Source organism: Chlorocebus sabaeus, chromosome 15 (assembly GCF_047675955.1).
Source record: "Chlorocebus sabaeus isolate Y175 chromosome 15, mChlSab1.0.hap1, whole genome shotgun sequence".
NCBI classification, from domain to species: Eukaryota; Metazoa; Chordata; class Mammalia; order Primates; family Cercopithecidae; genus Chlorocebus; species Chlorocebus sabaeus.
Window position 1 is genome coordinate 56520755 of NC_132918.1, and position 143435 is coordinate 56664189.

Sequence of the window (143435 nt, forward strand, 5' to 3'; positions counted from 1 at the left end):
TCTCACACAAACTCTTACTTTTCCACTCTGCCAACTTGAGGTCAATATGGCTTTAAAAGGGTGGCATCTGTGTCAGCCAGCTCTGGCCTCCCAGGCGAGAGCTAAGTAAACAGGAGTCCTGGGGATGGCAGTTTCTTCACGAGAGGGCCATGGTGGGTTTTTCCAAGGGAATGAAAGGTTGCCTTTGTGCAGAGACGAGGGTAAGGAGAATCTGCTCTTTCAGGCTGCCTGCTCTCCATGACCTCATCGCTGTTGACTTTCCCACCATTTCGTCTTGGAGCCAGAGAGAAGGCAGACAAGGGACTGGTGAATAGTGTCACCTCACTATAGAGTGAGGGAGGCAGGGCAAGTCACGAATGGCCACTTCTCAGGTCAGATGACAGGGTGCTGAAGGAGAGAGAAGGGCAGCTACGAGACCCTGAAACAAATCTGTCTTCACCCCGGACAAGGCGCCCAGGTGCGCCCAGATGCCAAATGCCTGTATTATTTTTCTCAGGAGGATCTAACATGGAAATGACACTTTGCCCTGTAATTTTGGCACTTCCTGGAAAACCATAATTACCCATCCCATTATAATTACCCTGCCATCACTCTTCTATTTGGAACCCTTGCTTCCGTGCGTTCTATTCTTACATTCCTTCCCTGCCTTGAGAAACAAGACAAAGCACTTTAAATGGTTTCTTGATGGACATTTTTCTCCTCAAAGGACCTTTATATATTCCATACTACCACTTGAACATCTATTTTAACTTTCATATAAATAAGAGTATTTGTCTAAGTGAGTGAAAGGAGAGGAACACGGAGCTATTTTTCATGACCAGCCAAGAATAGAACCAAATGTTCTGTTCTCATCTATGTCATCTCCTGATTTTGCTTCTTCTTTAAAATGTCTACAGAGTATTCAGCCTTTTCAGGAAGAACCAACCTGATGTGGCAGGAAGAACACACCATCATCCAGACGTTTGCCTTTGCAGGAAGAACCACACCCTTCTGGGGTGGGTTTATTAATTGAAGAAATATGGATTAGACAAAATCAGCATTTGCTTTCTCAGCATTTTCCTGAGTGCTAAAGCTATGCCACCAGGGATTTCAGGTGGCATATAAGCAGGGTATCAAATGACAGTGAAGCAGACACTGAAAGAATTATTTCCTTTGCAATTGTCTTTCCGTCCTTTGATACTGTAGGGGAGAAAGTCTCAATTTAGTGCTGGTAGGCCTCTCATACGTTTCTAATGCTTTCTAATCTTCCTGTGTGACAGATAGAGCAGGTCTTAGGTCCTAGCCTCTGCTGGCAGTAGGAGTTGGGATTGAATAACATCATTTTGATTTTATTATTTTAATTTTTTTCTTCTACCTTCTATTTATTTTAGGTACAACTGGTTTTCTACTTACGGTAAAAATATAGCTTACTTTTTAGTTTTTATTTTTTCATCAAAAAGGGTGTTCATTTTTTCACTGGGAGAGAACGCACGAATTGGGGTGGAAAGTGTGCTTTAAGTTAACCTGTCTGGATTAACCTTCCCAGATACTGAAAGAGTCAAACCAAAGAAACATATGGCACCTGCAAATGTTGTGTTAAAGGTGATCAATTTGGGCATGCCCTTTGCAAATGAACTCTGACTTAAACTGCAGGAATAACCTGAGTACAGATAAACACCTCTGACTATTAGCTGGGGATTAGAGGGGTTTCTTTTCTTTATATAAAAAGTCACAATGGTTTTCTTTCCTTTAAAAAAATTTATACAGACAGACTTTGGCACGTTTGCTCTCACAAAAATGAAATCATGTTGTGCACACTGTCCTGCATTTTGCTTTATTCATTCAAAAAACCTCTCAGAAGTCTCTCCAAGTCCACTGCTATGGCTCTTATTTGTCTTTAGAAGCCGTATATACCATGTATATACTATGGTGTAGATGTATCACAATGACCTCAACCATCCTTCCTACGTATCATGCATTCACACTGATTCTGATTCTTGCCCTTCATAAACAATGCTGCTAGAAACATTCTCACATGTATGCCTTGACATATTCATTGTTTAATTTGTAAGTGAGATTCTCAGGAATGGGATTTCTGGTCAAAGGGGAACTGTATTTTTATTTTAATAGATGTTCATAGATTATATTCCCAAAAACCTATAGCAAGTCACATTTCCACCAGGTCCATAGGATAGTGCCTCTTTCCTCAGCCTCCTCCAGCAATCCATGCTATACATTCTTAATTTTTGCTAGTCAAATGAGCAAAAAGTGAGATTTTATTTTTTAATTGAATTTGCATTACCTTGATGGTTGGTGTTTTTGAGCATTTTCTCTTTTGTTTCTTGGTCATTCTAAACTTCCTCTTTATATCCTTTGCCCATTTTTTTTTTATTGAGTCATCTCTTATCAATTTGTAAAAGTGCTTAGTATATTGTAGATATTACTCTTGGGAATTATGTTAATTTTTTTTTTTTTTTTTTTTTTTTTTTTTTTGAGACGGAATTTAGCTCTCATTACCTAGGTTGGAGTGCAATGGCACTATCTCGGCTCACCACAACCTTCACCTCCTGAGTTCAAGCTATTCTCCTGCCTTAGCCTCCTGAGTAGCTGGGATCACAGGCATGCGCCACCACGCCTGCCTAATTTTGTATTTTTAGTAGAAATGGAGTTTCTCCATGTTGGCCAGGCTGTTCTCAAACTCCCAACCTCAGGTGATCCACCTGCCTCGGCCTCCCAAAGTGTTGGGATTACAGGCGTGAGCCACCGCCCCTGGCCGTTTATTTATTTATTTATTTTTGAGACAGAGTCTCACTGTCACTCAGGATGGAGTGTAGTGGCATGATCTTGGCTCACTGCAACCTCACCTCCTGGGTTCAAGCAATTCTTCTGCCTCAGCCTCCCAAGTAGCTGGGATTACAGGTGTCTGCCACCATGCCCAGCTGATTTTTGTATTTTAGTAGAGACAGGGTTTAACCATGTTGGCCAGGCTGGTCTCGAACTCCTGACCTTGTGATCCACCTGCCTTGGCCTTCCACAGTTCTGGGATTACAGGCGTGAGCCACCGTGCCTGGCCTATGTTAAATTTTTTTTAAGAATATATTGGAATAATCTGTTATTCAAAGTATTTTAGCCATGCAAAAGCTTTACATTCTATGTATAGTCAAATATGTCTATCTTTTCTTTTCTAGCTCATGCTAGTTAAGAAGGACTATCCTAGATTGTATGAAGAGTGTTCTAGATTTTCTTGCAGGAATTTCTTTGTTTTGCATGATCAATCTAAATTTATTTTTTGATATGATAAAAGAAGTACGGTACAATTTTTATTTTTTCCAGATAGATAGCCTGTGGTGCCAATAATCTATTTCATATCCCACTGAATAAATAATAAATATATTCATAATAAATTCTCATATAATCTGGAATCTAATCCCAGATTGTCTAATCTGGTCCACTTTTCTATGTGTCTATTCCTATGCCAATACCATAGTAATTTGACTACACTGACTTTGTATTACATTTGATACCTGCTAAAGATCCCTCACCTATTTTTTCATATACAGTTTAATCTTTATAATCATTAAAAGCATTTATAGTTTACAATATTGCCATCCCAAACAAGAATATGTTATGTTTTCAATGAGATTTTATAGTTTTCTACAAATAGACTGTGTGTGTGTGTTGTTTTGTTTTGCTTTTTTTTTTTTTTTTTTGAAGTGAAGTTTCGCTCTTGTTGCCCAGGCTGGAGTGCAATGGCACTATCTCGGCTCACTTCAACCTCCGCCTACCAGGTTCAAGCGATTCTCCTGCCTCAGCCTCCCAAGTAGTTGGAATTACAGGCATGTGCCACCGTGCCCAGCTAATTTTGTATTTTTAGTAGAAATGGGGTTTCTCTATGTTGGTCAGGCTGGTCTCGAACTCCTGATCTCAGGGTGATCCAGCTGCCTCGGCTTCCCAAAGTGCTGGGATTACAGACGTGAGCCACTGCTCCCGGCCGACTGTGTGTTTTTTATGCTAAATTTATTCTAGGCACCATATAACATTTGTCACCCTTGTAATGAAAAACATTTTCTGCTTCTGTATCTAGATGCTTATTGTGGAAATAAGGGAAAAGTATTTTGACATATATATTATCTGTCAAGCCATCTTCTAAAATATCTTGCTAATTCCAGCAGATTTTTTCTCTAAAATCTTTTGAATTTTCTGCGTGAACTATAACATAACCAGAAAAAGATACATAGTTTTAATTTTTTTATAACAATTATTTAATATTTTCCTATTATTGCATCTGTTAGAACCTCCAAATTGATGTTGGACAGTAGTAGTGAGAGCAAATATCCTTGTCAAGCTCCTAACTTTAATTGAAATTATTTCAGTGTTTCCCTATTTAGTAACATTTCCCACTGGATTTTGACAGTCTTTTTAAATATTTAGTTTTCTTTCTACTTCTATTTTACTATGATTTTTTAGGAATGGCTATTGAATTTTACCAAGCCCCTTTGCAGTATCTGTTAATATGATCATATGATTTTTTGCCTTTAACATGCTAATGTAATAAATTATGTTGAATGGAGTTCCTGACATTTATGCTTAGAAAAAAATCTGTTTGGTCAAAATACTTTTTAAAATATTTTGCTGGTATTTATTTGCTACTTTCTTTGATAGTAACAAATATTTGTGGACAGCTTACTATATTGTAGGCATTGTTTATATCCACAACAGTGAACAAAATATAAAATTTCTATGCCGGGCGCGGTGGCTCAAGCCTGTAATCCCAGCATTTTGGGAGGCCGAGACGGGCGGATCACGAGGTCAGGAGACCGAGACCATCCTGGCGAACACGGTGAAACCCTGTCTCTACTAAAAAATACAAAAAACTAGCCGGGCGAGGTGGCGGGCGCCTGTAGTCCCAGCTACTCGGGAGGCTGAGGCAGGAGAATGGTGTAAACCCAGGAGGCGGAGCTTGCAGTGAGCTGAGATCTGGCCACTGCACTCCAGCCTCGGCGACAAAGCGAGACTCCGTCTCAAAATATATATATATATATATATGTGTGTGTGTGTGTGTGTGTGTGTGTATATATATATAAAATTTCTGACCTCATGAAGCTTACCTTTCAGCAAGCTGTTGTTAAAAAAATCGGTGCCTTTCAACAACAAACCATTTATTTCTTACTCACAGGTCTGTGGGTCACCTGTTAGTTGTCTGGGCTTGGATTTAATTTTCTAGTGTGCTTTTAGACTTTTTGTTGAATATCATACTTACAGAAAAAGCACAAATCATAAGTGAGGAAACAATTATGTAACCACTACTCAGGTCAAGATAGATAACATTTCTATTATTTGATAACATTTTTATTTAGAGTTTTTGCAATTACATTAAAAAATAAAGTTAGGTCTTCTGGTTAGACAGGTTACTAAATAGGATTATTGTATACAGTTGTAGTTCTTTCATTCCCGCCGCCTCCAACTCCCACCTTTGCTGTGGCTTCATTGAGGATGGAGTATAGGCCACCACCGCACTGATAGTTTGTGAGTTGCTTTGGCCAGTGAAATGTGAGCAAACACAAGAGATGTCACATTCAGCCTTGGTTTGGCTTGACTTCTTACAGTGTTATCCTTCTCCTTAAGGAGACCATTTCTCTGGAGACAACATGTGGAGCAGGCGTAACCCCAACCTGTAGCCTGAAGCCAAGCCTAACCAAGCCCAACCAAGCTTTGGATGATGGACAGACCTGTAGCCTGTGTGGAAAGCCACTGAGATTTGGTTTGTTTGTTTGTTTGTTTGCTTGTTTAAAATTGTTAGGTAGCATTCTTGCAGCAGGACCTCACTAATACAGCCAGCTTTATTAAATGAATTGGAAACATTCTCTCTTTTTCAATGGGCTGATTTTCTTTTTTTTTTTTTTTTTTTTTGAGACGGAGTCTCACTGTGTCACCCAGGCCGGAGTGCAGTGGCCGGATCTCAGCTCACTGCAAGCTCCACCTCCCGGGTTCACGCCATTCTCCTGCCTCAGCCTCCCGAGTAGCTGGGACTACAGGCGCCGCCATCACGCCCGGCTAATTTTTTTTTTGTATTTTTTTAGTAGAGTCGGGGTTTCACCGTGTTAGCCAGGATGGTCTCGATCTCCTGACCTCGTGATCCGCCCATCTCGGCCTCCCAAAGTGCTGGGATTACAGGCTTGAGCCACCGCGCCCGGCCTGATTTTCTTTAAAGATCAAAAAGAAAAACGCAAAAACTCAGCCATTAACCCATCTGATACTAGTATGTTCTTCAGTAGTAGATCTTTTATCACATTTCCTATCACGATAATTGGTCTTTTCAAATTTTATATTTTTTCTAGGACCAATTTTGGAAATTTGTTTCCAGAAAATTATTGATTTTCTCTAAGTTTTTAAATGTGTTCTTGAAAATTTATGTGTAATATTATTTATAATTATTTTATTTTATTTTCTGAGATAGAATCTCACTCTATTGCCCAGGCTGGGGTGAAGTGGCATACTGTTGACTCACTGCAACCTCTGCCTCTCAGGTTCAAGCAATTCTTCTGCCTCAGCCTCTTGATTACTGGGATTACAGGTGTGCACCGTCATACCTGGCTAAATTTTGTATTTTTAGCAGAGATGGGGTTTCATCATGTTGGTCAGACTGGTCTCGACTTCCCGACCTCAGGTGATCTGCCCACCTCGGCCTCCCAAAGTGCTGGGATTACAGGCGTGAGCCACCGTGCCTAGCCCCAGTATTCTTTATAATTATTTTAATCTCATCTGCCGTTATGTTTCCTTTCTCATTCTTAGTCACGGTTTTGCACTCTCCTTCCTTTGGTCTAAGGATTAAGATCAAGTTTGTGAAAGGATTTATTTCATTCACCTTTTCAAAAAACCCATTCTGAAGTTTCTTTGTCCTGTGATCATCTTTTGTGTTTGTTTCTACTTTATTGATTTCAGTTTTTATCTTTTTTAAAAAAATTCCCTTTTTCTTGTTTCTTTTCTCTTTACAACTAAGAATCAGTTTTTTATTTCTCTTGGTTTATTTTGCTTTTCTAATTCATAACATTAATATTTAGTTCCTTTATTTTTCATTTTTCTTCTTAAATAATGAAGGCACTTTAAGTTATAAATTTCCTGTAAGTGAAGCTTTCATTGTGTTCTACTGGTTTTGGTATGACTGAAATAGATCATTGCTTTATAGATAGTTTATAATATAACTGTCAATAATTTTTACCCAGTGTGTGTGTGTGTGTGTCTGTGTGTGTGTGTGTGTGTGTGTGTGTGGGTATGTGCCACTACACCTGGCTGTCATACTTTTAACTTTTTGAAAATTATACTTATTCATAAAGAGGAATCCACGAATATATTTAATCATCTCAATTCAATAGCCAAATAGAATCTTCATCTTTTGGGTATATATAATATATATATACACATACATATATATACACACAAAAATATTGGAAATATTGGGTAAAAAAAAAAATATATATATATATAGCAGAGAAAAATTGAGAGAAGAATACAGAGTCCCTATATACCCCCTGTTCCCTGCCATCCCTGCCCCCCCCCCCAAGACTGTCTCCTCCACTGTCAACATCCCACACCAAAGTGCTACATTTGTTACAATCTCTGAACCCACACTGACACATCACTATCATCCAAAGTCCCTAGTTTACATTAGGGTTCACTCTTGGTGTTGGAATTCTATGAGTTTGGACAAATGTGTAATGACATGCATCACCGTTATAGTGTCATACAAAATAGTTCACTGCCCTAAAAATCCTCTGTGCTCTGCGTATTCATCCCTCCCTCCCCTCAATTCCCAGCAACCACTGGTCTTTTCATTGTCTCTAGTTTTGTCTTTCTGGAACGCCAAATAGTTGGAATCATACAGTACTTAGTCTTTTCAGATGGCCTTCTTTCACTTAGAAATACGCATTTAAGATTCTTTCATGTGTTTTCTTGGCTTAGTGGGTCATTTATTTTTAGCACTGAATAGTATTCCACTTTCTGGAGGTATCACAGTTTGTTTATCCGTTCACCTACTGAAGGACAAGTTGTTTGCTCTCAAATGTTAACAATCATGAATAAAGCTGCTATAAACATCCATGTGCAAGTTCTTGAGTGCACAGAAGTTTTTAACTCATCTGGGTAAATACTAAGTTACTGAATTGTATGGCAAGAGTATGTTTAGTTTTTTAAGAAACCGCCAAATTCTTCCAAAGTAGCTGTACCATTTTCCATTCCTGCCAGCAATGAATAAGAGAGTTCCTGTTAGTCCACATCCTCACCAGTATTTGTGTTGTGGGTATTCCGGATTTTGGCCCTTATAACAGTTATCTTGTAGCTGTTTTAATTTGCAGTTCCCTGATGACATACAAGCATTTTCAAAGAGCATATTTCCTAATTTTCTGATGGATTTGATTTTTTGGTCACCCCTTAACTAGTTATGACTGATTTTATTGAATTATGATCAGAGAATATAGCCCATAAAACCGATATTTAATAAAATGTGTTAAAGTTTTCATCAAGTACATGCTAAGTTTTTGCAATTGTTCCATGAATATATATAATTCACTCAAAAAATGAAGATTCTGCTTGGCTACTGAATTGAGGAATTGAATATATTAGTTGATTCCTCTTTAAGAATAAGTATAATTTTCAAAAAGTTAAAAGTATGACAGCCAGGTATAGTGGCACATACCTATAGTCCCAGCTACTTGGAGGCCAAAGCAGGAGGATCACTTAAGCCTAGGAATTCAAGGCTGCTGTGAGCTGTGATTGCACCACTGAACTCCAGCCTGGGTGACAGAGCAAGACTCAATCTCCAAAAAGAAAGAAAGAAAGAAAGATGAGTCAAAGGAAATTTGAGTACTGGATATTTAAAGGAAATTTAATGAAGGAACGTTAGAGTAAGATTGTCTGATTAGATACAAAACTGGTTAATGTTCTATAAGGCAATAAATCTTAAACGTTAAGGTTATCTTTTCTACAAGTCAGAAATTATTTACATATTTACTAGACAAAAATATACAAGTTAAAATGTAACCATTCTATGTGTAAGATCTTTAAGCAATCATAAAGAATGGGTTGACTAAAGTACATTTACCCTAAATCACTAAATACCCTTTGGGTGGCTCAGTGCCCCATATGACTTTGGAAAGACATGATAACCAAATGTCTGCCTGATTTTCAAGTTTTGGATACTTTTTTGACAATGCCTTATTAATTTTTCAATCTGATCTGTTTAGTTATGAGAATTGCATTAAAATTCTCTATATATATCTGTGTTTTTACCACATTTAGTCGTCGTATCGTTTTTTATCTGTTTAGCTGCTTGCTATGCTGTCTGTTACACGCTAGTTTATGTTTATTATGCTCAATTCATGTCACAATTTCCCTTCTTAATCTTTTTATGCTTTTAGCCTTAAATTCCAACTTGTCTGATTAGTATTGCCAATTAATTGTCTATTACATTCTTTTGTCTTAAAAAAGGTATCAAAAAGATACCTCTTTATCGACACTCTTATTTTTGACCATTTTATCATCACATTATGTTAGATATTTCTTGTAAACATTATAAGGCCTCAAAAAAAAACTGAAGTATTTAGTTCAGCCACATTTAAGGAAGTTGTTACTTAATAATCTTCCTTCCATCCTACTTTATGTGTTTTAAGACAGCCCATTGTCATTATTCACAGTGGTTTTGTTTTACAGAGTCACTGAAAATGCTAAATAGTGAATGTTGAACCATTCCTCCTAGAGGAAATAGAGGGTTAGGTTTCTGTGACTTTCTGGGTTACATTTCATCAACCAATTAATGTATAACTTTGTTGTGGGTGTGTTTCTGCTTAAAGACACCTTATTTAATATATGTCATTGACTTGTTAACATTGAACTCACAGCCAACAGCACTATAACATATGCCTGAACAAAGCTTGTCTAATACGTGTATTTTCTCCACATGGTACATCACAGCTTCTGGCACACAGGAACACTAGGAAAGCACCTCAGCGCTACACTTGGGGGCCATTTTTAAGGAGATGTGAAAATCAAAATAAAACATAGCAATGAATCTCTAAATTCAGAGTTTTATTTAGGAATCACAGAATTGCAATTCAGAGCATACGCACAGACTGGGATGGGCTTCACTATGTCTGAAAAACAAACAGAAGTTTGGGGGTTTTACTAGAAAAAGCCATGTTACCTTTCGTTTTTGAAAAGAGCTCATTAGTGCTAGAGAAGCTTTTGGGAACTGGCAAGCTCTGATTGGTGAGTGAAGGAGGTAGATAAAACCAAGCTTTGAGTCAAGGCAGGTTGTTTCAGCAGCTACTAGGTAAAACTGGTCTTAGAGTTACAACGGGCTATTTCAGCAACTGGACTTGCAGTAAATTCAATTATTAGAGCTGGTGCTATGTGCCCTGAGTGCTTTTCCCCCCAGCCCCTCAACTCTGATGTATTAAGTTGGTGCAAAAGTAACTGCGGCTTTAGCCGTTAAAAGTGATAGCAAAAACTGCAATTATTTTTGCACGAACCTAATAGTTGCATATGACAAGAATGACTCAATTTGTGTAATCAATTTTCACAGAAGTCACCAGCCAGAAACACACAAAGATGACACTAAGCAGTCTGAGAAAAGAACAGTAATTTACAGTATGAGAAGTGAAACAAGAAGGTGGAGCATTGCCTTTGTCAACCTCAGCTGGGAAAGTGCCTGTTGAGTGACTCAAAATTTTCGCTGCTCTTGTGCATGTCCACAGATGATCATGAGTGCTCTCCAAGTATTGATTTTGGGGGTTACAAATAAAGTTTAGTGCGTAGTTGTGTTCACAAATACAGAATCCTAGAATAATAAGGATGGACAGGAATTGTTTTCTTCTCTCTTTTTGCTTTTTCTTATTTTTGCTGGCTTCTATTTTTCCCCTTGTTAATTTGAAAATTCAATTCTACTTTTCCAGTTTATTCTCGGTTGGTTCATTTATTTTGGGGGAACACCTTTTCTTGAATATTTTCATGAAATAGCATTAGCCCCAATATTTTTCTTTTTCCATAACAAGTGAATCACTTGATCGGGTGTGGTCCTATAGAGTCTATTTCACTAGTCTCCAGCTTCTAGCACTGGATGGGAAGTCTAATGCCAGTGTGATTCTTTCTCTTTTTAGGTAAGTTAAGGTAATTGTCTGTATGTTGTAACAGTTTTCTCTTTATCCTTAGAGTTTAGAGATAGGCCTAGGTAATTTCTTAATCCATTCAGCCTGAAAATCACCAAGTTCTTTCAATCTCCATCTTTAGTCTCAAATCTTTCTTCGCCTCAGGAAAATGGTGGTTTTTAAAATTATTATTATGCTTATTATTTCTTTCATGTCTTCCTTTTCCTCCTTTGGAAATCTTATCATTCATCCATGTTGGGTAATCAGATCTACCCTGCTAGACTGATCTTTTCCCTAATTTACATCCCTATATTTTTGTTCTGTGCTTTAAGCTGCCCTTGAGGGCTGACCTTGATTTTCCATCTCAATCATCTCTCTCCATTGTAGTGACCGTTTTCTTTTTCAAGTCATCTGATGAGTTGTTTAGCTGGGAAATCACATTTTTTTTACAGCTTCGTAAAGTATTTCTTTCCTCCATTTACATATCTACAGGTGCTTTTTATTATTATTTTTTAAATTCATGTTGTCATCTGCCTCTTTCAACTGCTCTGTGTCACTGGATGTGTGTTTTGTTTGTCCCTCCTTACCTCCCTCTCTTTGCCAGCTCACTGGGTTCAGGTCTGAGGACAGGAACACCCTAAAGGACAGATGTTCTACTGAGAAAAAGGAGGGGAAAAGCTCCATCCTAAGTAGCGATACGGGGATGCTGCCCATCTCCTGTGCAGGCACCTGGAAAAGGTTTCCCTGACCTGGGCTTTATAGGGTCTCCCAACCTCAGGAATTAGGGAACTTAACCCCCTGGTTCAACAACTTCTTAGTTCCGGATGGGGCCCAGGAGTCCAGGTATCTTCATCTAGTGCAATGTTAACCTTCCATTGGTCACTGGGGTCCAAGCTCTCTCCAGCACTCACTTCCCAGACTTTGAGACGCCTCAGTATTTGCAGACCTAATGGGGAAGAACTACTAGTTCTGTTCTTTCTACTGGTTCCTACAACTGTTTAGCTTGAGAGGAACAGAAATTCATTTGGAAGTGGAGAGAAAGGAAACCATATTCCAGTTACCATGTCCCCAGAATCACCTCTAAAGTGACTTTTTAAAAATGAAATTTACATATGAAATTGGATTTATGGAAAAGTATTAATAATATTACAGATGGTACCTGATATTACAGAAATCACAAAGGTGATGTTTGAATGACAAAGCCTGAGAACACTGCACCAGAAAAATGTGCAATTTCCCTTCCAAATCTGGTGTTCTATTACTCTTCACAGCAGAGCTGCCAGAATCTTCTCCTAATAGGGTGTGACACGTCGCTTTAAAGAAAAAAAGGGGCCGGGCACGGTGGCTCAAGCCTGTAATCCCAGCACTTTGGGAGGCCGAGATGGGCGGATCACGAGGTCAGGAGATCGAGACCATCCTGGCTAACACGGTGAAACCCTGTCTCTACTAAAAATACAAAAACTAGCCGGGCGAGGTGGCGGGCGCCTATAGTCCCAGCTACTCGGGAGGCTGAGGCAGGAGAATGGCGTGAACCCGGGAGGCGGAGCTTGCAGTGAGCTGAGATCCGGCCACTGCACTCCAGCCTGGGCGACAGAGCGAGACTCCGTCTCAAAAAAAAAAAAAAAAGAAAAAAAAAGAAAAAAAGGAGGGACGATAATCATAATTAAACTAGTTAAATGACTGGTATTAATGACTTCTTCATGGTTATACAAGTCATACATCTATATCATATGTATAGCATAGCCATGGAGAGACCTCAGAATAGAGACAGATCATTAAAAAAAGCAAGGAGGCAGGAGTTACTGTGTAATGTTTTAGAAACAGTCCGGCCGAGCAATTGCAGCAAGGACACAAAGCGATGGGGCTATTAGAGAAAGGCAGGACAGGAATTGCAGCCACGATAAGGGATTCCTCTGAGGAGGCAACCGCTCCACAAAGGCATCTGGGTAAGCGAGGGTCCGGAGCCCAATCTGCCTTTACTAGAGGGAATTTCTCCCCAAATAAGAGCCCTGCATGTTTGTTTCTTTTGCTGTGTAGTATTTACACAACAATGTGTGGGAGGAAGGTCACTGTAGCACTTCTTAAAGGTCCAACTAGCCCACATATTCCTCTCAAAGCCACAGACGCACACAGAACTGCAACATTCACAGCCCTGGTCACTTGGGCTGCCATTGGCTCTTCAGCAACACACAGTCTGGTACTTGGTGCCGGGAGGTCTTGCCTCCATCTGCAGTGGACTCGCCCAGTTGCTCAATGTCTCCAGAGGATGCAGATGATTTCCCGGAGGGCCCAACACTACACTTAGCTGAGGACTCACAAGAATGCCTCCTTGGCCTCAGGAAAGCTTCAGGCCCAAGGGATGGTCAGAAAGGGCTTGCTTTCAGGCTACTGGCCTTACCAGTTCTGGCTCATTTCGTTTAAAATGGAACATAAAGCACAGGGAGAGGATACAGCCCATCACAGTAGTTGTAAAAGCCTGACAACCAGAAGGACATGGTGAAGGTGAGCCCTCTCCATAGCGGCTCAGGGAGCCCACCGACTGCCCCCCGCCCCACCCCTCCTGCCGAGTGGCAGGGCATGGCCGGGATGCAGCTCTCCTCCCAACTCCGACTCAGGACTTGCCCCGCTTGGGTCTCCCAGACCCGAGTGGCTCATGATGTTGAGCTCATCAGTCAACACTAGACACCACTTCTTTCTAAAGGCTGCTGAGTACCCGATCGCACACGCGGCTTTGGCCCCCACACCGGCCCAGGACCCTTGGGGCCTCCGCGCGCACCGGGATGGGCCAGCTTCAGCCTGCGCAGAACAACGGTCCGCCCTCCCCGGCTGGCGCGTGGCCCAGCCCGGGGGGTTTCAGTCGCTTCGGAGAATTCCCTTATTGTTCGCAGGGTTCGGCGGCCGCCGCCTGCAGCCGGCGGGCTGCAAATCTATTCACCCTGCAGCCTGGCGTCCGGCGCTGCCGCGGCGCGTCTCCCCCGCGCACCTGCCCGGCGCCCCCTCCCTTCCCGCCCGCCATCTGTCGTCTGAGAACCATTGTAAGCAGCCGCGCCTGGCGTCCTGGACGACACCCAAGGGGACGCGCGGCTTAGGCCTGGCGAGAGGCAAACAAGGAGGGTTTATTTCAGTCCCGTTTGGAGGTGACCTTAAGCAAAATAGCCAAGTCTGGGGGCATCCGCCTGCTCCCCTGACCTCTGGCTTTTAGCGCGGGATTTGGGGGCCCCTCCTGGAAGCAGAGTCCCAGGGTTCACAATCCGAGCCGGAGCGTCCTGCCTGGGCGTTCTGGGATGTAATCTGGCCTAGAGGAGTCCTGCAACGGCCGCTCCCCTCCTTGAACAGCCCCGGGAGCCCGTTTCAAATGCAGAGGTTGGTTTTGTCTGCCTGCACGTCTGATCTTCCGAATTTATACCAATTGTCCGGGCCTTTTGGGATGCTGGGTTGAAAGAAGAGTTTCTCTTTTCTGCAATGGCAAAGGCAGCCCTTTCAAGTCCCACCAGCCAGCCTGCTGCCTCCAGAAGTCTGTACCCATATTTGTTGAATATCACACACCCTCCTTTCATGTCAGTGGAAAGTTTGAAATGTTTTAATATATCCCGACCGAAAAGAAAATAAAACAAAGCTATGGTCATTGTGGAGCTTGCCTTTCACACTACAACCTTGTTCCGCAGTGATTCGAATCCACCCTCCTTCCTAGGTAACTATCTCTCCAGACTCTTTGAGACCCTTTCCCTCCTCTCACTGTACACCGCTCCCCCCATCGGCCCTCCCCACCCCCCGCCACACACACACACAAGCACATCACAACTTTTTATAGATGGGGAAGCCAAGGCCAAAAGATGGGAGGAGCTATGGACAGCTGTGAACTTTATCTTTATCTGTCTGTGGATTAAAACAAAAGGGACCCACACTCAATTTGAGCTATTACTAACAGCCATTTCCATGCAAAGAGAAGTGTCAGGGCTTAACGGGGGAGATTTGGGGCTGGTCTCTCAGGTAAAGCTTCTCCAGACAGACACCTCAGTGGAGTTACCTGGGGCAGTAGCCCCGACTCCTGCTCAGTCTCTTGACCCTGCCACCAAAAACGGGAGTGCCAGCACCCCAGAGGCTCTAGATCTCAAGAAGCACACTCACACAAGGCTGGGCAGAGTTCTGTGCACACTCCTCCTTAGAACTCCTGGTGCTTCCAGCCCATAATTCTCTATCCAAAGGGAAGCCTGGTGAGGATGAAATCACAGCTGGAAATCAGAACTGGAAATATGGGTAGTTTATTGTACGTCAGATCTCCGCTCTTGGACAGAACTGGAAAAATGGGGGAGGGGGGGGAATGTGCTTCTTTGCTTCCCTCTCACCATCCTCTTCAGTTTGCAGATGGATTCTTTCTCTATATTTGTAAATATCACATATTATTCCTTCACTCTCTCTTTCTCTCTCTTTCTGTGTGTATGTGTAACACATATACCTGGTACAGAATTCAAAAGAAAAAAATGGCTATTGGGTGAAAACCAATTCTCCCTTCCACCCTGTTCCCAGATAGCAGTGCTTGCTTTTCTGTTCCTGCTTGGCCACAAGAAGGCCTAGGCTTCCATCTCCTGCCAGCTGTGGGACCCAGAAAGTTCAAAGAGCTTTCTCTTTGAACACTGGCTGCCTCCTCAGTAAAACTAGTGTAAGACTACCTGCAGCATGAGCTCATTAGGACCAAATGAGAAAAGTGTTCCAGGCCCACTGAAATGCTGTGCACCCTTGTTACCACTATTTGACTCAAAGCACTATTCTCATCCCCTCACGTTGTCTAGCAGGGGCTGAGGGACAGAATTTGAAGACCTTGAATAAGAAAAGGAAAGATTTGTCAGGTGGCAGGCAATAGGCTGTTACAATGTGGAGGAGAGCTGGAGTTAAGGGGAAAATGGCACAAGAAGTCAAAGGGAGGTATGTCTGTTAGGTTATGCTGCACAGCAAACAACCACGAAGTATACACAACTATAAGCATTTCTTTCTTGCTCAGCATTTGCAGGCCAGCTGTAGCTCTGCTTGAGATGTGGATTTGTGGGGTGGCTGGGACAGTTCTGTTGATGTGTCTTATTCAGTGGCTGGGCTGAGCTCCCTTGAGTGTGTCCTGACAATAACAGAGGCATGAACTGCCAAGCCAAACTACACAAGCATCACATCTGCTAACATCGTATTGGGCCAATAAGTCACATGGCCCAGTCCAAAGTCAAAGAGGGTAATGTTCACTCCTCCCACCATGAAATAGTAGCAAAGGTATGTATTATCAGGGAGCAAAGAATTGGGAGCAATATTTCAGTCTGTCTTCTCTACATTCCCCATCCCCACAGCTTTAAATACCATGCATTTGCTAAGGATTCCCTAACTTACATTCCACTCCACAGCTGTCCCCTAAGTTCCAAGCAGCCCCGAGTTCCCACAGCCCTCTCTTCCTCCAATATCTCCACTTGCACATCTCACACACTTCTTCAAATAGAAGTCTTAGTTCCCTGCCCCTACCCCAAGCCTGATTTCATCAGTGGCCCCTCCTTCTACCCTCTTGCTCAAACCAGAGGCAAAGGATCACCTTTCACCCACCGTCTCCCTCACCATCCATACCACGTTCAACCCACACAGATGATACTGCCTTCAGAATGTGCCTCTCCCTGACCAAGTCCTCTGCACCTTTCCCACCTACAGGTGACTGCTGTAGCTTCTTGACTGCTCCCCCTGCTTCTGCACTTGCTTCTTCATGCTTTTCTCAACACAGCCAGAGCAATACTCATGAGTGAAAGGTCAAGCCGTGTCACTCCTCTGCTCCAAGGAGGAGCTGCCATCTCAAAGAAAAGCTGAAGTCCTTATGGTGCTCTGCAAGGCCCTACATAACCTGTCTTTGGTCCTCTACCTCTCTGACTTCCTTCCCTAATACTCTGGCCCTCACATGGTCTGCTCCAGCCACACTGCCCTCCTTACGGCTCTGCAAACACCTGTAGGCACACACTGTCCCCAGAGCCTTTGCATTGACTGTTCCCTCTCCCAGAAATGCTCTTCCCCCAAATATTTGTACTGCTAGTGCCCTTTCTGAGGAGAACTTCCCCTAGTCACCTTATCTAAAACATCTCCCCTGACTCAAACTTTTAGATCCCTATACTTATCACTGTCAAACATATGATACAATTTACTTGTTTATTTTGCTTATTTTCTGTGTCTAGTAGAGATAATGTATGCTCCATGTTGGGTGACCATCCCAGTTTGCCCAGGGCTATCCCTATTTTAGCACTGAAATTACTATGTCCCAAGAAATTCCTGGAAAACTGGGATGGTTGATCACTCACAAAGGCAGAGATTTTTCTGTTTTGCTCACTATCTTATTTCTCTTCCTACTGATTAGCACATTGCCTGGCACTCATTACGTAGTGGTTGAATGAATGAATTAGCAGTCAAAATGACCATCTGAAAATTTAAATCAGCTCATATCTGTCCTATGCTAAAAATTAATTGATGGCTGCATGTTGCACTTGAAACACAATTTAAACTCCTTACCATACTGTATTAGATCATTTTCACACTGCTGATAAAGACATACCCAAGACTGGGCAATTTGCAAAAGAAAGAGGTTTAATGGACTCACAGTTCCACGTGGCTGAGGAGGCCTCACAATCATGGCGGAAGGTAAAAGACACATCTCACATGGTGGCAGACAAGAGAAGAGAGCTTGTGCAGTGAAACTCCCCTTTATAAAACCATCAGATCTCATGAGGCTTATTTACTGTCATGAGAATAGCACAGGAAAGACCCACCCCCATGATTCAATTGTCTCGCACTGGGTCCCTCCCACAACATGTGGGAATTATGAGAGCTACAATTCAAGATGAGATTTGGGTGGGGACACAGTCAAACCATATCACATGGCCTCCAAAACTGCATCTCCTAGTCCTTTTCTGCAACTTTTCATACCTCCTCCTCCTCCGGTCTTGTTAGGCTCTGGGCCATCTGACCCCCTTCAAGCCTCGTCATGAACACTTACCCTCATAACAGCTCTAGGTCTTTGCTGTTGCTGTTTTCTTGACTTCTCTTGGAGGCACCTGCTTATCCTTCAAGATTCAGTTCAAACAGTGTGTTCTCAGAGAGGCCTTCCCAGGATTTCTGGTCAGAAAGGCTTCCTGCAGTGGCTACAGCTGCTTACCCAGTGTATTTCCTGCATAGCCTCATCACTAACTATATTCATCCCTGTTTATCTGTATGCTTGTGTATTTATTACCTGTTGCCCATGAGGGCAGGAGCCTTGTCTGCCCTGTTCTCTACCACAGCACCACCCCCTAGAACACAATGAGTTCTCTCCTACATCTGCTAGAGCAACGCCTTGTGGTCACGGATGGAGGAGGGTGTTGGAAAGATTTCATGCACAGAGTGAGGAGCTAATTTTGCTGAGGACTAAATGGGCTCTTTGGACAGTGAAGGAATTCCTTGTGCATTTTCAAGGAAGATATCTGTAATAAAAATTATATTTTCCATCGATTCAGTACTTAACATGGACCAGGCACAGTGCTAAGCACCTTCTATACATCACCTCATTTAATCCCCACAATAATCTCATTATTATCTCCACTTTCAGCTATGACACTAACTACCTAATATTCATTCTTCACATCTTCTTTGTTAATAGAGTCCTGGCTTTGTGTAGGGTGAGAATGTGTCCAGCCCTGAATGATGGATTACAATAATCCTGTTCCCTGCATTCCCAGACTCCCTTGCAGCTAGGAGTGGCCATGTGAGCCTATTCAGGACAGTGTAAAAGAAGTAGAGTCTGTTGAGGGGCAAGGTGTTCTAAGAACTCTTCCATTTCTCCCACATCTTTCTTCCTAACTTAAGGTGTTGTGTTGTCTGGAGCCCTGGCAGCCATCTTCTAACCATGAGAAAACAAGCTCCATGGTGAAAGTCATCAGACTAAATATTGCAAACCAGAAAAAGAGAAGTTCTTTTCTATTCTGGTCACATTGCTAAACAGCTGAGCCAACACCAGAAACCACCTCCAATCTTTTTGTTGCATGAATGAAATAAGACCCTATTTGTCTAAACCATTAGCCAAATTTTCTGTCACTTGCAAGTGAAAACATTCCTAACTAATAGATTGGGTTTCAGATAACTTTGGAAAGAATCAAACCTAGAGAGGAAGATTTCTGTCTGGAGATTGTGACTCGTGGAAGTTCAGCAGTATAATGACTGGAATTTATGCCCACATTTTGTTATGGTGATTGATACTGAAGACAGATGCTGAAGCCATTACTTTTGAGACTACTTCAAAGAGAGAAGAGGATAAAGGTCATATTCACCACTAACCAGGATGTTATGGTGGATTTCCAAAAGTGACAGAGGGAGATCTATAGGAAAAGTTCGATTTAAAATGCAAGGTTTTGCATTCTGACAGGGTATAAAAGAACCAACATTTTTCAGCATTTACTGTGCTCAAGCACTATGTCAGAATTTTTATAGTATCAGCCCATTTGAACTTCCCAATTGCCTTGCAATGCAGAAATTAACATCTCCACATTGCAGAGGAGTGAACTGAGGCCTGGGAAAGCAGTAAAGTAAAATAGCTAAGAGCTACAGAATCAAAGCAATCCTACCTAAAAGCCCAGCAGGATTTTTTTTTTTAAATAAATTGACAAGTTGATCCTAAAATCCATATGGAAATAGGAAGGACCTAGAATACCCAAAACAACCCTGAAGAAGAAGTTAAAAGTTAGAGGACTGACATCTGATTTCAAAAATTATTATAAGGCTACCATAATCAAAACAGCATGGCATTGGTTCAAAGATAAACAAATAAATCAGTGGAATAGATATATTCAATATATAGTGATTTTCTTTCTTTTGGATATATACCCAATAGCGGAATTGTTGGGTCACATGGTAGTTCTATTTTCAGTTTTTTGGTAAACCTCCCTACTGCTCTTCATAGTGGCTATACTAATTTACATTCCTACCAACAGTGTATGAGGGTTCCCCATTTCTTCACATCCTGGCCAGCATCTGTTATTCCCTGTCTTTTTGATAAAAGCCATTCTAACTGGGGTGAGATGGTATTTATTACAGTTTTGATTTGCATTTCTCTGATGATTAGTTATGTTGTGCATCTTTAAATATTCTTATTGGTCATTTGTATGTCTTCTTTTGGGAAATATCTATTTGGATATCACCCATTTTTTATTCAGATTATTTGTGTTTTTTTACTAGGATGTTTGAGCTCCTTATATATTCTGGTTATTAATCCCTTGTCAGGTGGATAGTTTGCAAATAGCTTCTACCGTTCTTTGGGTTATCTCTTCACTTTATTAATTATTTCCCTTGCCGTGCAAAAGTTTTTAGCTTGATGTACTATTATTTGTCTATTTTTGCTTTTGTTGCTTGTGCTTTTGATGTCTTGCACAAAAAATATTTGCCCACACCAATATCATGGAGCTTTTCCCCCAACATTTTCTTCTAGTAGTTTCATACTTTCGGGTCTTAGATTTAAGTCTTTAATCCAGTTTGATTTGATTTTTGCATATGGTGAGAGTTAGGGGTCTGCTTTCATTCTTCTACATATAGTTATCCAGTTTACCCAGCACCATTTCTTGAAAAGACTGTCCCTTCTCCATTCTATGTTTTTGCTACCTTTGTGAAAAATGAGTTGGCTGTAAATGCATGGATTTATATCTGGGTTCTCTACTTTGTTCCATTTATCTATGTGTCTGCTTTTATTCCAGTACCATACTGATGTAGTTACTATAGCTTTTTGAAGACAACTAGTTTGATTTCTCAGCTTTGTTCTTTTTGCTCAGGATTGCTTTGGCTAGTCAAGGTCTTTTGTGGTTCCATGTAAATTTTAGGGTTGTTATTTCTGTTTTTATGAAGGATGTCATTGGTATTTTGATAGGGATTGCATTGAATCTGTAAATCCCTTTGTGTAGTATTGTCATTTTAACAATATTAGTTCTTCCAATCCATGAGTGTGGAATATTTTTCCATTTTTAAATGTCTTCTTTAATTTCTTTCATCAGTGTTTTATAGTTTTCCCTAAAGAGTTAGTTCTTTCATGTCTTCGGTTAAGGTGATTCCTAGGTATTTTTTATTATCTGTAGCTATTGTAAATAAGATTACTTTCTTGATTTCTTTTTCAGATTGTTGTCTGCATATATAAAGCTACTAATTTTTGTATGCTGATTTTATATCCTGCAAATTTATTGAGTTCTTTCATCAGTTTTTTGGTGGAGTCTTTGTGTTTTTCTAAATATAAAATCACGTTGTCTGCATACAAGGCTAATTTGACTTCTTCCTTTCCAATTTGGATGCCCTTTATTTCTTTCTCTTGCCTAATTGTTCGGGCATGAACAACAGATTTTTTTTTACAAAGGCTAGAAAGTAATGCAGTAGAGAAAGAATAGCCTTTTCAACAAATAGTGCTGGAATAATTGGAAAAGCATATGCAAAATAGAGACTACAACAAAGAAGAAGAAGAGGAGAAGGAGGAGGAAGAAAAAATAACTTGGGCCAGGTGCAGTGGCTCACACCTGTAATCCCAGCACTTGGGAGGCCGAGGCTGGGGGATCACCTGAGGTCAGGAGTTTGAGACCAGCCTGGCCAACACGGAGAAACCCCGTCTCTACTAAAAATATGAAAATTAGCCTGGTGTGGTGGCGGGCACTTGTAATCCCAGCTACTCGGGAGAGTGAGGCAGGAGAATCGCTTGAACCCGGGAGGTGAAGGTTGCAGTGAGCCAAGATCACACCACTGCACTCCAGCCTGGGTGACAGAGTGAGACTCAGTCAAAAAAGAGCAAGCAAGCAAGCAAGCAAGCAAGCAAGCAAGCAAGAAAGAAAGAAAGAAAGAAAGAAAGAAAGAAAGAGAGAAAGAAAGAGAGAGAGAAAGAGAGAGAAAGATAGAAAGAGAGAGAAAGAAAGAAAGAAAGAAAGAAAGAAAGAAAGAAAGAAAGAAAGAAAGAAAGAAAGAAAAAGAAAGAAAGAAAGAGAGAGAGAGAGAGAGAGAAAGGAAGGAAGGAGGGAGGGAGGGAGGGAGGGAAGGAAGGAAGGAAGGAAGGAAGGAAGGAAGGAAGGAAGGAAGGAAGGGAGGGAGGGAGGGAAGGAAGGGAGGGAAGGAGGGAAGGAGGGAAGAAAAGAAAGAAGGAAAGAGGGAAGGAAGGAAGGAAAGAAGGAAGGAAGGGGAACTTGGAGTCACTCTTTTTGCCATTAATAAAAATTAACTCAAGATGGATCATAGACCTTAATGTAAGAGCTAAAGCTATACAACTCATAGAAGAAAACATAGGAGTAAATATTCATGACCTTGTGTTGGTGATTGTTTTCTTAGACACAACACCAAAAGCATAGTCAATAAAAGAATAAGTGGATAAATTGAACTTCATCAAAATTTAAAACTTTTGCTCTTCAAAATGCACTATTAAGAGCATAAAAAAGACAAGCCACAGCTGAAAGAATGCATTTGCAAAGTATATGTCTGATAAAGGACTTCTGTCCAGAATACAGAAAGAATTCTTAAACTCAACAATAAGAAAAAAAAAGAACCCAATTTTAAAGGGGGACAGGGACAAAATATTTGAACAGATACTTTGCCAAGAAGATGTAAAGTTGGCAAATAGGCACATGAAAAGATGCCCAACAGCATGAACCACTAGGGAAATTCAAATTAAAACCACAATGAGATACTACAACATATCATTTAGAATGGCTGAAATTAAGACTTACTATACCAAGCATTGGTGAGTAGGCAGAGGCAGTGATACTCTCATATGTTGTGGGTGAGAATGTAAAATAGTACAACCAGTTCAGAAAGTAGTTTAGCAGTTTCTTTAAATGTTGACATATGCCTTCCATATTAACCAGTCATTTCTTTCCTGGGTGACTATTCAAGATAAAAGGAACTATATATCCATACAAATACTTGAACATGAATGTTCCTAGGAGCTTTATTTGTAATAGTAATGATTCTGGAAAAAAAGCCAAATGTCCATTAAAAGAGAAATGAGTAAACAAATTGTGCTCCATCCATACAATGCCATACTACCTAGCAATAGAAAGCAATGAACTATTGATACACACGACATGGAGGACTCATCAAGGGAATTATGCTAAGTGAAAAAAAAAAAAAAAAAAAAAAAAAACAGACAAAAAAAGGAGCCTACTGAATGATTCCACTTATATAAACGTTTCAATAAGGTAAACTAATCTATAAGAACAGAAAGATGATCAGCGATTGCCCGGGGATGGGGTAGGGGAGAGGGGTGGAAGGGAAGGACTGAAATGCTGAAATTAACTGTTATATGTAGTTTATGTCCATAACAGTAAATAAGACTTGTTGTGTTTTTTGTTTGTTTGTTTGTTTCTTGGGTGTTTGTTTGTTTGAGACGGAGTTTCACTCTTGTTGCCCAGGCTGCAGTGCAATGGCACGATCTCAGTTCACTGCAACCTCCACCTCCTGGGTTCAAGCGATTCTCCTGCCTCAGCCTCCCGAGTAGCTGGGATTACAGGCATGTGGCACCACGCCCGGCTAATCTCTACAGACGGGGTTTCGCCATGTTGGCCAGGCTGGTCTCAAACTCCTGACCTCAAGTGATCTGCCCACCTGGGCCTCCCAAAGTGCTGTGATTACAGGCGTGAGCCACCGTGCCCTGCCAAGACTGTTTTGTTTTGTTTTGTTTTGTTTTTTGGAGACAAGTCTCGCTCTGTCACCCAGGCTGGAGTGCAGTGGTGCAATCTTGGCTCACTGGGTTCACGCCATTCTCCTGCCTCAGCCTCCCTTATAGCTGGGACTACAGGTGCCCGCCACCTCACCTGGCTAATTTTTGTATTTTTAGTAGAGACGGGGTTTCACCGTGTTAGCCAGGATGGTCTCGATCTCCTAACCTCATGATCCGGCAGCATTTAAAAAATACCCAAGAGTACACAAGGGGTCAGCGGGGAAGCCAGGGTCCTTACCAGATCTCCAGAGCTCAGGAGCACAAGCTCAGGTCATGGTCATGGGCTGCCCCCCAGATGGCCAAAGCCTATTGGCAGGGGCTGTGTGTGAAAATTATGGGTGGAATAGCTGGAATTCTTTACATAAATGCCAGGAAATCCAGGGGCTTCTGGGTACCATATGAAAATATACGAAAGAATAAGAGGCTCATTTTGTGAGAAAAATGAAGGATACTTTACGGGGTCATGGAGCCATGGAAACGTCCCTGCCAGCCCTTCTTCTTGGTGCTTGTTGGGACTGGGTGGGTGTTGGGAAGAGCAAACCCCAGTTCTGCCTGCCCTTTCCAGCCAGGGTCTCACACAGAAGCAATCCATGGTGCCCATTGAGGCTGGCAGGAGGGCAGCAGGGGAGAGGGGCTATCCATGGGCATCCAGGGAGGTGAGGCTCAGACTGTGCAGAGGTGCAGGGCAGCAGAAGCCCCAAACTCAGAGACCTGGGAAGTTACACTGTTGAGCAGAGTGAGAGCAAGAGCACAGATGTACCCCTGAAGGAGGCCGGTGTCACCTGCAGCTTTCCCTAGTGCCCCAGCTGAGGTGAGGGTGTTCCCCACAAGAGCAAGCTATTCTTGGCAGGTAAAGACACACTCATACCTTACACAGCTACCCTGGCTGTGGGCATGGGAGCAAATTGACTGCTGGTTCTCCTAACCAGTTCAAACTCTGTCAACAGAGCTTGTCACTTTGAAACCAGGCCTGGACCATATTATCTACTCCTTCTTCCATTCAATGGATATTTATTGTGCCAGGCACTCTTGTAGTCTCTGGAAATCCTGGCACCTGGAGCTTACATTCCAGCCAGGAGAACAGACCATATGCAAGACAAATAAGTGAACATACAATGTCTCAGGTGTCGGTAAAGTGTGGTGGAGAAAAAGAGTTGGGACAGGAGACAAAGAGACAGGAAGTGGTATGGACAGAGCTGGGAGGGACAGGGAAGGAAGTTGCACAGAAGTTCTAGTGTGACCCTGCTCTTATTTTGTCTCCTATGATGGTTTTCCCCTAATCTTGTAGCCGACAACAAAGAATCAGGGTGCACTTTGTTGTTCCCCTGGCAGCAGTATCCAAGAGCCCAGAGATGAGCTAATATCACCAGAACTGAGTACTTTCCTCATCTCTCTTCCAAAAGCCAGTCCTGCTAATCCTACCTCTTAACCTTAGAAAGGTCCTATCCAGAAGTCTGTCATTATTCTACCTTCTGTGTATTCAGGTCTGCTTCTCCACACATGATCACGCTTCAGAAATTCCAATGGCCCTGCCTCTTCTGCTGTGTTCCTCACCTATCATGCTCACCTCCTCCTCAAACACTTCACACTCAAAGGTGAAACTCTAACCCATCCATTTCCAGACTCCCTCCTTGCCCACATCAGCCCTGTGGACTCTCTTCCTGATCTCTGATAGCACAGTATGTCTGAGGCCCATGATTGAGGCAGTGGTCTCCTGACTGTTGATTTGGTCCCTCCAGCCGTCCTGGTTGTGCCTCCTGTGTTTTTATCTCTTGTGTGTCCCTGAAATGCAAGTTTATGTGAGCTTACAAAAGGTACACCACAGATATAGCTCATTTATCCCTTAGAAACAAGGCTTTGCTTTGTCTAAATGTTCTCCTCTCCATCTGAGAAATGGAAAGGTTTGGAAAATTCCAGCATGGGAGTGTTCAGCCTTATTTGAGTTGTGCAAGTGGGAAAAAATGTGCTTTTCCCAAAATTAAAAAAATTTCCCCAGCTTTTCCTCTGAAAGCAATTCACAAACCTCTGAGCCCAGTATGTAAGCTTGCCAGTTTCTTCACCTCTCTGAGGAATGAATTGTCCTCCCATTTTTATGTCATGGACACGCATGCATTTGTGGGCAAAAGAGGAGGATGGAGTCAGAGTGGAAGTTAACCAATCTTGAAAATGGAGCATGTGACAAGTGGAAAAGGCAAGCTCTTTGATGCCCAAGTCCTCTGGCTTTCCAGTGTATGAAAGAACCCACTGCTCAACAGCAGTAACCCCTACCTGTTTTTATTCTTCCTCTCCATCTATCCCAATGTTTCTTCCTTCTGATGAAGGTAGCTGCCATGTTGCGAGTTGCCCTATGGAGAAGCCCATGTGTCAAGAAACTGAGGGTGGGCTGGGCATGATGACTCACACCTATAATCCCGGCATTTTGGGAGACCATGGCAGGTGGATCGCTTGAGGTCAGGAGTCCAAAATCAGCCAGGCCAACATGATAAAACCCTGTCTCTACAAAAAAAAAAATACAAAAATTAGCTAGGTATGGTGGTGCGTGCCTGTAATCCCAGCTACTCACGAGGCTGAGGCATGAAAATCACTTGAACCTGGGTAATGGAGGTTGCAGTGAGCCAAGATCACACCACTGCACTCCAGTCTGGGTGACAGAGTGAGAATCCATCTGAAAAGAAAAGAAAAGAATAGAAAAGAAAAGAAAACAGAGGGTGGGTGACTTCTGGCCATTCAGGGAGGAACTGAGGCCCTCAAACTTCGGATCCATGGTAACTGTAAGTTAGTAAACATTGTTGTTATAAGCCACTAAGTTTCGGGAGAATTTGTTATGAAGCAATAAATAACTCATATGCCAACTCTGTGCCAGGTACTATTCTTGGCTCTGGGGACAGAGCAGAGGACAAAACATACAGCATCCAGGGCTCATGTAGCGGATGTCTAATGAGTGAAGGCAGATGATAAATCACGTTGACTGCTTTAGTGTCTCCCAGAATTCATGTATTGGAAACTTAGTCTCCAATACAACAGTACAGGGAGTTGGGGACTAATGGGAGGTGTGTAGTTCATGAGGGCTCCACACTCTTGAAAGAATTAATGCTGCTGCTTTTTTTTTTTTTTTTTTTTTTAAGGCTTACAGGCCAGGCACAGGGGCTCACGCCTGTAATCCCAGCACTTTGGGAGGCCGAGGCGAGGGATCATGAGGTCAGGAGATGCAGACCATCCTGGCTAACATGGTGAAATCCCGTCTCTACTAAAAATACAAAAAATTAGTCAGGTGTGGTGGCGGGCGCCTGTAGTCCCAGCTACTTGGGAGGCTGAGGCAAGAGAATTGCTTGAATCCAGGAGGTGGAGATTGCAGTGAGCAGAGATCGCGCCATTGTACTCCAGCCTGGGCGACAAAATGAGACTTGTCTCCAAAAAAAAAAAAAGGCTTGCAGACATGGATTCACTCTCTCTTGCCCTTCTACCTTCCACCATATGAAGACACAGTAAGAAGACCCACACCAGAAGCCAGAGCCTTGATCTTGGACATCCCAGACACCAGAACTGTGAGATAATAAATTTATGTTCTTTATAAATTACCTAGTCTAAAGTATTCTGTTATAGCCGCACAAATGGAGTAAGATAGTGACAGAGAAAAATAAAGCAGTGGAGGGACCTGGGGAATTGCCAGGGTTTAAGGGTGAATGGTGAGGTGGGGATGATAGTGGTTGTAGCTTTAAATAGGGTGAAGAGGAAAGACCTCTGAGAAGGCAGCATTGAGCAGAGACCTGCAAGTAAAGGAGTGAGCCATGAGCTATCTAGGGAAAGAGTGTTATAGACAGAAGGAACAGTCTAGAATGAGTTTTTGTTTTACTTAGCAAAACAAAATTTAGAGAAGGAAAGGCTCTTGGCTCCTCTGTTTAGCCTGTAGAAAAAAATAGCTAAGCACTAGCAGCTCACCAAAGCTGCATTCTAACTTCGCTCCTGCCCATAGAGAGAGTCAGAGTTCAGAGACAAGTTGTGCTTTGTTTTCTTTCTTTCCTACATCCTCAATATAGGCAGTTACACACCTTGGCAGGCGGGACCTCTGTGATTTTGAGGTGGGGAAAGAAGCAGTCTAATGCCTTCTTGTCCTACCATTTACCTTGGTGTGGTTCTCCCACTTGAGTTGGAGTAGAGAATGTAGGGATTGGGGAACTGGGGCCACAAGCTACAGGAATACCAGCTGGAGAAGCCTTGAATGGCCCAACTCACTCTGGGATCCTTGGGTCCACCCATTCACATTGGGCCAGACCCCAACAGGGGTCTAAGAAATCCAGCCAGGATCGCTCTAGCTGCCCAGAGATGGTCAGAGCCAGGGACATTGACGACCATTCACTTCTATCCAAACAGGCCTGAGGCTTATCTGAGGAATACAAGGAGAGAGCAGTTTCCAAATGAGTTGCGCTTGGAAAAACATAGGCCTTAGAAAGTTATTCCATCATGTAGGTGAGAAGGCAGAGTTTGGGTTGGCCCGCTGATCCTCCTTCTCCACACCACCATGCTCAGAGTGAGGCTGGACACTGAGATTCTGACACCACAGCTGCCTAGGGGAAAATCTGATTTGTAAGAGGAACAGCCAAGAGCAGTTCCCCTTTGGAAATTGGACCACAGCCAGATCTGACTTTTTGGTCCAAGTCAGAATCAAATAGCTGCCTGTGACTTCAGCCAAACACTGGCTTGACTTGATGCCTCTCATGCCCAGGAAAAAAGGAATGTGAACTTTCCATCCAGCGCACATCCTCCAGCTCTTCACAGTGTCCTACCTTGGAACCCATGGTACTCTGGTTCTTCGCAAATGGCGGAGAAGGTTGCAATAAAGACCTTTTCCAGCCAACAAAAATGGGAAGCTTTTGTTACCATCTAGATATAGGAAACACGGAGCAAAAGGGAAATGACTCCAAAAGGAAGCACGGAGATGTAGGAAGGAATAGAAAGCAATAAAACGGGTCAATAGATGAATAATTCCAAATGATTTACTCATTACAATATGTAAAAGAATAGTAATAATATTTTGTGAGGTTTAAAATACATATATAACTAGGCGGGGCACTGTGGCTCACACCTGTTATCCCAGCACTTTGGGAGGCCAAGGCTGGAGGATCACTTGAGGTCAGGATTTCAAGGCCAGCCTGGCCAACATAGCGAAACTGCATCTCCACTAAAAATACAAAAATTAGCCAGGCATGGTGGCACACTTGTAATCCCAGCTACTTGGGAGGCTGAGGCAGAAGAATCACTTGAACCTGGAAGGCAGAGGTTGCAGTAAGCCAAGATCATACCACTGAAGTCCAGCCTGGGTAACAGAGAGTAAAACTCAGTCTCAAAATAAAATAAAATATATATGAAATTAAAATACATGCCAAGAACAGAAAAGATGGGAGGGGAGTGAGTTAAAGTATTCTCAAGTCTTTACATTGCCCTGGAAGTGGCAAAATTATTAATTTATATTAGACTTTTTGTTGCTGTTGAGACAGGCTCTCTCTCTGCTGACCCAGCTGGAGTGAAGTGGTGCAGTCACGGCTCGCTGCAGCCTCCAATTCCAGAGCTCAAGCATTCCTCCCAATTAGCCTCCTGGGTAAATGGGACTATAGGCATGCACCACCACACCTGGCTCATTTTTAAATTTTTTGTGGAGACGAGGTCCCCCTGTATTGCCCAAGCTGGTCTCAAACTCCTGGGCCAAGCAATCCTCCTTCTGTGGCCACTCAAAGTGCTGGGATTATAGGCTAAGACTTTAATAAGTCAAGGCTACATGTTATAATCTCTAGAGTGACCATGGAAAAAAAATAGGAAAACTATAACTAATAATCTAAATGGGTAGGAATAATAAGAATACTTAATCCACAAGAAAGCAAGAAAGAAGGAAAACAAAATATGTAAAATCAATAAAAGACAAATGGTAAGATAGTGGATTTGAACCCTAATATATTAATAATTTCACTAAATATAAATGGGCTAAATGTCCCAATTAAAATCAAAGATTGCCAGACTGGGTCTTTTTTAAAGGAGATTAACTCAGGGCACCCTTTTGCCTGCTCTGCTTAATCTTGGCCCTCTTACTGCTTGAAGGCTGACTTGATAGCTGGAAGTGCAGTGGTTATCTTAACAACCATCAGGCTAAGTCTAGAAGCTGTGGGCAAAAAAAGGAGAAACAGAAAGATAAAAAGAGCCTGGGACACTAAAGATGCCGTGGAGCTGCCACACCAGTCCCAGTACCCACCTGCAGATTTCATGCATTATGGAAGAAAAATGAATCCCTAACTTAAGTTTAAGCCACTCTTAGTGTGGTGTCCAATACTCATGGCCAAACATGATTCCTAATATACAAGGCTTAGGACATTACACCTGCAAAACCCACTGATTGATACTAACCTCACCCCAGTTGAATCCACTGAGTTGCATTCCACCTGCAACTGATAATAATCACAGTGTGACCACACTGCAAGATATGAGCCCACTGGACCACTCAGACCACAAAAGAGTTTAGCAGACTGGGACCAGCCACATGCATATCCTGTGAGTGCCTGCTTCTCAGACTCAGAGGGATATTGCTAGGGTACTTTATAAGCACCTTAAATGAGTTGGGGGGGGGAAAGTGGCTTCCTGTAGACAGCCACCAAACGAAATGTTATATGGATCATCCCATGACAAAAACAAATGTCCAAGAGTTCATTTCACTCCTTCAGCAAATTTTTATAGAGCACTTACTATGTGTCAAACATTGTTCTAGCCATCGGGGACACAGACACAAACAAAACAGGCAAAACTCCCTGACTTTGTGCTGTTCACATTACAGTGGGGAAGACAAACAACAAAACAATAAATAAGTGAGATGAATAATAGGTAGAATGGTAGTAAGTCAGTGGAGGAAAAAAATGGGGAAAAAGGACAGTACTACAGTGTGTTATTATTTAAATAAGGTGATCAGGGAAGGTTGTGCTAAAGGATGATGTTGATAAAAGACCCAAGGGAGTGAATAATAGACAAAGACAAGGACAGGAAGCTTCAACCTTCTCATCCTAAAGCAAGAGGAGATATTCCCAGAGAACACGACTCATCCTCATGAACAGCTTTGGCAGAGGGTGCTGCTGGCTCAGAACTGCCGTTGAGTCTTAGTGAGGGAAACCTGGCACATGGGAGGTCCCACTGCGGTGAAGAGAGGTGAGAATTTAAAGAACTGCTCCATGAGAAGGTAATTATTGAGCAGGTGCTGGGAACCATTAGATATACAACAATCTATTACGATGCTAATTTTGCACAAGATGAGAGTGAGGCTCATCTTTTTGTTCCAGGTGGAAAAGCCAGTAAGAGAAGAGAGAAGCTTTCCTGAGTTGTTCTCAGCACCTTACAATCCCCCAACCTAGACCCGTCCCACCATTTCCAGTGACTGCTTATCAGACTAACATGCAGGCAATAGTAGGAATAGAAGAGAGTACCTTCAGCTCAGAAGTAAAAAGAAAAGACCCCTAAGAAGAGTTGGTTCCTCTTGGGATCCCTGGGCTGAGCATTCCTCCTCCTCTGACTATGTCATTGAGAGGGGCTTTGGGGGGGCCCGGAGGTGGGTGGCAGCTGCAAGTGTAGGGGGAAATGAGCCGGCCAGGTCTCCAGCATTAAAGGCTTTGCAGTTGCAGACACCAAGGGCTCTCTCCCCTTCCCCCATCCCATTCTACCCCCCAACTCACTCTCCATCCCCTGACCTTCCTTCCTTAGCCATTGTTCCTCATGGAAATGAGGCGGCAGGGAAGATGCTGTCTTGGCACTGCCTCCCAAGGGAGCAGGTCTGGAATGTGCTGGGGACATTAGATCTCCCAGGGAACCCCAGCTGGAGTCTGACTGCTCAGCCACTGCAGTCTGCTGGCTATAAACAGGACAGCCACCAGTACAGGGTGGAGACTGGACCCCAGCATGTGTCAGGACATGAAGACATGCAACTAGGGCTGACCCTGGGTTTCAGATGCTCCCCAGGGCTCCAGTCCCCTGAATGGCGGGGAGGGAGGGAGAGCAAACGAATTGCCCAGTAAGTGTGCGGGGAAGAGACTGTGTTCTCTTTCTCTTTCTCTTACCCCATTAATCATGTGCTTTTTTAGTGCCAGGCACCAGGATAGTATTTACATATGTTATGTTGTTTCATCTTCATAACAGCCCTGTGAGGGAAAATCCATCTCACAAAGGAGGGGCTGAGGCACAGAGACGTGAGTGATCACACGATCGAGATGACACACCACTAGGGTTGACTGAGGCAATGACCCTGGCTCTTCACCACTATGGCGGTTAAGAGCCTCTCCCTCCATTTGCGCCTTCCTGATCTGTTATGCCTCCCTCCATCTTCTTCTTTTCTTCCCTTTCTTCTCTTCCTGCCTCCCTTTCTTCTTTGTATTTGTTGATCCAATAAATATTTATGTCAATGTTACATGCCTGGCACTGTGCCTGGCACTGGGAACAAAGCAAAGTCCCTCCTAATCAAGTTGACATTCAGTTGAGGGTAGACTGACCATAAAGAAACAATCCCTCACATAAATAATTAGTTACTGATGAAATGACTTGTTTCTATGCAGAGAACAGGAAGAGTGGTGTGCCAGAGAGTGCCCGAGGCTGGGGGTGTTTTAAGCTGGGTGGTCATGGGGGCCTCTCTGAGGAGGCGATGTGTGAGATCAGACAGGAAGGAAGAGAAGGCACCAACCATGAGAAGATGTGGAGCCAGAGTCCTAAGGCTGGGAACTGCAGGTGCAAAAACCCTGCAGTGGGCGGGATCTTGGCAGGTCTGGGTCCAAAAGGCCAGTGTGGCTAGAGCCCAGTGACCAGGCAAGAGAGCTGTAGGAGAGGTGCAGAAAAGGGTGGATTCTGGATGTGATTCCGAGAGGCTTGGGAAGTTTTTAAGAAGAGGAGCAGTATAATCTAAGTCATGTTTCTGAAAGAGCACTCCAGCTACAATGCAAAGAACAGGCTGAAGTGTGGCAACAGTGGAAGCAGGGAAATGAGTGAGGACACTATTGCAGTGACCAGGAGGGAGAAAGTGGTGGTTTGGACCAGGGTGGGGACAATAGGGGTAGAGAAAAATGAGTCTTTACTGACAGCTACTAAGTGCCGGGTGCCAAGAGATGAGAAAGGCCCAACCCCCTGTCTTTGCAAGGCATCTAGTAAGAAGTTGGTCAAGGAAACAAGATCACTGAAGCCCTGTCCTGGGTGTGAAGACAGAGGTCTACAAGGGCACAGGGGACCCAGTTGTGAAGGATCAACTCCATTTCAGGAGGGAAGGGAGATTGTGGAGAGAGCTTGGTCTCTTCTGAGCCTCCACCTATTGCAGATGCAGATGACATTCCTGCAGCTAGCTTCAGGGCCATGCTGGTGGATCGTACCCATGAGACCAGTGGGGTCCTGCAGAATGAAAGTTATTAGTGTGTGCCAAGGGCTCCGACATTTCCTAAGTCAACCTGAAAGCTGTCATTGAAGCTATTTAGGAACTCAGCAAATGGAATTACTCCTAATAGGCAGCTGGCTTTTCCAAAAGTTCAGTAGACTTCCTCCCAGTGAGCACCACGCTGAGACCTTAAGGATACACTGAGTTTCCCAGGCAAAGAAAGGGGCGACTCAGGGCATTCCCCAAAGATGCATGTTCAAAGAGGAGAAAGGACTGGGGCTTCAAGTCAACAGCCAGCAGCGCCAACCTGCGAGCAATGTGAGTGAGCCACCTAGGAAGTGGGTCCTCTAACCTCAATGAATACTTCAGACAACTGCAGCTCCAATCAACACCTCAACTGCAACCCCCTGAAAGACCCCACGGCAGAACCCCCACCAGCCAAGCCACTCTCAAATTCCTGATCCAGAGAGTCTGCGAGCTATAACTATTTATTGTTGTTTTAGCCACTAAGTTTTGGGATAGTTTGTTACACAGCAGTAGATAACTAATACAGAAAGAAGGTGAGTGTTGAGACAGTATAGAAGAGAAGTTAGAGAGGAAACCAAACCAAGAGCAAGTTGCTAAGGGTATCCTTACCACATTTGCAGGCTGTATGCCCAGGGGTCTCCCCTCTGTCCGTGGCTCCTGATCAGTCCAGTGGCACATTATTTCCACCCACAGCCATCCCCATATGGCTGCTTCTTATGGCTTCTTACACACATAAGGACACTTGTAAAACTAGCTTATTAACACAGAGAACCTGCTACGTGCCAGCTCTAAGCTAAGGGCTCCCGCATATAAGTTTTTGTTAAATTTTCACAACAAAACTTGGAGGTGAACATTATCATCCCCAGTGCCCAGGACAATATCTATCACAGAGTAAATACATGTATTAGCATGGAGTAAGACCAGTAATAAACAGACCCCAAAATTTCAGGGCCTTAAAGACAAGAAATGTATTCCTTTTTCACCAAAATCCTAGGAGAATGTTGCCTGTAATGTGAAAAAACAGTTAATATAAGCTTGGCTACTGTATTAATCAGGGTTCTCTGGAGAAAGAAAACCAATAAAATGGGGAGAGAGATTTTAAGGAATTGGCTCATGCAGTCGTCGAGATTGATTGGTCTGAAATCTGTAGGGCAGGCTGGCAATTATATGTATGTATATATACACATATATATTTTATTTATTTATATAATATATTATATATAAAGAGTAAAAAAGTATATATATTATATATAAAGAGTAAAATATTATATATATTTATATATATAAAGAGTAAAAAATTTCATGGGGGAAGAGAATAGAAATACAACTTCAAGGAGAAAAAGAACTAACTAGAATTTCTGATTCTTATTTAAAAAGAACTCCTTCATGTATTGTTTTTCTAAAGCATATGGATGGGTATTAAATTGGGATGATATTCAGATTCCCTATGATACATTTAAAAGAGCACTTGAACAGCCTTATTTTTAAATGTTTTTACTAAATATTATATCATTTGCAATGATTTAAACTTCTGAAATAAAATTATTAGTTATTCCAGTGACTCTCCAGCTTAAAATTTAGAGGCAAATATTCCTTAAGAGGATATCAACTGTCAATATTTTCAAATGTTGATAAGCTGTTACCTCATAATTTCTGCAAATTTATAATTTAATATTATACCACATACTCAAATGGTCAACTTTTCACAGCACATTACCAAAGTTATCAGGAAAACTGGACTACCGTGACCAAAGATGTTCCCGAGCGCACACTATTCTGACACGGAGCGCCATCATTAAGGAGCGGTTTTCTTTAACAATTCTACTTATAAACAACGTGGGAATAGAAGTAATTTAAACTGTTTAAAAAGTAGTAAGTGCACGACTGTGACTGCAAATTGCATTTTGGATGCTTTGTATTATAGGGTATAGACGACCCATCCCCAACTATGGAATGTTAAGCTGACAACCAAGACAGTCAAAGCCCCTCTGTAATCAACATGCCACTATTATCTGGCCATACCGAAAAATAAACAACCAGCAAATTACTTTACCTTTAAAAAAAAAAAAAAAAGCGTTTACACTTAGAAGTTGAATGAGAAGGGATTCCCTCCTTCTTGAAAGTGTTTCTGGAGCTGCTAAAAAACATGCATTTATAAAATAGTTAATAAAAATATTCCTCTAGATTGTACAAGAAGAGGGACAGAGACCACTGCTAGGAAAGGGAAGATAATATCAATCAGAGTCAGCTTCTTTCTCCGGGCTTCATCAGAGCCTGGGGTCTCCTCATTTTTTTAGTTCTTCATTTTCTGCAGGTAAAGCTTCTTTGGCTCCTTGGTTAGCCACCTCATCCTGTTTTCCCTTTTGTTTGCTCTTTTTTTGTCTGAAGATTTCTCCTTTCCTGCTGCCTTTTTGGGCTTCCTTTCCACTTTAGGGTTAGCTGACAACCTTGCAGGTCTTCTCTTGGGCTCTTCCTTCACCACCCTTTGGCTGAGCTGAGCTAACCTTCCTCTTGGGTGTCTTGGTGGTGGAGAGGGTGCGTGCCAGGTGCCTGCAGCAAGTGGTGCCAAGAGCCTTGGTGAAGCAGGGCTGCCTGGCTGCTGCAGCTCCTCTGGCTTCCTGAGTTGCTGGTACCCCTAAGCAACATTTAAAATTCTTATTTTACACATGAGGAAAACAAGGCTTAGAGAAGCTAAGTCGCAGTCACTTGTCCAAGGTCACCCAGAGAGTAAGTGGCCCATCTCCAACCCAAAGGAAAAGGCAAGCCAGAGACTGGGAAAAAAATACTTGCAAAACATACATCTGATAAAGAGCTTACATCCAGAATATATAAAGAGCTCTCACAATTCATTAAAAACAAAACAACTCAATTTTCTTAAAATGGGTAAAACAAGCTCAAGCCTGTAATCCTAGCACTTTGGGAGGCCGAGACGGGCGGATCACGAGGTCAGGAGATAGAGACCATCCTGGTTAACACGGTGAAACCCCGTCTCTACTAAAAAATACAAAAAACTAGCTGGGCGAGGTGGCGGGCACCTGTAGTCCCAGCTACTTGGGAGACTGAGGCAGGAGAATGGCGTAAACCCGGAAGGCGGAGCTTGCAGTGAGCTGAGATCCGGCCACTGCACTCCAGCCTGGGCAACACAGCAAGACTCCGTCTCAAAAAAAAAAAAAATTTTAAATGGGTAAAACATTTGGACAGATACTTTTTTTGGTTTTGGGGTTCTTTTGAGACAAAGTCATACTCTGCCCTCTAGGCTGGAATGCAGTGGCACAATCTTGGCTCACTGCAACTTTCACCTCCCGGGTTCAAGCGATTCTCCTGCCTCAGCTTCCTGAGCAGCTGAGACTACAGACGCACACCACCACGCCCTGCTAATTTTTGTATTTTTTTAGTAGGGACGGGGTTTCACCTTGTTGGCCAGGCTAGTCTTGAACTCCTGACCTCAAGTGATCCATCCATCTTGGTCTCCCAAAGTGCTAGGATTACAGGTGTGAGCCACTGCACCTGGCCTGGACAGATATTTTATAAAAGAAGATGTGTGAGTGGCCAATAACCACAGGAAAAGATGTTCAATATCACAGGTCATCAGAGAGTTACAAACTAAAACCATAATGAAACACCATTACTTACCCACTAGAATGGGTAAAATTTAAAAGGCTGACAATACCAGGTGTTGACAGATGAAGAGCAACTAAAACTCTCACACGTTATTGATGGGAATGTATAACAGCACAGCACTTTGGAAAATCATGTGGTGTCTTACAAAGTTAAGCATACACTTTCCACATACCCAGCAATTCCATTCCAAACTATTCACAAAAATAAATGAAAATATAGTCTGGGCCGGGCACAGTAGCTCATGCTTGTAATCCCACCACTTTGGGAGGCTGAGGTGGGTGGATTACTTGAGGTCAGGAGTTCAAGACCAGCCTGGCCAACATGGTGAAACCCTGTCTCTACTAAAAATACAAAAATTAGCTAGGCGTGGTGGGGGGCACCTGTAGTCTCAGCTACTCGGGAGACTGAGGCAGGAGAATCGCTTGAACCTGGGAGGCGGGTCTGGAGGTCAAGGGAGGAGCTTGCCTGCAAGCGTAACAAGAAAACTTTTAAATAGATGGAGAAGCTGGGCGTGGTGGCTTACGCCTGTAATCCCCGCACCGTGGGAGATGGAGGCAGGTGGATCACTTGAGGTCAGGAGTTCAAGACCAGCTTGGCCAACATGGTAAAACCCCATCTCTATTAAAAATACAAAAAAATCAACCGGGTATGGTGATGCGCACCTGTAATCCCAGCTACTTGGGAGGCTGAGACAAGAGAAGTGCTTGAACTTGGGGGATGGAGGTTGTTGCAGTGAGCCAAGATCACGCCACTGCACTCCAGCCTGGGTGACAGAGTGAGACCGTGTCTCAAAAAATAAAAATAAATAAACAAATAGATGGAAATGATCTAAATCTTTATTATGGTTGTGGTTATACAATTGCATATAATTACCAAAATTTCTCAAATTATACACCCAAATGGTTGAATTTTATTACATCCTTTTATATTGTCACAGCTTACTAAAAATGCAGGTACAACACCATCCAAAAATATTAATAATTGCGGCCAGGTGCGGTGACTCATGCCTGTAATCCCAGCACTTTGGGAGGCCAAGCCTGGTAGATCACGAGGTTAGGAGTTTGAGACCAGCTTGACCAACATGGTGAAACCCCATCTCTACTAAAAATACAAAAATTAGCTGGGCATGGTGGCATGTGCCTGTAGCCCCAGCTACTCAGGAGGCTGAGGCAGGAGAATTGCTTGAATCCAGGAGGCAAAGGTTGCAGTGAGCCAAGATCGCGCCACTGCACTCCAGCCTGGGTGACAGAGCGAGACTCAGTCTCGAAAAGAAAAAGAAACACTAATAATTGCTCTTACTCCATGGTCCCTGTCTTTCCCATCTTCCTGTACTCTCATCTCTGCCTAGTCTACGTCTCTCTGATACTTCCCTCTGACTCCTAGGACAAAACTCTCTGTGCCTCTCCAGGGCTAACCCCTCTGTGCAAGTGCTGGATTCCATTTCTCCTCCTGCGCCAGTCACTTTGGATTTGTGCTGGGGTGAGCAAGATGGGTCCTGCCAAAAAGGTCTGAGAAAGCAAGCTGGGGAACCAGGAAACACCAGATCCCCAACAGAGTTTAGCCAATGACTATCTTAACTAAGACTGTACTATTCGTGGTCTTCAACACTGGAACCATCTTATTCTCTACTAGGATGTTAGGCTCCGTACTCCAGTTTGTCTCTTGCTTGATATCCTTTAAGATCATCGAATTTCTTTCAGTCTGTCTTCACTTATGTGGGTGCCTTAAACAAAATACGTGGTTTCTTTCCTGCAGGAATTTTCAGCCTCTTCATAGAGATCGGTGTCATTGTGAATCTCTAAGGAAGAACACTGATTATGGAATCTCCCTGGTATTTTAAACCAGTGCCCACACAACACACTGTGAGGGCTTCTGCACAAAATAAGCAGACATTATCATATCTCCTAAGAGACACTCCAGCCCCAACCCTGCCAGGTCAAAGAGCAGAACTTTCCCAAAGGGGCTGAAGCGTAGCTGTGCCCTCAGAAGACAGCAAAAGGTGGGCCTGGAGTAGGCAGAGCTCTCTCCCACCGCCTTCTCCTACGAATACAAAGAGGAAAGGTTACCCAATTACACCCAAAGGCAGCTCTGGGTCAGCCTTTTCCTGGATAAGCAGGTTTGGTGAAGACAAGGTGGTGTCTGAAGGGAGCATCATGCTCCCCCTGGGGTCCTAGGATTAGCCCTGGGCCTCTGCAACCCAGGACCTCGAGTTTTTCTTTGGAAGGTCTAGCTTTGGCCCTGGAGTGCTGAAGCACAGAGTCCATCCAGAGTACTGCCTTCACAGAAGCATCCCCACCCCTGGGTTTATCCTTGGCGAATGTATGGGAGCCCAGCCCGCAGCATGGAAAGCAAGCCCTGAAGTGGCAGAACCAGACGAACAGCCCTGAGCCTGCCAGCTTCCTGGCCCAGGTGCCCACACCAGTCCTGACAAGGCCTGGAATGAGCCACCTCAGTGGGAAAAAGAAAGAGGAAGCTAAACCGAGGAGTGAATACCTTCACCCTGGCTCCGCCCCAAACTCCGCCTGCTGGAAGGCAAGAGATGAAAGAAAAAGCCAAACCCTTCAGCGAAAGAAGGCAGGAGAGGAGAAGCAGGAGAGGGATGTCAACAAAATTCTGGAAAGGGGAAAGCAGAAAAACGAGATTCTTTCCTCTCTCCCTGCTGAACGTTTAGGGAAGAATCTCCAACAAGCTTAGGAGGCACCAGACACCTCTTTGAAGTGGGCCAGGGTGAGATCCAAAACAGGGCTGTGAGTAAGAACCTGAAGAAGGGGAGCACGCTCCAAGATCCTCTCCCTCACTTCATGAAGGGAAGATCAACCCCTTCCTCCATATCCCTCCTCGCTGCCAAATTGGAGAGTTATCATCTGGAAAGCCTAAAGGCAGGATGGCAGTGGTGGGGTCCTGGTCACGCTTATTCCTTCCAACCCCCTTCATTGCCCCCTCCTCACTCTGCTTCATCTGCCAGCCTCCAGGCAGGAGGCTCACAGGATTCTTCACTGGAAATCTTGCTGGCCCAAGGGAAACGACCTACATATTCTTCTACTTTGGGGTCCCCAATATTAGGGCCAGAATCCTATCCCACCCTTTTTCTGTGAAACCCTCCAAGAATCCAGCTCTGCTCCCACACAGGGCTTCCGTCAGCTGCTAACTGCCTCATTCTTAAATAGGATCAGACAGCCAAGAATCAAAGTCATTTGAGGAAAGCCTTAACTACAAAAAAACAGAAACCAAAACAAACAAACAGAACAAAATGAACTTTAAGGAAACAGAGAAAATGTGAAGATCGGAATAAGAAAATAATTTTCATTATAATTACTACCCCCAGAGGGATAAGAGAAGATAATTAACTCATGAAACAAGAAGATGATGTTTTAAAAAAGAACCCTGGACAAGAAACAGCTCTTGAAAATTCAAAATGACAGCAAAAGTATAGAAGGGTTAAAATTAAAAAGGGAAGAAATTTCCCAGAAAAGAAAAGATAATAGGAAAAAAATTAAAAGTTGGAGAATCATTTGGGGAGGTCTAATATCCAAATAATCGAAGTTCCAAAAGAGAGAACTGATAAATTGGAGAAAAGTAACAACTCAATCATCTGAGAAAATTTCCCAGAGCTTAGGGACATGAGATGCCAGATTGAAGGGCTCACCAAAGACTCAGAATAAAGGATAAAAACTATCAAGGCACATTACTGGGAAACTTCAGAACATCAGGCATGCAGAGAAAATCCTGTGAGCTTCCAGAAAAAGAGAAAACAGTTTATATCCAGAGATCATCAGTCAGAAGTACGTTATTTTTCTCAATAGCAACACCAAAAGCAAGAAGACAATGAAGCAATGCTTTCAAAATACAGAGGGAGAATTCTTTGTCACCTAGAATTTTATACCTAGGCAACTATCAACAGTGTATGAGGGTAGAATAAAGCCACTTTGAGACACAAGTGGTTTTTTAAAAATTTGCCTCTTGCAGATCCATTCTCAGAAAGCGACTAGACAAGTAAACCCAGAAAGAGGGAGAAAACGAACCCAGGAAATGAGGAACCACACAGAAGAGAACTGAGAGGAAGGACCACAGTGAAGATGGAGGGTGATCTGAGGATGAAACCTGTTTGGTAGGACCAGAGAGTGTATCATCCCAATTCTCCAGGTGGGATGCCACGAGAGATAGACCTGATACAACACCAGTGGGTCTACATTCATTGAGGAAAACTTAGAGTTATGTGTGTCGATTTTGGCGCAACTTAATGCTAAATATGTAGAACACCAAGCAGATGAAAAATGAGGCCAAGTTTAACTTCAATCAAGACAAAAGTTGTGTAAGAAAGAAAATTTAATCACAGCACAGTATATGATTCTGTTCTTAACAATGTTTACATAGTCACAATAATATAAACATTGGATAGTAACTTAACCAAAAATGTTGTGTAGCTATGTCAAGAGGATGAAGGAAAGATGTGTGTGTGGTGTACAATCCTAATCTTCTATAGCAGGAATGAGGTAGATAACACCTAAAGCAGAAACATACTAAGAGAAGAAAAATAAGAATATTCTATAGAAATTCAAATGTAAACACAGAACATCTTAAAAAGTTTAGGCCAGGGCATGGTGTCTCACACCTGTAATCCCAGCTCTTTGGTAGGTCGAGGTGGGCAGATCACCTGAGGTCAGGAGTTCGAGACCAGCCTGGTCAACATGGCAAAACCCCATCTCTACTAAAAATACAAGAATTAGCCAGGCGTGGTGGTAGGCACCTGTAATCCCAGCTACTTGGGAGGCTGAGGCAGGAGAATCGCTTGAACCCGGAAGGCAGAGGTTGCAGTAAGCTGAGATCGCGCCATTACACTCTAGCCTGGGTGACAGAGCGAGACTCCATCTCAAGAAATAATAATAATAATAATAAAATTTTAAAAATGTTTAAAGCAATTGTCTCTTTGGAATGGAATTTGGTGGAGGGGGGAAGAGTAAAACAGGGGATTGCTTTCTTACATTACAGAACTATTTGATTTTGTCCCCTTTTTCTTTTGAGGTATACTTAATATATAATAAACTCACCTATTTAAAATGCACAGTTTGATTGGTAAGTTTTGTCATATGTACACCACAGTCAAGAGAGTAAACATATCCAGCACCCTCCACTCAAGTTTCCATGTGCCTTTGTAGTCCTCCTTCCCTCCAGGATTACTCCTAGGCAGGGACATATGGATGACTGGAGATCAATGGCCATCCAAGAATGGTTCAACAGTTCACCGTTTTAGTGAACCAGGGATCTGTGCTTCTAGTGCAGGTTCTCCAGATGCCAGCCTGGGGAAAACACCTCACTGTTCAACTCGGCCTTCAGCACTCAGCTTGAGAAATACCTCCTCCAGGAAGCCCGTCATGACTACCTCCCTGTGCCCATGCTCCCTTCCTTCAAGGTGTAACTCTCCACTTTGTAGTGTACTTGTTTCTTTTTCCCCTGCACCCAGTGGGCATTCCCAGCCCTGCAAGAAGGAAAGCCCCCTTTGACTCACAGGGGCTGGCTCAGAGCAGGTGCGCAGGGAATATTTGTTGATTGAAGGTATAAAATACATGACGGAATAGATATATGGAAGGGTGAACGGGTGAGTGAATGCAAGGTGTTTTCCCATGTCAATGATAGGAGGCTGTTTATATTAAAGATGGTATCTCTTTAAAGACCACGTGAAAACCCAGCAGAGGCTGAAATGGGAGGAAAGTGCCGAAACACAACTGGAGCCATGAGTCCACTCTTGGAGAGGTCTGAGAGACACCTGTCCCAGGATGAAATCCTGTCCCAAACATCCCTTCCCCTCCCCCTACCCTCACCCCCAACCTCAGACCCAAGACCCACCCAGGGAGCCCTGGGCTGAGCTGACCCCAGCAACTGGAGATGTGACTCACTAGGGGGCACTCTTCCATCACACCAGCCCTGCCCCAGCAGGCACAAACCCTGCCCTAGGCCCTTTCCTGCAAACTCAGGGGCCTCTTCACGTTCCCTGCTGCCTCTTGCCAAGAGCAGAGGATCTTTCCAGGCAGCAATGGCACATCCACAATATCAGTATTCACTCAGTATAAGGTAGCTTTGCAGAAAAGGCAGGTGTCTGGGGTTACACTGATATTTCAAAATGGTCTTTATTCACCTGTCAGAATGTGCCCATTCTTAGATCCTCACCCCATTCCTTCCCAGTCTGATGGCTACCCACACAAAAACAAACTCAAGTGTGCGCTCCTGCATTTCATCCAAGTATTTGCCAATATCCAGACAAGTCTTCCATGCAGGACTGGAAATTGTGAAGGCCCTGGGCAGTTACACACCCTAGAAAAAGGGGAGGAAATGGGAGCATGGTTCAGAGCTCCCTGCCCATTGTGTAACCTCACCATTCATAGGAATCCTCTTAGCCCTGGGTCGGCAGGGGCACCAGAAAGAAGAAAAGGGCCACAGAGGAAGGCCAGGGACTCAAGGAATGTGTGCGGTTTGGAGAGGCAGGGCTGCTTCTTCCTTTGTTTTTTTTTTTTTTTTTTTTTTTTTTGAAAAGGAGTCTTGCCTGTCACCCAGGCTGGAGTGCAATGGCGCTATCTGAACTCACTGCAACCTCTGCCTCCTGGGTTCAAGCTATTCTCCTGCCTCAGCCTCCCGAGCTGGGATTACAGGCATCCACCACCATGCCTGGCTAATTTTTGTATTTTTAGTAGAAACAGGGTTTTGCCATGTCAGCCAGACTGGTTTCGAACTCCTGACCTCAGGTGAGCCATCCGCCTTGGCCTCCCAAAGTGCTGGGGTTACAGGCGTGAGCCACTGTGCCTGGCCGCATCTTTAGGACAACATTCTCTTACCTAAACCATTGTGGGGCCTAATTTCATAAATGCTCCAACTCTGGAGGATTTAACCCCTAAAGACACAGACCCCGTGAAGCCCTTTGTGCTTAATGGAGATTCCAGACCTGAAGCGTGAGAGTGAAAGGGAGAGGGGGCAGCAGTGGAAGGAGAAGACTTGGGGGAGAAAACCTAGAGGGAGTGATGAAGGGAGGGGTGGAGAAGGGAGTGAAGGGGGGACAGGGGTTTGCAGGAGGACAAAGAGAAGAAAGGCCCCCACTTGGGTCTTCTGCTCTTGGAACTGGAGCACTAGAACTTCCATCCTAATGTTCAGATTCTTCCTATGAATTTGCTTCGTGCTCCAGTAGGCTTCTTGTTCCCATAACCTGTCAGAGGGAGTGTCCAGAGGAAGCTGGAAAAGTGAATTTCACAACTAACAGTCATCCTTTGATCTTGCCACCTGCACCCTGGAGCTCTCCTCCACTAAGCAACCATTTGGGAAGTAAGGGGAACATTTCCTTCCCAGCTGTATGAGAGGAGGCTACTAGGGTCCCACCAAGAGCTCACTTTCATATTCTGGTTGGGTGCAGTGGGATGCAGCTGCAGGGCCAGACTGAGGCCATAAACCAGGCACAGACCCGGACCCGGGCTAGGGAGAGGTGATGGTGTGGGTGCCTGAATCCCTTGCTAAGCCCTGTACACACCTATGATACAGCCACACCCCAAGGAGCTACACTTCCCAGAGCAAAGGCCTCCAGTCTGGCTTACTCTGAGAATTAGGTCACCTCTGCATCTTTCCTGGGTAGGATTCCTGACCCAGTCAGCCACATTGTCATCTGGGAAGAATCATAACCTGCAGGAGGAAGAGAGGAGGTAAAGGAGAAAGGGACAAAGTAGACTGAGACAAAAGTGGAAGAAGAAAGCACTGGCTCACTAAGAAGCCTCTCTCCCCTCTGCTGTAAGCGAAGATAGATTCGTAGGCAAGCAGCCTGGCCTGCCCAGTGTCCCCTGTGCATACCTGCCTCTGGCACATCTCAACGGTGGTCACCTTCTCAACCAACCACTCTGTAGAGCTGGGATGGCCACCAGCTTAGGCAGGCTCCACGGAGCCTCTCAGCAGCCCGTGCCTGAGAGATCGTGCCCTCTGTTCTTTCTGCAGAGAGAAAGGGAAAGGAAAAATAAAAGTACATGCATATTTCTCATTTAGGTTTTGGGATCCTTCTCCCGCTTCTGTCCCTTTGGGGACAGAAATTAGCAATCACGGGTGCCTGTGTGGCTCCGCAGCAGGCTTGTCGGCTCCAAGGTGTACCTCTTTCACTCTAGCTGCCTTGAACTGACGCCTTTCTGCAACCATCTCAAGAATATTTGTCAAACATTTTGTCAGGGATCCTCCCAAATGCCTGAAAGACAGGACTGTACCATGCCGTGTTTCCCTGGATTTCACAGCCCCAGAGTTCGCATGTCCACACCCACTCCCCTGCCTCCACCAGTTATACTGTCCATAAGGTAAGGCCACTCAGAGACCTCTTTCCTTTCACTTCTAAAATTCCTGCCTACAGTGGTATACTGATCACAGCTTCTCTTTGTAAGGGGATCTTTGGAAAGCCAAATATCCCTTAGCTTGGCACAAATGATCCATTTGCTCAATCATCTCAGATTCAATCACTATTTGAAACACAGTATTTGGCTTCTAAGTAAAAAAAAACACACACACACACTTTTTGTGAGTTTTGTTAAAAATTAACAATGTCCTTGGCAATTAAGCTTGCAGAGTTTCCTTGCCCTTGCTTGCCTCCAGTGAATTTGGGACTTGCAAACTCCATATTGAGGGCAGGACTTAGCCAGGGGTAGAAATCAGCCCTGACTATCCCGGTGGACAGGGCCCGACTGCCCCCACCTCACCCCAACTGACTTGTAGAGAGGCCTTGTGTGGTGGGGAACGGGGAGAGTGTGTCAGAGCAGGCTTTCTGAAGAAGGGGTTTCCACCTAGCAGAGGAAGTGTCCTGGGGGCAGAGGAGAGGATTCCACGCAGGAGCCACCGAAGTGGGTACAAGGGAAACCCCCTGGCTGGCAGGGGTGTATGGGGAGGTAAAAAAGAGACTAAAACAAGGACAGGGCAGGTGAATAGAGGAGGGCTCCCAGCGTCTGCCCTGTCCATCTAGGGAGCCTGGATTCTGATAGCCAGGGAGGGGTTCTGAGAATAAGAAACCAAGCAGCCCCCTGGCTGATTACCTGGTTCTCGCTGTGTGTGACTCTGGACACGCTGCTTAAGCTCTCTGAGCCCTGGTGTCCTCATTTATAACACAGGAATGATAACAGAACGCCGTTGAAGGGTGCTTGGCAGGGCTGAATCGGATGACTGGGCGAAAAGCCAACGGTGGCACACCTTGCGCTCTGAGTAAAGGGGCGCCTATTATCACCTTGGGGAAGAATTGGACAGAGCGCCTGACGACGGGTGATTCAGTTGGGTAGGTGGGTCAAATTGACCGGATTTTCCAACCCAGATTCACACTTCCTGTGGAGACAGGTCGTAAAAGAGCTGGCAAAGGTGTTTGTAAACAAAACTGCAATTCAAAGGTTGCCGCTGGGGGTGAAAGCAGCGGGGGTTAGGGGAAAGAGGCTGGGTGGCTGGAAGCATTCACTTCGCCCGGGGCACTGTCCCAGCCCAGAGGACATGGATGTCTTTGCAGTCCCTCCTCCTTTTCCCCCCTCCCCCGGTACACACACACACACACACACACACACACACACAGCCGGAGCCCCCTCCCGCAGCAACCTCGGGACACGCGTGGTACAGCCCTTGCTGTCGTCCGGTCGATAGGTTTAGGGATGAAGGGTGAGAGCGGGTCGGCGACTGGGAGTAGAGACGATAATAAGCCGAGTTGGATTAAATTGTCTCCAGCAGCTCCCAAGGCAAAACGTGGGGGGGCAGGGGCGGTCACAGCGCGGCCTGGAGGGCGCTGGGCGAGGAGGAGCGGAGCTCGGGGGCCGGCCCGGCGCTCAGCCAGCAGCGCCGCCTCCCCGGAGGAAGGCGGGGGCCGGGAGGAGGGAGCGGGAGGAGGCGGAGGGCGGAGGAGGGCGGCGCGCTGAGAGGTTATTTGTGGTTCGCTTTGATCCCGAGGGGGAACCTGAAACTCTCACATTCCTGGCATAGCAGCCGCCTCCGGCGCGGGCCGACCCTGGGGCTGAGCGCTGGGGCGCGAACAGCCAGAGCGTCGGCGCCACGGCCGAGAACACATCGCAGCCGCCGAGCTGAGCCGGGCCGACCCGGAGGTTGTGGTGACTGACTGCGCCGGGCACCCTTGGGCCGCAGCGGTAAGGAAGGCTGCTCCGCGCTCGGGAGAGCGCGCGAGGCCACAGAAACGTACCCCAGCCAAAGCTGTAGTCTCCGCGCAGCCCGGCCTTTTCCGGGAGTCGGAGCCCCGAGGATCGAGCGTCCTCGGGGGCAGTGCGCCCTTTCGAGGCAGCCGCAGTGCTGGGCAAGAGCCGTTCCACGCGGGGAGCCCAGCGCCCTGGGCTTTGCGGGGCTCTAGAAGCGCGCGGATCCCTTGGGGCTGGGGGAGAGGGGAGAGGGCCGACTCCGGAGAGAACAGCGACGGTGTTTCGGTTTGCGGGTCGGCTGGGGTGGGGGTGGCGGGGGACAGGGATAGAGGCGCCGCTTGGAGCTCAAGTTGCAGGGTCTTGCGGGCTGATTTGGTTAGGTGGGGGTTACAGGTGCCTTTGCCCCCAACTAGTCCAAGAATTCCTCTTTGTCTTCCTTGGAAAATCCTCTCTGGAGCCACGAATTGGCTCTCACTTAGAAAGAATGCAGCCTGCTGTCCAGCCCGGTGACGTCAGCGTTAGAGTATTTGGAAAACAAAGAGGGCTCGAGAGGGAGGGAGGCGGACCCGCGATGCTTAAAGACCTCTCCGGGCCTCGGGCTACCCTCACCGGCTCGCCCCAGGCGTACCAGCGACCTTCGGTGCTCCAGGTCCGCCCGGGCTCGTGGTGGGGCGGGAGCCCTGGCTGGGGTGCGAGAGTCTCCTAGCTTGGAGACTGTCACTTTGGTTCCTTAGGCGAGCGGGATCCCAGGCCAAGGCTGGAGACGCGCGCTGGCTTAGAAAGGCGGCCTTCAGAGAGCGCAGAGGGCGAGCGCAGCAGAGGGGCGCGGCCGGGGGCGCGGAAGCAGGTTTTAGTAAAGGCTCAGGCGTTTGGTGTCTGAAAGGACGTGAATCTGAGGGGCTTGGCCGGGACAAATTCGCGATGAGAGGCCTTGGAGGTGTTCCTTGCTCCCAGTCCGGGCACACTGTGGAGCGCCTGGAATCTGTTGGGAAGGCTCCGCATTCCTTCCTGCCGCTCCCCTGCCTCTGTGGGAGTCGGCCCAGAGAGTGATTATCTTAGGAAATGCCCGCAGATAAAACTCCAGGGCGAACTGAATCCCGTGCGAATTCAATCCCATTTGCTTGCTTTGCCTCGGGTAGCTCCGGAGTCTTGCACATCTACCCCTCGTTGTGTGTGGGGGCGGGGGCGAGTGCATGACTCGCTGCCAGGAAGGATGGGTACAGAGGTGCCCTCCAGACTCATCCCCCACTCCCCACCTCTGGGCAGCTGTAGTCCTGGGGTGGGGAGAAGGGAAGGATTGGGAATGACTGCTCTCTCTGCTAACATGCCATAGCCCAAACTGAAGCAGGACACTAGGGCTAGTTTAGTGGCAGAGGAGGGGCCATATTCCTCCCACCCACCCCCAAATTGCTGCCCATACACACAGGACCTGTGGCAGTGTGGATTCTGTTTAGTTTTCCCTGGAACCCAGTTTGGAGATTTGTGTTGGAAGAGGCTGTGGAAGGGAAGCTGGGTGAGAGAGGCAGGCAGCTTTCCAGTCCATGAGCCACTGGGAGCCCAGACTTAGAAGGGAAATCCTTTCTCTGATATTATCTCCGAGCACTTTAGGCTCACAGTCCCCTCTCCTCTGCCCCAGGTCTCTCAACCAACAACCTCCCCTTACTTCTCCGGTTAGCCCAAGTCAAGATGGGCTTCCTTGACACTGATGTCAAGAAAGATGCTAGAGGACCAGTGGGGGCTTTTCCAAGTAGCAAGTGTGTGTGTGTGTGTGTGTGTGTGTTGGGGAGGATAATCATAAAATCAAAGACATCGTGCCATCCTTTCTTTTTCCTGGAGCTCTCTTGCAGTTACTGTCAGCACAAAGACTGACCCACTAACCTTAATGGGTGGCACCCTTTTGCCTCATCTCACAATACCATTGTCCTCTTGGAGCATTTTTATTCATCCCTTATTCACCAATTCAGGTGCAATTCCTCCTTCTTCCCGTTAACCTTGCGGAGTGACTGCCAAGGTCATCCCATGACAGGGAGCCCCAGATTCATTCTGTCAGCAGCCCTTGATGAAGCAGAGCCCAGGCCCATCCTCCAGGAGCTCTCTGGTTCAGGGAGAGTGAAAAAAGTGGGCAGGGGTTCAGCGGGCTAGAGGGTGGTAGGTTGACTGTGCCAAGGCTGGGCTCTGGCATGCCTCAGTGTAGAGGGTCCTGGGGGCCTTTTGCCTAGGGCTTTTCTACTGGACTGCATGCATTTTTTATCACCTGCCAATAAATTGGGGCCCCATCCACCCCTAGACTGAATAGCTAAGTGGTTAGATCTGAACTAGGCCTGCCTTGGAATTGCCCATCAGGCTGTTTGATGTGTAGCTGGCTGTATGGGCGGTGGTTCCTGGTGGGTTATCTTCTGGTTTCCTGTTGTCTCTCTCCAGGAATAGTAAGTCACCATGAATGTTATCACAGTCATTGTTTACCAGGATTTTCACTGTACCAGGAGCTCACAGGCCACTGGCTCTTTTTATTCTCATCTCCGTGAGTCAAGCAGAATTCTTTGCATTTTTCTGGTGGAGAAACTGAGGCTCAGAGGTTAGATAACTTGTCTTAATCAGTAGATAGCAGCACTGGTACTTGAATCCAAGCTTATGTGACCCGCCCCACCCCTGCTCTTCACTTTTATGCTTTCCACCAGAGTAATAATGGAAATCCTGGAAAACCTTCTCCTTTCCCATGGACTCCCACTGATTGCTTTTCTCTCTCTCTGTCTCTCTCTCTCTCTCCCCCGCCTCCTCTAGGTGCTCTGGGGCCAGGTGCCACCGGCCATTGTCCAGGCAGCTGTGTGCAAGCCAAAGAAGCATGAGGACACTGGAAGACTCCTCGGGGACAGTCCTGCACCGCCTCATCCAGGAGCAGCTGCGCTATGGCAACCTGACTGAGACACGCACGCTGCTAGCCATCCAGCAGCAGGCCCTGAGGGGTGGGGCAGGAACTGGGGGCACAGGGAGCCCCCAGGCCTCCCTGGAGATCCTGGCACCAGAGGACAGTCAGGTGCTGCAGCAAGCCACCAGGCAGGAGCCCCAGGGCCAGGAGCACCAGGGCGGTGAGAACCACCTGGCAGAGAACACCCTCTACCGGCTGTGCCCACAGCCCAGCAAGGGAGAGGAGCTGCCCACCTATGAGGAGGCCAAAGCCCACTCGCAGTACTATGCGGCCCAGCAGGTGGGGCCCCGGCCACATGCGGGGGACCGAGATCCCCGTGGGGCCCCCGGAGGCAGTCGGAGGCAGGATGAGGCCCTGCGGGAGCTGAGGCACGGGCACGTGCGCTCGCTGAGTGAACGGCTCCTGCAGTTGTCCCTGGAGAGGAACGGCGCCCGGGCCCCCAGCCACATGAGCTCCTCCCACAGCTTCCCACAGCTGGCCCGCAGCCAGCAGGGCCCCACACTGAGGGGCCCCCCTGCTGAGGGCCCAGAGTCCCGAGGACCCCCACCTCAGTACCCTCACGTTGTACTAGCTCATGAGACCACCACTGCTGTCACTGACCCTCGGTACCGTGCCCGCGGCAGCCCGCACTTCCAGCACGCTGAAGTCAGGTAACTCTCCCCACCTTGGGCTTTCCAATTCCTGGCTTTCCTCCAGCACAGGCTGTCAGGGAGGAGAGCCTCAAGATCACAGCTTGTGTCAGAGCTGGCCAGATCCCCACCCCACCTCCAGCCTTCCTGAGAAGGGGGAGCTATTGCCTGGCAGAGAAGAGAGACGTAACTGAGGTCCCCTAAGAAGTTAGTGGCGTCCCTTGCCTTAGTTCAGAGATAGGCACCACTGTCTGCTGAGCTTTAGCATTCCAGTAACTACCGTCCCCAGAGGACACAAATCGCAACAGGCGGTTAAAGGTTAGATTTCAGAAATAACTTCCTAAAGCAAGGTTGGGAATCATTGCCAAACTGTTTCCAAGTTAAGTAGGAAGAAGGTGGGACCTCGTTCTCTGGAGGTTTTTTAAGAAAATGTGAGCAACTTGCCTTCTATGATTATTGGGAGGCATTCCTAACTAGAAGCTGGAAAGGCCCGGTGGCCTCATTAGAGACGTCTCTGCATCTTACACCAGGGCAGGAGCTTCCCTGTCTCTCCTCTCCATTTCCTGCCATACGCTCCCTGCATCTGCAGCCTGCAGCGGGACAGGATTCTGGGTCCAGGTGGGCCTCTTTCTGGGGAGGCTCAGGAGAGGCTGCGGGGTCAGGGCAGGGACTTAGAGTTTGATTCTGAGTATACTGGGAGGCCCTCGGGGGATGTGATTTGGTTTTCCTTTTCCAAGTGCTCTTTCTGGCTACCACGCAGAGCATGGTTTGTGAGGGGCCAAAATGGAAGCAGGAAGACTTGGGGGAGGCAAGAAGTCTAGAGAGTTTGGAGAAATGTATGTTCCTAGAAACAAGGCCCCACCTCAGGCTTCTCATCTGGCCCGCATCTTTTCAGAGAAGCAGACACAGCCATCACTGCTGCATCTCCCCCTGTGGGAGTCCAAGAAACCCCACCAAGGGACCCCAAGGATTTCAGACTCTTCCTCTGGTGGCCCAAGGTCAAAGTCTGGTTCTTTTCATGCCTGCTGAGTTTTCCTTTAGTCACCCACTTTCCCACCGTCCGGCCTTTCCTTGCTCTCGAGAAATGTGTGACATGATGGGGTTGGTATGGCGGAACCGGAGGATGGAGCCTCTTGGTTTTTCTCCAGCCTCCACCCCCTCCAGACTCGCACCTTATCGCCCTTCTCAGGGCTCGGTCAGGAAGAGTTTCGGAAGCTGAGTGGTGGTTTCTTCTTTTGGACCAGCCTTATTGAACTCTGTCAGGAAAAGATAGTAATCGTGGCAAGGAAGTAGACTGTTTGCAGGAGAACAAAAAGCGGGGGAGGGAGAGGACGAGGAGAAAGGAAAGCAAGTGTGAAGGGAAAGGAGTTGCTATTCTTTCTCAGAGCTAAGTCATCCCCAAAGAATGCCAGTTGTGTCTGCCTGGCCCAGTGCAGGGGGGAGCAAGTTCTTGAAGCAACCTTGAGAATGGCCATTTTAGCAATGGAATGGAGAGTTTGAGCACTCCAGTGGGGACCCTCTTTCCAGCTCTTACTGGAAGCCCCATCTTAGATAGTAGGAGAAATACATCTGCCCAATATCCCCTTTCGGATGATCCGATGAAGATTATTTGTTAGGAACTTGGGGCTAGACTCCTAGCCTAGGGTCCTGAGAAGAGCAGGGGGGCCATAGGCTGTATGGGGGCAGGAAGCAGGGGCAGGCTGGGTGTGCATGAGTGCTGACATGATGCACCTAGAAGGAGAATTTGGGTTTTGCGGGGCTTCTGGGACTTGGAAGAATCTTTGTGAAACTGAGGCAGTTGCGACGCTGGGAATCACAAGGTCCCAAAAAGGCTCTTGGACTCCCCGTGCCTCTCGCCCTTTGCTCCTTCCCTCAATACGGAGCCCTATGGGTGATGTTACACCAGTGCCAGAGGCCAATAGAACATTGTCCACTGAACTCAGCAACTGCAGTAGTCCAGAGGCAGCCCTTACTCCCAAGGAAACCCAGAGTTTGGGCCACATTTATTCTCTAAACTGAGGGTAAACCGAGGTTCCTACTAGAAGAGATGGAGGATGGGCCACCACTACAGGAGCACCTGCCACCCACCCAGCACCGGCCCCGCACTCTGCCAGGCCTTACATAGCATCATCCTCACAAACCCTGGCGAGGCTAGAGACCCTCATGATGCAACAGAGCAATGCCCTGTCTGTGGGGCTAAGGCACTTGCCCAAGGTTAAACAACTGGAGCTGGGATTTAAAGCCCTATTTGTCAGACTCTAGAGCTCAGACTCTTACCCTGACATCTGTCTCACTGTTCTAACCTTAACTGGAGTCTTCTAAAAATGATTCTGGGTGGGTGGGGGCTGGGGGTAGCAGGACTTGAAATAGAAAGGAGAAAATGAGTGCTGCTTTGGCAGTCTTGAAACTGGCCACTCATGTAATAGACATAAGGTTGCTGCTGGGGCCCAGCCACCAAGTTGTCCTGGGGCCTGGAAGGTTATGTGCTCAGTCATGATTGACATGGCCTCCAGCCCCAAAAAGAACCTTCCATTGACTAGAAGTGTCAGGGTGCATTTTTCAAGATGACGTATTTAAGCATTAGTTGCTTAGGAGGCCCAGGATTGCTCAGGCTGATCCCCAAGGCCCCAGCCACTGTGAGGCGGGTATGAAACAAGCATCCTGACATTAATCCCCTCCAGCTCTGCTGTCTGACTCTTGAGAGCCTCAGGCAGAAACATTTGGAAAAGGCCTTCCCCACTGGTCCCTGCCTACCACTGGAGGGTTGAATAATTATCTGCAGCAATTTTAATAATACATTAGTTATGAGTAATAACCATCTTCCCAGTATGCCTAGGAATGGGGCGATTCCGGGCTGCTCTGGGTGGGAGCCATAAGGGTCTGTGCTGTCTCTGAGCACCATCTCTTCTGTTCCCCAGGATCCTGCAGGCCCAGGTGCCGCCTGTGTTCCTCCAACAGCAGCAACAGTACCAGTACCTGCAGCAACCCCAGGAGCACCCCCCTCCCCCACACCCAGCTGCTCTTGGCCATGGCCCCCTGAGCTCCCTCAACCCACCTGCTGTGGAGGGGCCAGTGAGTGCCCAGGCCTCCTCAGCCACCTCGGGCAGTGCCCACCTGGCCCAGATGGAGGCCGTGCTGAGGGAGAATGCCAGGCTGCAGAGGGACAATGAGCGGCTGCAGAGGGAGCTGGAGAGCTCTGCAGAGAAGGCCGGCCGGATTGAGAAGGTAGGCCCTGCCGGGGCTTCAGAGGGGCAGACCAGAAAGAGACCCCGAGGAGCTACCTGGGGAGTGGGTAGTCCAAGGAGAGGCAGAGGAGCCTGAAAACTGTTTGGCTTGATTTCCCCCATCCCTCTGTTCTCCACCTCCCTCACCCCTCATGCACCCTCCTGAGCTGACTCCAGACAGCTGGGGAACAGCCGAGAGGCTGGCAGAGCAGGCCTGGAGCATGAGCAGTTGCTGGCCAGTGGTGATTAGAAAGAGCCCATTCACCAGCTCCTTGCACACTCGCACCCTTGCCCTGCACACACCCCCTCTCATGGACACCTCCCACAGAGAGCCCTTTGTGTCCCCCACACAACAGCAAGTCTGTTCCAGGCCAGCCCTGGCGAAAAAGAAAACTTCTCCTCTTGGAAAGACTTGTTGGAATCACAGGCCAGCTAAGAGCACGTGCGGAACCTGCCAGCAGCCAAGTGGGAGGAGCAGCCGGGGCCCAGCTGGCCCTCTGGGTGGACGGTGATGCCTGGGGGACCAGGCAGAGGTGGCTCAGGCTTAGACCTGGTGCCTGCTTCTTTAGTGAAGGGTTACCAGTTTTCTGCTGAGGCTCAGTTTTAGCAGATGGCCTCAGGCCTCCCTTGACTATCCTGTGGTGTCCAAGTTAGGTCAAAACACCCCAACATGGCTGGAGTCTTTTGGTGCCCACTTCTGGTCAACCGTACCCAGTTTCTTGGTGGAAGCCAGCCAAAAGTGGAATATTTCCTTCTGGACACTGGGCACAGGGAAGCTATGTTTAGTCACCCTGCAGGCAGCTACTTCCAAAGTACTTGGCCCTAGGTTCACTCAGCATCTGGTCCTTGGGGCAGCTGATGGACCGTTGCTTGCTGGTCCCAGCAGTCCAGTCTACTTCTGGAGGCTACAAGCTTCTGATCATCCCCCCATAGTCATCCCACCAAAACCTGGAGGTTTTGCTCCTGCTTGGTGTCCTCTCAGCTGTCACCCTTTCTGATGGAGAGTAGTGGGTCAGCCTGGAATCACTCCCTAGGAGCTCTCACCTTCCTTCAGCTCTGCTGTCTGCCTCTTGCAGCTGGAAAGCGAAATCCAACGGCTCTCTGAGGCCCACGAGAGCCTGACCAGAGCCTCCTCCAAGCGCGAGGCCCTGGAGAAGACCATGAGGAACAAGATGGACAGTGAAATGAGGAGGCTGCAAGACTTCAACCGGGATCTTAGAGGTGAGAGCCAGTCACACAGGTGGAGGTTGGAGAGCCTCTGCAGAGGGCTTACTTCCTCTGTTCTAGAGAAAAATTGGGAATCTATTACCTGCTAAAAGTGCAGATGAACTCAGAGAGCCAGGCTGAGACCCTCGGGAGCTGCCCTGATAGAGAGATGCTTGTCTCTATGTAGTGGGTCTCGGATCCCCTCAGGGAGCTCCCATCGTGTGGCCCAGATGATGGCTCCTGACAGAGGAGGCTCCCTCCCATTGGGCCCTGAGCTGAGCCGGGGTTTCCTCATGGCCCATCCCCAATGTGGAGGATGCAGCCCCTTCTTGATAGGACGTCAGGAAAAATCCCAAGCTGGCAGCTTCACCTGACACTAAACATCTTTCCTTCCCTTGGAACAGAGAGATTGGAATCTGCAAACCGCCGCCTGGCAAGCAAGACACAGGAGGCCCAGGCCGGCAGTCAGGACATGGTGGCCAAGCTGCTTGCTCAGAGTGAGTAGGGGCCTCACTAGGAATCCTGCCCTGTGTGCAGGCAATGGGACTGCTGCACACCCTCTGGACCAGGAAGATTGGCCTTCCCCCTTGCAAAGCAGTACTTTAGGAGCAGGTTTACTCCCTACTGTGTGCCCAACACTAGACTGGATCTGGGGATAGTGGGGAGAAGTGGCTTCCAAAGAAGAATAGGATCTAGTTGTGTATCTATTAAGAAGATCAGTTGACACTAGAGGGAAAGCCAGGGAGCAGTGATTTGCTGAGCTTCAGTGCAGTGCATTGGGCAGTGCGGGAGGCAAGGTAACGCTGAACACAGGTGAGGTGAAGAAGGAAAGGTCGTCTGAGAGCTTCCCAGGGAGTTCCAGGCAGCAGAAAGGTCAGGAGTGTGCAACGGGAATGTGAGAGGCAGGGGGCATGATGGAACTGGGCCATAGCAAGCCAAGTGGAGGCACTTGAGACAGCCAAAAATGGGATCCTAGACCTTAACCAACAGATGCATTCTAAAGGGGGCGGTCTAAGCATCTTTGAAGAATGGGAAAGTTCATTGACTAGCCCATTCATTAATTAGCAGATGTGTTTTGAGCATCTGGCAGATGTTCAGGAGAGAATGGGAGCAGGCCCAGGAAGGTACCATGGCAGGGAGGTCAGGAGAGAAGTGGTGAGCTTAAGAAAGCAGCAGGTTCCCACAGATTCAAAAGAACAAGGGGGGTGGTCCTAGAAACTGGTGATTAGGAGCCCCAGTGGCCTGAGAGAGAGGCTCCATGGGGATGGCAGGGGTGGAGAGACAGCCAGAGGTGAAGGAGTTATTGGGTGGTTCAAGAGGGTGCGTGGGGTGGGTGGCAAAGGGAGCCCTGAGCTCAGCAGCAGGAGGCTCTAGCAATCAGAAGAGACTAACAACAGTTATTTATTGAGCTCCTACTAGGAGCTTTACTGCCGTTCAGGGTGTTTGCAGAGAAGTGGAATGGGAGTGGTTGGTAGCTGGGAAAATGTGGCTTTGAGGCTTCACAGGAACTCTACTGTGAATGGCACAAACAGTAGTGTGGGGTGCACAAATGGAGGAGCAGCTTGAGGACTTAGCTCTGGCTGGCAGCACCCCTATCTTCCTTCAAAGAGGGTTCAAAGACTAGGGCAGGGAATGGGGGAACATAGCACTGAAGGAATTGACGGGGTGGGGCAGGAGGTAGGCTGGTCTTTACTGGCTGGGTGGGGTGAGGTGGCAGCGGCTTAAGGTCTCTGGGAAGGAGTCAAAGGGAATGAGGGAGAAAGGGGATGGGGCAGCCCTGGGGTTTCCCTGAGGAGTCTGGGGAGGAGAAGCTGCAAGGGCAAGGCAGATTAGGGTGCCTGTGGAGGAAGGCGGACTTTTGGGGCCTGGCTCTGCCAAAGAAAGGAAGCCATGGGGCGGGTTTCTGGGAGCTTGCTAGGGGGTGAGAAGAGGGGGGCCGGCCGGGAGGCGTTTCCGCTCCCCGGGGAGCGAGTGAGCGCCGGGCTGTTCTTGGCTCCTCGCTGGAGCCATTAATCTCGCAGCCGCGGGTGACCTGGATGCCTGGCATTCCAGAGCCGCGAGCTGTTCCGCTCCCGGCCCGCCCCCCGCCGCTCCCTCCCGTGCGCGCTGCCTGGCGCCCTTCGCCCGGCTTTGGGAGGAGGGAGGGTGAGCACAAAGGGAGCCTGGAACGTGGAGGTGGGGGCTCGCTCGCTGCCCAGGGCGCATCCCGGGTCCCCTCGGCGCCTTGCCTGCCTTCCGCTGGCCTCCAGGCGTCCTCTTCCCACCAGCACCCGGGCCACTTATTTCTTACTGAGGAGCTCACCTTCCCGAGATCCCGCAGGCCCAGGGCTTTATCAGGGTCCTGTTGGCAGGGGATGGCCAGAGCCCAAAGCCTCCCAGCCCCCACCAGGGCCTTAGAGGTTGGACAAAGCTGCAGGAAGCCTCTGGAAGCAGAAGGCTGGGTCCGCTGGCCCCTCCTCCCTCCCCTAGGGTTGAGGAAACCCAAGCAGCTCTTCCTTGCTCCGTAGTAGCTATTGCAAAGGCAGGAAAGATGTGTCTGATTGACCTCCCTTTTATCTGGGGTCAGTCAACACTAGGAAAGTGTGGCCAGTATCATCAATGCCATCTGCTTTTCCTCCTAGGCAAGCCACGCAGCCCCCCAGCACTGCCTTTCTGGCCCCTCTAGGCCAGCCGTTCCCCCTGGGGAATCTGGCCTTGAGGCCTGAAACCGGCCTGTTAGCTCCACCCCCTCTCCCTGCGCCTCAGATTCTCCAGCTATAAGATGAGACAGAGTCCTTCCCCACAGAGTCACGCTAAGGCTGAAATGAGATGCAGGCCCTGGGCAAACTGTGAACGCACAGGTGGAGTAGGGGAGGGTCCTCCCTGCCTGAGTCCAAACCTGGCCGCTCCTCCACCCCACTCAATGGATGTCAAGCCAGCGAATATAAACACATACGTTTCAATATTATTGGACTTCCCCTTATTTTCCTCCATGCCACAGAATGATACCGTCCTGGGCTCAGCCTTCAAAAATCCAAAATGAGCCAAGAGCTAACCTGAGTTGCCTCTGTGTCCTCCTTGACCCTGCCCCAGGGCCCTGAGTAAATGAATCCTTCCTTCCGCATGCCAAGGTCTCAAGCCTTCACTCTTCTGTTCCAGAACTTGTACTGTCCTATATGATAGGTACTTAGCTACATGTGGCCCAAGAATTGAAGTTAATGAAAATAAATACAATTTAAAATTCAGTTCTTCCATCTTACTGGCCACATTTCCAGTCCTCAGTAGCACGTGTGTCTAGTAGCCACTGCATTGGAGGGTGCAGTATAGAACAGTTCCACTCTGGCAGAAAATTCCACTGAATCAGAATGCTGTTCTAGAGACAGTGCCTTTAGGTTCATTAGCAGGGGCCCACAGCCCTGCCCACCTCCTGCTCTCCAGCAAGGTAGGCAGCTGAGCCACTCCTCAGGGGGCAGCCTGGGACTCTCAAGGGGCAGGTGCCTGGGAGGTGGATTTAAGGCTAGAGCATCAGATGGAGGGCTCTGTGGTCTGGTTTGGGCCTTTCCTGGCCATGCTGAGAGGGCCTCTGAGCAGAGTTTCTTTGGATAATTAACAAAATGATACAAAAGTCAGGATAGCTGGACCCTCACACACTAATCTTTGGGCCATAGTCATTTTCATTGTGCTGCAGACTTTGCATTTCTTCCTGAGCCTGGTTGCTCACATCTCAGTGGTATTTTCAGACCGTGGAGGGAAATGTAGCCCTCAACGGACTTCTCGGCCTGGGTCTGCAGAAGGAGCCCCAGAGCTCTGGGTGGCCTCTAAGTACAAACGCCTCACCACGTAGCCAGAGGCAGCCTGGGCCTTTATAGTGTGGCCAGCTGGGGTTTCCATTTGGCAGCACCATTCACCTCCTATGTTCCTCCGCTAGAAGTTGGGGATCCCAAATCCTACCTGGAGGGGCTGGAGGATTCGTGGAATAAGATGCGTAAGTGCCTGGTGTGTGGACAGCACATGGTGGTTCTGTTCCCTCTTCCTTCATTCTCCCACTTGAAGGAGGACCATGTCACAGCCCACCTGAGCCTCTGTTTTCTCATCTGTTTTCTCATCTGTTTTCACATCACAGTTCCTACCTCAGCAGTCTCTAGTCATCACAAGGTTCAAGGGATATTGTGGATGTGTTTTAGACATGGTGGCCCCTGGCACAAGTGGATAGTGTTTGGGACTGTCCCATGGGAGTGTGTCCCAGTAGAAAGGCAGGGTAGCCCAGTTGTTTACTCCTGACTTAAACCTGAGCCTCGGTTTCTTCTTCCATGAAACAGGGTTAATAGTGGTACCTTATTCGTGTTACTGTTGAGAGAATGAGAAGCAACTGTGCTCATCCAGTGGTCAGCACAGAGCCCAGGAGGCAATGGCGCCAGCCAATGTGGTCACTGTCACTGATCAAGCCTCTCTCTCCCTACAGGCTACGAGCAGCAGCAGGAGCAAGAGAAGCTGGAGCGAGAGATGGCACTGCTGCGCGGTGCCATCGAGGACCAGCGGCGGCGTGCCGAGCTGCTGGAGCAGGCTCTGGGCAACGCGCAGGGCCGGGCGGCTCGAGCCGAAGAGGAGCTGCGCAAGAAGCAGGCCTATGTGGAGAAAGTGGAGCGGCTGCAGCAGGCACTCGGGCAGCTGCAGGCAGCCTGTGAGAAGCGGGAGCAGCTGGAGCTGCGTCTGAGGACTCGTCTGGAGCAGGAACTGAAGGCCCTGCGTGCACAGCAGGTGAGCTGAGAAAACCTGTGCAGGTGTCCAGGCTAGGGCAGCATCTGAGGATGTCAGCTTCCCTTCGTCCTCGGGGACTGTAAGTTTGGAGGCCAGGGCTGAGGCCCCAGGAGCCCCTAGTTAGATCTAGGCTGCAGGCCCCTTGCGGGGTGGCAAGGATGATTGTTCTCTGCTCCACCTTTGCTGCGTGCTCCCTTCCACTCGTCGTCTTAGCAGAGGCCCTGCCACCTGGCCCACATCCAGCCTCAGGGGACTCCTGTCCTCGGCAGCAGCAGGGTATATTATCCTTGACCTCTAGAGAAAGTAAGTTAGGAACCTGGATATAGAAGGCCCTCGAGCTTTTTTTTTTTTCTTTTTTTGAGATGGAGTCTCACTCTGTTGCCCAGGCTGGAGTGCAGTGGCGCAATCTCCGCTCACTGCAACCTCCACCTCCCAGGTTCAAGCGATTCTCCTGCCTCAACCTCCTGAGTAGCCGGGACTACAGGCACGTGCCACCACACCCAGCTAATTTTTGTATTTTTAGTAGAGGTGGGGTTTCACCATATTGGCCAGGCTGGTCTTGAACCCCTGACCTCATGTCATCCACCAGCCTTGGTCTCCCAAAGTGCTGGGATTACAGGCATGAGCCACTGTGCCCAGCCACCAGCCAGCTTTTATATGCCTCCCCGAGATTGGGAGGAAAGATGGTTGCCCTAATCCATAGTGCTTAACCTCACTTTGGACTTCTGTGTAAACAACTCTTGGTGTTTACAAACCAAATAGCTATTTCTCCACTCCCAAACCTACCCTTGTGACAGAGTTAGCATGACTGAACCCCTGGTTTGCCCAGTTCTGTTCTAATTTACACCAATTTTCCCAGTATAATTATTGATAGCACCCCCTTTGCCAGTTTGGAGGATTATTTGTTTGGTCTCTATGCCCTTGGCCATAGAATTCAGGGCAGGGGTATGGGGACCTGTGCTGTACCCCCATTTCGGTAGAGGAAGGATGGGGAAATGTATGCTGTGTATGGCTGAACACGCACATGTAAGAGTGACAGTCCTTGTGTGGAGGCGAAGACCCACCCCAACCTCCACCCTTGACAACGGTCTCCACTCCTTGCTCTGCAGAGACAGGCAGGCGCCCCAGGTGGTGGCAGTGGCAGTGGCAGTGGCGGGTCCCCAGAACTCAGCGCCCTGCGGCTGTCAGAACAACTGCGCGAGAAGGAGGAGCAGATCCTGGCGCTGGAGGCCGACATGACCAAGTGGGAACAGAAGTATTTGGAGGAACGTGCCATGAGGCAGTTTGCCATGGATGCGGCTGCCACAGCTGCTGCCCAGCGTGACACCACTCTCATCCGACACTCCCCGCAGCCCTCGCCCAGCAGCAGCTTCAATGAGGGTCTGCTCACTGGTGGCCACAGGCACCAGGAGATGGAAAGCAGGTTCGGCATTGCAGGCCAGGCACCTGAGGTTTGGGAGGCGGGTGGCAATGTCCAGTCACTGCCCTGCCCTTGATCCCTGATAAACAAACCGCTTTCCCCACACAGCTCAGCAGTCCCTCCTGCTTCTGAGCTGAACCTGCATGCTTGGCACACCAGGCGCTGTAAACTTGCATTTGCCTAGAAATACCGAGTCCTTGGTCTACCCAAGAGACTCTTACTGTGGAGGTGTTGGGTGCCGTTTAGGGCTTGGGCCCTGCCTCCCCTCTCCAAAGTGCTGCCCTCCAGGATGAGGGCTGTGCCGCCACTATCATCTGATGACTCTGGAACCCACCCTTGATGGCCTGCCTTTCCTGGTGTGGGAAGGGCCCAGGGCCTTATGCACTGGTGGTTTTCAGAGCCTGGGCTCTAAGAGCATCAAATGCCAGAGCTATGGTACCATTTCTAAGTCCCCTCTAGGTCCCTGCTACAAGCACAGAAGGATCCAGCCTGGCAGGGTTAGGGGAGTGGGGGTGCTTTTCCTCTAACTCCTATGAGGCGGGAAGGGTGGAGGCTGCTGGATCTATGGGTCTGACAGTGTGGGCATGGCCTCTCACCCCTCAGGTTAAAGGTGCTCCATGCCCAGATCCTGGAGAAGGATGCAGTGATCAAGGTCCTTCAGCAGCGCTCCAGGAGAGACCCTGGCAAGGCCACCCAGGGCTCCCTACGGCCTGCCAAGTCGGTGCCATCTGTCTTCGTGGCTGCAGCAGCAGGAACCCAGGGCTGGCAAGGGCTCTCTTCTAGTGAACGACAAGCAGCAGACGCCCCTGCTCGGCTGACTACAGGTAAGAGGAGGCGGCTGCTGCTGGGATAGATTGAGAGGTAGTTTCTCCTGGGCCCGAACATAGATTGCCAGACCTTTCCTCCCAGAACTGAGGCTCATGGGAGCCAGGGCTTCCCGATTATCTCCCAGGGGAGCTGGCTTATTCTCTGCCTCCAGTGACTCTACAGCCCACGGCTCTCCTGCCAGTGTGAAGAGGGGTATTTAGTCCCCATCGCCGTAAATTCCATCATGCTTCAGCCCCAGCCACTGAACTGAGAAAAATAGAGCTTCCTGTGCAGATGCACCTTCTATGCAAGCCCCCTCCACTCTTCGATGCCACAGAAACTCTGAAAGATTTAATCTACAAAGAAGGGTCCCACCACCCAAAACATTTGGAAGCCAATCCAATCTGGTAGTTATTCCCATTTTAAAATAGGAGCATTTTTAGTCTTAAAGTTCTTGCAGATCAAGAGCAGCCCACTCCACCTTGAATTCCCAGCAAGGACAGTTAACTTACAGTGTCCTTCACCAGGGCCACATCTTACAGGAGTGGCAATAACCATCCACCTACCTTCCCAGCAGACAGGGCACCCACAGAGGAGCCAGTGGTCACATCTCCCCCTGCTGCCCATGCCAAACACGGGAGCAGAGATGGGAGCACCCAGACTGACGGCCCCCCAGACAGCACCTCCACCTGCCTGCCACCGGAGCCTGACAGCCTTCTGGGGTGCAGCAGTAGCCAGAGAGCAGCCTCTCTGGGTAAGTCCTCCTGACCCCACTTCCGTGCTAGGCAGGGCCAGGGGAGCACTGGGGTGTGAACTGGAACACCAAAGCCTTTTCTTCCCAGCCCCCTCTGGGTCATTGCCTGCACTCCATGGGGAGCCCTGCATAGCCAGAGGTGAGCAGTGTGCCTGGCCCACCTCACTGTGAACATGAGGGGTGGCTGGCTGCATGAATAGGGAAATGGGAAACCCTGATTAGAGGCAGATCCAGAATTCAGAAAGAAAGCAACCAGATGGGAGGCACTTTAGCTCCTCTTTCATGGTCTTCCCTACATAGTTAATTTCCAATTTGATTATCCAAGAGAATGGAGCTTGCAAGTCATGCCGATGGCACTCTGGAAGCCTGTTGAGAGTCCGGGAAAGAGAAATCTGAGAAGATGCCATTTCTTTTTCCACTCCCCTTTCACACTGGCCTTTGCATATTTGCCTGTGCCTCCTGATCTCAGAAAACCACAGGCATGAAAAGAATGCTGCAGCCTCCCTCCCTCAGGCTCTCCATTGCTCTGTCTAAGCCCTCCAACCAGTTCAAAGTTAGAAACAAATGCATCTTACACATCGGAGGTTGGTGGGCTGGGCTGAGCACTGAGAGGGTGCAGAGCATTGTGCTGGTTGGCCAAGTTCTGGGAACCTGGGCAGCAGAGGTGGGAAAAGTTGGTGAAGAAAGATCGTTGTATTTAAAATGTGCCAGGATTTTAAAAGCAATCTAGTAACACTCATTGCCATGTCCCTGTGTTCTTGTCTCTCTCCAGACTCTGTAGCTACATCCAGAGTCCAGGACTTGTCAGACATGGTGGAGATACTGATCTGAAGGAGGTGGTGCTTCAGGACTCTGAGCCATTCTCTCCCCTCCTCTGCCCTGTGCCACTCTCAGCCATTTCAGCAGCCTGTCAGCCGCTGCTTTGTCCCTTTCCCCAGCCAGACTCTCATTCCCATTGACCATCTGGTCCCAGGAGCTCAGGAGGAGGACCCCAGGGGAGAGGAGAGCTATGAGAGCACCAGCACCCCCAGAAGACTCTGCTTCTTAGCCCACATTCCTCCCGGCCTTATGGAGAATGAGGATTCAGCCTTGACTTGTTGCCCAAGGCCTGCTACTGGGGTAGCAACTGACAGCTCAGAAAGGAGCTGAGCTCCCTCTGTCCTGCCAGTTGTCAGTCAGGCAGGGAGGGAGGGGCTGTGTTGGTTTGGGGGACTAATTTCCCAGGACGGCTGCCCGTGGACACCAGGTAGACTGGTTCACTAATCAAGTCATCCATATTGTTCTCTGGCTAAGTTTGGTTCCAGCCAACCTCATCTGCTCTTCAGTTCCTCACTGCCTTCCTGGGATACTAAGACTTGAATCTTTTGGCGACTATTAAGGGTGTTAGTCTTGGAGAAGCCACAGCCTCACCTTCTCACCTGCTGTGGGTTAGGGGCCATTAAGTGGACTGGGAGACAGTGCAGTTTGTATATAATTCCCTTTCTTGTGGAGCAGAAGACTGAGGCTTGCAGGTTCCGATGTGTCTCCATGGGCTGTGCTCCCCTCTTCCTACTGTCACAGTTCCTGAAACTTCTGACTGGCCTCCCAGTTATGCCTCCTCCTCAAGTTCCTGGCCCGTGGATGTTAAAGCTGCTTGATTCCCAGGATCTCGGCTGCCTTTTCCTCCATCTTGAGCCCTACAAATGCCCATGGGACCCCCACCACCAGCCTCTTGAAGTGGCTCCACAGCTCCTGTCCCTGGGACATCCTGTCAGTTTGGTCATAAACCCTGAGCCAGATGAAATGAGCCACCTTGAACAGACATCTGCCATGCCCCCAGGTGGGCTTCGGTGGCCCTCCCCGGTACCAGTTCTCTCTGAGAAACTGGAGATGTTGTCTTGTTCGCATAAATAAGTGTCTTTGTTCCCACCTGGAGGGTTTGGGAGAGGAGCAAAGCGGTTGAAAACTAGTTAATGAACTACCAGAGTCAAATAGTCATCTGAATGGAGCCCCCATCACAAAACAGTGCCCAGGAGGCTGGCTCCTCAAGCTACCCATGCCCAGCGCCCTGAAGCAGGACCAGATGCTTTGGAATTGGGGTGGAACACCCACATGGCAGCCTGCCAGCAGCAGTGACTCCGACTTCTGGTCTTAGAGAATCCCTCACTTCAGCCCCAGGAGCTATGGGTGGGTTTTAGCAGTTTTGTCTTTACCGTTTTTAGTTCTCCTTGATTCTTTGTGTTCTTCCTTTATCGTTTTTAGGTTTGGTATGTGTTGTTTTATTTCCATGGTTCCTCAAGTTTCCTTTTTAAACATTTGCATTTGCTGGACAATTGCATATTTTTTTTAAATTCCCCTACCCCCGTTTAAAGCTGAAAAATACATTTGGTTCATGTGCATTGTTTACAAAGCAAAAAGAAAAAAGAGAAAAAAAGGCAAAAAATATCGTGAAAGAAAAAAAACACGACTTAATATATTTTGGATTAATATTTGGTATTTCTTTTAAAGTATTTTTTGTGCTGTGAACGTTTTCTGCCAAAGACCATGATGTGTGTCTGTATGTTTAAGTTATCGTAAATATTTAAAATGTAAACATGGCTGTTTTGTTATGCCACCCTGTACCAGGATTGCTGCCGCATTCCACTGGGTATAACAGTATTTTAATTAAAAAAAATAATTAAAAGTGATGTCTTTGCACAGGTGAGACTTTGCACTGAGGGAAGGGAAAGGGTGAGGATTTTGGGGGGCCACCCAAGTCATAGTCCAGTCTCTTCAAGGACCCAAAATAGAATCTAGGAATTTTGTGAAGCTGCATTAAGGACAGAGTTGGAATGAGGATATGGTTGGCATTTTTCCCCTTTCATAGGTAACATTTCTTGAAGACTGGGAGGGAAAGGAGGGCCTGGCAGATGGCAGCCTCCCCAAGTGGCTCTGTTCTAATCAGCTTTGTTTGGCCACATGCTGTGGTTATCCACAGTGGGAGTGGGTGTCCCAAGATGGCTTTATCCTTCCCCCACTCCTTTTCCCACTCCCACCTAGCATATAAAGTCTTGTCCGAAACCGTCCAGAAGGCCAGGCATCATGCAGAGGACATTCAAGGACGTGGCGTGTTCTTAGCCACTGCCTCCCTCCTTTGCTGTGACATCACCACTCTTTCCTGATGCTCAGGAAAGCATATTGCTTCAATTCAAAAAAAGAGAAAACCATTCTCAGTCTTGCTTGTTCTTGTATCAGAAACAAAATACCTGCCTTATGCTTCTACAAGTGTGGCAGGACACTGAGGTTCCCCGTCAGAATGTGGCCATTAGTCAGCTGGCCATGAGGCAGCAGCAGGCTACCAGACAGCCTACATGTCGAACGGTTCCCCACCATGGCGGTGAGTGAAGTGTCCTCAGGGCCAGTGTGGGAACTCAGGAGCCATGTTGATGAGTAACTAAGTTGAAATCCTAAAGAAGGTGTCTTCCGGAGCCAGCCTACCAGCCACAAGTATGGAGACAAGCAGGTGGAAGAATTGGAAACATCCAAAAACTTTTCCAGCAACTTTGCAGATGGTGATAGGCCCCACTGGATGAGGAGCTCTCCATGCAGAGGCATCAGACCCACCCCATGGCCACACCTCCACCCAACCCTCCAGCCTGCCTCCTGCCACTGAGGCAGCATCTATGCCGGCCTTCCTCCCATTGAGGCCTGAACTGGAGTCAGGTTACTCACCTGAGATGCAGGCCTGGTCCGGGGAGGCAGCCTGAACAATAGGGCTCCTCACCCTCCCACCACTGCTCTTCCCTGGGCCACACCAGCCCATGGCTACATCTTCTGAGACTTGCTGTCCAAAACAAAATGTCAGTGCCTGTGGCAGGGAGTTCCAAAGGACAGCTTGGCAACTCAGACCTGTGAACAATAAGCCCTGACAACAGTGCCATCTCACCCCAGTACTTTTGGCCAGGGGCTTCCAAAGCATTTGCACCTTCTGTGAGATCCAGTCTGTGGAAAGTCACATTAATGTTTCCTTGGCACAGACCAAGGAGAATAGGAAATCAGTCCCAGTGTACCCAGCACATGTACGTGCATGTGCATTTGTGTGCATGTGTGCACATGCGTGCCTCACCATGTGTCCCAGAGACAGGTGTGAGGGGCACCGATATCTTCTGGCTAGTGTCCCTGCAGGGCATGGGTGCTCTCCAGCCACATGGTCACCAGTGCATCTGAGTGACATTTCCTCTCAGGAAAGGGGATGAGTGAGCTGCTCGGTGCCCTGTGAAATGCAGTCTAATGAAGTTCCAGAACTAGTGAAGCTGCAGGCTGTGGCAGGGATGGTGAGGCCCTGTGGGGGTAGGTGTTTGCCCTCTGTGTCTAACATCTGTGAAGGGGTGGAGCCTGGGCCGGAACCCAGGTGGCTCAGCGGGGCCCTTTGGAGCCCAAGTTCCTCTTTGAGGGGCAGCCCTAACCTGCCTGCCCTGCCTCCACCCAGTGCCTCCACCAACAGAGCTGGGGATGTGGCTCGGGGGCAGCCCATGGCTCCAAGGGCAGGAGGGCAGCCTATGAGTGGCTGCCCCAGCCTCTCTCACTTCTCTCGCCTCCTGGTTAATTGTTAACTCTTCCCCTGGCATAAGTATGTGCCAAACTCAGCAAGCTTGGTGAAAATATGCCAAGACAAGGGCAGAAAAATGGGGCCCAGTCACCCAGAGATAGCCAAAGCCACTTTACAGCCCCTGAAGAACTCCAGCTAAACAGGAAAGCTTGCGGTACCACTCTGCCATCTCCTAGCACAAGTAAGGGGCTGGCCAGGATGAAGTCGTCCCTGAGCAGGCCTTGCTGGGAGTGACTGACCCCTCTGGAGGTGGTCCAGAAACCCCCACAACCAGCAGTGCATTCCTGGACGTGCCATGCCTGGATCTAACACTTGGGAGAAGTGCCACAGCAATTGAACGCTCAGCATCTTTTTATTTTTCCAAACAAGATAGAATTCACATACCATAAAATTCACCCTTTTGAAGTGCACCATTCAGTGGTGTTTTGTATCACAGCATCTACTTTAAGCCAGTGGTCAACCACAGGTCATCACCAAATGCGCCACCAGTGGGCCATATGGACACAATTAGAAGTGTTATTGGATCTGCTGCCTTCACACTTGTCGGCTCCTCTTTCCTAGGCTGACACTTTGAACTTTCTATTGCAGACAGTCCCCTTTCACCCATCCTGGGCCCAGCAGCCCCAGAGCACCTCTGCTGGGCTGCAGCCAGAACACTATCTGCTCTGAGCTGGAGCCTCCCACATCTCATTCCCTAGGCTGCCAGGGTGGAGGTCCTGAGGTTTGGAAAGGAGGCCCGTGAGCCCTGAGGCGCCCATGTCTGCTAAGGTTTTCCAGAGTCAAGGAGCATTGGCAGGGGTGGGTCCAATTTTGTGAGGTCTGAAGCTTGTATAATTTAAAGGACCTTCTTTAAGAAAAAGAATGCAAAATGGTGAATACAAAATTAGGTCTAGAGTTTTGGAAAGGGCCTGTTCAAGTGAGCACCCGAGCTACAAGGATCGTTAGCTTCACAGTAAATCTTTGCCTGCCTGGGCATTGGGCATTGTGTTTCCCTGATGGGAATGGAGCTCTGGGAAGTTCCCAGGACTTCGGTTCATCCTTGTCTCTCCCACGTGAGGCTTGGATCTGGAAGTCAATGAAGTTGGTTTTTCTTCTGCAGATGAAGTGGCTGGTTCTGGATGTCCACTAAAAACAGCCCCTTCTGTAGGGCAGAGGTACCCATAAAGGGAGCCTGGGGTCCAGGCGAATGAAGGGGGTATCACCGCAGAGCCTGGACGAAAGGACTGACCAGTTCGCTGAGGACCAAACTGTAATAGACTTTCATGTGCACCCTGCTCTCACCCACCAGCCAAACCTCCAGCCCCCAGCGGGAGTGGGAGTGGGGCATATCTGACAGTTGGCTCTCGGAGTGCCCTGGAGAGCCATGCCACTTGCACTTGATTGCAACAGGGACACATTCTACTCTAGTCTGTGGGCCTGTCAGCTTTTGAATCTGAGCCAGCCCGGTGTCATGATCTGTCCTGAGATAAATGCCTCTTGCAAGTCCAAAGGCTCCTACCTGGGGGCACATTCCAGATGTGTTGGGCAATAATTTGGTTATTTCCCTGCACAGGTTTGTCTCTTCTTGCATCAGGTTGGCCTTCTTTTCAAGCTTCAGGAGCCTTGAAAAGAGCCCTGCCCAGTGTCTCTTCCGAAGCCTTTGCTTGCTCAACACAGTGTACTATGGAAATCTTCAGAGCATGTTGCATTATGGCAAAAATACCAAAATCTCAACCATAGAGTGACTAACTACAAAAACCACAGCTAGGTTTGCCTTGAAAATTACAATAACCCTTTTTAACTTAAAAAGAAAAAAGGCCCCTCTCTCTTTCTTTCTCCACCATCGTAGTGTGTGTTTGGCTCTGCCTCTCGCCATGTCTTCTCACAAGACTTTCAAGATTAAGCAATTCCTGGCCAAGAAACAAAAGCAAAATCGTCCCATTCCCCAGTGGATTCGGATGAAAACTGGTAATAAAATCAGGTACAGCTCCAAAAGGAGACATTGGGGAAGAACCAAGCTGGGTCTGTAAGGAATTGCACACGAGATGGCACACGTATTTATGCTGTCCGAAGATCACAATCGTGTTACCATGTCAAGCTGAAAATGTCACCACTGTCTGGACAGTTGGATGTGTTTTTTTGGGAGTATGCTTTTTCTCTCTGAATCTGTTAGGAACCTGCTGGTTGACTGGGTTCTGTAATAAATACGTGAGACCTTTCATTTCAAAAAAGAAAAATAGGCCTCCTTCCCAGGGGCTCGGGATTTCACCAGCCTCCTGTGCACGCCCAGCCATATAAACCGCACAGGAGTGGCTCCAAGTGCACTGTGGCCTCTTTGAACTGCAGGCCTTTGCACATCCCAGTCCTTTTCCTCGCAATGCCTTTCTCATCTCTTTTCTCCTCCAGCTTGAACATCACTTCCTCCTGGCAGTTGCCCCTCTGCAGCTTCCTTTCTGCTCCCACAGGACCATGATGGGGAGGAGAGCTGGGGCGTGCAGGATGGAGGAGCTCTTGCTAGCAGACATTAAGACTCATGTCTTAATGTCGCACCCCTCTTGGGTGAGAAGGAGCCACAGGTAAAAAGACATAACCGAGCTTTTCAATGATACAGGTGTTTACTCTTGTCCTTGCGCTGGTGTCACAGGTGGCCCTGCTTGAACAGTAGCCCTGTAGGATATTCTGACCAAAGGTCTCAAGCCCTTCCTCCTTGGCCAGGCACCCATGCCCCTTCGCCATTCACTGAAAATGGGAGAGGTGGGAGAAGGTAAAAGGGACTCTGTGGGTGGAGTCTTCAGGTCAGAGAAGGAGAAGCTGTGCCCGAGGGCTTGGGGAGCGGAGTGGATGAGCAGGTGGAGGTGGAGGTGGAGGTGGGTGTGTGAGCCCAGAACTGGCCCTGCCAGATGGCTGGTCCCTGAGTCAGGCCCAGGCGCTGACTGCCACGTGGGCAGTAGCCAGCCCCAGTCATGGGAACGGCAGGCGGAATCAGAGCTCTCTCCACCCCTAGGAGGGCCGCACCTGCCTGGAGCTTCTCCTGCCTGGCCCTGACAGCCCTGGGCTCCCTCTGGGAAAGGATAGGGGCAGGGGCAGCGGCAAGGGTAGGGTGGGGTGGAACACTTGTTATCAGGGCAGCAGTTCCCAGCCATGCCTTGTAGTGTTAGGGTCCCTAGAATAACTCACAGGGGTTGTCGATCAAGGCCATAAAGATCTGAGCCAGGCAAGGTCCAGGGAAAGGCTTTCTGAGAGCCTCCATGCCATCGCCAGGTGCCAACCTCCCTCCCCTTCCTCCCTGGAAGCCAGAGCACCACAATAAAGGGAGGGGGAGAGGTTGGTGATGCCTTCTGGGGAGTGGAAGCGTTTGTCTCCCAGTCCCTGCCCCTTCTGTTCCCAAGTTCATGGGAAAGGAGGACCTGTCCTGTGCCACAAGAAAGACTCTGGCCCTCACACCTGTCATTGTACCTCTACTTGGAGCAGCATTTTCAAAGGCCTGTGCTCCAGACCTGCGCCTCTTTCCTGCAGCCCCCCAGCTGGACCATCAAGGCCTGGTCCTGGGAACAGTGTGGTCAGTTCAGGGGCCTGTGGTTGAACTTTTGCTGCCATCCCATCCCATGTCCAGTGAAAGATATTCACCTCTCAGACCTTCCCTTGCACATGTGCTCACTCAACTAATAGCCGTTAAGGACCCAGCATGTGCCACATCCATTCTATATACTGGGGGGAGTCAGTGGGGAATAAAGCAGACAAAATCCCTGCCCCATGGAACTTCATTCTAGCAGGAGTGGGGTGGGGGAAGACGAACAGGAAACTAAACTTTACAGAGTATGGGAGAACAATAATTCTTAAACTCTCTCTGGTGAAAAACCAGTTGATTTTTTTTTCCATCTGCATTTGAATTTCTGAGCAATGTCAAATTTAGAGATCCTATAGCTAGAGATGTTATGGCATAGAAGCTTCCAAATGCATCCCCTCAATTTCTGTATGTGTATCCTCTTGCAGTGCTGGTCCACACTGTGTGCCAAGGTGACAAGAGCTTTGGGGGAAAGCAGGGAAGGACGAGAGGGATGAGAAGTTTGAAGCAAGGTAGTAGGGCTTTGGGAGAGTTGCAGTTTTAAAGAGGAGTTATTAAGAAGGTGACATTTGAGCAAATATTTGAAGGAGGTAAGGGAGTGAGTCATGTGTGTAACTGAGAAAGACGCATTCCAGATAGAAGTTTTAATAAAAGGAAAGTTGAACCTCGACTGGTTGAAGCCCCCTGAGGAGTGAGGGGCAGGGGCAGGAAGCAAAGGAGCATTGTAGGAGGGACACATGTGAAGGAAAGGCCCCCCAAATCACCCCAGGCCCACCAGCATCCTGAGTGGGGCTACAGTTACATTCTACCCGGTCTCCCCTCTCCTTTCAGAACTTTCTTTCTTTACAAACCAGCTCTCAACACCTGATATGTGGGTCACTCACAACACAGGCTGTTCTTTTAATAAAATGGCATTGTTTGCTGTGCTCAGCGCATCTACCTCCAGCTTTGAACACAAGAGGTGCTTTAACCCAGGAGCTGGTCTGAGTCCTGCTTCTGCATCTATAGGCACAGGGCCATGACTGTGAAGAAGGTTCCATCCATCTGACTTGCTTCTGCATCTGAGCCCAGGTTATATGGCACAGGAGACGTGGCAGGATGAAGATTCTTTCCTCCGTTGAAAGCACTTCCACATCTGCTCATGCACACCACATACATACAAACACTTTCACACCAAACACACAAGCATGACATACACTCATGGGCTTGTCCACATGCACACCTGCCACAAAAACCCAGCATAAGCCTCCAGGTACACAATATGGGCATGCGCACTTATACACACACGTGCACACACATACACATTTTTGAAGGCTTGAATGCACACCCATGCCCAACATACACCCCTCAGGCAGGCACTCATGTGTCGCCTGAACATGGACTCACTCTTCCTACAGGAGAGTTTCTATTCTGAGCAAACACCCAGTATCTGCAGTCAATGGCAAACAGGTGAATGGGACAAAATTCACTCATGTGTCCTGGTGGCCCCACCAATATAGCCCTGAAGGAGCAGGCAGCAGGCTTGTTCCCTCACCACCAGGCCCGTCAGAAGGGCAAGACCAGGGTGGGGATCAGGTCTAGGTAGGAGTACACTCAAAGCTTCTGGGTACTGACTCAAGGTCAGGAGCCAACAGCCTTGCGCGTTCCTGACAAGTAGGTCACCATGACAAGGAGCACTGGCTCACATGCTGGGACCTAAAGTTGACTGGAAAAGACTTAGGAAAATCCAGCTGTTGTGAGACAGCCAGTGTTAGTAGGTGTTGCTTTCCCATGCCAGTGAGTTAGGTTGGATCTATGCAGCACCAGAGCTGTGGAGTGTGTGTCAGCGGCCAGGGCTCTTGCTCAGCACAGCAAAGACTAGGAGAAGAGGGCAGTGGCTTAGGAGGGATTGTAGTGCTGGGAAGGATGGGTGAGGCAGGGGACACATTATGAACAGTGTTATTTTTTTAGCACACCAGCGTGTTAGGCACTGTGCTGGGTGTTTTTCATGTATTATCTTGCAAGATACAGCCCTGCAAGTTAGATTTTATTGCCTCCATTTTACAGATGAGGAGACTGAGGCTCAGAGGGCTTAAATAAATTACTCTAGGTCCTCAGCTAATAAGGGCAGAGCTGGGATATGAGTCAGGGCTTATCTGACTGCAGATCTCAGACTTTCTCAACACCATCATGTTGAAGCTAAAACTTGCATTTTAAACTGTCAAAAGCAAGAGACACCTAAGGAGACATGGTAACTAAAGGTACAGTGGTATCCTAGATGTGATCCTGGAACAGAAAAAAAAAACATGAACTTTAGTTAATGACAATTAGCTGTGATACATGTACAATTAATTGTGTTACAAGTACTTTACTAATGTAAAAGTGTTAATAATAGAGGAAACTGGGTGCAGGGTATACAGAAACTATTTATACTGTCTTCATAATGATTCTGCAAATCTAAAACTGTCCTAAAATAATAGACTTATTTTTTAAACCTTGCATTTTTGCCAGCAACAGGAAGTAGTAGATAACCAACATTCCAAGGTGCAGCCTGTATATAAGGCCTGAAGAGGCCACGATCCCTGGAAAGTTTCTCAAAATAAGAGGCCATTCTGGACTTTGTACCACTGAGTTCCCATCACCTACATAACTTGAAATAGAGACATTAATTGCAGGGCTGTGATCACAGCCAAGGCCACCTACCTAAATGGGGCAAAAGGGCACTGAAGTCAGGCAGAGCAGCTGCAAACTGGCATGAATTCCCAAGGCTGTGGCAGAGAATTCTTGCTGGGTGTGCCTGTACCTCCCTGACGATGTGGCCTGGCCAGGCTGATGTCCCTCCATTTTCTCAACTGTTGCCACTAGAATGTAGTGGGAAAAATGTATAACTCTTATACTTCTTTTGTTAATTTATTCTTAAATATCTTATTCTTAGTACTACTACTATAAATGTAATTGTTTTCTGGATTTCATTTTCTCATATTTTATTTCCAGTACATGAAATAAAATTCATTTTTGCATATTGATCTCATATTTTGTCACCTTGCTGAACTTGTTTATTAGTCTTAATAGTTTTTTAGTGGATTCCTTAGGTTTCTATATACTGCAAGATTATGGCATCTACAAATAGAGATAGTTTAAGTTCTTTCTTTCTAATCTTGATGCTTTTTATTTCATTTTCTTGCCTAAGTACTCTAGCCACAAGCTTCAGTACAATGTTGAATAGAATTGGTGGGAAGAGGTCGGGCACAGTGGCTCAAGCCTGTAATCCCAGCACTTTGGGAGGCCCAGGCGGGCAGATCACGAGGTCAGGAGATCGAGACCATCCTGGCTAACACGGTGAAACCCCATCTCTACTAAAAAATACAAAAAAACTAGCCGGGCGATGTAGCGGGTGCCTGTAGTCCCAGCTACTCGGGAGGCTGAGGCAGGAGAATGACGTAAACCCGGGAGGCAGAACTTGCAGTGAGCCGAGATCCGGCCACTGCACTCCAGGCTGGGCAACAAAGTGACACTCCGTCTCAAAAAAAAAAAAAAAAAGAATTGGTGGGAACAAATATCCTTGCCTTGTTCCTGATCTTAGGGGTAAAGCATTCAATTTTTCACCATTAAATACAACGTTAAGCTGTGGTGTTTTTAAAACAAAAAGAAAATAGTTGCCCTTTATCAGACTGAGGAAATTCCTTTCTATTCCTGGTTTGTTGAATGTTTCCATCCTGAAAGAGTGTTAAATGTTTTTAAATGCTTTTTTGGCATCTATTGAAATTATCATGTGGTTTAGTCATTAATTCTATTAATACAGTATATTATATTGATGTCCAGATGTTAAACCAACCTTGCATTCCTGGGATAAACATCATTGAGTCATAGGGTATACTCTTTCATATATGTTACTATTTCATTGAGTATTTTTCCCACAAGAATGTGATCCAGGAAAGCAGGCCACATCTGCCCCTGCTCACCACATTGTCCCCATTCCCTCTAGCAATGCCAGGCACAGAGAGTGCTCAGTGAACCTCAACAAATGAATGAAAAAGTCAATCTATAAAACACAGGATCTCACGGGCCTCCAAAGAGTTCACACTAGGAATAGTGACCATCATATTATCACAAATGTTTAAGTGTGCATAATCCACATAAACTGTAGAATCAAGGGAGGTTATAAAAAACCCAAACTCAGAATGAAGCCCTTTCTGAGTGGGGGGGCATTGGGTGGATTGCTCCACTACAGTCAAGGGTGTCTCACTTTAGGTTCCAGACTGAGAAGTGGAAGCTTATGGGGACTTGGGGCCCTCTCTCCACATGCAGGTCCCCCCAGCCTAAGGAAACATGCCAAGGTCTCAGGTGGTGACATATGATCTAGGATTGCTGTGAGCAAACATAAGACAGATGAGTGGGTATGTTGTGGAAAGTAGAGTATGTTGTGGAAAGCAGGGTCTCGTCTGCTGTGGTCTGGGGATCTGTGGACCCTGTGGCAGTCAAGCTTGTCCCTGTTGACAGGTATGATCCTAATACAACTTCTAAGCAGGTTTCTTAAGCTCATCCTGAGATCACAGCTATTAATCTAAACTCTGGGGGCTGGCATGAGGATTAAATGAGATAATGAATGAAGACCCTTAGCATGATGCCCAACATAGACTAAGTGTTCAGTACATTTGTTTTATGCTAACTTTTATTATTGTTTTATGCTTTTATTATTTTTACAATTATTTTAGAAGGAAGTCCACTGACAGCCAGACTCTCTTGTAGCTTCATTTTATTCATAACTTCAAAAATCTGGCAGTCTCTTCCAGTAGGTACCACTTGAGTCAATCCAAGACCCAAAGAGCACAAGGTGCTCCCCAGGAGCAGCTGGCTGGGCACCACCCTCACCTGCTACCTGGGCACAGATGAGGGGTGCTTCAAGACAAAGAGGAAAGAAAGCTTTTCTTTCTCCCTGAATAAAAGCCCTGAGGGCAAGGGAAGTTGCCCTCCCTCTCACCCTCTGTCTCCCTACCACATTTCAGGCTGGCTGTTGATGCCCACAGTAAGGACAGTCCAGTCACAACACAAAGGCCATGGCACAAGAGGGCACCATAGGAAGAAAGCTGGGCACAGCCAGAGAGCTGGGTGCCCTGCCTGCCAGCTCTAAGAGAATCCCTGGTTCTTCTCTCCTGTGTGGTGGGAACTCCTCTCTGGATTCTGGCACCAGACTTCTAGCTCCTCATCTCCTCCATACCTGCCTTATAAGAGCAAGGCAGAATATACCAAGAATGTATTTGCTGGTCTTTTAGCAACCAGTGTGCTTGCTGAGCCAGCCTCAGGCCCTTCCCTTCCAGGAAGCAGAGCAGCAGAGCCAGCCAGGCCAGGATTTTGGCTTGAAATGCCCCCAAGACCAACCAGCTGTGCTCTCAGCCCAGGTGAGCTTCTGTGGGACCACAGCCCAGATCACCTCATAGACTCCTTACTAATGATATGGATTCCATTGCAGCCATAGGTGGAGCTGACTAAGACATTGAAGAAAATTGAAAAGAACAGTTAGAAGGCCGGGTGCAGTGGCTCAAGCCTGTAATCCCAGCACTTTGGGAGGCCGAGACAGGCGGATCACGAGGTCAGGAGATCGAGACCATCCTGGCTAACACGGTGAAACCCCATCTCTACTAAAAAAACAAAATGCAAAGGGCTAGCCGGGCATGGTGGCGGGTACCTGTAGTCCCAGCTACTTGGGAGGCTGAGGCAGGAGAATGGCGTGAACCCGGGAGGCGGAGCTTGCAGTGAGCTGAGATCCGGCCACTGCACTCCAGCCTGGGCAATAGAGTGAGACTCTGTCTCAAAAAAAAAAAAAAAAAGAACAGTCAGAAAAGTAGGAGAACTGGGGCACCAATGGGATGTGAAGGCCTGTAGGGGAGGAAGGGGGAAGGTGAATGGGGCCTGAAGAGGCCACAGGGTCTGGTGGTTGTGAGGCCACAAGTGGCTGTCTGGTGCAAACTTTCATAGCTAGAGAAGGTGTTGAAGCTGTCTGTCCAAGGATGTTCATTACAGAATTGTTTATAACAAGGAACCACTGAAAATAACTTCAAGGTCCAGCCCCAGGAGACAAATAAATAAATTGTGGTTCAGCCATGCAGAGGTAAAAAAAAAAAAAATTAGCTCACAGGTTTTGTTTGGCTGTGAAGAAGAAGGGGATTGTTTGCGAACATTAAAAAGATGGAGAAGTTTTATGGGAAAAAATCCAGATGTCCAGCTTCTCTTCAACACCAAAAACTCTGGCAACACTAGACCCTCATTTCCACTTGACATGACTCTGGCTGCAGCAAGAAGCAGCTGCGTCCTTCAGATGAGGAAGTCCCTCCAGGTGGCCAAGGTTTCTACCCACCCAGTCTCTCATGCAGTTTCATGTCAGTATCTATCAGCTATGGGTAGAGATCTTGTGCACATTCTTCCCTGAGGCTGGAACATTCTCCTCTTCACCCCCAACCCTGTGCCCTGATAAGTCATTTTGATTCTTCAAAAAATAGCATTAATGTCAACTCTTCAGGGAAAATTTCCCCAACTACCACATAGTGAGTTGGGTCATCCTGTTTCGGGTTCTTCTTGCATCCTTGTAAAACTCTTCACTACGCTCACTAAAGAAGTGTCTGTGACAGCTCTCCATTACAGAAGAAGTCCACTCAGTGAATACAGAAAGAAATACAAAGTCACCATTAGAATACCAGATGCCCCTGAAGGCAAGATCCACCCTTGGATATTAAACTCAGTGGGTGAAAGTTTAAGAAATATGATATTTACATAGTCTCAAAATATTTTCCCCAAAACAAATTTTCATTAATTACAAAGGGGAAAATAGTAACTTGAGAGTGAAGAAACCTAGCAGATTTCACTTTAACCAAGTGACCAAGGTTAACATCACCAGTAATAAGTTGTGTTGACATCCTGCACCCCTTGATAGGATGCACTGAGAAAAGCACGTCACTTCTGTGGTATCTGTCCCAATAAGGCACAACCGCAGTCTAATCATGAGAAAGCCTCAGACAAACCCAAACTGAGGGGCATTCTACAAAACAACGGCCCAGTACTCAGAAAAGCCTTAAGGTCATGAAAGACAAGGAAAGACTGAGGAACTGACACAGATTGGAGGAGATTAAGGAAACATGACAACCAGATTCAAAGTGAGACACAGGATCAGATCCCAGAACAGGAAAAAAAAAAAAGTAGAAAAGAAAGTCTGTACTGAATGGCATTATGCCAATATTAATTTCTTAGTTTTCATAATGGTCGTACTGTATAGTTATGTAAGATGTTAATCTCTGGGGAAGCTAGGTGAAGGGTATGTGGAAGCTCTCTGTATCATTTCTGCATCTCCTCTGTAAGTCTGAAATGATCTCAAAATTGAAAAAAATCAAAAAGGTATGTGTGTAATTATTTGCTAGATGCCTGTGCCCCCTCCTGGGAGCCGATAAACTTCATGAGGATGTGGACAGGGACTGTGAATGCACTATCTCTATTCATCATTGCATCCTGACACTATGGAAAGTGCTTTACACATAGTGGGTATTCAATTAATATGCACTGAATAAACAGATTCATAGTTGTTGACACAGAAAAATTTCCTTGGTATATGATTAAGTAAAAAAGCTAGGATACAAAACAGCACAGTGGGATCAACAGTTTGATCCCATTTTTTGCTTTGAAAAATCATATACCAATATTTGTATAAATGAAAAGACTATAATGATTTAAAAATGAAACGTTGACAGTGGTTATCACTGGAAGATAAAGTTATGGGTATTTTTTTCTTCTTTTTACTTTGCTATATATGTATATATCTTGAGACAGAGTCTCGCTCTATTGCCCAGACTGGAGTACAGTGGCATGATCTTGGCTCACCGCAACCTCCGCCTCTTGGGTTCAAGTGATTCTTGCCTCAGTCTCCCAAGTAGCTGTGATTACAGGTGCCCGCCACCATGCCCAGCTAATTTTTGTACTTTTAGTAGAGATAGGGTTTTGACATGTTAGCCAGGCTGGTCTTGAACTCCTGGCCTCAAGTAATCTACCCGCCTCAGCCTCCCAAAGTGCCGGGATTACAGGCGTGATCCACCACGCCCGGCCTACTTTGCTATATTTTCTAAGCTTATTTAGATTTTCACAAACTCTTTTTATGTGGAGAAAAGAAAGTGTGTATATACACATACATAAAGAATGCCCTGAGCACTGTGACCGGGTTCCTGTGTGTGTGCAGACCTGGAGCCAGACCCCCGAGGGCTGGGCAGAAGATGCAGGTGTCTGAGCCCTGGGAGATGGTGACCCAGCAGCATGGTGACTGAAATCAATGGAGGGGCGAGGTGCCAAAAGGGCAAGTTAATTATCCTCCACTTCTCAGCTTCTCCATTCAGCCAGCTGGCACTTCCTACCTAAGCAAAATTCTGAACTCGTGTATTAATTTCCTCGAGCTGCCATAACAGATGGTCACGAACTGGGTGACAACGCAGGAATGTATTCTCACAGTTCTGGAGGCTAGCAGTCTGAAATCAAGGTGTTCACAGGGCCATGCTCCCTCTGAAGATGCTAAGGGGGAATTCTTCCTGGCTTCTGATGACTCCTGGCAGTCCTTGGTATTCCTTGGCTTATAGCTGAGTCACTTCACTCCCTACCTTTGTCATTATATGGCCTTCTTCCCTGTTGTCTCCTCTGTGTCTCTGTATCCAAATCTCTCTCTCCTTTTTCTTATAAAGACATCAGTCATTGGATTTAGGGCCCACCCTAATCCTGTATGGCCTCATCTTAACTTGATTACATCTGCAAAGACCCTATCTCTAAATAAGGTCACCTTCACAGGTATCAGGGGTTAGGACTTGAGCATATTTTTTGAGAAGAGACAGTTCAACATACTACAGCCAGGAACTACCCTGTACCCATTTTCTATTACTGTGTAACATACCACTTCAAAACTTAGCTGCTGAAAACAACCATTTTATTTGCTCATAATTCTGTAAGTCAGCAATTAGGGCTGGGCTCAGCTGGGAGATTCTTTTGCTAGTCTCCCCTGGGCTCATTAGTGGGGCTGCAGTCTTCTGGTGGCTTGACTGAAAGGGAAGGTCCAAGATGGTCATATTCATGTCTGACACTTGGTGTTGGCAGTAGTGAGTCAGTCTGGTGAGCCTCAGCGGGGATGGTATTTGTCTACTCCACGTGGCTTGTCATGCTCCATCAGGCTAGCCCAGGCATGTTCACATGTAGATTGGCAGATGCTAAGAGGACAAAAGCTAAAGCTGCAAAGCCTCTTGAGAACTAAGCTGCTGCATTCTAGTGGTCAAAGCAAGTCACAGGCAAGCCCAAATTCAAGGGGTAGGGAAGGAGGCTCGACCTTTTCAAGGAAGAAGTAGCAGAGTTATGTTGCAGAGGGGCATGCACATAGGAATGGGAGGGGTTACTGAAGCCATCTTTGCAAACTATCTACCATAGACTTCAAGTTCTGGGAGGATAAGATAAACAGATTCAGCCTTGACCTTAAGAAGCAAGTCTAGCCCCCTGACTGAGGCACTGCAGCAAGTGCCACGTGTTAGAATAAAGGCACAGGAGAAAGCAGTGAGTTCCCTGGTGTGTACAGCAGAGAGCTAGTAGGAAGTGAAAACTGAGCTGCCCACTTGCCCTCTAAGTCCCAAGTCAAGGACCTGTCATCCGTGTCTGGTTCTGGATAATGATCTCCATGTCCTGGGCCCTTAGGGCTCCAGATACAAGCTAAAATAATCATAGTTTAACCCTAAAGCAAAGATGGCATGGTCTCAAATCCCCAAAGAAGCAGTTACGTTCTCATGCTGACTGAGGCAAGAAAAGGTTTCCCAACATGAGGTTGGTACACAAATGGACTTAGAGCTAACCCTTGACAGAGTCCCTTTTCCCTCCCTCACAGACAAATGCTTGCCCTCTTCTCCAGTGACTGCTCAGGAGAGGTCTATCTGCCTACACTTCTGTGGGAGGAAAAACTCCAAGTACACACATCTAATATGCCATCAGGGGGTGGGAATCCTGGCTGCATTTTTTTCACTTGTAACTTTGACCCGCTTTCCTCATCTGTGAGATGTGGGTTCATGGGACTACAGTAAGAACCAGTGAGAATTATTTGCAAACACTCCAGAAATTGTGCCATTGTCTGTAAGGACATGTGTAGCTCTTGGCTCATTCATTTACTTAATCGTTCCCTCTTGTAATGTTTAACCCCATTTTGTCTGCCCACAGCAGCATCCTCCATCTCCCGGGATCCACTCTTCACTCTTTTCTGACCAGGAACTTTGAATGGGAAATGCCATATTCCTGGATACCCTCTTCACAGTGCTTGGTCCAAGGTTGAGCAATTGGCTCAAGTTGGGTCAGTCAGCATTCTTCCCTGAAATTTTTCAGTGTGAGAATGTAAAGAAGTAGCTTATTGCCCCTTTGGATTTGTAGTCAGAAAGTGCTGGAGCCATTTATAGTCAAGTCCTTCACCATGGGAAGGAACTGGAGCGAGGACAGAAGATGTAAGTGAATTCTGGTACGGTGTCAGTTCTTGGTTCCAGCTGTCTCTGAGGCCCACCCTTCTCTTCCTGCAGTTATGAGAACTTTCCCAGAGAAACTTCTTTTTGCCTAAGCTTGTAACCAAAGGAATCTTGACCAAGACAGACAGTTTGTTGAACGTTTATTGAGCAATTCTACCTGCCAAGCCCTGGAGATACAACAGAGAAGACATGGATCCTTTCCTCTGAAATGTCGTAGTGGCAGAGAAAACAACAGGCAGGTGATAGGGGCTGCCACAGTCGTAGTGCAGAGCAGGCAAGCTCCGTGTTGCTTAGGGGAGTCCACAAACATCTCACAGGAGGAGGAGGCGCCTACCCACAGCCTTAGGTAAGACTCACTAGTGGTGGGGCGGGGGTGGATGGGGAAGTGCAGGGCTGTGGGGAGTTGCAGGAGACTGTTGGGATGTGAGGGTAACAGTGCGTATAAAGGCACAGGATACGGATTGACACAACACTACTGGGGAACAGAGCATTTCCTGGGGGCTGGGACTCAGGTGGAGAATGAGACAGCTTCAGATCAGAAGGGCCTTGTGGACCAGGCTTGAGAGCATGACAGTAGTGGACAGTTGCTGAGGAGCTGGGTGCAACCAGGGTCACCATACTTGTAGGAAGAGGTGTACCAGGTGAGACACAGGCACTGGGAGGGCTGCTTACATCATGCTAAGGCAGTTACCTAGTTTCTACCTACAGCCTTCACCCTGCACCTTGGGACACTCACCTAAAGGGGGTCAGCAGGTGCGAATGGAGCTCCCTCATGCAGACAAGCTCAGCCTCCTTCCGAAGCTGGTCCTGTCATTAGGACCGTGGGATCAGGCCAGCCCCTCTGCACATCCTGCCTGCCCCACTCAGCAGCAGGCAGAGGCCAGCAGTCCCATGGTGGACTGGCTTTGCTGTAGGCACTATGCCCTCTGCTCCTGTGAGATCCTGGAGCAAGCTGCCCTGGCAAAAAACATATCTGCTCACAATTGTAAAAGCAGCAGCAACAAGAAGTGAGCCTTTTGGTTCATACAGGAGGCAAACAGAGCATTTAGAGGAGGAGGATCTCTGTGGAGCCCCTCTCAGCTGTGCAGGACCAGAGGGGGCCTCCTTCTAGGGATCAGAGCCCTTCTTTCCTACAGCAGTCCTTGAGTGACAGGCACCTTCTCAGGGGCTTGGTACACCAAGCAGAAGGGCCCCCAATCCAGGGGCAGCCAAGAGATCAGGCCATGTGGAGCCTATGAGCTGCACAAAAGAGCAGGTGGTCAACTCAAGGCAAAGGAATTTCTTGGACATTTGTACCTAAAGCCGTGGTCAGAGATCAGTGAGCACCACAGAAGCTATCAGGAGGTGGTGTGAGCAGCTAAGTAGCTCAGGTCAAATAGCTGGAGAGTTTCCCAAGACTCAAATACATATTCCCAGATGCTCTGCCAGACAGAATCCCATCTACCCGCCATCCTCCACAGCACCTTGCTCTGCCTCCTGCAGTGACAGGTAACAAGATTCTGTGAATTCTTTGCCCACTATGCTGTGAATCTCTGAAGACAGGACCTGGCTTGTTCACACTGCAGCCCCAGCTCCAGCCTAGGCCTGGTGTAGGGCAGAGGCTGCAAATAGGAGTTGGTAGTGAATGAATGGCCGCTTGAGGAGCTTGCAGCAGTGCTCTGGGGCAGCAGTGCATGTTGGGGTGAGAACAGCCCCAGAGACTGGAGGAGAGGATCTTGGAAAAGGGCCGCAGGACAAGCAGCAAACTCAGATCCAGAAAGCCTGATCTGAGACAAGCTCAGGGAGATAGGAGGAACAATCTGGGCCAGGCAGCCTCACCAGGAGTGTCCCAGCAGAGGAAGCCAAGAGCAGGGAGGACAGGGATGCAGGGAGGTGATGGAGCTGGGATGAGAAGAACCCACAGGTGAGGGGACTCAGGACAGAGAATAAGGACTCAGGGTCCCTCATATTCTTAGCAACAGGAAAGATCTCAGCACTGGCCTGGACATCACCATAATGCCCACAGTAACCAAGGCCCCACACCTAGGCTCAGTGGACCCTCAGGACTGGGGCAGCCAGGATTCATACTTAGGAAGGCTAGATGAGCTGGCCGCTGGCAGAACAGGGTGAACCCTGTGACTAGACCGGTGAGCATGAGGACCCTGCAGGCTGAAAAGGACATTGCTGGGCAGAGGCTGTTACCGTGATACCCTCAGTGACTTATCAGGAGTGTTGCATCTGGGCCTACTCAGTGGTACACTGGGTTGGCAGGGGAGAGGTGGGAGCTGTGCGGCTGCAGGCAGGGAGTGACTTCTAGTCTGGATGGGAGTCAGAGCCACTTCATTGCTAGAACAGCAAGTGGAGGGTAAGCAGGACTTAGCTGGGTGCTGGGGTGGCCTTTGAGTACCAGGTCCAGGCACTCAGGCACCCAGGACAGAGGGAAATGGAAAGTGACCCACCAGATGGAGAAGAGGGAAGGATGAGGTTGGAGAGGGAATTGAGACCATCCCAGAGGGCTGTGTAGGCCAAGGCCAGAGTTGAATGCTGTCCTGAATGCCTGCAGGGTGCCAGGGAAGGGTTGCAAGCAAGGCGTGGCAAGGTGAGATTAGCATTTTTGGAAGAATTGTAGACTCACCCTGTCTTTCCCACCATCCTCCACTCCAAGGCCTACAGTGCTATGCCCTGTGGTATTTCTTTGGCAGCTATGACCTTAAGCTCTCAACAATGACCTACAAGAGGTCTGGGAGAGACAGACAGGGGTGGGAGCAGGGGAGTTGCCCATGGGCAGCTCCACCCTGAGGCCTCGCTCCAGGAGATTCCCTGCTGGGCAGTGACCAGGGATCAGGCTCAGGCTTGCTTAGACTCAGAATCCCCAGGCATAGGCGGAAGTGTGGCCACTATGTCTTGGGCCTCACCCGGAATGAAGTACCCTTTAGAAGCCCATTGGCTTCTCAAGGTATTGGGCCTGGCCTGCAAGCCTTCCCCACCTGCCTGGCCCTCCCAGCCCTGGCTTCTCGTTGGGCTGGTCTGGCCAAGCTGGAAGGCCCCAGGGCCACATTTTGGGCCCTGCCCTCACCTGTACCTGCGTCAGTGCTGCTGCCAGCCTCCTACCTCGGGCTTAAGGAGAGGGCCCACCCTGGGCCCTGGCTCCTCACCAGCTATCCGGGACTCTCCCGTCCCCATTGCTTGTCAGACAGCCTGGGTTGGGTTGTGCTTCTGAGCCCCATCCTCCCCCATCCCCACCACTGCCCAGCTCAGCATCTTCCAGGGATGCTCAGGTTCCCAGGCCCTGCCTCAGGTGAGGGCCGCATTGCCGCTCCTTTGCACAGCTCCAGATGGCAGAAAACAAAAGTGTGCACAGGATAGGGGCTGGGATCCTTAACCCTTCCCTGCTTGTACAGGCACCCTGCCACCCCCTACTTGCTCCCTTTGACCACACCAACCCATAATCTATGGCACTTCCCCTGCACTCCTGGGAGATTTTTTAACCACGTGGGGACTTGGCGAGAAGTGATTCATTACTTTCAACAACAGAAGGATGATGAAATCTACAGCTCCCCACAGGAGAAGGGAGGGAGGGGGACACCAGGAGCAGGTCCAGGGGACAAGAGGGAACAGAGAATCATATGTCCAAGCATTGTTTTTAGCCCCTCGTATAATATTGTGCTGGGCACAGATGGCGCAGCAGCTCTGCCTTGGAGGAGCTCAAGCTGGCTGGAGATAGATGATAGGAAGTTGATAATATGTGGAGCAGGTGTTTATGAAGCAGGAAGCAGAGGTTCCAGGAACAGAGACCTGTGATCTAGGGGCAGCCAGAAAATCTCAGAGGAAGACCATCCCAGTTGAGGCCTACAGGTTGAGTTGGCCAGTTAAAGAAGGACAGTGAGGCTAGAAGGAGGATGAACCTGGGTGACAAGAGGGAAAGGAAGGTACAGGGAGGACAGCAGACCTTTTTTTATTTTTTGAGACAGAGTCTCGCTCTGTCACCGGGCTGGATTGCAGTGGCAAGTTCTCGGCTCACTGCAACCTCCAACTCCCTGGTTCAAATGATTCTCCTGCCTCAGCCTCCCAAGTAGCTAGGATTACAGGCATGCACCACCATGCCTAGCTAATTTTTGTATTTTTAGTAGAGACGAGGTTTCACCATGTTGGCCAGGATGGTCTCGATCTTCTGACCTCATGATCTGCCTGCCTCGGCCTCCCAAAGTGCTGGGATTACAGGGGTGAGCCACTGCGCTGGGCCAAAAGTAGACATTCCACATGGCTAGAGAGTGGAAGGCCAAGTGGTACAAGACAGGCCTGGAGAGAGAGTGACCGGGATAGTATGGGCTCCAGGAAACATCTACTGCCAGGCAGGGCGCTTTTTGGTGAGATGTCCCTCAACTGGATAGGGGGATGCAGCTCCTGCCAGCGTCCTGTGTATACAACCCAGAAAAATGCCCTCCAAATGGCTCACTCTTGCTTCTGTCCTGTGAGCCCTGGACCATACTACCCAGTTAGAACCACAAGAGTTTCCTATATGAGCTATCCTGTCCTCCCAGGACCCCAGCCAAGCCAGTGCTTTGCTTTCACTGACCACATAATAACTTATTTTGCAAATAGGCATCTGAGATTCAGAGCAGACAAGGAACTTGACTGAAGCCATGGGGCACACCAGAGGAGAAGGGGGTTCAAGGCTGTCCAATGCCGAAGCTTTGGGCAATGTTAATGGGTGTCGCACGCTACACAAACAGGCACTTTTCTGCAGGACTTTTCAGAACCTTTAATGTAACAGCGGATGAAAGGCTTATATAACATGGAGAGACGCATTTTCTCCTTTTGTCCCTAATGGACACCTTTCATCCCCAATGGATCCGCTGTCTCCAAGGAGCCTATTCTGGGGCCTGCTGTCTGAACTGTAGGGTCAGAGACAGGATTTTGGAGGCCTCCCTGCTCTATGCTCTCTGTATGTTGACTTTAGCACTGTCCTTTTTTGATTTTCCAATTGCATTTGGGAAGATTGGCTTTTAATTGGAGGTTTACATGAGCATGGGTGAAGGAGAATGGGGAAGTTAAGCTCCCTTGACCTCCAGCCTTCACAAAAGACTTCTTCATTCCATGCACATTACCTGAGGCCTTGGATCACCTATGTTGATGTGTCTGTGGCTCAAGAAGGGACATTCCCAGAGGAAAGAGCCGCTCTGGGTCACCAAGCGTGCCAGCATGTTTTGGGAAGGCTTCCAGGAAGTGGTCGTGTTTTATTGTGAAGGAAAGGTAGGAAAAGAACAAAAGACAAGAGCAAAGGCATAAAGGAAGGAGTCATGGTTACAGGAAGTGCAGGAATCATAGGTCCTGAGGCTTGGAAGAAGTCAAGAAAGGAAATCAGTACTGGTGGTAAAGGCCTTGTAGGCAATGAGGGATTTGGACTGGGATCTGGGGGTGTCAGAACCATAGAAGGTACCTGAGACAGGGATGACTAAATCAAATTCACAATTCTAGCCTAGATTCACTGCCAGCAGAAGGGATTCCAGGCATTTCTTCCTCCCTGGGAGCTCGACTCACTCTTGCTGCAATGAGCCAGCTCTGACACAGCCCATGCCACCTCCTGCCTTGGCCTCCTTTCCCGCAGCCTCCTTGGCCTGGCATCTCTGTCATCTCTGCTCCCCTGCAAACTCCTATGGACAGCCTCACATTGTCCTCACTGAGAACCTTGCACCAGGCTCTTTCCATTGTTCCCGTGCTCACTGCAGGCTCCTCAGCTAAGCCATCTGCGTCCCCCATCTTTCTGCTCACCAGGGACTATCCCCAGTGCCTTTAAAGAAGGGTGGTGCCTCTGGGGCACAAAGTAGTGGCTCGGGCATCAGGAAAATGCTGGCAGGTGCCCCCCTACTCCAGAGAACACAGGATAGCACTCTTTCCTTAGTGCAGTCTGCTCTCCATCCCAGCTTTCCTGGAGCCCATCCCTGGTTTTGGGGAAAGAGAAACATTCAACCAAACCAGAGACTAACCCTCAGGGTTACCCTGACCAGGATACTGGATGCTCATTTCACTCCCAATAGGCAGATGCCAAAAGCTGCCAGGAGGAGAGTGTGGAGACAGAAGAAAGGGGCCTGACTGGTAGCATTAGACCACAATAATCTACCACCCCTGCCCCATCCTTGGGACTGTGAGGGATCCAGATGGCTGGGCTAAGGCTGCTGTTATCTCTGCCCTCTGGGCGGGGCTGGGACAGGACTGGCTTCCTTCAGGGCTCTAACTGACACATCTTTTCTTTGATGGGCTAATTCTTTGATGTGGTTGTCCTTGGCCTCAGAGTGGTGACTTTTCCCATCCCTGCTGGGATCCTGGGGATGGGGTCGCTGTGATCAGCCCATGACAAGCACTGCCCCCTCCAAATACCTAACATGCTGTAACATGCTCTTGGAATTCTCTCTCCCTTGGCTTCCGTGAAGGGTCAGAATCTCGTGAATCTGCTGTTTAACTCCCTGCTGGCATGTTAGGTATTTTTACAATTGTTCTCAAATCCCATTATCTCAGCCTTCTGAACAGGCTCAGTGTCTCGTGCTGACTGAATACGTGACTGGCCACCAATCCTCTCCTGCTGGCCTCACTCACCGGGATGCCAGAGAGCCCTGGGCTTCAGGCTCCCCAAAGTCTGCTCCTCCGACTTCAACACACTCTCTTCTCCTGAGGCCAGGGCCGTGGGAAAAGCACAGTGATCACAAAAATAGAAAGGAATGGTCTTGGCCACACTGGATAATTGTAAACACAGAATGATGTTTCAAAGAAAAACAAAAGTAAAAATTATAGAGTTGATGAGCTGGGAGGAGCTCAGTTAATTTTACTCATTCTCTGTAGCTAGCACTTCCCACAGGTGTAATTTTACACTTACCTGTGTTATTATTTGTTATTATTTGCTTAATTCATTCACCAAGTATTTATTGAGCACCCACTGTTCTAGATGCTTGTGCTACATCCATTATCAAAGCAAAGACCCTGTCCTCCAGGGGCTTCCATTCCAGAGGATTAGTGGGGGAGGTAGAGGACAGCAAACAATGGACTCATAAATCTCAAAATGACAGAGCATGTTAGAGGTGATAAGTGTGGCCCTGCACAGTGGCTCACGCCTATAATCCCAGCACTTTGGGAGGCCGAGGCAGGTGGATCACCAGGTCAGGAGTTCGAGACCAGCCTGGCCAACATGGTGAAATCTCTACTAAAAATACAAAAAAAAAAAAAAGTCAGGCATGGTGGCGCGTGCCTGTAGTCCCAGCTACTCAGGGGGTCTGACACAGGAGAACTGCTTGAACCCAGGAGGCAGAGGTTGCAGTAAGCCGAGATCACGCCACTGTACTCCAACCTGAGGCGACAGAGTGAGATTCCATCTAAAAATAAAATAAAATAAAATAAAATAAAATAAAATAAAATGATAAATGCTAGGGAAACAGAAGCCTAAGAACAGATAAAGCATTGCTGGGGAGTCGGGGAGGTCGTAGCTCTCAACAGAGTGAGCTAGGGGCAACCTCTGCGGGGAGCATTCCAGAAGCAGCAACTAGCCGAGGCCTGTGGGAGGAACAGGCTGGAGCCAGGCAGCTGGAGCAGGGCAGAAGGGAGTAGGGGGAGAGGAGGTCGGACAGGTACCAGCCTGGTCACTGGCTCATTGTAAGGCCTTCGACCTTTATGAGAATGAAACGAGAGCACTGCAGTGAATGGGAGTGGTGTCCTGCGAGAGCTCCGGGAGGGCAGGGTCTGCAACCCAGTGCCTAGAACAGGGCATGGCACCTGGCAAGAACTCAAAAATTCCACTGGAATGAATGAACGAATTAATGAATCCAAGCAGGAGACTATGCCCACACCTCCCCAGAGAAATAGGACTGTAGGTACATTTGGACAAATAGACTTCCAGTCTGGTCCTTGTATCTGAACCAGAGCTTCATATCCTTATCAGCTGGGGAGCTTTTCTAAGTCCTCATACCCAGGCCCCTTCCCAAAACTCTTAATTATCAGGCTAGATGGAGGAGGGTCCCGAGAGGGGCCCACATGAGGATGTGATTCTCATGTGTGCCCCCTCCCTAGTGAGAAACATCAGTCTCGACATTCTCAGCTATTTCCACATACTCAACACCTGGCATCGTATCCAGCCCCAGGGCACACATTTAATGAATGAACAAATGTTTGTTGACTGAATTCATGGGCATTTAAACTCATGGACAGAGCTAATTGACTGCCTTTTTTCAATTTTCAACTCAGATGTCTGAGATTGCATAAATAAATAGCATTCCAGAGAGAATGGGAATGGGAAGCCTGAAGCCATTGTTATCACTGTCCCTCCACCCCCATCCTCCCAAAACATGCCATTACCTATTATCTGGGTCTCTTCTGCTTTTTTGACTTCCATTGTATCTGCTCTGAACAAGGGGTAGCATAGGGGATTCAGGGATTCTGAAACCAACTCAATGTATTTCTGCAGAGTTCTGAGCCAGCAGGGCCTCTCCTCAGATGAGAGGGCTGCTGAGGAATGAGGTTCTACTACTGGACAGTCCAGTGCTCCCAAAAAAAGGGGTTCATGAGTCTGGAGAGCCAAGGAGTGGGGTGCCCAGAAGGACAAAGGGAGGTAGCCAGTTCACTTCTCTTTCCAAGCAAGAAGGGCTCGCCCACATTCCAGGGTTAGGGATGAAATTCTGCTGCAGAAAATGCAGGGGCTTTGAGGACGGGGGTCCACCCCTTCCCTTCTCACTTTGCTAGCCCAGCTGCCCCTCTGTGGAGCCTGGGGCTCCAGCTTAGGGTGCCTGGGCCTCACAGATTCCTGGCCTCTTGCTTGCAGGTGCTGGCTGCCAGACATTTTTGCATATAAACAGTAAAGAGCTCCTTATTATCTTGACATACTTGAAATAAGCACAGCCATTTTTTTTCTCTTCTTAGAATTCAATAAAGGCCAGAAATTCCACAGGGCATCTGGCTCAACTATATTTTCTCCTTTGTCTTGTTTCCCACTCCCCTCTCCAACACCATAACCTTGAAAGGGCAGCCACAGGATCGGGTGCTCTGTAGCGAGGCATGAGGGTACAGCTCCACCTGGTGCCCAGGAGTCCACTGACCTCAGTGAGGCCTGCGCCCACCTGCACACCCCACTGAGGGGTCACCTGTACACCCCGCTGAGGGGTCAACTTTGTACTCAGGAAAGTGGGAAATGAGCAGGTGAGGGCCTGGGACAAAAGGTCAGGCAGCCAGAGTTCAAATCTGCTCCTCCACGTATCTACTGTTGGCAAATGAGTTCCCCTCTCCGAGCCTCAGTTTTCTCATGCCTAAAAGATGTGTGTCAAAAGTTTCTTCCTCTTAGAGTGGATGTAAGGATTGAATGGGTAATGTGCAGACAGCACTTCATAAACAATAGCTATAACAATTGCATCTTCGTTAGTGCTGAGCCCTTGTCCTATTCCAATTACTGCATAAGAACCCAGGATCCTGAACTAAATTAGATACATGCCAGGCCCTCAGAGACCACCTCAGCAAGGAGACAGACAAGGAAACAGGAGGCTTTGGGGTTTGCATGATTAAATGCATGATTCAATTAAACGTGTGATTCAAGATAGAGAGGAAGGTGGGATTAACCCTTTACAAAGAGATCTAGACAGTTTCACTGAGGAAAGGACCCCTAAAAAGGCTATCAAGGTTGAATAGGAGTCCTTCAGACAAACAAGGGAGAAAGGACGTCACAGGTAGAGGAGATAGAACACTCTAAGACTCAGAGGCTCAGTCATCAAGCTTAGTTTGGAAGTTCAGGGTTCAGGTATCTAAAACGGGAAGAGACAAGGGTAATGGGAAGCTGGAAAGATGGGCAGAGTCCATCCTGGAAGGCTTTTGAGGCCTCCCCAAGGAAAGACCTAGACTTTTCCCTAAGGTGACTGCCCTGTAGTGAAGGATGCAACTGTCAGGGTTTCCTTCTAGTCAGACTTCTCTGGCCATAGTGGGAAGAGGACAGGGGCACACTGTGGAAGAGACCGAGGCTGGGTCAGAGTTAGAAGATGGATGGAAGGGGATAGGGCAGGGACCCCACACTTCTGTCATTCCCCTTCTCCTTCCTGATCTACCAGGGACCACACGAACCATTTCTTACATAGCATTTCTCTTTATGCTAGTTCATTTTTAAACCATTTTATGTTGCTTCTATTGTACCATTATAGCCACCACTTCATTTTTTCCCCTAATATATGCATAAAAATGCCACATTCTTAAAATGAAAAGTGTGGGCAGCAGTGGCTCATGCCTGTAATCCTATCACTTTGAGAGGCTAAGGTAGGCAGATCGCTTGAGCTCAGGAGTTTGAGATCAGCGTGGGTAACATGGCAAGACGGCGTCTCTACAAAAAATAAAAAATTAGCCGTGTGTAGTGGCATGGGCCTGTAGTCTCAGCTACTGGGAAGGCAGAAGCAGGAGGATGGCTTGAGTCCAGATGGTTGAGACTGCAGTGAGTGGAGATTGTGCCACTGCACTCCAGCCTGGGTGACAGAGCAAGACTCTGTCTCACAGAAAGAAAAGAAGGCTGGGTGCAGTGGCTCATGCCTGTAATCCCAGCACTTTGGGAGGATGAGGCAGGCGGATCACCTGAGGTCAGAAGTTCGAGGCCAGCCCGGCCAACATGATGAAACCCAGTCTCCACAAAAATACAAAAATTAGGCCAGGCAAGGTCTAAGAAATGGTGAAACCCCATTTCTACTAAAAAATACAAAAATTAGCTGGGCATGGTGACGCGCTCCTGTAGTCCCAGCTACTCATGAGGTTGAGGTGGGAGAATCTCTTGAACTCGGGAAGCGGAGCTTGCAGTGAGCCAAGATCACGCCGTTGTACTCCAGCCTGGGTGACAGAGTGAGACTCCATCTCAAAAAAAAAAAAAAAAGAAGAGAGAGGAGAAATGAGAGGGGAGGGGAAGGAGGGAAGGGAAGGGAAGAGAAGAGAAGGGAAGAGAAGAATATGTCCATTTGCCATCGGTCATGTCTTTGCCCACCAGTGGCATGTGACTCAGGCCTGAGGAGCCATGGATCCTGCTAGTGATAAGAGCATCTGATTTGGGAGGGATTGGGAATGTGTTGGTCAAAAAATACAAAATTTCAATTAGGAGGAATAACCTCAAGAGATCTATTGTACACTATGGTGACTACAGTAAGGATGTTTTGTGTACTTGAAAGTTGCTGAGAGTAGATTTTACACGTTTCCCCTCCGCCCCCTCCCCCGCAGCACAGGGATTAGTACAAGGTAAGGCATACGTTCATTAGCTCTACTTGGCCATTCTGCTATGTATACAGACTTCCAAACACCATGTTGTTTACCATAAACATATACAATTTGTATTTGTCAATACAAAAATAATTTTTTAAAAAAGAGAGCTTGAGCCAGGCCATGGTAGCAGAGACAAGAAAGGGGTCTGCTCAGCGTGGTATCTGTCAGGCAGGCTCCCTTACTCCTGCTTCTACCTTCAAGGCTTTTGTGACTTTGCTTGGGCTGGCAACGCACAGCACTGTGGTTGCTCTGAGAGCGAGGACCAACCCAGCCTCCCCCTGCCAAGCCCACGCAGGGACTGTCTCATCATGAACACCCCTCCTCATCCACAGCTCTGCTTAGGGCAGAAACAGGCAAATGTACCTTCCCTAGAGCGCAAGAGATTTAAGCAGACCCAAGGATGACTCGGCTGTGGAATCCTTTGTGGGCAACTGGATTGTGCAGTATGAGTGAAAAATATGTAGAGAGAGAGGAGGAAGAAAGGAAGGCAAGAAGGAAGGAGACGCACAATCAGATTCATCTTCACAAGAATTTTGTAAAGCAGGAATTACGGTACCCATTTTATAGATGGAAAACCAACCGCATTTAAGCTACCTGTCAAGATCATTTCTAGTAAGTAAGAAATAGATCTAAGCTACTAGTCCAGATCTGTCTGACTATAAAACTGCTGCTTTCTTTTCCAAGAATAAGGTCCCTAATGACACCACTGTAGCAGAGCAACTGTTATTGTTTAAAATCCCCTTCCAGTCTTCTCTTGTTCAGGTGCAGTAAAGGTATGTATCTTCCTTTGTTCACTTAATATTATATCATAAACACTTGCAATATTGCTAAATAGTCTTTATAGTAATCACTTTTACATAATATTCCACCCTGTGGACATGAGGTGACTCACTTAGTCATCACTAAATATTTAGGTGGTTTCACCGTCTCAGGATTATAAATCCTCCCCGCCCCCACCCTTCCTCTGTCAGGCTCCCCTGGCATGAGTCAGGGCTCCCACTTGCCCGATGTCTGGAAGGTTATGTAGGTCACTGGGACCTGGTTATGCCTGCCATAGTGCAGCAAGGCATTCTAGAGTTTCTCGGAAGGCTGAAGCTACTGAGAAAGTTAAGTCCTCTTCCTCTTCCTCTTCCTTCCCTCTGCCAGGCTTGGCATGGACTCCCCCTGCCACTGCCTCCACCCACTCAGGCCACAAAATTGGAGCTGGTGCAGACTGGAGATGCCAAAGGCTGGTTGAGCTGGGTTTGGGGTCTTGCAGCTGGTGAAGGCAGCCCCATGCCCAGACATCTCAGGAGCCAAAGGGCACCCAGATGACCCCAAGGACTGGTCAGCAATGAGTCCAGCATTGGGATGGGAGCCAGATCTCTGAAAAGAGCCCACAGCCTCGCTTGGTCCCCATTTCCTTGAGAAGCCCCTTCCGGAGAGTTTTCTGTGTTTTGCCCCTCAGGGAACATGGCCACATCCCAAACTGGCTCCCCAGCAGCTCCAGGCTGGACTGTGGAAGCAGAAACCTTCCTGGCAGGAAAGCAGACACCATAATCGCCTAAGGTGAATGGCCCAACAGCACATTTTCAGGATGTTTCTCTGTTTTATCTGTTTGCAAAGCAGATATTTGGGGAGGTTGGGCTCAGAATTGCTTCATGGCTTTGCCAGTCCCATGGGAAATGGTTTGCATTCTTAGCATAGTTGGAGGGCTGTGAAGCAACAGAGAGGACTGCTCCGAGGCCTCTCTGGGACCAAGGAAGATGAGCCACTATCTCGGAATCCTCTCTCCTTGGATGGGTTCTGGTGTGAGACACACTGAATGTTCTTTTCAAGAGGGCAGGGTGGTGGGATGTCTCTAGAGGGGCTCTGTGGAGAGAGTCATCACATTACTTATGTAAGCCCGGGGCTGCGAGTGCTTTCAAGGGTCATGTTATACCAGCTCCTGCCCAGAGAAACACACACTCAGTGCCAGCAGAAACGGACTTCTCAGAGGCCCGGAAAGCATTAATGGCAGTGGTTTTCTCTAGCCAGTGGTTCTCCATTTCTTCTGGGTACGTTGCTGTTTGTATTTTCTTTTAAAATAAAGAATATGTATCATTTAAAAGCAAAATCCCTAAAGATGTTTTTGAATTAATAACCAAATGAAAAGGCCTTAAGAGCCAGGGCATTTTATCTCCTGCCTTGACAGTAAACCCTCGAATGGAGCAATCTTTCTTGTCAGAAAATCATGTCAACCCTTCGTCCTCTTTCCTGCAGCTGATGGGATGCCTGCTGCACTGCTGAAGAGGCGGCAGAGCCGTGGCCTCCGGGAGGGGGCTCAAACCTGTGACTGGTGCATGTTCTCCATTAGACACACTGGCTGGTGGCCAGCAGCCCCACCTACAGAATTCCCTGAAGTGAGGAATGGCATTCCTGAGACCACTCAGCAGAGACTGCCTCAAAAGGCGAGCTGGACTTTATTCAGGCCCTGCTCAATGCCAGGAAATGCAGCGAGAGAAAATCCCCTTCCGGCGCCCCCTCTGTGGCTGGCACACAGGTCCCCTGCCCAGCGGGTGTGTGTAGACGTGCCCTCAGGAAGCTCAGCCCAAGGCCCTCTGGAAATGGCCACAGCTGGACCTCACGGAACTCGTCCACTGCTTCTTTGGAGCTCCAGGAAAGCGCCAGAAAAGGGGCACTGAGGCAGAGGTAAAGCCAAGCAGCCTGTGGCTCAGGGGACCACCTTGCGACTGCCTGAATGTGAAGCAGGCAGAGAAATCCTTCTGGGAACCTGAGGCCAGGTGTATGAGTGGGATTTAAGAGAGGCCAGGGCTCCTTCCCGGGTGGCCCCAGCCCAGGAGGAGGGCGTGAGAGGCGCGCCTGGGAAGTGTCAGAGCCTGACAGGTGTGAGCTGGAGACCTGGCAGGAGAGTGTTCTCACCACCTGACCATCCTGGAAAGCTGTCAAAGTCCCAGTGCCCATATCACACCCCACAACAATCCAATCAAACTCTTTGGAGGTAGGACCCAGGTATCCCTGTTTTTAAAAAATTTACAGGTAATTAAAATATTCAGCCAGGCTTGAGAACCAGTGCTTTAAAGAGATATCTGATGCATCCCAGACTCATCAAACAAAATAAGTAGGGCTCCTCCTGAGTGAATCATCAAGCCACCTTCTCTCTAGAGGCCCTCTTCACTCCTCTAGTCTCTCCAAATCCTTGCCATTCCTCCACATCCATCTCCATCGCCACCTCCTGATGGGAGCCCTCCATGGCTGCCCCAGCTGCAGTGAGTGCCTTTCTTCAAGGGCCCCTGTCACTGAGGACCTGCATAGCCATACATAGCCATCAGCTGACAGGTGTTTGACCGTCCAGTTGAGCAATCCATTCCCATGGGGGCAGGTACTATGTTGTCCATCATGCTTTCTCACAACCTGCTGACCTACCACCTACCGCAATTCACTGCCCACATTATAAACTCAATTAGTGTTTTCTGCTGACTTACATCCTAGCGCATTTCAACATTTCGAGCAATCTTGGTAAGAGAGTTGAAAGAATGTCTGATTCAAATTAGTGGTTTTGCTGGTGATCAGTGATTGTGGTCATAGAGATGTATATGATAGGAATGGTATCGGAAGAATGGCCAAGAAATGCCTCTCAGGATGTATCCCAAGATGGTATGTGTAACCCATATAGCCCAACCCTCACGTGGTCCAGTCTCTGCACTGAATGAACATCTTCAAAGCTGTGGTAGTTCCACAGGGCAGTAGGCAATGAAAGGTATTTTCTAATTAAAAGCACTTCAAATATTTACTACAGTCTCTTGAGGAAACTTAAATGTGGCAAACCAAATGCATGCATTTATATCTACTGAGGAGCCTTGAGGGGTGGGGAGAAACAAAAAGGTATTCCAGCCAGTGAGACCAGCAGTGATGGGGACAGAGGGACACAGAGCCCCCCTGGTTCTCAGAATGGCAAGAGGTCTTGTGAGTGTGGAGTATAGGGAGGAAAGGATGGGGTGGTTAAAAGAGACTGAAAAGGAGCCAGCACATGAATGGGCTTGAGTCATAAGCCAAGGGGGTAGATTCCAGGTGTTACCATCCAAAGCCTACAACTAAGAAGTGGTGTGACCAGATCACTCTGGCAACATGCAGAGGTCAGGAGACCTGTCAGGACACTAGAGCAGAGGTGGGGAGAAAGGTCCAGGCACAGAAGGGCTGGGAGATGCGAGCCAACCACTATCAGGTCCACCTGTGGCTGCCAAAGAAGATGCTTCTACACCCTGTTCCCTGTGTGGTATGTTCTCAGGCCTGGGGCTGGCATTGAAAGTGCTCCCACACACCTTACCCAAGACGTGCTTCCACTCAGTGCTAACTGGCCACTCCATGCCACTGCTCCAGGCTCTGAGCTGAGGTCAGATTCCCCCCGGCTGCTAGGAGGGCCAACCTCAGCTGCCTTCACACACAGGCCAACATTTTCACCTTACGTCCAAGCCAAAGGACATGTATAGTCACTACCAGATAGAAAAACAAATCTTAAGGCTCGGACAATATGAAATATCAGTGGCTTAAAAAAAAAGTATGTCAATTTTTACCAAAAGAATTTCAGAGTCTGGGCTGCTTGGGTTTTCCAGGAAGCTGATGTTGAGATAGGGTTAGGAATGCAAGGTTAGAGAGGGCGAGGGTAATGCCTGGGAATGAAATGGGGCAAAAGCAAGAGTGGAGTTCTCAGACCTGCAGACCTGACTCTGCCAGTCATCCAGTGAACTAGAACAAAAACGGCCCATTAGAGGACTCCTGTGTTGGAAATGTGGAAACAATGGAATGGCTGGGTCCTCATACCACCATCTTGCTCAGTCCTTGGCCAGGGACACTCAAAAGAAAATCATAAACTTGGTCCAAAAGCTGAGTAGAGCCTGTAGGAGCCATCAGTGGTAGGCTGCCAGCCGAGCACAGCCTTGCAGCTGGGCAGTCTTTTACTGGGAAAATGTGTCTTCTGTTGGACGCATCTTGGAGCAGCACATCTGAGCAATGCATCCTCGTATCTGTCATGAAGTCCTCCCTTCATGGGAGACATGAAGCCCTCCCAGCCTCCAGTCTCAGTGGGCCACACGTAGCATGTTTGAACCCGCTGTGCCTGTCCCCATAAGGGGCCCTCCTCACTAACCCCATTACCTTCCTTCCCTGCTGCCTCACCAGGCAGAGAGCACCTCTTTCCAGGGATCTGCTCTGTCCTCTCCCTCCCTTCAATTCCCAACAATAAAGCCCTTTTCTTTTGTTTGTCTCCTCCTAATACTCTGTCCAAAACCCATCACCAGCAAAATCAAAACATAAATGATTAGCTAAGCAAAGATCTGTACCTTTTGAACCACTAAAGACTAATCTTCCTCAGACATAAAAAGCTCAATACAAGTCACAGATATAACCAAACTGAAAAAAGGAGTAAACGATATGAATGGACAGTTTATGGAAAGGAATTCCAAATGACCCTTAGATGAAGAGACACTCAATCTGACTCATAGTAAAAGAAATTGAAGTTTAACTACAGTAAGACACCGTTTTTGGCTATCAGATTGGCAAAGATCGAAAAGTTTGATTCAGCGCAGCATTGGCGGGGAAACAAGCAGGCTTGCAGGCTGCTGGTGGGAACATGAATTGGTAAAGCCGTGCGGAGGACAATTTGGCAGTGTCTCTCTCAGTTACAAATTCCCATGACCTTCAAAAGGCAGTCGAATGTAATGGTTAAGTGCACAGACTAGAGTCAGAACACCTCGGTTTGAATTCCAGCTCTACAAGTCCTTTACCTTCTCTGTACCTCAGTTTTTCTCATCTGCAAAATGGAATGATAATAGTATCTCCCTCAGGAGATTGTTGCAAGGATTAAAATACCTTAATTATTGTAAAGCACTTACAACAGTTCCCAGCTCTTAGTAAATACCCATGCAGATGTTAACTATCATTATTATTAATTGACTTTGCAATTCCACTACTAGGAATTTATCCTACAGATATGCTTGCACATGTGCCAAATGAGTACATGATGTTATTCATTGCAGCACTGATGCAACTGAGGAGAAGACTGGAAATAATCCAAATGTCCATGAACAGGCTAAGTTGGCAATGGTGCATGTGTATAATGCAATACTATGGGGATACAAAAAAATAATAATGAAAAAGCTTTTTAGTCTGATCCAGTAGGTGCAGAATGCTGCCGTAAGTTTTTAAATAAGGAGAGTAGTACAAACACAAGTCCACATTCCCTTATCCACAATTATAAAATTCAAAAGTCTCCAAAGAACACAACTAAGAAATAAATAAATAACACATACACATTTGGTCGCGAAACCTGGCTGAACTGAACTGACTTAAGGCAGATTATGGCTTTATTTATTTTGCTTGGTGCAGAAATCTTTGTGTATTTTATCACAGGCTCTGCTGGGACTGTGACAGAATATACACACTACCTTTCCACACTCCTTGAATTCCCAATTCCAAAATACACCTGCCCCCAAGGGTTCCAGATAAGGGATTGTGGACTATAGGATTATCTACCTTTTTTTTTTTTTTTTTTGCATTAAAATATCTCTTGAAGCATACACAAGAAACTAGCACCAGTTGCCTCTAAAAAACAGCAACCAAGGCCAGGCACAGTGGCTCATGCCTGTAATGCCAGCATTTCGGGAGGCCAAGGCAGGCTGATCACGAGGTCAAGAGATCGAGAGCATCCTGGCCAACGTGGTGAAACCCCGTCTCTACTAAAAATACAAAAATTAGCTGGGCGTGGTGGCACTCACCTGTAGTCCCAGCTACTGGGGAGACTGAGACAGGAGAATTGCTTGAACCCGGGAGGCGGAGGTTGCAGTGAGCTGAGATTGTGCCACTGCACCAGCCTGGGCAACAGAGTGAAACTATGTCTCAAAAAAAACGGGAGGGGGGCAACCAAACTGGGAGGGGGAATTTTCACTTCACTGTACTTCAATCCAAACATTTTAAAGTATATGGATATTTTATTCCATCTAAAGATATTTTATTCTATATACTTAATGAAATAAAATATCCATATGCACACATTTTTCCTGGGGCTTTTCCCAATAAATCTCTTGCAAGTGGAACCTCATCTTGGTCAGTGATTCACTGATCTTTAGTGAGCTCAAACTAACAAAACACAAATACACACAGAGATTTTAAATCACTGCTTTACCTAAAGAATACATACACTTTTCCTGATCTTGCTTTTATTATTCATAAATATCGAATTAAAATTAATCACTGGTTTACCTCTATTTCATTCTTTTTAATAGATGCATAACATTCCCAAATATGAACGCACCGTAATTTATTCAACCATTCACTTTAATTCCAATTTTTGGACACTATGAACAATAAATAAATAAATGAAGACTGTTTTAGACGTCTTTAGTGTTGGGCTATCCTAAAGCTTGATCCACCCTCTCGCTTGCTCTGGCGGTGGCAGGCTGCCTGGGAACGCAGACCTGGGAAGTAGGGCTTGAGGGTTGGGGCAGGTGGGACAAGAGCTTCATATCTGACTCACTGTGCTGCTCTGGGCACCGTGGTGAGGCCTCCTCCCTAGAAAAGTGGAGATAATGAGAGTGACTCAGTGGTGAGAACTCAGATGGGCCAATTGGTGAGAAAGCCAGGTCTCCTCATCAGCTTTCTGCACACCTTTCCCCGGGGAGGGGCAAGAGCTGCCCCTCGGACTCCTCCTCGGCCACATCTCCCCAGCAGAGCCCCAGAGTGAGGGTGTCAGATTCCAGAACCTAAGGATGTAAGTGCCCATCAAGTACCCAATACAATAAATGGGGCAAGACCCATAGCAGGACAAGTGGTGGGGAGATTCCAGAGCACCTGGCATAAAGGAAAGATTCCAAGGGTTTCCAGCAGGTAGAAAACAGGTCATGTAGGAGGAAACAAGAATCAGACTGGAGGATGGGGGTGCTGCAGGTTTGATCAGAGGCAGGCAAACTCAGGAATTCAGTTTATAAAGCATTAAAACTTTTCAGATGTGGTATGGGCAATTGAATATAGAAGTCTGAAATGTGAGGGGTTTTAGGGCAATTTTTCCTTCTTTTTTTTTTGTAGGACTCCCCTTCCCCATAACCTATGTATTATAATAACCTAGTGTATACCCATTCATACTTTTCTCTATGCCTACATATGCAAATGTATATGAACATATACATGCACACACATAGCCATATGTATACATACAGTATACGTATACATATATCCACATATATACACAAACATATATAATACATATTCACATATATGATATACAGATATATATATCTATACATAAACATACACACACATAGCCATATGTGTGAATACGCTGCAGCTATGAGAATGTGCCTCCCATTGTTCACTCACAGGAGCTTTTTCCAATAGACCTCTTGCAAGTGGAATCCCATCTTAGTCACTGGTCCTTGCAGAACTCAGACTAACAAAACATACATATACACACATAGGTTTTAAATCATTGTTTTACCTAAATGATGTATACACTTTTCCTTACCTTGCTTTTCTTTTTCATAAACATCTAATAAAAATTAATCACTGGTTTATCTCTACTTCATTCTTTTTAGTGGGTGCGTAACATTCCTAAATATAAATGCCCCATAATTCATTCAGCTTCACTTTATTTTATTTTTTTCTTATTTTTGTTTTTTTGAGACGGAGTTTTGCTCTTGTTGCCCAGGCTAGAGTACAGTGGCCCAATCTCAGCTCACTGCAACCTCTACCTTCTGGGATCAAACAATTCTCCTGCCTCAGCCTCCCAAGTAGCTGGGATTACAGGCGTGCACCACCACGCTCAGCTAATTTTGTACTTTTAGTAGGGATGGTGTTTCACCATGTTGGCCAGGGTGGTCTCGAACTCCTGACCTCAAGTGATCGACCCGCCTCGGCCTCCGAAAGTGTTGGGATTATAGGCATGAGCCACTGCACCTGGTCAGCATTCATTTAATTACGATTTTTGGACACCATGAGCAATACTGTAATACACATTATCCTGTAGAGATATTTGAGGACAGATGAAAAGGACTGAACTGGTGATCAAAATATACTTATAGACATATAATTTGTACAGGTCATAATATATAAAATTATTAATTTTATATAATAATTATAATTGATTTTTTTTGAGATGGAGTTTCGCTCTTTTGCCCGGGCAGGAGTGAAGTGGCATGATCTCAGCTCACTGCAACCTCTGCTCCCCAGGTTCAAGTGATTGTCCTGCCTCAGCCTGCAGAGTAGCTGGGATTACAGGTGTGTGCCACCACACCTGGATAATTTTTTGTATTTTTAGTAGAGACAGGGTTTCGCCACGTTGGCCAGCCTGGTCTCGAACTTCTAACCTCAGGTGATCCACCCGCCTCAGCCTCCCAAAGTGCTAGGATGACAAACATGACCCACCCCACCCGGCCATATAATTGACTTTTTTAAAGACTAGAGAAAGTCACATTTCAGGTAACACTGTACATGAATACCCCTTTCTCTGCAGGTCCATGAGCAATAGATATTCCCAGTCTTTTTATTTTTTTCAAGCTGACCTAACCATTTCACTAACTACTAGTGATTTTTCATATGTTTTTGGCTCTTTGAAACTGCCATTCCGTAAATTGCCAATATTTCTATTGAATCATTTATCTTTTTCTTAGCAATTTGTAAATGTTCTTTGTGCCTTTGTCCTCTGATTTATAAGTATGGTTTCCAAATCAGTTCATCTATTCTTTGTGCTACCTTTTGCCACAAAAATTTAAGATTCTAATCTAGTCAAATATGTTCATCTTTTCTTTCATAGCTTCTGGGTTTCTGGTATTTGTTAAGGCTTCCCCCACCCCAAGTCTCCATTGTCCAAGAAGGCTGCTAGAGCTCCAGTCATCACATCTGCATTACAGGTGGCAGGATGGAGAAAGAAACAAGAAAGGCACTTCACCTCCCTTTGAAGGCATCTTTCCAGACATTTCCACACAATAATTCCATTTGCATGTCACTGGCCATAACTTAGTTATGTCTACATAGTAGCCATAGTTAGCTACAATATTGTCACCACCATCTTTGAGAAATGCAACCTGCTATACTCACACTTAGAACCAAGAGCACTCTTGCTTCTCAGCATTCAGTAGACAAGCTGAGACCACACAGTGCTGAGAGAGAGCTGAAGCCTGGGAACCCACCTCTTAAGAGATAAAGGTTTTCTCTTCTGGCCCTCAGGTATCATGCCTAAGACACCAGGCCTACTAAGTCACAAAGAGCCTACTGGGAGGATCGCAGCCCTGAGGCTTCTGTGAGCAAAATCCCAGAATGACTGCAGTCTCCAGAGGTGTAACCTCTGCCTCAAGCTCCTCTCCCTCCAGTGTTCTCTTCAGGGAATGGGCAAGAGTGTGAGGCTGGGTGGGGAATAGCTAAGCCTGCTGGCATGCAGGGCTGATGGCTTCTGAACTGTGGGAAATACCACTAGGCATTTCCAGGCAGATGGGGGCTTTAGGGAATTACTTATGATTCATGCCAGTCTGCAGGGTGTGTCTGTGCCAAAAAGAACAACACAACATTGGAAATACTTTCTAACTGGAATCACTCACTCCCTCACTCAGTCACTCACAAGCCCACTTGTCATTCACTGAGGGCCCGGAGATGGGGCTAGGCACATCTATCCAGGCTTTCTTCCTACATTTCTGTTCTCAGTTGAAAAAAAAACATCAGTGGAAGAGGTAGGCCAGTGGAGAGCAGCTGGGCCATGGAGGGAAACACAGAAAAGGTTCAGCGTAAGCTGGCACACAAGAGCCGCAGCCATGCTAGGGGGCAATGTGGACCCTGAGGACTCGCCCGCCTTCAGAGGCTGGCTCCACCACATGCCCCAGCCTCACCGAGCCTCGGCTTTCTCATCTAGGAAGTGGAAGGGTAATCCCAGACCTGCCCCAGTCTCAACGTTGAGAAGTGGGGTGACGCGGGCAGTCTCTCCAGACCAGCATGCTCTGCTGCAATGCTCCTGTTTTTAAAAAAATATCCCTGAGGCTGGGTGCCGTGGCTCACGCCTGAAACCTCAGCACTTTGGGAGGCTGAAGCAGGCAGATCACCAGGTCAGGAGTTCGAGACCAGCCTGGTCAACATGGTGAAACTCCATCTCTACTAAAAATACAAAAATTAGCTGGGCATGGTGGCACGTGCCTGTAATCCCAGTTACTCAAGAGGCTGAGGCAGGAGAATCACTTGAATTCGAAAGGCAGAGGTTGCAGTGAGTGAAGATCACACCACTGTACTCCAGCCTGGGCAACAGAGCAAGACTTCATCTCAAAAACAAAAACAAAAACAAAAACAAAAACAAAAAAAAAGATTCGAGAAAATTATACACATATTACATCTTTGCCATTAAAATAGCCAGGAAACACAGGCAAAAGGAAGGCAATAAAATAACCGTTAATTGCAAAGGAAAGAGCTGTAACATCTGGACATAGGCTCTTTCAGCATTTCCAGTACCCAGATATATTTTTAATTGGATCACACTTTATGTATGGCTCTGTGATCTCCCTTTTTTCACTCAACAATATGCCATGAGTTTCTTCCTACATCAATAAGCAAACTTCCTTGACATATTCTAATGTTTGCATAACATTCTGTCAATGGATTGTATGACTAATTTTTCCTTTCCCCTGGGTCTAAATATGATCTAGCACAGAACTGTTACTGATCCTGTCTTTATTTAAAATTTTGATATTTGGTTCACCATGGATTAATTTTTACTTTTAAAAAGTTGCATTAAAATATTACTTGTCTTGATTATGGGGTTTGGGGCGTACCCCTACTTCACTTGCTTCACCCTCATCCCAGCCCTGTGTCATGTAGATACTCCATACTTTATGCCACTAATTGTTGGGATCCTTGGGTTGTTTCCAGTTATCCAGTTTCTCTGTCTCAGTATTTCCAGAATCCAGTACAATGCTTGGTACCTGGTAAGCACTCAATAAATATTTGTTGGATGACTGAATGGATGAATGAATGAATGAATGAATGAATGAACTGGTGAAGGAAGGAAACACTGCATTGATTATTCTTGTGCCCAAATCCGTGTACACATCCCCTGAAGGAAAGGGAATGGGTGTCAAGAGAGGAGGAGGAAAGGCAGAGCCTCAAAAGAAGGGCAGCACAGGACCAGGTGTCCACAGTATGGAGACCAGGTGTCCACAGTACGGAGTCCAGGGGAGGCAGCAGCCTGAGTCATGTGTGTGTGGGCGTGAGGCAGGGCTCTGGTGGGCTGGAGTTGTCCTCTCAGTTAATGCACTGCCCGGGCCCACCTGGAACCTCCTTTGGAAGTCCCCAAATGGAGCTATCACTACTGCAGTGCAGCTCCAGCCCAAAGAGCTGGAACCAAAACACTGCCACATCCCAGCTGTGTGACTAGCACATGCTCACACAGAGGCACACACACCCAGCCCCGAGAGCCTCCCTCGCACAGGCTGACTCAGAAACTCACTTGGAGACTGGGCTGGAGGCCCGCTGGCCAGCTTACTTCTCCGGGGGCACCGAGACTCTGTGCCCCCAGTGTAGAGCTGCCTCTCCATAGCAATGGCAACAGGGGATTTTCTCAACTCTAACCAACGTGTGGAATTTTAAAATAACAAAGCCAGAATCCAAGAGAGGAAATTCTAAGAACGTGAAATAAGTCAAAAAAGCAGAGGTGGGTGTTTATTTTCCATGGACTGCTTGGTCCTCTGCCTCCCTCCCTGACCCCAAAGGCTGGGGGAGGGGTCCGGATTCAGATGTCAGCACCACAAAGCTAAAGGAAACCCATCTTCCTGTGTTTGCCAAGGAACAATGCTGGAGAGGCCATTCCAAGGCCTGCACTTTTCCTCTGCACACAAGAATTTAGGTCCCAGTGCATTCCTGGGACAAAGAACTTCTGGATATAAACATTCCTGTTCCATCACTCAGTGACATTTGGGACACACAGAGACTATGATCCCGTGTGGCCTCATGTGCTCAGATCCATACTGACCCAAGCCGGCTGAAGATCCAGTAGGAGATTTAGAATCCCGGCCCCACCTTTCAGCTAATTAGCTGAAGGGTCTGATCTCCTCTACCTCCCCAGTGACAACCTCCCAGCTCTGCTTTCTGTCCCTGACCTCCGAGCTCCCATCAGTCCTTTCCTGGATATTGCCCAAGTTCAGTCTTCCTGGCCCTGACCCTCCTTGCTTCATTCATCCTGTTCTCAGCCCTTGGGCCAATCTCCCACACTGCACCTGCAAGCAAGGCCCTCCTCTGCTCCAATTCCTCCTTGCCTACAGTATCGGGTTCCCTGGATGTATTTCAGGATCTTTATGATGCCCTCTACCATGCCAGTCTCATGTCCTGCATGCTACCACCCCCAAATCAGGGAAGGACAAAAATCAGGAAGTTCCATGACCAGACCCGCATGGTCTTCCCTTTGGGCAGGCCCCTCCGCAGGGATGAAGAGCTGGACAGCTGCCTTTTCGGAACCAGAAATCAATATCACGAAGGGGAAGAGGAGTCAATCAGGCAAGGTGCTGAGAGACCAGCCAATGTACACAGAGCGCCTACTAGGTGCTAAGCCCCACACCAGATGCTTATGGGCATTATCTGTCAGTCCCCACAATACTCCCACAGCAGCGTACTGAGTCCTGATTCTCTTCTCACTCTTAACAGGCCACTGCTGTGCCTCTTGCAGAAGAGGGGCTCCATAGACGAATCAACATCATGGGTGGACGGAGGTGGACACCCTGACCCTTACTGCGACTCAGCTGGGCCTTTGGCAGGCATGGGGAGAGGCCAGGAGCAGACTTATGCTCTGTTTGGGGGCCAATCGCACCACAGGCTCTTCCTCTGCACATAAGGTTCCGTCTGTCTAAAATACTCTTCTCCCATCTTTTGGGTTGACTCCTAGTGGTCTTCCGGGTCACTTTGCAGCTTCTCCCAGGAAGCCCTCCTGGATCTCCACGCCCAATCTGGGTTATTCCTCAGTGTTCCCCCACACCGTGGGCTTCCCCCACCTCTCCCTGGGTGTTTCAGAGACTGTCTCGAGGATCAGAATGTCAGCCCCTCAAGGACAGCATGACTTCACCTCTGTGCCCCCAGAATTAATCTCACGGACTGGCAAGGAGCAGAGGCTCGGTAAATATTTGTTGAATGAGTTAAATGCTGTTAAGTATTCAGTCACTCCCTGGCCGATCAGAAAGCACCTAATCCTAAACTAGATGGTCTGCTTTCCCCCTTCTCTCCCCAGGTCTTGCCATTCACAATTGTGCCCACAATAAATGGGCACATTTTGGGATCTGAACCTTGTGCCCCTTGAGGCTGATGATGGAGAGGGGTAGGTCCTATCTCCTCTGAGCTACTGGCTCAGCTTTCTCAGTGCCTGAGCGGACCACTGCGGGCTTCCCTCCTTTCCTCCACCGCGACTGGTCTCGCCGCACCCCTGTCCGGTGCCTCCTGCAAGTCCCTCCTGGTCGGCGGCCCTCGGGGCCCTGTCCTCCACCCGGACGGACGGACGGACGTGCCGGGGGCTCTGTGTGTCGGGGTAGCACAGAAGGGGCTGGCGTTCTCCAAGAGGAGGAGAACAAACTTGTGCGCTCAGAGCGCGCAGTGAACACCCTGTTCACATTCCTGCGCCTGCCGGAATGCCGGCCCGGGACCAGCCAAAGGCCGCATTCCTAGCGCGGCTGCCAGCGCACAGCCCTGGCTCCCGCCCCACCCCTTCCCTCCACGGCCCCGAGCACGAGCCAGTGCGGGCGCCCCCCGGCGGCTGCCCCACTCCGCGCCCGGCCCGCCTTTTGGGTCTGAGCGTCCCCTCTCCCTCTTCCCCGGGAAGCGTCCGGCTTCGCCACACTGCTGCTTCCATTTCTGCAGCCCTACGCCTCCATCGCTTTTAGTTTTGTTATTTGCTCCCAATGAAAACAGGTAAAAACCTTCCACGGCCCCTTAGAACCTTGGTGACAAACACCTCCGCCCCCAGGCAGCTTCATCTCCCGGCTTCCCCGCCCCGCCCCCACCACCCCCGGGCGCGGCCGTGGCCCTCTCAAACGCCCGCACCCCCTCAAACGCCCGCACCCCCTCTAACGCCCGCACCCCCTGGGGCTCCCGCCGGGGCTCCAGGCGCCCGAGGTCGGCTCCCAAGCAGGCGCCTCGGGTCGGAGGCGCCGCTGCAGCCTCGGCCCTGCCTGCCCCGCCCGGAGGCTCTGCAGAGGGCTCAGAGAAGGAAACGCAGTCCGCCAGTCCCTGCGGCTTTGAATTGGAAACTGCGAGAAAATGGGTCAAAGTAACACTGTAGGAGTGTCCACCCGCCCCGCCAGATAAAGCGCCGCTTTCCCGTAGTGAGGATTACGCTCCTGGGGAGAATTGAGGCCCCAAGAAAATCCATAACCACTGGGCTGGGGGTTTCCACAACGGTATAGAAACTACTCGGATCACACACACCAGCTCACACACACAGCTGCGCCGACGTGGAAACTCCACGGAATCAAGAGAGCAAATGGACTGTTCCCTAAAGCCAGACCACAGGCCTGCGGAAGTTCCTGCCGTCCAGCAGGGACTCCAGGCGGGAGTGTGTGATGTCCGCTTGTCCCTGCAGGGGGCCTTGCCCAGATTCCCGGCCAGTGTGTGCTACCCAGGGCGGGCAAAGCATGGGCTTTCACCCATTTTCCCAGCTTGTTGATGGGGAGCTTTCTCAGTGGGAAAAGTGCCACGGCCTAACATCATTTGCGTGGGAAAATTTGCATGTTTATCAGCCCACAGACCTGTGAAGGACTCACCCTGTGAATGAAGTGACACCTGGGAACCCAGTAATGCAGCAAGGCATGCCTGGAACTTGCATTGCTCACCATCCGCAGCGTGGTTTGTGCTGCCAGGAAAGGCGGGAAAACAGAACCCAGACTCTGATTGGCAGACACCTGGCCTGGAGGAAGGGTGGGAAGTCAGGAGCGCTGCATGCGTAGCTGAGCTTGATGGCTGACTTGCCTTGCTTGGTTGGTTTCGTAGCCTCTGAGAGCAGGAAAATAAAGTGGTCCCCTTCCTACCTGGCAGGGGTGTGGCCTGCAATATCTGGAGGTAGGCCCAGAGCGACCAGGTGGCAAGTGGCCATGCAGCCCTGATTTGAGGTTGTAGCCCTTGCTCAAGGTCTGTCTCTTCCCCGTGACACCAAAGATGGACATTCTAGACATTTTACACCACCCTGGCAGTTCATCAAATGGCAGTGCCAAGACTCTGTCTCAGTGGGGTGTGAGGGTGTTCGAGGTGATGATGACTAAGTCAGACACAAGACAAGCCCCAGTGAGGAGCCTATTCATTTTACAGACACTGAACCTAGCCCCTACCTCCAAGAGACTCACTGTCCCCTGGGGGAAGCAGAATCCTGGCTATTTCAGTGCAGAGTGATAACTGACAAGGCAAAAGCAGCCCCAGTGTGCAATTTGAGGACCACGAGGGGTACTGGACCCACCCAGGGCAGAGCAGGGCAGGGCGGGCCTTCTGGAAGGAACTGCTCTCCAGGGGAAGGAGGAGGATCTGCTAGGAGAAGAAACTTTCTGGCCTCTACTGTAGAGTCTTTTGTGTGTGTGTGTGACAGAGTCTTCCTCTATCACCCAGCTAGAGTACAGTGGTGCTATCCTGGCTCACTGCAGCCTCATACACCCGGGCTCAAGCCATCCTCCTGCTTCAGCCTCTGAGCAACTGGGACTACAGGAGCAAGATACTATTCCCAGTCTAGAGTCCTTTTAGTATTCTGCAGCCAGCATGCCATTGTGCTGATATTTTGCTAAAGAACCTCCATGGGTCTTGCCAGTCATGTGGTTGGACTGGATAGTATTTAAGCCTTGCATTCTGAGGTCCCTTTCTGAAGGCAGTGGGATTGTAATTTCCCACTGGGCCTAGGTAGGGGTCAGGTTTCAGGTATGAATTGGCCTCAGAAATTCAGCCCCTTCAAAGGATATGAACAGACATTTCTCAAAAGAAGACATGCATACAGCCAACAGACACATGAAAAATTGCTTGTCATCACTGGCCATCAGAGAAATGCAAATCAAAACCACAATGGAATACCATCTTACACCAGTTAGAATGGCAGTCATTAAAAAGTCAGGAAACAACAGGTGCTGGAGAGGATGTGGAGAAATAGGAACACTTTACACTGTTGGTGGGATTGTAAACTGGTTCAGCCATTGTGGAAAACAGCATGGCGATTCCTCAAGGATCTAGAACTAGAAATACCATATGACCCAGCCATCCCATTACTGAGTATATACCCAAAGGATTATAAATCATGCTGCTATAAAGACACATGCACACGTATGTTTACTGTGGCACTGTTCACAATAGCAAAGACTTGGAATCAACCCAAATGTCCACCAGTGACAGACTGGCAGACTGGATTAAGAAAATGTGGCACATACACACCATGGAATACTATGCAGCCATAGAAAAGGATGAGTTCGTGTCCTTTGTAGGGACATGGATGCAGCTGGAAACCATTCTCAGCAAACTATCACAAGAACAGAAAACCAAACACCGCATGTTCTCACTCATAGGTGGGAACTGAACAATGAGATCACTTGGACTCGGGAAGGGGAACATCACACACCGGGGCCTATCATAGGGAGGGGGGAGGGGGGAGGGATGGCATTGGGAGTTATACCTGATGTAAATGACGAGTTGATGGGTGCTGATGAGTTAATGGGTGCAGCACACCAACATGGCACAAGTATACATATGTAACAAACCTGCATGTTGTGCACATGTACCCCAGAACTTAAAGTATAATAAAAAATAAAATAAAATAAAATAAAAAAAGAAATTCAGCCCCTTCTCTTGGAGTTACTTTAAGTCAGGGCTCTCCTCACTGATGTGTGAAGTGTCATATCACTCCCTCCACTGAGGTGTGTCCAGTGTGTGCAGCAGAACTGGGCAGGGAGGGCTTGGTCCCAAGGGAGGACCAGCCCCCATCTCCTGTGATCTTTCCTGCACACTTCGGTGAATGGCTGACCTCTTTGGAGCCTTACTTCATCCTTGTGCTTAAAATGAATAAACGACCCCCAGGCCTTCCCTATCCCATATTAAGAGAAATTAATTCAAATAATAAACTCTTTGAAAGACTAAAGTTTTCAAAAATGTTATACGGAATAATGTTTCTCAAAATCCCTAGTTTGTGGGGCATGGGGAGAGGGGCTTGTTGAAAATGCTTTTTCCTGGGCCAGCTAATAGTCTGAGCCGGGAGGCCATAAGTGAGGCCCAGGACTCTACGTGCTTAAAAAATCGTCCTAAGGAATCCTGATGCTTTGACGAGAAGTTATACAGACAACCTTACATTTGTTCTCAGGAAGTCCTCTTAGAAAGTTCATTTCACTCTCTTGAATCTGGAATCCCAGCACTTTGGGAGGCTGAGGCAGGCAGATCACTTTAGCCCAGGAGTTCGAGAACAGCCTGGGCAACATAATGAGACCCCATCTCTACAAAAGAAATAAAAAAATTAGCCATGCATGTTGGCATGTGCCTGTGGTCCCAGCTACTTGGGAGGCTGAGGTGGATCACTGAGCCAGGGAGGTCAAGGCTGCAGTGAGCCATGATTGTACCACTGCACTCACAGAGTGAGACCCTATCTCAGAAAAAGAAAATAAATAAGAGCCATCTTTCTGTCGAGATTCAGAGAAATCCCATGAGATTTTTAAATGTGCCCCTGAAAGGAAGAACTTAAGGAAAGGGATCTAGAGGGAGGTCCCTCCATTGTGCAAGATGGGAAAAAGCTCACAAAGTTGACACTCCAGGGAGCACCACAGAGCACCACGCAGTGGAAGGCTCCCACCCCCTTCCTCCTCTCTTTCCTCTTCCTCCCCTCCTTTCTGTTACAGGAATTGGACACTTGTAAAGCAGACCAAAAACAAACAAAAACCACCTGACTTGAAATGCCTCAACTGGAATTGAAACCAAAGTCCCCAAGGGTCATAGTTCCAATGCCTAGCCCTTGAGCAATGTCAGCAACAGTCTTCACAAACCCAACAGCTCAGACCCTTGGCCCAAAACAAACTAAGAATGGTAAAGACAGGAATGCTGAACTGTTGGCTGCGGCATACTCCAGTGGTCTTTTGATCTGTGCCTCCACCCCCAAATAGGGTTTGGCCTGCACCCCTGACATACCATGTACCTGTCCTGTTGTCACTGGTTATTACTGTAACAAGGCACAGCAATTTTTTGTTATTACAGCAAGGTTCATGGTAAATGATAATAGATATAATTTCAAATAATTTTGACAGATTTAAATTTGAGAGACGGGTGCCTTACAAGGTCTGTGTAGACTGTCATTTTTATGTCATAATGCAGCTAAGAGTTCCCACAAAAAGTGGAAGTGGCAGCTCAGACATCTTCCTCTGGTTCGAACATGCAGATACTGATCACTTTACCATCAAACCTTGGACTCTCCATAGGAATCCTTAGAAGCTACTTGTCAATTCCACGAGGATGACTCTGGTTCAGTTATGTGTTATCTAGTTAGGTTTGGTATATCCACCAGAAATCCCATCCAGCAGGAGCAGGCCAACTGTGCTGAGGCCAGTTCCTGTCAGGGCACCCTCATTCTTCTCTCAGTTCACCACACACACTTTGCTGACTCAGGACTATTTGAAATACAAACCAGTGACAGAGCCAGCAGCAATCTGAATATAAAACATTAAAATTAGCTGAGTGTGGTGTTGGGCACCTGTAGTCCCAGCTACTTGGGAAGCTGAGTTGGGAGGATTCCTTGAGCCAGGGAGGTGGGGGTTGCAGTGAGCCAAGATTGCACCACTGCACTCCAGACTGGGTGACAGAGTGAGACTCTGTCTCAAAAAAAAAAAAAAAAAAAAAAAAAGTGAAGTCACATTGTCATTTATTTATTTATGTTCCAGACAGGGTGTCGCTATGTTGCCCAGGCTGGCCTCAAACCCCTGGGCTCAAGCGACCCTCCCATCTCAGCTTCCCAAGTAGCTGGGACTACAGATCCATGCCACTGCATCAACTCTTATTTTTAGATTAAAATTATAAATACATACATAAATGTTCTATTATTTTCTTCCTGCACCCCCAGCAGATCACCTTACATACCCCAGTTTGGTGACCACTGACATAACCGGGATCCTCTCACCCCAGGAGCCCATCTCTGAAGAGCTTTCTGCTATCAGAAGCGCCCCAGCAGTTAGCCATTTCCCTGAAAATCAGGCGGCCAGGCCCTACAACTGGAAGAATTTCTGACAGAGCCGAAGAATCACATGTTCCAGTTCAGACTTCTATTTCGGTATCTGCAACCGCCAGCCTCCCCATGCTTCCATGCCAAGTTGTGGGGGTGAGGGTGGGCTGAAGACTGTGCTGAAGCAAGGTGGGGTGGGCCCCACTGGGTGTGAATCTGTGGGACTCCCAAGGCCACACTCAGGCTGCATTCCTGAGGTCTGCAGGGGAGGGGCTGCGTTCCTGGTCTAAGCATGGAGAAACAGCGGCCCCTGGTGGCCCTAACATGTAGTGCCTCAGAACCCCAGCTCCTTCCTTGACTGTTTGCTGAACTCGTTTTGATGCTCAAGTATGATGGCGTAATTATTTATATAGACATGTGTTGGAAAGGCCTGGGGTAGTATCTGGGCTCATCTGTGTGATCTGGGGCAAATTAACTTCTCTGAGTCGCAGTGTCTTCAGCATTAAAATTGGATAATCAGACCTACATTTTAGGGTTGTTGCTAGAAGCAAATGAAAGGATAAATGAAAAGCAGTAAACAGTGGCCAGCACATAGGCAGGATCTGTGCTTTGTTGTGGTCATGGTGCTTGATGTTTATGCCTGCAGACACTGAAAGGCAACTGAAATATATTTCTAGACACAGACCTGGAGAGAGAGTGAGAGGCTGTGGACAGGAGCTCTCCTGTTCCTGTGCTAACACACATGGAGGAGCAGTGAACATGTGCTGGACGGATGTGGTGAGTATGAGCCTGTGTGTGTGCACAAGCACCCTCCCCATGGAAATGCAGAGTGTTCTGGAAGGTGCTTAGCACACATCCCCCAGCGAAGGAGTGGTGACAGCGGGGAAGCAGTGTCACTTATTCTCCAGGCACATTGCAGAGCTAGACTCTGAGAAAGGATTAGAGTTTATTAATTTATACGATTACTTATTGATCACCTACTATGTGCAAGGCAAGGTTAACAAAATTTAACAAACAACTATCACAAAACATTCAAACAGAGGCAAGTGTTAAACAACAGAGCTAGTCTAGGCTGGTGTTCTGAGGACTAAGAATTGTATTCCCCGAAGCCACCAGGACAGAATAATTGAAAATGCACAAAGCCAGACCCAGGCAGAGTAAGGATTTCTGTGCTCTGACGGCCTGTGGGAGGTGCATCACCACTCAGCTCTTTGGAACATGCTTGGGCCCACTCAGTCCAGATAAAGCCAGGACAAGGTGTGAGGTGAGCCCTCTGTGGTCATCCCTGCTCATCACTAGGATTCCAGCCAACTAAAATGTGGTTTTGTTAAAAGCTAGCAACACCTGGGTGTTCCCCAGATTTCTTCCATCCATACCCGCAGAACGGGATATGAGCCCTTCCTGGGTCTGGTGATGAAGAAAGAGAAGGTCTGGCGGCCCGGGAGAGGTATGCAAGATCTGCCAATCCCCAATAGGGCCCTTAGGGAACAATCAATTCTTCCACAATCCAGAAGAATGTACGTGTTTGCCCAGGTGAACTGAAAGATCAAAATACATGGAACATTTGTTGCTGTGCTTCCCAACCACCCCTAAATTACAGACTTCTGACTTATGGATATCCATCCTCACACCCTTGAGGAGTGCCCTGACCTCACAGAGCCTATTACCTATATGCTGGGCAGGGTTAGCAAAATCAGAGGTGGAGAAGGCTGGGTCCTAAGACCAGGGAAGGACTTCTGCCCAGTTGAGGCTTCTCCTTTCTCATAATCTCCTTTCACCCTTGGATTCTTTTTCTCTCCTGTCCATTTCACCCATATTCACCCATCTAAGAGAATGGAGGGCTTGCCTTTGGCCCACTGCTACAAATCTCCACCAAGCACAAAACATCAATAAATCAATAATCCCTCTGCCTCCAGCACTGCCATTCAAGGTAGATGCAAAATTGTTACTGCTTCAATGTTTCTACTTTCTTGCAAACTTGAAAAACAACACTGCTACAGCCTTTTTTTTTGAGACAGAGTCTCGTTCTGTCACCCAAGCTGGAGTGCAGTGGCATGATCTCTGCTCACTGCAACCATCACCTCCCTGGTTCAAGGGAGTCTCCTGCCTCAGCCTTCCGAGTAGCTGGCACTACAGGTGCGTGCCACTATGCCCAGCTAATTTTTGTATTTTTAGTAAAGATGGGGTTTCACCATTTTGGCCAGGCTGGTCTCGAACTCCTGATCTCAGGCACTCTGCCCGCCTCAGCTTTCCAAAGTGCTGGGATTACAGGCATGAGCCACTGCATCCAGCCCAGTCTTAAACTTTTCTGGAAAGGTCTTGTACAGCTGTTCAGCTTGGGGGTGAGTTGGGGTGGGAGACAAGCTGGGAACTACCCACCATGGAAAACGCTGTTTCTGTAGAGACATTCTGAGGTCAAACAACTGATTTCAAAAGCTCCAGCTCCCTAGATCCCTGTGGATCTGTTTTCCCTTTTCCTTTTCAGGGACCTGGAAACATTCCACCCTTTTCCTGACTCTCTTGTCTGCCTAACACTCTAATCGGTCTTTCTTGGCTCTGTCCTTGCACCTCAAGAAGAAGAGAAACAAAGGAAGGAGCCAGTCCATGGACAAGGGCTCTTCCAAATTCAAAAGTGTTTTTCAATTTCATTAGGAGGGTTTAGAAGGTACATAAAAACTAGCCAAAAATAAATAAAAAAATAAACAAGCAACTATTAACTCCAGGAAAAAATAAAAGGAGACATAATCATAATCGACTTTTGGACTCAACCATGAATTGAGCTCACATGTTTATCCAAAAAAAATAGTAACAATTTAACAAAAAGTTGGGACATAACTATCACAGCAGGGTGCAGAAAATGACAGTGGGGACATGGTGGTGTTATCACTCAATCTTTGTCTTCCGTGATAGGAAGTCAAAAGATAACATCTAGCGTTGAGAAATATGGCAGTAAGTGCCAGGAAAACAACAGTTTAAAAGTTTAGGGAGGCTGGGCACAGTAGCTCACTCCTGTAATCCCAGCACTTTGCGCAGCAGAGGCGGGTGGATCACCTGAGGTCAGGAGTTCAAGACCAGCCTGGCCAACATGGTAAACGCCCATCTCTACTAAAAATATAAAAATTAGCCAGGTGTGGTGGCGCACGCATGTGGTCCCAGCTACTTGGGAGGCTGAGACGGGAGAATTGCTTGAACTAAGGAAGCGGAGGTATAGTAAGCCAAGATAACACCACTGCACTCCAGCCTGGGCAACAGAGCAAGACTCTGTCTCAAAAAAAAAAAAAAAGTTTAGGGAGAGGAACGAGAATAAGAAATTGTGGGACAGTGTTATTTTTACTATAAATTATATCAGCTATATTTTGCTTATAAAACAATCCTCATGTACTACTTTGATTTTGAAAAATAATAATCTAGAATTTTTGAAAAGAGAGCCGAATGTCTGGGAGATAATGTTGAAAAATATCTCCTTTAAGGCAGAGTGTAAAGACTGAGAGATGGAAAACATAGGATAAAATAAAATAACATAGAGATAAATCTAGACCCAGATGTCTGGATCCAGGAGGGGAGGAAACAACTGAGGAAGTAACCAAAAGACATTTTCCTAAGGCAAAGAAAGACACAGATGATCAGAGAGAAGGATCCATTGAAGGTGAGAATATGAATAGGGAAGTCGAGAAAAACGAATAAACAAATAACAACACTGATGGCCAATAAACATAGGGAAAAATAAAAGCCACACACACAGCTAAAAAAAAAAAAAAATTGTATTGAAACACCAAAGTTTTCACCTCTCCAGATGGGCAAAACTTTGAAACCTTGAAAATACCCCATATTAATAAGTAAATGGAGAATCAGCACTTTGATCCTCTGTTATTGAGAATGCAATGGTGCAGAGTTTGTGCAAGACAAATTGGCGAGAAAAAAAAAAATCAGAATTCAAAATGCCCTTGCTCTTTATTCCAGCACTGTCATTATTAGGAATTCATCCCTTGCATAAACTCATTAAAGTATGTCAAGATATCTATAATTGATAGCAGCAGGAGGCAGGCAAGTACCTAGGCAGATAAGGATGGATCCCCAGTAAAACCCCACCTCCAAGTCAAAGACAGTTTAAAGCCTGAAAGTCAAGCTACAAGTCAAATCCACAGACCAGATTAAGAACCTGTCATCCTGTTTGACGTGCTTTCCTGATTGATCCCTTCCCTTCACCTATTTGACATATACCTACCCTTTCCTAATTGGTTTTCTACACTGTTGTGCCCACCTTTGAGTGATATATTTGCTTTAATCTTTTTCACATACTCACAAACCAATCAGCACACATTCCCCATTCTGAGTCCATGAAAAGCTCTGGACCCAGCCACACGGGGAGAGAAACCACCTAACTGTGGGGGTGGGGGATCACCCCTTACATCCCCTCTCTGCTGAGAGCTGTTCTGTTGTTCAGTAAAGTTCTTCTCCACCCATTCTCACCCTTCAATTGCCCAGGCTGGTCTCAAACTCCTGGGCTCAAGCAATCCTTCCACCTCAGCCTCCCAAAGTGCTGGGATTGCAGGCATGAGCCACTACATCTGGCTTATTTTATATTTTAACAATGTTAATTGGAGTTATCTGACTGGTGGTATTGTGAGCCATCTTTGTTTGCTTTGAAATATTTTTTGGTACTAAGCCAAATCAGTATTTTGTTTTGTGTGTTGTTTTAAGGGAACCACTGAGGAAAATAAGGATGAGTAAAGAAATATCACATTTAAATGCACTTGGGTGGCCAGGCATGAGCCTGTCATCCCAGCACTTTGGGAGGCCAAGGTGGGCAGATCACCTGAGGTCGGGAGTTCGAGACCAGCCTGACCAACACGGAGAAACCCTGTCTCTACTAAAAACACAAAATTAGCCAGGCGTGGTGGAGCATGCCTGTCATCTCAGCTACTTGGGAGGCTGAGTACAGGAGACTCACTTGAACCCAGGAGACGGAGGTTGCGGTGAGCCGAGATCGCGCCATTGCACTCCAACTTGGGCAACAAGAGGGAAACTCCATCTCTAAATAAATAAATAAATAAATGCACTTGGGTAAAATTTCAGAACTTCAAGAATAAAGAGAAAATCATATAAGCTTCCAGAAAGAAAAAAATAGGTACATATAAAGAAGTAAGTTTCAGCCTGATATCAGATTTTACACCAATTAGATGCTATGAGACGAAGAGCAACATCTTCCAAGTTTTGAAAGAAAATTAATTTGAATCTGGAATTTTATAGTCAGTCGAATTACCACCCAAAGTAAAGACAAAATAAAGACATTTTCTGAAATTCAGGGAGTCAGAAAATTTACACCTTATGCACTGCGTATGAAGAAATTACTCAAGAGGATGTCTCACTAAAACAAAGTAATTCCAAAAAGAGTAAGTGAGGTTTTTATTTTTATTTTTATTTATTTATTTTTTTTGGAGACGGGGTCTTGCTCTGTCGCCCAGGCTGGAGTGCAGTGGCCAGATCTCAGCTCACTGCAAGCTCCGCCTCCCGGGTTCACGCCATTCTCCTGCCTCAGCCTCACAAGTAGCTGGGACTACAGGCGCCCGCCACCTCACCCAGCTAGTTTTTTTGTATTTTTTAGTAGAGACGGGGTTTCACTGTGTTAGCCAGGATGGTCTCGATCTCCTGACCTCGTGATCCGCCCGTCTTGGCCTCCCAAAGTGCTGGGATTACAGGCTTGAGCCACCGCGCCCGGCCGAGGTTTTTAAGAAATAGAATCTGAATGTGAGAAGAAATATAAACATGGAACAAAATGCGCTAGTTTACTAATTTACATTTTGATACATGGGACATTCTCCTTTGGCCTGCAGATACTTATAACTGAAGATCATTTTCTTCTTCAGAGCTGCAGCCATGCTACTTGATCCTGTAGCAAATAATTATACAATATAACATCATAATTGCATGTTACAATAATGTTATTTATATGGGGTTTAATATTTTAGACCCAATCTGTAGACAAAACAAAAGGAACAGAACGTAATGTAAATATTACAAACATTGACAAAGTAAAGGGAAAAAAAGTGCTGACAGCCAGGGAGCTACATTCTGTAAATTCATTTAGCTGCAATTAGTATAGAGGCTTCTCAATTTTTGATGGGGTTAACATCCTGATAGACCCATCCTAAGCCGAAAATACTATAAGTCAAAAAGTATTGAATACACTGAACCTACTGAACATCATAGCTTAGCCTAGCCTACCTTAAATGTGCTCAGACGCCTCACATTAGCCGGCAGTTGCACAACACGGTACGCTGTAGAGCACCAGTTGTTTACCCTCCTGACCACGTGGCTGACTGGGAGCTGCCCAGCATGGCAAGAGAGTATCATACAGCATATTGCTAACCCTGGAAAATATCAAAATTCAAAATCCAAAGTATGATTTCTACTGCCTACATATCACTTTCACACCATATAAAGTTGAAAAATTGTAAGAACGACTGTAAGTTGGAGACCATACATACGCATATCAAAATCCAGGCCTGGTTGATTAGATTTTAGGGTTCCATTCCAAGCAGAATTGAGAAGAACCCAGGCCCCAGTGGAAAGGAAGTGGCTCTAGTGATGTATGGGAGCTATGTCTTACTGCTCCTTAGAGCCGAGTGCCTTCATTGCTTCCCAACCATTCCTACTGCGGTTAGTTTCTAGCTAACAACACGATGTTAGCTTGAAACAACATCCTGTTGTTAGCTTGAAATTAACCATACTTGGAATATTTACACAATATATACATCAGGGCTTTTTGTTTCTCCTCCCATAGAGGAGCCAGTTGTTCAATACTTGCCCGCATGGTCCTGGGAAAGTCAGACCTGAAGAACGGAAGAATTGTGTGGAGATGAAGGCGGTGGAAGCTGGTGATGAGCCCCTCAGGCCTAGATGGGTTGTGGGGAAGCTAGTGGCATTCTTAGATGGGGAAATCTGCTAAGACAGGAGTCAGCAAACTGTTTCTTTTCTTTTCTTTTCTTTCTTTTTTTTCTTTTTTGAGACGGAGTCTGTCGCCCAGGCTGGCATGCAGTGACCCGATCTCGGCTCACTACAAGCTCCACCTCCTGGGTTCATGCCATTCTCCTGCCTCAGCCTCCCCAGTAACTGGGACTACAGGCACCCGCCACCGCGCCCAGCAAATTTTTTTGTATTTTTAGTAGAGATGGGGTTTCACCATGTTAGCCGGGATGGTGTCGATCTTCTGATCTCATGCTCCACCCACCTCGGCCTCCCAAAGTGCTGGGATTACAGGCGTTAAGCCACCCCGCCCGGCCAGCAAACTTTTTCTTAAAGTGGCAAATAGTAAATATCTCATAACTACCCAATTCTGCTGTTACAGCTCAAAAGCAGCCATATACAATACTAAATGAAGGAGCATGGCTGTGTTCCAATAACACTTTTATCTACAACACAGGTAGCCAGCCCATAATTTGCCAACTCCTGGTCTAAGACAAACTCTAAAGGAGGACACTTCAGATATGGCACAGAAATGGGCTCTGCAGTCACACTGGGAGGCAGCTTCATAGCAGGATGTTTGAGGCAGAGGTCCCATTCCTGGCTCCCCATGGCCTCCAAGTGGCTTGAGGGGCAACCAGAATTTCCTATGTCCCATGCAAGAGGACACAAAGGTGCTTTATCAGATATGATTAGGTTTGGCTTTATAGTAGCCTAAAAACACACAGTTTAATAGTGGCTTAGAAAGTACACATAGATGGATTTGCTCATGTAAAATCCTGGAGGCGGCCCATCCAGGGCTGGTGAAGTGTGAGAGACCCTTGCATGTCTGAGCTTTCCTCTCTGCCATTCTTAAGTGCGGCCTTCGTCCACATGGTCCAAGCTGGCTGCGGCTGTGCTGCCATTATGTCCACCACATCCAGCCCTCAGGGAGAGATAAGCAGAGGAAGGCACCCCTTTCCACCTCTTATTAAAGACCCTTCGGCTGGGCGCGGTGGCTCACACCTGTAATCCCAGCACTTTGGGAGGCTGAGGCTGGCGGATCACGATGTTAGGGGATCGAGACCATTCTGGCTAACATGGTGAAACCCTGTCTCTACTAAAGATACAAAAAATTAGCCGGGTGTGGTGGTGGGCCCCTGTAGTCCCAGCTACTCGGGAGGCTGAGGCAGGAGAATGGTGTGGAGGTTGCAGTGAGCCGAGATCGTGCCACTGTACTCCAGCCTGGGCGACACAGCAAGACTCCATCTCAAAAAAAAAAAAAAAGACCCTTCCCAGAAACTGTGCACATTTCTCTACTTACGTCCCATTGGTTAAAACTTAGTCAGCTGACAATACCCAGCTGGAAAAGAAGTGGGGATATGTAGTCTTCAGCTACAAATTGGGTGTTAATTGGAAGGACAGCTACCGAAGGACAACTGTCTCTGTTGCTGAGAGGGCCTATGGAGTGGCGGAGTCCCAGGGACGGCCAGAAGTGCCCACGTGCAGGGACTTTGCTGCTCCAGCAGAGGAGCCAGTGCACAGGACCAGCTTCATGGACCTGCGCGATTGCATAGGCCCCAGGCTCAGAAGGGCCCACACTTGGTTTTAGTAAGTAAAATTCCTCCTAATGATATAAAATTGTATTTTTTCTTTACTTAGAATGACATTAAACAGCAAATAGAAAACACCACAAAAGGCCAGGCACAGCGGCTCACACCTGTAATCCCAGCACATGAAGAAGCCGGGGTGGGCGGATCACTGGAGGTCAGGAGTTTGAGACCAGCATGGCCAACATGATGAAACCCCCTCTCTTCTAAAAATACAAAAATTAGCCGGGCGCGATGGTGAGCACCTGTAATCCCAGCTGCTTGGGAGGCTGAGGCAGGAGAATGGCTTGAACCCAGGAGGCGGAGGTTATAGTGAGCCAATATCATGCCACTGCACTCCAGCCTTCAGGAGGTGACAGTGAGACTCCATCTCAACAACTAAAAAAGAAAACACCACAACAAATCAAGAGAGAAACACCAGAAGAAAGGAAAATGTTTTATATTTTAGGGTCTTTAGTAGTACTTTTTTCCTGCCTTTTGAAGGAGAAATTCTACATTTTTATTTCGCAGAGGGCCCTGCAAATGATGTAGCCAACTTGGCAGCACATTATCCCAGGATGCCACATGGAACAGTCATACCTCTCAGGTTCACTGCCAGGAGCAGATGCCCCTCTCTTCAGTGAGCACAGCAAAGGGCCAGAGGACCCAGGTAAATGAAGGCCCCCCACCCACCACCCAACTTCAGGGATACAGTAAGGGCCCTCATTTACCCAGATGCACAGAAGGCATCCTGGGGAGAAGAAGGGAGATCAGAGCTCAGAAAAACAGAACTTCCAGACGCTGAATTTTCTGAGTCTATGGAAAGCAGCCACATGAGGGAGTTTAACTCCAAAAGAGCTGAGTATTCAGTCTGAAAGGAGACTGCAAGGAGAAAAGATGTGTGTACTGTTCATGGCAAACCTTGGCTTCCCTGGTCCACAGTAGTGTGGGGCTGGTAAAGAAGATCCTAATCTTTCTGGCAGGTCGGATTGGGGCATGCACATTTGCACACCTGCTATCCTTGGATCCAAAGTACTTTGTCTGAAATATCATTCTTCCTGTTCCTGCTTCCCTCATTCCATCCCTCCTCCTGTAACGCTTGGGCATCTGGCTAACTTCTCACCTTTCTACATTTAGTTCAGGCTCTCTTCTCCCAGGAAACCTTCCCTGACACACCCCCTTTCACTTTCCCCTCCTCTGAGTACTCACTGCAACCGGCACACATCCAGTTTCAGAGGTGAAGTTTGAGGGACAGCAGGCATTGCACTGGCCATGGAGTCACAGGCCTGGAGTGGAGGACTTCCTGCTTCACATTTATCCTTGGAGCTTGTTGCACCATGTGGAAAGTGGGGGCAATAATACCAGACTCACCTACTTTACAAAACTATTTTAAATTTTGTTTTTGAGTAACTACTATACACACACAGTCCACAATTCTATGGGTATATAAGGGTACACAGTGAAAAACAGCTCTCCTTCTTCCCTCCTCCAGGCTCCCAGCTGGCTTCCCCAAAGACAATCCCTGTTACGAGTTTCTTTGCCTTCCTTTCTTCATAGATACTCCATGTGTTTTAAAGCAAATAGATTTTATATCATCACCTATGTAGTATTCCAGGGGAGAATGCATAACCTGAATCTAACCATGAGGAAGTATCAGAAAAACCCAAGATGAGAAATATTCTGTTTTTTAAAGCATGTGTTGAAGGGATAATGGTATTATCTGAAAGCATCAATAATCGATATCACAAAAGACAAAGAAAGGCTGTGGATGTGTTCTAGAATTAATGGACATGGTAGATTAAAGTATTGCATCCATGTTAAATTTATCAAAGTTGAAGTAGGGGGGGCACATAAAAAAAATTTACCAAAGTTGATAAGTCTACTATGGTTGTATAAGGACTATCCTTTTTGTTTGTTTGTTTGTTTCTTTCTTTTTTAAAAATAAATACTGACTTATTTAGAGGTGAAGGGCCCTGATGTATATAACTTACCCTCATGTCGTTCAAGAAAAAATGTGTGTGTGTTTGTGTGTGTCTGTGTGTTTGTACATTGGAAGAGGAAGAAGGAAACAAAAGAGAAAGCAAATGGGGCAAAATGTTAACAATAGGTGAATATGGACAAAAGGTTGATGAGCATTCTTGTACTACTTTTATTTTTGCGAGTCATGTTTAAGATTATTTCCAGGAAAAAATGTTAGTCTTCTTTATTCACAGATTCTACATTTGCAAATTTGCCTGATCACTAAAGTTTATTTGTAACCTCAAAACCAGTACTCACTGCCATTTGCAAACATGTGTAGAGCTGGAAAAAAATTTGAGTCACCTAATGTACATGTTGCCAACTGAGGTCTAACCAGGCAATACTCTGCCTTCTTGGTTTGACTCTCATACTATAAACAACTATCCTTTCTGTGGTCTGTTTAGCACCATGTTTTGACATTTTTGTGCTTTTTATTGATTATTTTGCTGTTTAAGATGGTCCCCAAGCATAGTGCTGAAATGTTGTCTAGCATTCCTAAGCAGAAGAAGGCTGTGATGTGCCTTAGGAGAAAATTTATGTGTTAGATGAGCTTCACTCAGGCATGAGTTGTGGTGCTGCTGGCCATGAGTTCAATGTTGGCAATGAGTTTAAACATTTTGTCAATGAATCAACAATATGTTTTAATATTTGTTAAATGAATAATATATTATATATTAAATGTATTGGATAAACAATACATGCATAAAATATGGTTATGTATTGATGGGTTTACAAAAGTGTTGTGACCACAGGGTCATAGAAACCTAACGCTGTATTTCTGTCAGGAGCAAATGTTTCATTATTCACCCATTCAGTGTTTTCAGCAGCTTTTAGACTATAACTATTGCAAATAAGGAGAATTGAGTATTTATATACACGCATTTCCTGTACAAATGATAGTATACAGGACACACTGCTCTGTACCCTATATTTTTAAAACACTGTTTCTTAGAGATCATGCTGTTAGGTTATATTCATTCCTTTGAACAGATACCTGGTATTCCCCATATGTGTGTCATCTAATTGGTCTAACCAGTCCTCTAGTGATAGACACTTAGGCTTTCTGTTTCGGTTTTCATTTTTTTAACATTGCAGGGGCCGGGCGCGGTGGTTCACGCCTGTAATCCCAGCACTTTGGGATGCGAAGGCGGGCGGATCACCAGGTCAGGAATTCCAGACCAGCCTGACCAATATGGTGAAACCCCGTCTCTACTACAAATACAAAAAATTAGCTGGGTGTTATGGCGCGTGCCTGTAATCCCAGCTACTCGGGAGGCTGAGACAGGAGAATCGCTTGGCCCGGGGAGGCGGAGATTGCAGTGAGCCGAGATCACTCCACTGCACTCCAGCCTGGGCTACGGAGCGAGACTCCGTCTCAAAAATAAAAAAATAAAATAAAATAAAATTGCATATTAGCAAAGTTATTTTTTTCTATTTTCATTTGGTTATGATTTTTTTGAGGAGATATATATATTTCTTTATCCATTCATCTGTTGATGGACACTTAGGTTGCTTCCAAATTTTGCCTGTTGTGAATAGTCCAGATATCTCTCCAGCATACTGATTTCATTTCCTTTGGATATATACCCAGTAATGGGATTGCTGGATCAGATAGTAATTATATTTTTAAGTTTTGAGGAACCTCCATACTGTTTTCCATAATGGCCACACTAATTTACATTCCCACCATCTGTGAGCAAGTGTTCCCTTTACTCCACATCCTCCCCAACCCTTGTTATCTTTTTCCCTTTTCATAATAGCCAGTTTAACTGGTGTGAAGTGATATCTCGTTGTGGTTTTGATTTGCATTTCTCTGATGATTAGTGATGTTGAGCATTTTTTTCATATACATGTTGGCCATTTGTATGTCTTCTTTTGAGAAATGTCTACTCAAATCCTTTGCTCATTTGTTTTCTTACTGAGTTATTTGAGTTCCTTATATATTTTGGATATTAACCTCTTATTAGATGTATAGTTTGCAAATATTGTCTCCCATTCTGTAGATTGTTTCTTCACCCTGCTGGTTGTTTCCTTGGCTGTGCAGAAGCTTTTTAGTTTAGTGTAATCTCATGTGTCTGTTCTTCCTGTTGTTGCCTATGCTTTGGAGTTATATCCAAAAAATCATTGCCCAGACCAATGTCATGGAGCTCCTCCTGTATGTTTTCTTCAGTAGTTTTACTGTTTCAGGTCTTATATTTAAGTCTTTAATCCATTTTGAGTTGATTTTTTCATATGGTTTGAGATTCTTCTCTTTGTAGATACGCAGTTGCCCTAACACTATTTACTAAAGAGACTCCCCTTTCCCCATCATTTGATCTTTGTCAAAAATCAATTAATCATAAATGTGTAGATTTGTTTCCAGGCTCATTGGTCTATGTGTCTGTTTTTATGCCAATACCATGCTGTTTTGATTACTATAGCTTTGTAGTATATTTTGAAGTCAGACTTCCAACCTTGCTCTTTTAGTTCAAGATTATTTTGGCTATTTGGGGTCTTTTGTGGTTCTACACAAATTTTAGAAATTTTTTTCTATTTCTGTGAAAAATGTCATTGGAATTTTTGTAGGGATCGCATTGAATCTATGGATCGTTTTGGGCATTTTAACAATATTAATTCTTCCAATCCATGAACACAAGATAACTTTACATTTATTGGTGTCTTCAATTTCTTTCATTATTTTATAGTTTTTGGTGTGCAAGTGTTTTATCTCCTTGGTTAAATTGATTCCTAAATATTTTTTGTACCCATCGTAAATGAGATTTTTTTTTGATATCTCTTTTTTTGGATAGTTTATTGTTAGTGTATTAAAATACTACTGATTTTCGTATGTTGCTTTTATATCCTGCAACTTTACTGAATTTAGTTATTAGTTCTAACAGTTATTTTGGTGGAATCGTTAGGGTTTTCTATATAAGAAATTTGGATTTTATCTTTTCAAAATGTATACCTGGTCCTGTCATAGTCTTACTTAAAGTATTTCCATAGCATCCCCTTGCACTTGGGATGAAAATTAGAATCCTTAATATGATCTGCCAGACACTCTCGCATAGCTTTCTCCCTTCTGTTCCCTATTCAGCCCCTGGTATCATCTACCCTCCCTCCTGCCACAGGACATTTGCACATGCTTTACTTCTGGAACATCTTCCTCATCCCTCATCCTTAACCTGGTTACCTCTTTCTTCCAATGTTGACTTCACAGTCCATATTTTACTCACCAGTGTATCCTTGGCCTAGTCTAGAACCTGCTATTTAAAAAGTGCTTAATATATTTTTGCAAAACAATTGAATGAATGAGGCAGGAGGCATTCAGAGAGGGAAGTCAGCTGGTAAGGATTATGTTTTTGTGGGTCTCTTTTGACCAAACACTTGGTTTTAAACTCTTCATGGAATAAAACTATACAGCTGTTTTATCTTCTCCTTTCAGATTCTCAGATCTTTAGCACTAAAGGGGTGTTTGTTTGACTTAGACAAGTGATAATGATGGGAAATCAAACAAGTTCTCCAAAGTAACCCTGAGAAGGTTGCCAGAACTTTCTGCGCCAGTCTCTCATCCTTGAAAAGGGGGTGATAATGTCTAAATCTGGCTCGTGAGCAACACACCTGCTGGTACTTAGCACATTCCTACAGGAGCTCCTACCTCTCTTCAATTCCAGCAACCTATAAGATGTTGATTCTACCCTCTAAGAATTTTCAGCACATTGGCTCAAAACAAAAGATCTCAATGCAAAGATCCAGTCACAAGTCACCATTCCCTCAACAGGCTCTCTCTTACTCTTCCTCCAGCCAGGAGATGTCTGCTGGCATCCAGCTAGAGGGGAAGACAACAAAAAGAAAATGTCACAGCCGAAGTTTTTACTGCTATATCCCAGAGTCCGAGCCCTATGTCCCTGAGTGAGTAGAAGTGGAGCTCTGTCTGCACTGTCACCTGACCTTGGGCTTTTTTCTACCTTTGAGTTACTAATTCTATTCTCAAGTATTCTCTAACATGATATGAAACTTGTGGTGTAACCCACATCCTTCTCATATGCCAGAAGGCCTACACTCACATCCTCCCCATTGACCACCACCCCTTTCCTCTATTTTTGGTGGTAAAATGAATCAAACTGGCTCACACAAAAGGCTTGAGAGAGAGAGAGATTACACACTTGATCTCATATATCCAAAACTCAGCCACTTCTTGCCACCTGCTGTCTACCTCCCTGGTCTGAACTGTCTTCATCTCTCACCTGGTTTATTGCAGTATCCCCAGCTGATCTTCCTGCCTTCACCTTTATGCCCTCCATCTTTCTCTAGGTACAAGTTGCCAGTAAAATCCAGAACACTCAGTTAAATTTGCATTTTAGATAAACAATGAATACTTTTTAGTATAAATATGTCACAAATATTGCACAGGCTATACTTATACTAAAAGAAGTATGCATTTATCTGAAATTCAAATTTAACTCAATACCATGTAGCTTTATTTGCTGGCTCTGGCAACCCTATTCTTCAGCAAGCAGAGTTATTCTTTTAAAACACAAATTAGGTTGGGCGTGGTGGCTCACGCCTGTAATCCCAACACTTTGGGAGGCCAAAGTGGTGCATCACCTGAGGTCAGAGGTTCGAGACCAGCCTGGCCAACATGGTGAAACTCTATCTCTACTAAAAACACAAAAACTAGCCGGGTGTGGTAGTGGGCGCCTGTAATCCCAGCTACTTGAGAGGCTGAGGCAGGAGAATTGCTTGAACCCAGGAGGCAGAGATTGCAGTGAGCCGAGATTGCACCACTGCACTCCAGCCTGGGCGATAGAGCAAAACTCAGTCTCACTAAATAAATAAATAAACAAAATAAAATAAAATACAAATTAGCTGATATCATTCCTCTGCTCAAAATCTGCCAATAGCTTCCCATCTTTGCTCAAAGTGCTGATAAAGCCAAAGTCCTTCCAGAGATCTGCCTTCCTCAGTGCCTCTAGGCTCTCATCTCCTGCTACGCTCCCCCTCGTCCACTCAATCCAGCCACCCTGGCTTCCTGTCACTCTTGGCACTGTTCCCAGAGAACCATATTACTAGCTCCTTCTCCTTCTGCAGGTCTTGCTCAGACAATATTACTTTCTCAGGAAGGCCTTCCCTGAAAGCTTTTTAAAAACTGCAGCTACCCTATCTTCTATTCCCTCTCCCTGCTTATACTCCATAACATGTGTGCCACCTTCTAGCATAACACATTATACATACGGATTGGTTTGCTGACTGTCTCTCCACTAAAAAGAATGCAAAGTACAGTCCATGAGGGCAGGTACTATGTTTTGTTCAAGCCGAATCTCCAGCATCAGACCCTTCTTGGCACATGGCAGATGCTCAATAGATATTTGTTGAGGCCAGTCGCAGTGGCTCACGCCTGTAATCCCAGAACTTTGGGAAGCCAAGGCAGGTGGATCATAAAGTCAGGAGTTCAAGACCAGCCTGGCTAACATAGGAAACACCATCTCTACTAAAAATACAAAAATTAGCCGGGTGTGGTGGCGCATGCCTGTAGTCCCAACTACTTGGGAGGCTGAGGCAGGAGAATCACTTGAACCTGGGAGGTGGAGGTTGCAGTGAGCTGAGACCACACCATTGCACTCCAGCCTGGGTAGCAGAGTGAGACTCCATCTCAAAAAAAAAATATATATATATATATATATGTGTATATATATATATATATATTTACATTCATTGAAATATTTTCTGAACCAATGATGAAACCCAGGACAGGAAGGAAAGCCAGGGAAGTTCAGAAACAAGAGCCGGTTTTGCTTTTGTTTTTCTTCCTTGGCAGCCTTGCTCTAATCTTTCTCCACTTACTCTTCTTGCTCAAGGCCCCATTTGGCCACCATCCCAGGCCTCACTAGGGCTTTTCAGGGGTACTTTCAAAGACAGTAGTAATCTGATGGGCTCAGCTCCATCTCTTTTCCATCTCTCCCCACCTTTTTCTTCTTCCTCCCTCTCTCCCCATCTCTTTTTCTACTGGTGTTTTAAGTTTTTTAAATAAAAGGGTAATATTTCTAAAAATATAACTTTAGTTTCTTAATAGGCCAAGACTGAAAGAGGGGTAATTTGGGAGGACTCTGACAGCCAAGAGCAAATGCCACTAAACATCTCCTGTCTGTCCCTTCCCAGGCTTATGTTCCCTGCAGAGAATCACCAGTTCAATAGCATGTATTAGCCAGGAGAAGAGAGGACAGGCTTTGCTTTGGTAGCAGACAGCCCTCAAATCTGTCACATAAAACAGAACTTTATTTCTTGCTCATGCCACATTTCCAAAATGAATTGGGAGGGGCTCTGCAATTCAGTGTCTCAGAGATCCAGCCTGATGGAGGCTTTTCTGAAGTGCGTTTGCATCATCTGGTCACCACTTCAGAGCAGGAAAAGAGAAAGATGAAAGGACACACACTGGTTCTTAAAGGCATCAGGCCAGAAATGAAGGCTGTCACTTTCACTCACAGTTCATTGACCAGAATCAGTCACATGGCTCCACACAGTTTCCAGAGGCCTAGGAGAGGTGGAGGGCATATAGTTATTTTGTAAAAACTTAATGTCTGTTCCCAGGCACAATTCTGGGGAAGGAGTGAGGAGACATATCTTCCCCAAAGGCGAGGGGTCTGTTCAGAGATAGATGATTATCTACTCAGCCATTCCACCTCCCAGAGCTTGCAGAACTCAGATGAGGCCTGGATTACACAAGATAAAGAGATCAAATATAAGCCAGCTCCAAGTACCTGACCAGGCCAAATGGCAGGATGATTTCCTGGGAAAGGCAGGCATCAATTTTGCCTCCCTCTCCACTCCCTGATCCCAGACCTGCTAGAAGCATTGAGGACCTGCAGCCAGACCATTAAGAACCCTCTGAGATATCAGTAATACTCAATGACATCACCAAGAATAATTTCTTCCTTCTTTTAGATTATTTCCCTAGGATAAATTCCCAGATGTGGAATAACTGGCTCAAAGTATAAAAATATTTGTATGGCTTTTAAATCAAGTTGACCAAGTGCTTTCCAAGATTTGCATGGTGAATAAGCACTGTCTATCATATCTGTCCCTTGCATTGTCACCAAGGTTAAGAGTGATTATTTTAGATTTTGCCATTCTGATGAGCAAAAGTCATATGTTTTCTTCCTTTTAATTTGTATTTATGTGATTACAGCAGGCTGTAATCTTTTGCCACATTTGTTTATAACAATGTTTCCACTTGTGTAATTTGTGAGCACTGATGCTGGCTTACTTACTCAAGCCTTAATTTCTTTTTGTTTTGTTTTGTTTTGTTTTGTTTCCTTTTTTTGAGATGGAATCTCGCTCTGTCACCCAGGCTGGAGCGCAGTGGTGCGATCTTGGCTCACTGCAAGTTCCACCTCCCGGGGTCACGCCATTCTCCTGCCTCAGCCTCCCGAGTAGCTGGGACTACAGGTACCTGCCACCATGCCCGGCTAATTGTTTTGCATTTTTTAGTAGAGACGGGGTTTCACCATGTTAGCCAGGATGGTCTCGATCTCTTGACCTCGTGATCCACCCGCCTCGGCCTCCCGAAGTGCTGGGATTACAGGCATGAGCCACCGCGCCTGGCGGCCTTAATTTCTTAAACCAATTTTTATAAATTCTTTATGTAACAAAGATGTTAGTCTTCTGTCTGTGGTAACAGCAGCCTTTTGTGTCCACCTCACCACCCTCATTCTGGTCTCTTTGCTTTTTCATTTTGGTTATTTTATTTCCATCGTTTTCGTTGTAGTGGAGAAGTTTTAAATTTGTATTTACTCAAATTCGTCAGTCTTTTCTTTTGTGGTTTCTTCCTTTTTTCTTTTGTTTTCCTTTCTTTTTGGTTTTCACTTCAGAGTTTACAAATATATTTCCTGTCCTGAAATTTGATTAATATTTGCTTCTATTTTCTTCCCTTTGTCTTCTATAATTTGTTTTTTTTGACATTTAAATCTGCAATCCAAATGAAACTTAGTTTAGAATTATGGCATTTATTTTTCCAAAAAGTAGGAAGTGTAAGACTTCCTGCAATTCCTTAAGCCAAATAAATAAACAAATAAAAGTAAAGTTTGTCCAAAAGTATCTTGGGGCATGTGAGGACTGGGGTGGGCCTGAAATAGAATTTTTATTTAGTTCTCTTGAACCCTTAGTGTTTCTAAAGAATAGACAGGGATGGAAATGGCCCATCTGAATAACCTCTTTTCCATCAGGTCCTCTTCAGAGGACACAGAATGAAGTCCACCTGCTAAAATCTTTATTTTATTTTTGAGACGGGATCTGGTGCTGTTATCCAGGCTGGAGTGCAATGGTGCAATCTCAGCTCACTGCAACCTCCGCCTCCTGGGTTCAAGGAATTCTTGTACCTCAACTTCCCAAGTAGCTGGGAGTACAGGCGCGCATCACTATGCCTGGCTAATTTTTTTATTTTTAGTAGAGACAGGGTTTTGCCATGTTGCCCAGGCTGGTCTCGAACTCCTGACCTCAGGTGATCCACCAGCCTAGGCCTCCCAAAGTGATGGGATTATAGGCGTGAGCCACCACACTGGCCCTTCTTTTTTTGTTGTTGTTGTTTTTTTTGTTTTGTTTTGGTTTTGTTTTTTGTTTTTTTGAGTGTAACACCTACAGGGTTGATAGTTGTTGGAGGGGATGGGGGGTGGTTAGGGCAGGTGCCTTTGTTTCCGGATTCATGAGGTTTCCTTTTTCTTGAGCTGTCTATCACAGTGAGTGGCAGTTTATGTTACAGACCAATACTGTGATTGGCATCATCAGGTACATTCAGTTTTCTGCATTGAGAAGGTTATGTAGCTGCAGTCCACAGGAAATCCTTTTAAAATGAACACTGAGTATGGGATGGACCCAAGAGGTGTATAGGGGCCAGGTAGTTCATTACAAAGAACAAACACTCACTTTGTGTTTTTTTGTCTGTTTGGGTTTTTTTTGTTTATTTTTTGCTTTTTTGTTTTTTGAGACAGAGTCTCGCACTCTCACCCAGGCTAGAGGGCAATGGCGTGGTCTCGGCTCACTGCAACCTCCACCTCCCAGGTTAAAACTATTCTCTTGCCTCAGCCTCCCAAGTATCTGGAATTATAGGCACGCGCCACCATGTCCGGCTAATTTTTGTATTTTCAGTAGAGACGGGGTTTCACCATGCTGGCCATGCTGGTCTTGAACTCTTGACCTCGTGATCTACCTGCCTCAGCCTCTCAAAGTTCTGGGATTACAGGTGTGAGCCACTGTACCTGGCCTGTCTGTTTAAGTGAAGGTGGAGTGATGGCTTACTGCTAATATATAGAGAATGCTAATACATATTTTTAGTCACCCAATACAAATTTTACTCTAAAAGTAGTCATGAGATATGGGGATAAATAAGATCTAGCAAATATCAGGGAATTCAGTCGTGGTGGCACAAGCCTATAGTCCCAGTTACTTGGGAGGCTGAGGTGGGAGAAAAAGGAAAATGAATTAAATGTAAAATGATGTTCAGGCATTATATTGATTTTATTAGATGTAATAATGGAATTTTGGTTGCTTTTTTGTTATTCTTATCTGTAGAGATATATACTGAAAAATGTATGAATAAAATAAAACTAAGTGATCTTAGAATTTGGTTTGCTCATCAGGAAGCTTTTTGCACTTTGACTTTTTAGTACATTGCATTAAAATATTGCTTACCTTGATTACTGAGTATTTTGGGAACCCCCTTAAGTTTTGCATCTGAGGCAAGTGCTGTTCTCAACTCACCCTCGTCCTGGCCTTTGGGAGATGGAACGTCAACAAGCAGTCAAGAGGTAGACAATGCAATTACAGAACGGTATGAATGCCATAAAGGCAAAGTGTGGTAGAGAATCATGAGGGAGTGAGAAGAGAGACTGGGAGAAGGTGTGTGCATGACTGTATATGTCTGTGCATGTTGTTAGGTGGTGTGCAGTGGGAAGTCAGGGGCAAGCACTCCACAGAGAGGATGGAGTTGGAGAAGTGGGGGAGTGGGAGGAATTAAGGATATGTTTTCTGGATAGAAAAGATGGGACTTGCTAATGGATTAGAAAAGGAAGGAGAGCCAAAAGGAAGAGACTGAATGTGGCTATAGTGATGGCAAACAGTACATTTATCAAGGTGAGGAACAGTGAGGAGAAACAGGATTCAAGGGAAACCAAGTTTGACTTTGAACCATATTAAGCTTGAGCTACTTATTGAGGACACAAGTAGAGTTGTCACCAAGGCATTCCTGAAGGCAAATGTGGAGCTCCGGTAGAAGGAGTTGAGCAAGAGATACAAATTTGGATGAGGTCACTTATGGAGACAATATAGACAGACAAATGGAGAGGCCACAGAGCTGATCTCCGAGGCTAATCAATACTTATAGGTCAGGTAAGAAGGAGAAACCAGCAAATGAGGCTGAGGAGTAGCCATCATTGAGGTAGGAGGAATACCAGAAAAATTCTAGAAGAACTGTATAAAATGCTGCTGAGAAGTGAGGTAAGCTGAAAAAAGAGAAGTAACCATTAGATATGGTAGCAGGCAGGTTCTTGGTGACTGAGACATGGTCAGTGCTATGATTGGAACGTGTCCGCCAAAGGCCAGTAGTTGGAAACTTGATCCCCAGTGGAGCAGTGTTGAGAGGTGGGATTTTTAAGAGATGATAAAGGTGTGAGAACAAAGTTCTCATGAATGAATGAATTAATGTCATTATCCCAGGAGTGGGCTTGTTATAAAAGCAGGTTTGGCTCTCTCTTGCCTCTCTCTTGTTCTTGTTCTTGTTCTCACCCTCTCTCTCACCCTCTACCTTCCACCATGGGATGTGCAACAAGAAGGCCCAGATGCAGCCCCCTGAACCCTGGACTTCCCAGCCTCCAGAAGTGTAAAAATAAATCTGTCTTCTTTAAAAATTACCCTGTTCAGGTATTCTGCTATAGCAACACAAAACAAACTAAGACAGGCAGTGCAATGAACAGGGGGATGGAAGCCATTGGAATGGATTAGCAAATGAATGTGAGAGGCAAAGAAATGAAAACAGTGAATTTGATAATGCATTTGAGAAATTCTTCAAGGATGTAGAATAAAGAGATGGCTGAGAAGAATCCACACCCCTCACGTCCACTATCTGTGTACAATATTTTTAATTGAGTCCAGCTGTGGTTCAAGAAACTGTGAAAATTGTGAAAATTGAGCTCATGAGCACAGGTTACTTTGTTGAAGACTACAAAGAAGGAAGTAATTTGTCTTACATTTTTCATGTTTTAAAAATGTATTATCTTTTAACCAGCTAAACAATGGCAGAGGAGAGCATTAGCTAAAAATGTTAAGTCTAAATTAGGGGTTGAGTTTTTTTGTTTGTTGGCTTTTTTATAATTTTTTTGTTTTTTAGATGGAGTCTCACTGTGTTGCCCAGGCTGGAGTGCAGTGGTGCCATCTCAGTTCACTGCAAACTCTGCCTTCCGAGTTCACGCCATTGTCCTGCTTCAGCCTCCCGAGTAGCTGGGACTACAGGCACCTGCCACCACGCCTAGCTAATTTTTTGTATTTTTAGTAGAGACAAGGTTTCACCGTGTTAGCCAGGATGGTCTCCATCTCCTGACCTCATGATCCACCCGCCTCGGCCTCCCAAAGTGCTGGGATTACAGGTGTTGAGCCACCACACCTGGCCTATTTTTAATTTTTATGGGTACAAAATAGGCATATATATTTATGGGGTACATGAAATGTTTTGATATAGGATGGAAAATTTTTTTTTGCAATTCTAGACAAAGTGTTAACATCTTTAATCATAAATGAACTCTTCAAAAATCAGTACAAAGAGACTAACATTACAAGGGAAGTGAAAATAAAAGGAACAGAGGAAAATGGAATAGCACAAATGAGTTACAAGGCTATATGAAGATGATGTAGTTAACATTAATAGCTGAGAAAGCAATGTCATTATAAATTACATTATTTATCCTTACAAATATTGATTATCTGATGTTTGTACAGCTTTAGGAAATGAAGAATTCTCAAAGACTGGGGAAACTTCTAGTCATGGGGAGTTTACTCAAAAATGTAAATTTTTCCATAAACTTGGCCCCAGCAGTTCCAAACCATAGTAATCACTCCAACGAAGTAATTAGATACACACCCACACACATACACATACATGTTTACTACAGAGAAAATGTGTAAGTAATATATCATCCCCCAAAAACTACTTATGTATCAACTGGCTTATAAAAAATTGGCTGGGGGGGAATATTTTGATACAGGATGGATGGATATTACTCATATAATGAGTAATAATCACACCAGAGTAAATGGGGTATCCGTCACCTCAAGCATTTGTCATTTATGTTACAAACATTCCAATTATACTCTTTTAGTTATTTTAAAATGTACAATAAATTATTGTTGACCCTAGTCACTCTGTTGTACTATCAAATACTAGATCTTATTCATTCCATCTAACTATATTTTTGTACTCATTAATCATTTTCACTTAGACCAACTTCCTCCACCCCCACCCCCCAATGCCAAAACTGCCCTCCCTAGCCTCTGTTATCCATCATTCTGTTCTCTATCTCCATGAGTTCAATTGTTTTAATTATGAGATCCCACAAATAAGTAAGAACAGGCAAAGTTCTTTTTTCTGTGTCTGGCTTATTTCACTTAACATAATGTCTTCCAGTTCCATTCATGTTGTTGTAAATGACAGGATCTCATTCTTTTTATGACTGAATAGTACTTCGTTGTATATATGTACAACATTTTCTTTATCCATTTGTTTGCCGATGGGCACTTAGGCTGCTTCCAAATCTTGGCTATTGTGAATAGTGCTACAATAAACATGAGAGTGCAGATATCTCTTCGACATACTGATTTCATTTCCTCTAGGCAAATACCCAGTGGTGGAATTGCTGGATCATGTAGCAGTTCTGCCTTTAGTTTTTTGAGGAACCCCCATTCTGTTCTCCATGGTGGTTGTACTAATTTACATTCCCACCAACAGTGTACAAGGGTTCCCTTTTCTCCATATCCTCACCAGCATTTGTTATTGCCTGTCTTTTGAATAAAAGCCATTTTTACTGGGGTGAGATGATATCTCACTGTAGTTCTGATTTGCATTTCTCTGATGATCAATGAGATTAAGCACCTTTTCACATACATGTTTCCCATTTGTATGTTTTCTTTCGAGTAATGGCTATTCAGATCTTTTGCCCATTTTTTAACTAGATTATTAGATTTTTTTCTACTGAATTGTTTGAGCTCCTTATATATTATAGTTTTTAATCTCTTGTCAGATGGATAATTTGCAAATATTTTCTCTCATTTTGTGGGTTGTCTCTTCACTTTGCCAATTGTTTCCTCAGCTGTGGAGAAGCTGAAAAGCTTTATGGGATCCTATTTGTCCATTTTTTACTTTGGTTGCCTGTGCTTTTGGGGTGTTACTTAATAAATCTTTCCCCAGACCAATGACCTGGAGAGTTTCCCAATGTTTTCTTTCAGTAGTTTCATAGTTTGAAGTCTGTAATTTTTGATTTTTGTATATGGTGAGAGATAGGGGTCTAGTTTCATTCTTCTGCATGTGGATATCCAGTTTTCCCAGTATCATTTATTGAAGGCTGTCTTTTCCCTAGTGTATGTTATTGACATCTTTGTGGAAAATTCATTCACTGTAGATGTATGGATTTATTTCTGGGTTCTCTGTTCTGTTCCACTGGTCTATGTGTCTGTTTTTATATCAGTATCATGCTGTTTTGGTTACAATAGCGCTGTAGTATAATTAGAAGTCAGGTAATGTGATTCCTCTAGTTTTGTTCTTTTTGCTCAGGATAGCTTTGGCTATTCTGGGGCTTTTGTGGTTCTATACAACTTTTAGGATTGTTTTGAGCTTTTTAAAAGTAAGAATCATCTCTAAAGGCAGGGGACACCAAGCACAGAAAAACGAGGGGTGATGGAAATTGAGCTCTATCTCATGCAGAGCATCTGACAGCTGAGACTGAGGGTCTGCCTACCACCTAATCGAGTGGACAAGCCCTTGAAGTAGGCTGCCCTGAGATGGAGCAGCCTCAGGAACACTTGCCACCTCAGCATTTTGTGAGCAATGCCTTGTTTTCCCCTCATCAAGAACAAAGCCAGAACTGTCCCCAATAGCTCCAATCCTCTATGCTAGGCGAGAATAGTCTTCTGTCACTAACAGTGGGGAAACTGAGAAGCAGCAGAAACAGCATCACATCTCCCCTGCCCCACCCCCACTCCACCCTGTGTTCTTCAGTAAAGACAGGTAGAGAGCAGAGGGAATAATAAACATTCATTTTAAAAGCCATCAATGTGGGCCAGGCTCACATCTGTAATCCTGGCATTTTGGGAGGCTGAGGCAGGAGGATCACTTGAGACCAGGAGTTCAAGACCAGCCTGGGCAACATAGCAAGATCCCAGTCTCTACAAAAATCTTTTTTCTTTTTTTGAGACGGAGTCTCACTCTGTCACCCAGGCTGAAGTGCAGTGGCTCGGCCTCAGCTCATTGCAACCTCTGCCTTTCAGGTTAAAGCGATTATCCTGCCTCTGTCTCCTGAGTAGCTGAGCATGTGCCACTATGCTCGGCTAATTTTTTGTAGTTTTAGTAGAAACAGGGTTTCACCATGTTGGCCAGGCTGGTCTCAAACTCTTGACCTCAGGTGATCCACCCACCTTGGCCTCCCAAAGTGCTGAGATTAGAGGTGTGAGCCACCATGCCCTGCCTTACAAAAAAAAAAAAATTTAATAGCCAGGTGTGGTGGTGTGCACCTGTAGTCCCAGCTACTTGGGAGGCTGAGGGAGGAGGATTGCTTAAGCCCAGGGGTTTGAGGCTGTAGTGAGCTATGACTGCACCACTGCACTCCAGCCTGAGTGACAGGGAGAGACCCTGTCTCAAAAAAAAAAAAAAAAAAAAAGCCACCAACGTCATCTTTTTAATCAGTCTTGGTAGGGGAAACTGTTCTGAGACATAAGGAAACTTATTTTGGGTTTTGAATTCTAAACCCAAGGCACCAAGTATTAAGTTCTTGGAAATTGTTGGTTTGAGGAATTAGGGACAACTCTGCTCCTTATTTCAAGCAAATTGAACTGTGCAGCATGACCGCTTCTCTGATTCCGCTTTGCCCACCGGCTTGCTCTGTACCTCTGGCTTTTTAAATTTCCTGCTTAGACTTTCGGCAGGGACTGCTCAGACAGGCCTTAGCAGCGATTCTTTTTTTTTTTTTTTTTTTTTTTTGAGACAGAGTTTTGCTTTTTTTACTCAGGCTGGAGTGCAATGGCGCAATCTCAGCTCACTGAAAGCTCTGCCTCCCAGGTTCAAGCTGTTCTCCTGCCTCAGCCTCCTGAGTAGCTGGAACTGCAGGTGCCCGCCACCATGCCTGGCTAATTTTTTGTATTTTTAGAAGAGACAGGGTTTCACCATGTTGGCCCAGCTAGTTTCAAACTCTTGACCTCAGGTAACTTACCTGCCTCAGCCTCCCAAAGGGCTGGGATTACAGGCGTGAGCCACCGCACCTGCCCTAATATCTATTCTTTAGTCAAGGAAATGAGACATTTGTTAAACCAGCTCTGAGGCCATACTTGGCCCAGCAGACCATTCAGAACAAACAAATCCATCTCCAAAAGTTTGTAGAGGTAAGGCAGCTTTCACTGGATGTTTTACTAAAAGGTGCAATAAAGAAAAATTTATGCCACCCAACATAGCAGTTTCTCCCAGCACCGCCTCTTGTGGAGAGGGGAAGTCTTCTGCTTCATAAAACACACTCGACTGCCTCCTCTGGCCACTGGCGCTTTCTCTCCACATTCCTCTCCTCTCTTCTGTGCTTTCCTAGGCAGAACAGCCTGGCCTGCTATCAGCTTCTGCTCCTCTGCCTCTCATTCCAGCCATCCTGACTGGTCGTGACAACATATTTCCTGCACTTGAATGTTATCTGTCAAAACAGATCTGAGGGGCCTGGCACAGTGGCTCATGCCTATAATCCCAGCACTTTGGGAGGCTGAGGCGGGTGGATTACATGAGCCTAGGAGTTTAAGACCATCCTGGGCAACACGGTGAAACCCCATTTCTACAGAAAACACAAAAAATTAGCCAGGCATGGTGGCACACACCTGTAGTCCCAGCTACTGCAGTCCCAGGCTGAGGTAGAAGGGTTGCTTGAGCCCAGGAGGCAGAGGCTGCAGTGAGCCATTAAACTGTGGTTGTAATTGTGACACTGCACTCTAGCCTGGGAGAGAGAGTGAGACCCTGTCTCAGAACAAAAACAAACAAACAAGAAAAGATGTGAGGGCCCATCTCCCCAGTGACGGGACTCCCATTTTATTTACTGAGGTCCTTTGGGTTTGTATTAGTTTCCTATTGCTGCTGTAACAAATTCTCACAAATTGAGCAACTTAAAATAACATAAATTTAGTGTCTTACAGATCTGTAGTGCAGAGGTTCAAAATAGGACTCGCTGGGCTGAAATCAAGGTGTGGGGAAGGCTGCATTCCTTTCTGGAGGCTCAAGAAGAAAATCTGTTTCTTTGCAGTTTTTCCAGGTTCTAGAGGCCACTGGGTTCTTTGGTTCATGACCCCCTGCCATCTTCAAAGGCTGGCAATTGCATCACTGCAGCCCTGCTTTTATAGTCAATCTTTTTATCTGACTCCGGCTCTTCTTCTACTTTTCTCTCTCACATTTAAGGAATCTTTTGATTATACCAGCCTGCCCCGCAAATCCAGGATAATCTCCCTATTTTAAAGTTAGCTAGTTAGTGACCTTAATGCTATCTGCAAACTTAATTCCTATTTGCCATGTAACAACATAGTCACAGTTTCTGCAGATTAATACATGGACACCTTGTGGGGGGGGGGGGGGGCATTATCCAGTCTACCACAGGGTTCAAAGGCCAATGTGGCTAGCAGTAGCTTGGGGAAGAATGGTCTCCTCTTCCTGTAGCCATAGACAACACAAGAGAGAGGCCGTGCTGGGTCCTAAGCCTGACTTGAATAGGTGACAAAGGGGCTAAGGAAAACCTTTCTCTAAGTTTAACATGATGCCATCCTTTCTCAATTTTAGCTCTGCTCCAATCCTTGACCCTAACCTCCACATTCAGTGGGCAAAGATGGGTGGTGAGTGATTGTCAGAAGAAACAAAGATAAGCAGATAACTTTATCCCCAGTTAAGAGATATTTGCTTTCCATGACCTCTTCCATCCTCTCCTGGTCCTCTTGGCTCACAAACATTGAGTCATTCAGATTTTGGTGGACATCTTAGCATTTGATGTCTCTCCCATCCGCAGGTTAATGCCAGAATAACATTGACTTCTTCTCGTTGACACAGGGAGGAAGAAAAGAATCATCTCCCCGGGGCTTTGATTTGTAGACGAAGAAATGCAAGATGGTCACCTACTTTGATTTGGGACCAATCATAACTCCAGATCCCCATGCTTCTGTGGTATAGTGAGATAGTCTCCAAAGATGGCTGTTGCCAATTCCTTTTCTTTCTTTCTTTTTTGAGACGGAGTCTCGCTCTGTAGCCCAGGCTGGAGTGCAGTGGCATGATCTCAGCTGACTGCAACCTCCGCCTCCTGGGTCCCAGTTCAAGCAATTCTTCTGCCTCAGCCTCCCAAGTAACTAGGATTACAGGCACGCTCCACCATGCTTAGCTAAGTTTTTGTATTTTTAGTAGAGACAGGGTTTCACCATGTTAGCCAGGCTAGTCTTGAACTCCTGACCTCGTGATCCGCCCGCCTTGGCCTCCCAAAGTGCTGGGATTACAGGTGTGAGCCACCACGCCTGGCAGGCTGTTGCCAATTCCTTATGTCCCTGAATCCACTGCTGCTCCTCACATTGAGATGTAGAATCTAATTCCTCTCCCTGGGCTGACCTTAGTAACTTGCTTAACCACTAAAATGTGATGGAAGTGAGGTTCTAGGTCTTTTGAGGCTAAGTCACAAAGTTTTGCAGGGTCCTCTTGGGCATTTATTCTGTGAGAAGCCCAAGCCACATGGGGAGGCCAACCATAGGTTGTCTGGTTGACAAGACCAGATGAGCTCCCAGCCAACAGCAGTATCCACTGCTAGCCATATGAATGAGCCATCTTGAATAGTTAGCCCAGTCAAGCCTTCAGGCAGAAAGTAGGCGTGAGACAGTTTATATCTGAAAGAAGTAACATGGACAAAAATGGCCAAAAGAATGAGTAGATGAGAAATATGAATAGAGCTAATTGAGAACACTCATCTTTCAAGATTCAGTTCAAGTACCCTCTGCCAGGCAGTCACCTCCTCTTCCATTTTCCTAACTTCTGCCTTGCTTGAACTGCTTTTTTTTTTTCACTTTAATCGTAGCCCCAGAAATATTTTGGGGTGGTATTTTTTAAATTAAATATTCCTGTTATGGTTAGGGTAAAGGTAAGTGTCTACAACAAAGATTTCTCAAAATACAATTGCTTAAATTATGTAGATGTTCCTTTTCCTCTCCCATATAAAAGTCAAGAGGTGAGGCCTGCTCCTCATGGTCATTCAGGGACCCTGATCCTTCCAAGTCATTGCTCCACTATCCTTCTTGGTAAATTCATCAACTGCTTTATAGAAACTTGATCACCACCAGATCTGGGTTCCAGCCAGTCTGGAAGAGGGAAGACAGGCGGAGGAGGCAGGCCTGATGCCCTAGGCCTAGAAGTGACTGCATCACTTCCTTCACAGGTTTTTGTCAAGAACTTGGTCACATCACTGCACTGAACCCAAGGAAGACTTGCTGGTTCTTACAAATAAGCCTGCCTCCTGATCCAGAGTGGAGCTTAATCTGAACCTGATGAAGGTATGAGTCTGTTGCAGCTAGCTAGGCTGGAAGTGATAAAGGTGAAAGCCGATGTGGGGACCTGGGAAAGAAAAGAGAGAAGACAGATGTGGAAGAATTTAACAGGGAAAATGCACAGGGCTTGATGAATCTTGCCAGAACAGAGAGCTTTGAATGTTATGATCCTTTGTGATCTAAGTTGACAGATCTTTGGCACAAGTTTAAAGAACTTGAACTGAATACTTCACTTAACAGAAATTTGTTAAACACATTCCAAAGTTAGAAAATTCCTCAACTGTTTCAAAATCACAGGAAAAGCATGCCTTGAGCTTGAAGGCTTTCAGGGTTCTCTGGTTTAATACTGCTACTGTTAACAGGGTTGAGCACCAAATTGCACATTAGGGCTTTCACCTGGCCGCCATTCCATACCACTGGCCATACCTTCCCGGCTTCAACAGCACCATTCTGGATTGCTAACAAATGCTCCAGAAAGCAAATGTGTGCACTCATTCCCTGATGTCCAGACACTTGCTGTTTTCTAGGGAACCAGGCTCTGTGGCTAAGCACTGTTTGGACACATCATTCTTCAAAGGTTTTGGAATCAGCGCAAACTGAGTCTGAATTCTGGCTTGGCTACTTACTACCTACTTTAGTCATGTTGTTTCACCTGCTTAGCTTCTGTTAGTCTGTTAACTTACCTGCTTAAGCTCTAGCTTCTTCGCCTATAAAATGGAGACTGTATTGGGCCTACCTAACTGGGTGTATGGGAAGTGCATTAGTCCATTTTCACACTGCTATTAAAGACATACCCAAAACTGGGTAGTTTATAAAGAAAAGAGGTTTAATTGACTCATTCATCTGCATGGCTGGAGAGGCCTCAGGAAACTTATAATCGTGGCAGAAGGCAAATGGGAAGCAAGGACCTTCTTCACATGGTGGCAGGAGAGAGAGAGCGAGTGTGAAGGAGAAACTGTCAAACACTTATAAAACCATTAGATCTCTTGAGAACCACTTACTACCACAAGAACATCATAGGGGAAACTGCCCCCATGATCCAATCACTGATCAGGTCCCTTCCTCGACATGTGGGGATTACAATTCAGATTACAATTGGAGATGAGATTTGGGTGGGGACACAGCCAAACCATATTAGGAAGTAAATGAGGTTCTGGGTATGAAGCGGCCCTTAGTAAATAAGAGTGAACAATAACCAGTAGCTCTTAAACTATTACAACAACTAGGTTTTCAGGCCTCTGTGACCTCTCAAGTCAAAAGGTATTACAAGTATAACAGAAATAATACCAGTTACAGCAATTTACTAAACTCAAGTGTGCAAAATGGAACCTTATTAATTTCTTGAGCATGTTTTAATTTCCAAGTCAGTGACTCCAGCGCGGTCCCTGGAAGATAACCTGACCCTGGTGCATGCAGTCCCATGTCTTGACTTCTCAGCCAAATTTGGGATGACAA

General features: G+C 46.6%; 2 protein-coding genes and 1 long non-coding RNA gene across 9 annotated transcripts; 2 read left to right on the forward strand and 1 right to left on the reverse strand.

The window, feature by feature from the left end:
• Positions 1 to 25981: 25981 nt before the first annotated feature.
• LOC119625787 (uncharacterized) lies at positions 25982 to 46656 on the reverse strand. 3 transcript variants are annotated; one of them, XR_005241908.2, is made up of 4 exons: positions 46442 to 46656; positions 45898 to 46180; positions 44684 to 44818; positions 25982 to 26328 (listed from the first exon to the last, which is right to left on the reverse strand). It is a non-coding gene; the product is annotated as an uncharacterized lncRNA (long non-coding RNA). The 3 variants fall into 3 exon arrangements; XR_005241909.2 differs by lacking the exon at positions 25982 to 26328 and adding an exon at positions 37473 to 38657; XR_005241907.2 differs by lacking the exon at positions 25982 to 26328 and adding an exon at positions 39405 to 43168.
• AMOTL2 (angiomotin like 2) lies at positions 46021 to 65365 on the forward strand. 5 transcript variants are annotated; one of them, XM_008009073.3, is made up of 10 exons: positions 46021 to 46133; positions 49768 to 50562; positions 53460 to 53766; positions 54842 to 54986; positions 55376 to 55468; positions 59413 to 59708; positions 60818 to 61131; positions 61732 to 61952; positions 62513 to 62689; positions 63462 to 65365. In XM_008009073.3, exons 1-10 carry the CDS (start codon positions 46021 to 46023, stop codon positions 63518 to 63520), a joined length of 2520 nt encoding a protein of 839 aa, XP_008007264.1. In that variant the 3' UTR covers positions 63521 to 65365. The 5 variants fall into 5 exon arrangements, with proteins under 5 accessions (XP_008007264.1, XP_008007259.1, XP_008007261.1 ...); XM_008009068.3 differs by lacking the exon at positions 46021 to 46133 and adding an exon at positions 46828 to 46980 and having other exon boundaries at positions 62510 to 62689; XM_008009070.3 differs by lacking the exon at positions 46021 to 46133 and adding an exon at positions 46828 to 46980.
• A 1336-nt stretch (positions 65366 to 66701) lies between these two features.
• LOC103241642 (putative ribosomal protein eL39-like 5) lies at positions 66702 to 70498 on the forward strand. Its single transcript, XM_008009074.3, has one exon. It carries the CDS (start codon positions 69110 to 69112, stop codon positions 69263 to 69265), a length of 156 nt encoding a protein of 51 aa, XP_008007265.1. The 5' UTR covers positions 66702 to 69109; the 3' UTR covers positions 69266 to 70498.
• The last annotated feature ends 72937 nt before the right edge of the window (positions 70499 to 143435 follow it).

Bases quoted from the DNA above. Each gene is read 5' to 3' on its own strand.
- AMOTL2 (XM_008009073.3), top strand. From the start codon at position 46,021: ATGACTGGGCGAAAAGCCAACGGTGGCACACCTTGCGCTCTGAGTAAA. The intron at 53,767-54,841 runs GTAGGCCCTGCC...TGCCTCTTGCAG, and splicing joins AGGCCGGCCGGATTGAGAAG to CTGGAAAGCGAAATCCAACG. The intron at 54,987-55,375 runs GTGAGAGCCAGT...CCCTTGGAACAG, and splicing joins CTTCAACCGGGATCTTAGAG to AGAGATTGGAATCTGCAAAC.
- LOC103241642 (XM_008009074.3), top strand. From the start codon at position 69,110: ATGTCTTCTCACAAGACTTTCAAGATTAAGCAATTCCTGGCCAAGAAA.